We start from the raw sequence: 144,179 nt of genomic DNA, 5'->3' as shown, positions 1-144,179 counted from the left end.
CTTTGCTCAGGGTTTCGACCTATGCTCTGTGCAATACGAAGAGGCTGGGTTAAGTCAAGAGGGAGTCCCGGATATCCACCGAGCTATTGCATCCCTGCCCTCTTCTTCTGCGACCGGGGAAGAGACACCTCCTGAAGAGAAGTAGAGCTAATGCCCGAGGCGTGTCCACCCTTGTTGGGTTTTTTTTTTCTTGGTTTCTTTGTAAAAAACATTGGGTTAACGAATATTATGTTCATTTGATTTTCTTTGGCTTTCTGTCCACTTGCATATTTTGATTTCCCATTTCCCTGTGGAATAGCATATCGTGTGGATCATCTAGATTCCTACGGCTTTGTGAATTACCATGGTCCTTCAAGATGACCCCGGACCCATCATCTGAGCATACCAGGATAACACTACACCTCCGACAAATAGTCGGGCTAGAACTTGTTTCGCTGTCCCGCGAGGCGTAGCACTATAAGATAATCCTGAGCCACCGATGATGAGCTGCTGGTTCCATACATGGCCTATTTTGTTACTACAGGCTTTGAGTACCAGGGTAGTGGAACGCCTGGGTTTATGGTGCCAGGGTAGTGGATCACCTGGGCTTTAAGATGCCATGGGTTTGCCATGGGCTTTAAGTACCAGGGTAGTGGAACGCCTGGGTTTATGGTGCCAGGGTAGTGGATCACCTGAGCTTTAATATGCCATGGGTTTGCCATGGGCTTTAAGTACCAGGGTAGTGGAACGCATGGGTTTATGGTGCCAGGGTAGTGGATCACCTGGGCTTTAAGATGCCATGGGTTTGCCATGGGCTTTAAGTACCAGGGTAGTGGAACGCCTGGGTTTATGGTGCCAGGGTAGTGGATCACCTGGGCTTTAAGATGCCATGGGTTTGCCATGGGCTTTAAGTACCAGGGTAGTGGAACGCCTGGGTTTATGGTGCCAGGGTAGTGGATCACCTGGGCTTTAAGATGTCATGGGTTTGCCATGGGCTTTAAGTACATTTAAACAAAACACACGTTTATTCACATAACAGCACGAAATACATTTTACAAGAAGTTTGCTTATTCAAGAGTAATACAACTTGAGATGCAACGTGTTCCAGGGCCGCTTCAGGGTCTTACCTTGATTATCTTCCAAGTACCAAGCCCCCCTTCCCACCTTCCGAGTAATCTTGTAAGGACCTTCCCACTTTGCTTCCAACTTCTTTACATCCCATGCAGGGTTAACCTTCTTCAATACAAGGTCTCCTATCTGGAATTCCCGAGGCTTGACTCCCTTGTTGAAAGCTTTCATCACTCTTCCCCTGTAAGCCTCCATCCTTACGGCCGCCCTTCCTCGCTTCTCCTCTATCAAGTCCAACTCCTGCGCTCGGCTACCGATTCCTTCCCCTTGATAAGCTTGTATTCGGGGAGAAGATTGCCCAATCTCTACGGGTAACACTGCTTCGGACCCATACACCAGACCGAAAGGTGTTTCTCCAGTAGTTGTTTTTGGCGTGGTACGATAAGCCCACAACACCCCCGCAATTTCCTCCACCCAATTTTTACCCATGCCATAGAGCCTGGCTTGCAAAGACCGCACTATCGTTCGATTGGTTACCTCCGTCTGTCCATTACTCTGAGGATAAGCCACCGAGGTAAAGGCCTGCTGAATCTTCATCTCTGCACACCAATCCTTCATCTTCCGTCCCTGAAACTGCCTTCCATTATCAGAAACTAATTTCCGAGGAACACCAAACCGGCACACAATATTCTTCCAAATGAAGTTTAACACAATCTCTTCTGTAATTCTTGCAAGGGGCTCTGCCTCTACCCACTTAGAGAAATAATCTACCGCCACCAGAAGGAACTTCTTCTGCCTGGACCCTAGAGGAAAAGGTCCCACAATATCCAAGCCCCACTGGTCGAATGGGCAGGATGCCCATACGGCTTGCAACTCCGCTGTCGGTTTATGAGAAAAATTTCCAAATTTTTGGCATCCTTCGCAAGCATTGACTATTTGACGGGCATCCTGCTGTAGAGTAGGCCACCAATACCCGGCTAATAGAGTACGCCGGGCTAGGCTCCATATTCCTCCATGATCCTCACAGCATCCCTCATGTATTTCTTGGAGCACATATTTCACCTCCTTTTCCTCCAGGCATCTTAGTAGTGGGCCCTGAAAGGATCTTCGATACAGACTCCCATTCAAAAGGGTGAAACGGGGTATCTGTCTTCTGACCTTCTGGGCCACTGCCCCATCTGAGGGAAGAGTCCCTGTCTGTAAATAGTTAATGAGAGGGGTCATCCAAGATTCCTCCTTTCCTTCCTGCTTCTCGTCCTCTATTGCCAACACCGACCCGACTTGTTGTATCACCTCCCGGCTGTCGCCACTGCTCCAGGAAGTGGCCATTTTGGCCAGCGCATCTGCCTCAGTATTATGTTCCCGGGGAATCTGCTCTATGCTCCAACTGGAGAAAACACCTCCCTGCTTCTTGACCAGTTCCATGTACTCTCGCAACCTTTCTTCCTTAACACTGAACATTCCCTGTAACTGCTGCACTACCAGCTGGGAATCAGAGTAAATAATCATATGCTCCGCTCCTGCCTCTCGAGCCAACTTTAAACCTGTTGCGACTGCCTCGTACTCCGCCTCATTATTAGACTTGAAAGTGTGCAACCTCATGGCTATCCGGGTTTTTTCCTGCGTGGGAGAGATCAGGACCACACCCACCCCACTTCCTTCCGAGCTGCTAGCCCCGTCCACGAACACCCTCCACACCTCCTCCTGGCCGAACGTGAGAATCTCTGTCAAGAAGTCGGACAGAGCCTGTGATTTGATGGCAACCCGGGGCTGATATTCGATGTCATACTCCCCTAGCTCTACTGCCCACTTGAACAGTCTGCCCGAAGTATTTGGGTGAGTCATCACCCGACCCAGGAAACTGTTAGTTAAGACCGTGATTGGATGGGATAGGAAGTATGGTCTAAGCTTCCGGGCTGTAAGGATGAGCGCAAGAGCCATCTTTTCTATATCACCATACCTAATTTCTGGTCCTTTCAAGGCATGACTTACATAATAGACAGGTTTCTGGTCCCTGGCTTCCTCTCTGATCAGTACGGAACTTACAGCATGCTCGGTTGTAGAGAGATATACCCACAATCTTTCTCCAGGTTTTGGTTTGACCAGAATCGGCAGATTAGCCAGATGCTCCTTCAATTCCTGAAAAGCTTTCTCGCATTCCTGAGTCCATCCGAATTTTTGGGCCTTCCTCAACACCTGGAAGAAAGGATAACTCCTATGAGCCGAACGGGCGATGAATCGGGACAGGGCGGTGATTCTTCCTGTCAGCCGCTGTACCTCCCGGATAGAGGTTGGTGAGGGCATTTCCTTCAATATTTTCACCTTTTCAGGATTAACTTCTATCCCTCTCTCCATTACCACAAAACCCAAAAACTTCCCGCTCTTGACTCCGAAAACACACTTGGCCGGGTTAAGTTTTATCCCGTACTTTCGAAGAGTGTTAAAGGTTTCTTCTAAGTCGGGAATGAAATCCCGCCCAACTTGGGACTTTACCAGGATATCATCTACATATACCTCCACATTCCTGCCGAGCTGGCCTTGGAAGACCTTGTCCATCATCCTTTGATAGGTGGCCCCTGCATTTTTTAACCCAAACGGCATAACCACATAACAAAAAGTCCCTCCGGAAGTGATAAAACTAACCTTGTCTTGATCTTCCTGTGCCAGGGGGATTTGGTGGTATCCCTGGTACGCGTCCATAAAGCTAAGCAACTCAAAGCCTGATGTAGAGTCCACCAGCTGGTCAACCCGAGGGAGGGGGTAACAATCTTTAGGGCAAGCTTCGTTCAGGTTTCGGAAATCAATACACATCCTCCACTTCCCGGTAGTTTTGGGTACCAGTACCACGTTGGACAGCCAAGTAGGGAACTGTACCTCCCGGATATGCCCTGCCTCTATCAACTCCCGAACCTGGTCAGCGATGACTTTGTCCATATCCGCCCCAAAATGCCGCTTCTTCTGTTTGATAACCCGAGCTCCCGGGAGGATATTAAGTTTGTGTTCGGCCACCTGAGGTGGGATTCCAATTAACTCCTGGGAAGACCAGGCGAATACATCTGCATTCGTGGCCAGGCATGCTTTCAATTGATTCATAAGGCCGACCTCCAAATCCCTAGCCACCTTGACAATTTTTCCTGGTTGTTCTGGGAATAATTGCACTACCTCATGCTCCTCCTTAACCTCCCCTATTGTGCACACCTCCTTTTTGTCAGGACCGTCTCTTCCTTGTTCACCACGAGCTTTCTTATTGTCCACTCGTACTGTATCAGCATAACATCTTCGAGAGGAGGGTTGGTCTCCTTTTACTTCCCCTATCTGGTTTCCCACCGAGAATTTAATCTTTTGATGATATGCAGAAGCCACAACCATGAAGGCGTTCAAAGCTGGTCTCCCCAAGATGACATTATAGGAAGATGGAGCTTCTACTATTGAAAAGAGAGTCATGATAGTTCTTCTCAATTCACCGGCTCCCAGGGTAATGGGCAACCAAACCTCTCCCCGAGGCTGTACTGTGTGCCCCGCGAACCCGTAGAGAGAGGTTTTCACCAAATTGACCTCATATCCCAGCAGGTCCATTTGTTCAAAAGCTTCTTGGAAAATGACATTTACCGAGCTTCCAGAATCAACGAAAACCCGCCTTATGTCATAGTTGGCCACCCTGGCTTGGATGAGCAAGGCATCGTTATGAGGGGTGACCACGTCCTTCAAATCCTCTGGCCCGAAGGAAATGACCGGGCAAGAGGTTACTTTCCGGGTCTCTAAACCCAATACTTCTCTCTTACTCCAGGATTTCCGAGCCCTATTCGAATCCCCATCAGTGGACCCCCCTGATATCATGTTGATGACTCCTCGGGAGGGTCCGTCTCGTGTCCTATCTTCCAATCGCAGAGGTGGAACCCCCCGGGCTTTTTCTGAGATAGCCTCATCAGGCCTGTGCGCCACAAATCCTGGTGCCCTATAAGGTCCTCGCTGTCTTTTATCCATCCGCCTTTCCTCTCTTGACATCGGCCTTTTTACATCCGGGGCGCGTCTTCTGCACTCGCTGGTATCATGAGTGTTGACCTCGTGAATGGAGCAATATTTTCCCGCTCCTTTTTGGGAGGTCTGCCGAACTCCCTCCTCGCACACATGGACCCCTCGATCTCTAGTAACTTTCGGCGGGGCATGAGCCATCAACCTCCCCAGATAATCAGTTTTCCCTCCTCCCGGGTTATTCCTACTTCCTCTCTCTCTGTTCCCTTCTCGCTTGTCTTTATCCCTCTTTTGCTTCTGGGCCTCCTCCATGTGAATGTACTTTTCAGCCCGGGCTAAGAGGTCTTCAAAGTTTCGAGGGGTTTTCTTTACCAGCGACCGGAAGAATTCTCCCTCCCTGAGACCTTGAGTAAAGGCTGTGATCCGGGTTTCCGGTGCGCACGCTGGAATCTCTAAAGTTATTTTGTTGAACTTCTTGATATATGCTCTTAGAGATTCCTCTCCCACCTGCTTTACCTCAAAAATACTGAGAGTAGTCTTTCTGTACCGTTTACTGCTGCTGAAATGCTGCTGAAAGATTTTCCGAAACTTTTTAAAGACATCAATGCTTCCGTCCTCCAAATTTTCAAACCACCGTTGGGCAGAATCTTCCAATGTGGTTAAGAAAACTTTACACTTGATTTGATCATTATAACAATGTAACATGGCCACATTTTCGAACCGGGCCATGTGCTCCTCTGGATCACCACTACCATCGTACCCTTTGATCTTCGCTGATTTGAATTGTAATGGCAAGGGCTCTTTAATAATCTCCGGCGAGAAAGGGCATCCCGAGCTTTTGACTCGCGAAGATTCCCGCGAGTCAGTGTTTTCCAATTTTAGAATTTTTTGTTTCAGCAATTCCAACTCCCCCACCATGGTGACATGGGCAGACTCAGCGTGTGATTCTGCCTCCTGTTCCGCCTGTATGCCCTCTCGTCCTCCTCCTTTCTTCTCCTTCTCTTTTCCTTCTTCCCGCGCCTTGTCTACTATTTTTTCCTGCTCCTTCCCTAGTTCCCCCTGGTTCCTCTCCTGCTCCTGCTCCTGTCGCTTCTCCAGATCGCCTTCCCCCTTCTCCTGTCGTAGAGCTAGGATCCTTTGTAATGCAGCCTCTACCATGGCATTCACTTGCTCCTGCAGATTTGCCATCGCTCGCTGGGAGCTTTCGGGATCCTCAACAATCGTCATATCCACGTCTTAAATCTCAGTTTCCCACAGACGGCGCCAATGATGCGAACATCATAAAATGTATGCCCCGGGGGTGGGTGTAATCCCGGGAAGAAATGGTTTTTAGATATACGAAGTGGGCTTAGAAAATTTTAATCATTTGACAGCTTTCGATGCCAAAGCAGACGAAGGAACTTTTATTGGTTACTCAGCCGTTAGCAGAGCTTATCGAGTGTTCAATCAAAGATCACTAACGGTCGAGGAAACCATTCATGTTGTTTTTGATGAATCTACTCTTTGTACAGAACAAACTCAAGGGAGCATAAATGATCTGAGTCATAGACTGGAAAACACAAATCTACAGGAAGAGAGTGACGGTGATCCATATCCTCCAAAGAAGGATGATCCAGTTCCCTCTACCGTGTGTGATCAAACAAGGCCAGAAGAGGATCCACCGGTTGATAACGATCCTCCTGCCAATGATGATCCAGTAAACGAGGACGTTCGTCAACCAATTGATGACAACCCTTTAGGGAATTATTTTAGGTGGAACAAAGATCATCCACCTGGGTTGGTCATAGGTGACCCTTCTGCTCCTCGAAAAACACGTGGTCAAATGATTAATGAATTCTTTCATGCAGCTTTCATATCTCAGGTAGAGCCCAAGAAGATAGATGAAGCTCTATCAGATGCCAGCTGGATTGAAGCTATGCAAGAAGAGTTGAATCAATTCACCCGCAACAATGTTTGGCATCTAGTTCCTCGACCGGAAAATCAAAATGTGATTGGAACTAGATGGGTGTTTCGTAACAAGCTCGATGAACATGACACTGTTGTGCGTAACAAAGCTCGGCTTGTTGCACAAGGATTCAGACAAGAAGAAGGCATAGACTTTGAGGAATCCTTCGCGCCAGTTGCAAGACTAGAAGCAATCCGCATCTTTCTTGCCTATGCAGCTTTCAAGGACTTTAAAGTTTATCAAATGGATGTCAAGTCTGCATTTCTCAATGTTCTACTTCAAGAAGAGGTGTACGTTGAACAACCACCAGGTTTTGTCAATCCTACTCATCCTCAATATATCTATAAACTTGACAAAGCCCTCTATGGATTAAAACAAGCACCGCGTGCATGGTATGATACATTACTAAAATTTTTACTGAAACATGATTTCCAAATTGGAACGGTCGATAAGACCTTGTTTAAATTTGTAAAAGGTGATCATGTGTTACTAGTACAAATTTATGTTGATGACATTATATTTGGGTCAACTAACCCCAAGTTGTGCTCAAAGTTCTCTAAGATGATGCAGGAGAAATTTGAAATGAGCATGATGGGCGAGCTAAATTTCTTTCTTGGATTGCAAGTGAAGCAACTTGAAACTGGAATATTTATCAATCAATCCAAGTATGCCAAGGAATTGGTAAAGAAGTTTGGAATGGAACAGTGCTCAACTGTATCTACCCCCATGAGTGCATCAATCAAGCTTGATAAAGATGAAGGGGGAATCCCGGTCGAGGTAACAATGTATCGAGGCCTTATTGGCTCATTGCTTTATTTGACTGCCAGTCGACCGGATATCATGTATTCAGTTTGTTTATGTGCTAGATTTCAAGCAGCACCTAAGCAATCTCATTTCATTGCCGCCAAACGAATAATTAAATATATTAAAGGAACTACTAATGTGGGTCTTTGGTATCCCAAAGATTCAAATCTTAATCTTATTGGCTATTCAGATGCAGATTATGCAGGTTGTAGAATTGATCGCAAATGTACAAGTGGCACATGTCAATTCCTTGGAGATAGACTAATTTCGTGGTCAAGTAAGAAGCAGACATCAATTGCTACCTCAACCTCCGAAGCAGAATACCTTGCTGCTGGCAGCTGTTGTGCTCAAATACTCTGGATTCAACAGCAGCTTAATGATTATGGAATCCGGTCGAGTGAAACTCCAATCTACTGTGACAATACAAGTGTCATAGCCATCACTCACAATCCAGTGATGCACTCTAGGACAAAGCACATTGATGTCAGGCATCACTTTATCCGAGATCATGTCTTAAAGAAGGAAATCAGGCTGGAATACATCTCTACCGATCAGCAAGCAGCAGACATATTCACCAAGCCTTTACCGGACGCTAAGTTTTTATATTTTCGAAATATTCTTGGCTTAGTAGATCTAAGTTAGTATGCATGCTTTTAGGGGGAATGATTGCTGGTATGACTTTAATAGCTTAGCTGTTACATTGCCATAAATGTTGGCATATCATCCGCCTTTAGCTAGTCTCTGACAGGCTCCGTACTAGCAGCTTTGTGCTTTGAACCAAATGACATTGATTGGGCGCGGTGATTATACTCTTCAAAACTTTTTGAATTTCAAAAATACTTTTCATGACATCACCATATGGCCCATAGGTTCCTATATATACTTCTTTACACTCGTATATCAAACTTTCAGCGTTGCTAAAGCTTTCATATTGCATTAACAGTTCTATCGTATTACTATCAAGCTTTTGCTTACTCTCTGCTCGAGTTCTTATCTACAGCTATCATGTCGATCCAGAAGACTTGCCTTGCAATCAACTTTGATTTCGTTATTGAGGCAAACAATGCAGGAATCACTGAGGTCTTCACCATGCTTGAAGCCTCTGGACTGAAGAAGTTTTTGGGAAGCAGCGCCATCTGCGATCTGCCTGTCTTGAAGAAGTTCTTTGCAACCGCTCAAATCGAGCATGGGACTGTCAAATGCTTGATCCGGACAGAGTCCTACTCCTTCAATCAAAAGTTCTTCGCCAGCACATTTGATCTGCCCTCCAGGGGTTTGACAAAATGCGCGGATCTTCCCGATGGTAACTGCTCATACTGGTTGAAGGAATTCTCAACCACTGATGCTCCGATCAAACTGCCGGCTCAGAAGACATCTCTTAAAGCTCCATTCAGGCTATTGACCAACATCGTGGCCAAGAATATTCTTGCCAAGGCTGGATCGTACGACAAGGTGACGATGGAGAAATTCCAATACATGGCTTGTATCGCCTCCAAAATCAACATCAACTGGTCAGATATATTGTTCACTACTTTATGTGAAATGATCAGGGGAAAAGGGCAATCCGAGGGATTTTCTCTGCAAATTTGCCACACCTTGAGCGTCCTTGGAGTAGACTTCTCCAAGACTGAGCCTCTGCATCCCACCCAATGACTCAACAAGTCTACAATCTTCAAGTTTCTGAACAAGAAAGAGTTTGCGGTCGACACTCTGCCTTCAACCGCAAGTGTTGTTGCTGTCACTCAACCGCTTTCAACAGTCCCGGTAGCGGCCAAACCAGCCCATACCAAGAAATCTGCCAAGCGTCAACTTATCATAGAGTCTGACTCTGAAGAAGAATCATGTGAGAACGTTCCACTTATTCAAGCCTTCAGCAAGTCATCTCCTTCTGTCTCCAAAGCAGCTGTGCCATCCACGCCTGCCGGCGAGAAGAAGAGGCAGCACAAGAAGTTAAAGTCCCTTTCTGGACTTGCTCCTACCGTTCCAATACCAATTCTGCCAACGGTCGAGACTACTACCACTACTGCTACTACTGCTCCACGTCCTACCAAGGGTGTGATAATCATGGAAGGTGCCTCATCAACTCCAAAGGTCACTCTCGCTGATCCCAAGGACAAAGGGAAAGGTGTGATGATCTACTAACCTAAGACTCAACCAGCAGCTACTGTAGAGCTCAACTTGATCATCTCTCACGTTCTCCGCACTGTCAAGCGTCACCTACAGCGCTTTGACAGATGACATCATTCCCGTACTCACCTGACGCTTGCTCAAATATTTCCTAAGTGGAAAGCTCTGAACGTTATTGAGCAGAAGATGCTTCTTTTTGCTGACACTGAAGACATTGTGGAGGCTCTGGGAAGAAGACAGCTCATCGACTTGAAGCTTCGAGGAAGCCTGATATCTCTGTTGATTACTGAGCGTGTCAAGAACTTCAAATCCAAGGGTCCTACCGCCACCGATGACTTTGTGATTTTGACTGGACTACAGAATAGTCTACGTCAAATCACTCAACTACTTCAGCACTTCCAAGATCTTAACAACGTAAAGACGACAGCTTCAGCAGCTTGTATACAGGCTTATGGACTGAAAGCACAGGTGATGATGAAGACTTTTCTTACCCAAGATCAGGGTGAAGAAGACGTCTCTGCTATTACTCTTTCAGATGGGATTCTGACCGGTCTCATCACTGCTGACCTGTTTCAGTCATCCGCTCTAGGATCGATTGTGGCAGCATCTTCATCGGTCGACCCCGCCTCAACCGTAGTCCCAGCAGTAATTCAACCGGAAGCAGCTGTGACTGCTCACTCATCTCCAGTGGCGACCGCTCACACCTCTCCCAGTCGTCTACAAGATTTTTTAGTAGTGATTGAACAAGAAATTCCTGTCACCTCTGTGACAGAGGCTCCTTGCAGCAGTGAAGCAGTAGTGCCCCCAACAGAGATACCAAGCACTATTGTATCACTTGCACCTCCAGAACAGCCAGTGACTGATGCTGACCCAGCACTTCAACCGTCTCCATCTACTGAAAAGTTTGTGGAAGATCTCCTAATGGATGAACCGAGTGCTGATCCTGCTACTCCACCAACCATCTTGGCTGCAGTCGAGACCCCTACATCTCCAACTGTACCACTATTGGAAGGTACATCAGCCAGCTCACCAGCCAGATCACCAGCATCACATCATCTTGAGTCTGGCCCGGCTTCACCAAGGAATGACACACAGAGTCAAATGCTTCAGATTGATGACTCATATATTGAAGCCATGGCAGCAGCTCTGGATCACACATTGATGAATAGGCTTCATGAGCTCCTGCAAACAGTTCGATCCTTTTCACAAGACATCACAAACACATCCTCATGGGTTGACAATTCACGCAAGACGATGATTCGGCATTTTGAGACCGTGTCTAGAGACCTTGCTCATCTGTCCAAAGAGATCACTGCCCATCATCACACTCAAATCAAAACGCTCTCTACCGTCTCCGAAAAAGTTGTCAAATCCGAAAACCGCCTTCATAGGCAGTTGAATGATCGGATGGACACTATGCAAGCTACTCTAATTGCTCAACTAGATGCAAAAATTGATACTATGCAAGCCTACCTTGGCACTCAACTCACTGAGATCGTCCTTCGACTCAACCAAGGTGATGCCAAAAAGGGGGAAGAAGAGCAACGAAGAGCAGCAGAGGCAAGAAGACGTGAAGAAGAATCCAGAAGAAAGGAAGAAGCCGACAGAAGAAGAAAAGAAGGCGATAGGTCAGGAGGAGCCAGTTGGTTCAAAAGATGAACAACTTGTCTCTTCTTTACTTATCGCAGCTGTATCTCATTTTGTTTTTCTTCAGTAGGTGTAATAAAAATGCTTATTGTAATTAATGAAATTCATTCTCTCAATGAAGTTCATTTTAATGCTTTCATATTGCTTTCGGAGCACTTAAGTTTTGTGATCACCAAAAAGGGGGAAATTGTTGAATCCGACATTTTGGTGATAACAAACAACAACTCATTGTATAGGAATGTGCTGCCAATCTTTTGTATTTCAGGAATCTACTACAACTCCTACCGCAACCGTCTAAACCCTTCAAGTTATCTACCGGAAGCTTGTCAACCGCCTTTGTCTCTCGACCGGTTGCAGTCACAAGCCTATCGACTGGTTATTCAAACCAGCAGAGGATAAATCTATCTACCGGTAGAATGCCAACTGCTTATCAAGATATCTCAAGACAAATACTTGAGACAAGACGTTCATTGCAAGATCTTTTATCAAAAGCAGAACCGGCGTATCAGAAGATCTGTTGACTCTTGCATCGAGACAACAGGTTGCACTAAAATGGCAAAAACGCAGAATGACTACAGATAAAGCATTCGACCGTTTATACCAGTTTTGGACCCTGGAAGTTGTCTGCATTTAAAGAAGTGTACGATCTTCATGTAGAATCATCAATGCATTTATGAAGCATTAAATGTGCATTCAATGCAACATCAGAACGTTCAAAATAAAGACGTTGATGATTGACCTATATAAAGGGAAGATTGCTCAAGAAGTGACAAGAAGACAAGCAACACGAAAAATCTCAATCAACTCAATCACTTGAATACTATCAGAAGTCCTCATCTGATATACTGAAGCAATACTTGAGCACACTTACAAGATCATTCACTTGCTGCTCAAATAAACCCTCGCCTACAGTTTACATATCTGATCTTCAAGGATCATCCTAGGGTTTCCAAGCCTCTCGACCGCTCTGCAGTTTGAGAAGCTCAATCGGACTGTATTCATTATTGAAGAGACTTGAAGCTACTCTGAAAGCTTCCACCAGTCTGATAAGAACTGAGAATCTTATCTGTGTAAATCTAGGAGTTTCGGATTAGACATTGGATAAGTCCTAAGTCTGAAGTGGGTGTATTGCAAGACGTTGTAATAACCAAAGTCTTCTAGTGAATTCCTTCCTAAGTGGAAGAAGGGGAGACGTAGAAGGATTAAGCCTTCGAACTTCCATAAATCGTGCCTTAGTCTTTACTGCATATTTATCTTATATATTGCTCATACATCGTGTTATAACTTGCCTTTGCATCACTAAAACCTCTGAACTATTTCCGCACTATTTAAGTTGTTCAAACCGTTTTAGAAGTTGAGAAAACAGATTAAGTGAACTAAACTTCACTTGATCATTTTGAAAAGAAAGAAAATAAGTTTCAGAGTGTATTCACCCCCCCTCTACCCTCTGAACCGATCCCAACAAAAAATAAGACACAATAAAAACAAATTCAATTATTAACAATAAATACAAACTCTATTATTAACTCATTAATCCATAGAGGGAGAGAGAGAAATTATTGTGCTTCCTCAAATGTCCTTCTAATTTTCATGCAATTCTCAAAAATATCCCTTGCATTTAACACTCTAATGAACAAAATTTGGGCGATTATGACAATACACAATAAAAAAAATTTTGCCCTCCATTCACCCTTTTATAGTAAAAGATTTATAGTAGAAATAGATAATTAATAGTAAGCGTAATAGGAAGATAAATGAGATTCTACATGTATAGGTAATGCCTCAAAGAACATCTAAATAGGGAGGAGTCGAGCTCGTCTATCTGTATCCACGGTTTAAATTCATTCGATATTAATGTCTGATAATAATGTTCAAAAGATAATATCGAATTTTATGGTGAACATGTTGTTTCGTGGAAAAAAAAAAGAGAAAAAGAAAGAGAAAGAAAAGAAGGAAAAGAAGAGTGGAGAGGAGAGTTGTCAAACAAAACAACCTAGCTAAAAGGAAAACAAAATCTGTGGGTTTACTCTCTTACTCTAGCAAGAAATATTTACAAGCAATCCTACCGAGCCTGGCGGCATATATATATACATAACACAATGTACATGGCATGGCTGATCAATGCAAAGTAGCAGAAGCATTTATCAGCACAGTGGAATTGTTAAAATGTAACAGGCCTCAACCACTAAGGAGTCATCATCAATTGAATACAAGTGTGTATGTATGTATACAAGCTACTGTCCGTACATACATATACATAGAACTTGGACATATGTTAATGACAATGAAGAGGAAACTTCTAATCTATCAAAACTGTGGCGACCAGGAGAAAGATATTCAATCTGGTGATTCGGCGAGCAGTAGAGTGTGCCACCAGCCACATGCCACGTTTTTCGAGATGCATCCGTCTGTTGAAACTTGGCAAGGGATATTGCGATCGATCACATCGCCTAATCCAAGCTGCAGGTTCATGTAAAAAACTAGTTATATTGCAATGTAAATGTGTAACTATGTTATCTATATTTGTTGTTGAAATGATAAACTGTGTAGAACCCTTGCATATGGAATTAAATACACCATATGCTACATATGTGCAGGAAAATTGTTGTTATTATATAGTCTGATCCTTGTATACCAGGCCAAAAGTGGGAGAACGTACCTGACCATACTTGTTCCAACCCCAACAAAATGTTTTTCCATCCTCTATACAAAGTGAATAGAAACAGTTAGTGAATCAGAAAGGCACCACCAGTGAGAAATGAATCTACAGAATGTGATCGTGATCACACGCAAGCATATGCTGCTGATTAAATGAATCGATTGGACTAGACGTTAATCAGACAAGAAGCTTGAATGACTAGACATCAATCAGACAAGAAGCTTGAATATTGTTCTAGAGTATGAGTACATATTCAATTTAACAAGGATTTGGCCTGCTTTTGATCTTCTTTACTTCCTGAAGAGATCGAAATGCATCACTTGTCCGTTCCAAATTCTCATGACCTTAAACTTTAACAGTGGCATCACGACAGCTTGTTTTTAACAATGTGTAGGAGAATGTGTATGCCATGCAGTTAAATTCTCTCCAGTGACAACTATTTCATCATGTTACTAAAAAATTCCAACGATTTCAAATCCGTGATCAAAGAAAAATAGAACAAAAATTTCTTGATAGAATGAAAATTATTGGGCTGCGAATCCCAGGAAAGTTACTAAGTTTTCAACACAGAGTTGACTCGTATGGAATTAGAAGTTCAGTTTCTCATTAAATCAATCCTTCAAACTAACACAAATGTAGTTCTTTTACATGTGTTCCAGCAGTCAAGGAAGGAAGTATTTGAATGCATATTTCATTCGAGTTGGGAGTTAACGAGGACAATCAGAATTAATTTTAATGGTTATCAAGTTGAAACTTCTTTGGATGTACTTGACGTCGCTATTATTACCTTCGAGCAGGAAAAATTTACGTCAGTTTGAATCATGTAAAAAAATTTGAATCATGTAAAATCTATAATGCTTGCAGCAGTTGACATATGTGGCACCTGTTGGGGAAATTCCGCTGTAGTTTGATTTGAATAAAAATAAATTTTATTTTATATCCGAAATTGTTCCGGATGTCCTATAATTTCCGACAGCACCATCATGGAACATTTCCTGAACACTGTGGATTACATCTTTATAATTCACTTGAAAGAGAAAACAATGAAAAAAATCCTTCCATACAAGAATCTTCAAGATTTCTACAGGACCTTTACTTGCTTGCTGATTTACATACCTGAGACAATTGCAGAATGGCGAGCTCCGCAAGATACAGTTTTCGCATTTACATTTTCCAAAGATGGAGCATCCAGTAGTCGAGGCAAAGTCTGAAAGCATTTCAACAAAAAGTAATACTGAATTAGTTGTGAGTCAAGAAATAAAAAAATAATTCATGACCAGAATTAAGAGAGCGGCAAGAAATGTGAATCCGTAATTAGTTATTTTAGAAGTAATATTTCTAATTTCTAATTAGTAAAATTTCTAACGAGACAACAATATTGTTGGAAATCCATAGTAAAATTCATACATCCCTTTCATCAGTGGGTGATTATGCATCAAGTATCGGGAGTCACATTTATCGGAAGGCATGTTATGCATCTCTTTGAAGTTTGCAATTCAATCAAAATCAAGTTGCAACATTACCTCAGCTTGATCTGAGCCAGTTCCTAACTGACCAAATTGATTCCCCCCAAAAGCATAAACATCACCATCAGCAGATATGCAGACAGTGTGCCAAAGTCCCGCCGCTACCCCTTCTATCTTGATGCCAAGTAAGGAAGATACACAAGTTGGACTTAGTTCATCATCAGTACTTCCTTGACCACACTGCATCATGAAAACAAAAGTATATTATCAGAAGACAATTGTACTGAATCGGCCATGCCAAATAATGAGAATAGAGTTGATAAATAGACCAAAATAACAAACCAAACATATTGTTTGAACCACACTCACTTGTCATATCAACATCAGCTGAAGAGTTCGAGGGGCAGCCAATATATGTATTTAGTCAAATGATGAGGGGGAAACAGTGAATATATGATAGAAATGAATAGTATGTCTAAGCCTCACAAATTGATGATAGAAACGAAGTCAAAATAATCCGACTATCTTCTATATAACTCACAGAAACTGTAAATGACAACCGTCGCTGCTTGAAAACAAAAGTTATTATTTTAACTACATGTATATTATTCAAAAGATTCTGATGTATAATCTCCGAGTCTCAAAAGAGATCACAGTCAAGAGCTAATCCGTTATGAGCAAAACCTTATACACATATTGTCATTTTAGATTTCTATTTGTATATGTGGGAAGTAAACAAACTAACAAGACGAAATAAAACTCATTTGAAAATCACAAGTAAGCTGAGATCTCACCTGTCCGTACAATCCCCAACCAAAAGTTAATATTGCACCAGCATCTGTTAAAAAAAAATTACATCATGAAAAAATATCGCATAATTAATAGCAATGACTAGTGAGTAATAAGATTTTTTTTTAAAAAATTGTTTAGCTTAGTCATGATACAGTGAAGTTCAAAGCAGGCAGTGTACGACAGAAAATGTGATAAACCCTCACCTGTAATTACTGCACTATGTCGACCTCCACATGCAATGGCTATTACATAACTTCCAGGAACTCTAAAACCTTGACCCTCTGAACCCATGCTTCCACGAGAAAGGGCCATGGAACGATCTTTGGAGAAGGACGAATCAATGCACGGCACGGGATGAGGAGAGGACACCATTCTGATTCGAGAACCCAATCCCAGCTGTCCTTCACCACCATAGCCCCAACCCCACACCTGTCCTACATCTGAAACTTCGGAAAAAGATACAAGATAACAGCTCTCCTGTTGTTAAATTCCCAGAGCACCACGTTGCAATGAAATAATGTGACAACAATTTACCTGACAATGCTAAAGTATGTCGACCACCAGCAGCAACGGTAGCTATCCTTACACCTTGGTTAAGTGTCACCAAGCATGGAAATGCTGAGAGAGTTTCATCACCAGATGTTGAGCTTTCAGCAACCTGTTTAGCCGGGGATATTCTTCTTCGTTTCGTAGTTTCATCCCCACCTTTCATATCTCCACCAGACGCTGTCCCACCACCGGATTTTGACCCCTGAGACCGAGGGCTCGCTATAATGGAGCCACTCGTCAACATTTTAGTCCTCGTAACTTGAATGCAAGACTTTTTACAGCAATGCCACTGAGACAAGACAGGAATTACCTTGCTCAGGCAACAATAAGCTGTGTTTCTCAAAGCCGTCCTTCTCTGTGTTTAATCCTGTTGCAGGGTCGCCAAATACCTTTCCAGAAGGAACACATTCTTTCCACCCCCAAGTGTAAACTTCCGCACCCTCTGCTTTTGACCATTTGTGCTGAGTCGGTATATGATGCAACAGAAATATACGAACCAAGAAAAACTATTACATGCAAAGGTCATCCGGGATTCATTTTACTTTAATCCACTATAAAGTTATCAACAATCATGTTATTGCATTTCCGAAACCAACTAAAAATGGGTTCAGCAGGGGACATGTAGAGGCACTTAAAAATCTGCCTAATATCTGCGTTAGTGAATTTAGGATGAAACTCAATGTAATACATACATCTTTTCCAGTCAACCAATGAATATTTCTTCTTATCTTTGTTCATACTTGATGGTCTGTGATATAATTTCACCCATACATCTAAATTCTTAAGAATATACTTGTGTGCTTTGCTTTAAACTTTAATATACGTTCATTACCTGATAAAGAGAGAACTATAGGCAAATTAAGTCCCACTTTGTTCACTACTTCAATACTGAAAATCAGATTAAGACTACCTGTTACAGCTACACAATGCGCCCAACCAGCAGCAGCTTCAGCTATTGAGGCCTCTGCAGGAAGTGGAAAAGGCTCTGGAATTTCCTTAAAAATTATCAAAGGAATACACAGATTAATAAGAGAAGAAAGTGAAGAGGGCAAATCAACAAATTCAAAACAAGATGTCGCACTACCCCATGTTTTCCTGATGTTACGTAGCTTTGGCCTAAATCGTCTGTAGATCCCCATGTAATGAGCTTCCCAGAATCTACCACCATCAATTTCGCAAGATTACAAGTCCAAACATTTACAGTAGTAGATTTCAAGTCAGAAAATAAAGATTAAAAAAATATAATTAAACTGTATTCAGTAAAAGTTTGGGTAAACAACGGGTCGCTACATCCAAGATTTTCATCCATGTATCAACTAAATTTTTACAGGAGTCCCGTTGACTTCAATCGCAAATTTTTGAAATATAAACTTTGGAAATGAACCTCAATTGTAAAACCCAGACATATGATAGTACACGTATATCTTGAGGCCTGCATTTTGAAGAGTTCAATGAAGTTTGATGCTAAAAATGCAAACAAAATTCTATCTTGTTAAGCTTCCCACAAAAATATAGACAAAGATCTTGGAAAAACAGAAAAAGATCGTACAGAAACTGAAGAAAATAAACTAGGCATTCAGTAACCTGAGGCAAAATTTGAAAGAAAATCAGAAAAAATGAAAATCCCCCAAAAGAATTTTTTATATCCGTGAGGGGGAAAAAAGGCAAAAAAAAAAAAAAAAAAAAAAAAAAAGACCTGAAATGGCCATGGCAAAACCACAGCCGCCGCCACAAACATCCTTCCAAGAATTCCCAGCGTCGGGAGGCAACCGCACCGGCACCGGCGAAAGAAGCGGCGACCTTTGCGGCAACGCACCCGGTAAATACCCCCACATCAACGCCACTCTCTCATTCCCCATTCTCACACTTTCTCCCACTCCTTCCGCATGTAGATTCATTCCCCACCAAAATTCTTGGCAGCACTGGAGCAAAATATCAGTACTCTCCCCGTGGTTTCTGCTCTTCTATCGATTTCTAGAAACGACAACTGAAATTTGTGTGAAAACTGGAAAGTGGGAAAGGCCTAGCAAACAATGAAAAGGGCCGTATCAATTTCGGTGCAAATACGGGTGCTACGTCGGATGATCACGTGGCCTCCGCTACACGTGTCGGATTCTAAGCCGTAGATCTATGGACGATTCTTGGCCAGAAATTCCAAGAACTTTCTGGAAGGCGTGAAGGGAATTCTCCGCTAAACCATTGTTACCTGTCGTGACCCATTTACTGCTTGTCACGTGTTTCGATGTGGGACCAGAAATTTTTTTTAAGACGAAGTTGCCCTTGTGAAGCGACACGTGTCTAGCGGGTGGGGGGTTAGGGGTATGTGGTAGGTGAAGGGCCTTTTTTCGACAAATGATGTCTTTCTCGAAGTGTTTCGTCCTACTGATTAAACTACTAATAATAATAATAATAAACTAATAAATATGGAGAAAAATAATAAAGATTGTGTTAATGAAAATTTAAAAAATGAGTAATATTTTTTATAAATACATTATTTTTAATATTAATTTTTTTATTATAATCACTTTTGTACCAGTTGAATTCAGCATCCCACCTAGCCACCAGTTTTTTAGATTTAATGCAATCTAGTAAAAACACACAAAATATATTTTTAAAAAAATCCAAAATCTTTTTTTAAAAAAATCAACACTCTCTTCATTTTTGTATAAATAAAATGTTGGGTTTTAGGTTTTCCTTTTATCGAATTTAAAAAGAAAGATATTCCCTTTTATAAATCACAAAAATTTGTGTGAGACGCTCTGACGAGTCGATTTTGTGAGACGGATCTACTATTTGGATTATCAATTAAAAAATATTAATTTTTTATGTAAAAAATATTATTTTTTTATTGTAAATATGACTAGAGTTGATCCGACTTACGAATTATTATCCGTTAAACTATCTCACAAAAGACCCAATCTATATAAATATATTTCATATGTTTCGTGATTTTATATCTACGAAGTACGACATGATATTCTTTAATATATATTATTGCCTCAAAACTTAACTCACGTATTTTTTTTAGGCAAAAACTTGTATGAGACGGTCTCAAGGGTCATATTTATGAGACGGATCTTTTATATGGGTTATCCATAAAAAAATATTATAATTTATGTAAAAAGTATTACTTATTATTATAAATATGGGTATAATTGACCCGTTTCACGGATAAAACCGTTTCATAGAAGTGTTACTCTTTTTTTTATCTTAATCGACTATTCTATTTTTTCTCTAACCTTCCTATCCACTTTTCTCTTATATTTCTTCTTAAAATTTTAATAAGTTATCAAGATCTTATTTAATTATTCGTAAAAACATTTAGTCATAATTATCTCGTTGATTTACAATTAGAGAAAAATAAAAAATCGAGGGTTCAATAAAAAAATTATATTTGTTTTACTTATATAAATTATTATCATTATTTAATGTAATACATACTTATTTCACTAAATTAGTTTCCATCACCGCTTTAAAACTTGACCAATATAAAATATTATAATTCGATAAATAGTACTCTGTTGGACCGCTTGACTCAAAGATATGACGATGAAAGATGCATAAATATAACACAAATAAATCAATATATTTGATAATATAATGATATATGACACTGATTTTATTATAGAATTTGAGAAAATTATTAAACAAAACAAAAAATAATAAATCAATGTTTTATCTTTTACATAAATTAGTGCCTAAAACAAAAATTAGCGATAAAATATCAAATTGATATATGAACTATTGAAAATAATTTAATTAGCATATGATTAAAATCAAAAGTCAATTTTGTTCTTTACTTAAATTGTTTTTAAGTCCAATATTATTATTAAATTTAACTATATATATTTCGCTATTAAAATTATTTTATTGATTAACATTGTAAAAATAAATCAATATTTACAATACTATAAAAAAAATTATATCATCCATCCTAAAAAATATTCAATTTGGGATTTTCATATCATATATATATACATATATAATTGGAAAAAAAATTCGGTGGCATGTGGAGAACGGAGCAACAACAACACATAATGTGGATTTTGTTTATTGTCTCGATTTGAACGACTATGATTGTCGAAAAATTTTGTACTTGGTTTAGATATTTCTGATAAATTACGTGATTTTTTAAATTGTATTTTTAGTTAAATATTTAGATATAAAATATATATTTTGTAATATTTGTATAATTTAATAAATTATATTTTAGTTTTGTTATGATTTATTGATGAATTGTAATTTTATTAATATAAAAATAATATTATTACAATGGTAAAAAGAAAAAAAATTCATTTTATTATATATTTATAATTATTTTAAATATATGTTATTTTGGAATATATAATTTATCAATTGTTATATGTGTGTATGTGCATGCTTGTATTATATAATATTTATAAATTTTTTTTGTATGACGAGTACGATCTTTTTATTATAATATATAATTAATGTAAATAAATATAAATTTATGCCTACAATTATAATCAATAAAATAAATTTGAAAAATATAATGTGTATTTATTTGAATTTTTTAAAATATTGAACTTTAAAATAATTTAAGTAAATGGTAAAATTGATTTTATAATTTGATCATGCACCAATTAAATCTGTGAGGCCTGGGGCTGAAGAGGGCGGGGAGTGATCGTCGTTGCCAAGAGGTTGCACGGACAATGAGCGGGTCCTGGTAGGCTTCTAGGAGAAGGGAGACATGAATGAACTGATCATGTACCAGAATGAGAGGGATTCTGAGACTGTGTAGGTATGAGACTGCACAGTGAAGGAGGGCTTAAAAGATTTGATTGTTACTACTCATATTACGAAGGTACATCTTCCTTTCGAGAGCTCATCACATAAGAACTCTAAAGTTAAGCATGTTTGACTTGGGGCAATTATAGGATAGGTGACCCACCGGGAAGTTTCTCAGGGTGACGCTGGAAAGACCTGTCTTGATACAGTGAGAATAGTCGTCGAATTTGAGGCATTACAGTTGGTATCAAAGGCGACCTCTCTTAGTACGTTATGGTTCGGGGATGAACCAGACGGAAGCTGGTGGGCATGTGACGCCCGGGGCTGAAGAGGGCGGGAAGTGATCGCCGGTGCCAAGAGGTTGCACGGACAATGAGCGGCTCCTGGCAGGCTTCTAGGCGAAGGGATATATGAATGAACGGAATGAGAGGGATTTTGAGACTGTGTAGGTATGATACTACACAGTTAAGAAAGACTTAGAAGATTTGATAGTTATTACTCATATCACGAAGGTGCATCTTCTTTTCGGGAGCTCATCACATAAGAACTCCAAAGTTAAGCGTGTTTGACTTGAGACAATTATAGGATGGGTGACCCCTGTGAAGTTTCTCAGGGTGCGTGTGAGTGAGGACATAAGCACGCTGGAAAGATCCGTCTTGATACAGTGAAGATAGTCGTCGAATCTGGGGCGTTACAAAATCATTTTTAACAATTCGTGTATTAATTTAACATTTTATCAATAGTTCGTGTATCAAAACAAATTGAACTCGATAAGAAAATGAAATTGATAATTACTTGTACTTGTATTATCCAATTATTATTGATTATTAAACTTACACAAAAGATTAAGAGTGAATTGTGAATAAATCCCTAAACCCAAACCTAATTTTTTTATAAATCCCTACAATAAAAATTCTTTCTTAAAACTCCCTAGGACCACCAAACTTGGTCAAATCCAATGTTTAATTCTTGTACCCAGTTTATACATTTATGTACTTCATTTATGCAATGATTGTGCTCAATTATGGTACTTTGAATTATCCATAAAAATGGTATCAGAGCTTTAGGTTAATTATTCAGACTTTATATTATTCGTTAATTCATACTTTACTTTGTTGAGGAGAAGATTTTTTACAAAAACTGACTTCAAATGAAGGTTTGAATCAAGAGGATTTTATTTATATAAAATCCTATAAACAAGTCAATATGTTCACAATAGATTACTTACGACAGGTTGTGATTAATGCTCTCAATTTTGAAGGGATAAAGAAAGATGATTTCTAACTCTCAATTTTTAGAGATTACCCCAGATTCCTCTAAACTCTTCGGAGATCTTAGAGAAATTCAAAAGACGGTACAATATTACAGCAAACAGCTGTATGAAATACCTCAGCAGATTGAAGAAATCCTTAAGAAACAAGAAAAAATTCTTGGAACGCTAAAGGATCTTCAAACTAAAATCATAAATCTAGAACACACTTCTGGTTCTAAAAAAGGAAACACAGGAGGAAGGTTACCACTCTCGTTTGGTACCGAACCTTTGTTACATCAGAAAGGTAAAACCAAAATGGTTCAAAAACCTTTAACTGATGATGAAATGATGATTAATCTTATAAAATCAGTGTCAGAGAAAAACACTATCAGATGACTACTTTAGAAAGATTAAATCTCGAAGATCTACAAGATCTTGCGGATTTTTTTGCGAATCTCAAAGTAGTAGATCTAAAAATGAATTCCCCTGAGGGTGAACAACTCATAGGGAATCCCCAAGATATGTGGTTAAAACAGAAGAACCACATAGTGAGTTTCATGTTGGAGAAAATTCACATCCAGCAGGAACCAGATCAAGAAGGAGTAAGATACCACTACATCAAACTCCTTATGGAAAGACGGTGACCCGATACATCTTGATCTTTTGGACTTAAAAAACAGATAAGATCTTATAGATAATTGGACGTCAGCTATGAGAATAGCATCAGAGACATTAGATCTCAATAAAGGGGTAAACCAATTAAAGGAGATATGTAATAATCTCCCAAAAATGGTTATACCCGTAGATGAAGATGATCTGGTGTTATTTACAGATGCCAGTGACGAATGGTGGGCAGCAGTCCTTACCAAGATCACCCCCCGGATGGAGAAATACCATGCAGATACTGTAGCGGTATTTTTTTAGAATCTGAGGCCATCAGATGGCATATCAATGAGAAGGAATTTTATGCAGTTAAAAGGGTTTTTGAAAAATGGCCATTATTTTTACTTTCTAAAAAATTCACGCTGAAGGTTGATAACACTCAGGTAAAAGCTTTCCTAAGAAATAAGATTGAATCTAAACCGGAGAAAGCTAGGTTATTAAGTTGGCAAGCATTATGTCAAAATTATATTTTTGATATTGTTATTATTAAATCTCATGAAAATATTCTTGCATATTTCTTAAAAAGAGATGGAAGGCAGTGACGTGGATTCCATCATGAAAATGCAGAGGCATCTCAGGGAACACCTTGGGTTGCTTCAAAACGAGTTCAACTAGTTAGCCATTAATGCTAAAATGGCCGGCAGGTTACAACAAGCTGATCGAATCAAAGTATCTAATCGAATTACAGAATGTATGCAAGCTCAAACCCAACTATGAGCTGCTATTCAAGGGCCAATTGTGAAGGCTATAGAGAAACCATTGGTTTCTTATAAACAAGATATGCTAAAACCATTGGTTTTACAAGAACAAGAAATACAACCACCGGTTGTGAAACAAGATGTTGAGGAATCTAAAACTCAAGAAACAAGTGCTAATCTATCATCAGTTTTTGATGATCTGGATGAAGCAACAATTGATGTGGATAACTCATCAAGTCAACCCTCCGCCTCTTGGGTAAAAGAGGAAGAGATCAATCTTAGGCCCAACATAGACAAGGAAAAATCTAAGATTGATACTAACTCAGCTATCATTTCTCAATTCCAGGTTTATCAACAGAGATGGGAGAAATTAAGTACAAGAAGTGAAATTAACCCTAACACTTGCAGGATTGATGTTGCAGGGATATATCCAAGGCTTTGGCTAAAAAATAATGTCAACCCTAAGGATGTAAAGCTATGGTATGAATTTGGGGCTTTAGCCTCGGTTTATACAACTTCACCAAGCTTCCAGGAGATATCACAGCTACCAAAATGGATTCAGGAAGCATTCCAAGAAACATGGGCAAATAACGACCATTTGTCCAGAGGAGATATGCTCGAATTATACTTCTTTAGTGCAGCTCTAGAACCAACAGGGAAAGGATCACACGAGCCCTTTCATTTCATCGAGCTAAGGAGACCTGACATGAATAATCAAAGATTCATCAAGGATCCTATATCTGAAAAAATACCATTAGTGTCCACTTTTGGAGAAAATGAAATTTCAACCAGAAGGGCATGAGGTATTTGGGTTTGTCTCACCGAGATGTACAAGGTCAAGTTTTCGTTCAAATTTTATCAGAATTCTGTGAATGTATCATTCCTGTTAAACACAATGACAGGAAAAACTACGGCTTTTGCGGAAGAACTCTTCGAAAAGAAGAGGAATTTTTTGTGAAACAACAAGCTGCCGGAGAGTAAAGAGACTCGCCGAAAATTTTCTAACATGGCTCATATCGGAAGTGAAAGAGTGGGTGCCCGGTTAGCCAACTTGTGGCTAAGAGCTTTTGTGACTCTATGTATAAACAATATTTGTTTAATATAATTTACATTCATTAATGGCATTTTCTTTGTCTTTCTTCATATTGTTATATTGTGATATATTATTGATGTTTTGATAAAGACCTTGAATATACTATAGTGTAAGTAAGATGAGATAGTGAATAAAGAGAGATCACTATTATGAAACACATCTTATAGTCACTGTATATTCTAAACAGTTTCTAGTCAATTGAGCCGTCCGCTAATAAGGATAAGGATAGCTCGAGATTGAGACTAGCATTTGTGATGCCAAGTACCATGTTTTATTGGTAATGGACATGGAGATGTTCAAAGCATGCAAATGGATATTCATATGATGAATGATCGAACTACCCTATTCGGACTTTCCAAGTGGTTATCACTTATCGAGTGGATAAAGTCCGCGATTTTGATTGTACACCATTAGTCCTTACTACTTGAAACATCATTGAGACTCTATATGCTAGTACTGTACTTTGACTCGTTTACCGACTCTATTGGGGTCAACAGATGTCGGGATTGGGTACAGTTATGACACATATAGGAGTCGATGCTTTGTTGTCAAGGATTCACCACATACTTGCGAATGTGGATATCCTATGCGATCTGAGGAGATATTAGTGTGACGAATCTCTGGCCAGAGTACATGATGTGTTTTAGGTTACTCGGTTTTCCTAGTAACACATGCGATGTCACTATTTGATCTCCAAGATGTAATGCATAGTTGTCGAATCTCGAACGACTCTCGATGCACCAATGGTTGTTAATTCGATCGGGATATATGGATGAAGGGACCGTACTATACGCTAACCAAAATCTACTGGTTCTTGTAGGCACTATCAGTGATACCTAGGGAATCATGGGGCGATGTTGCTAGACGCTCTTACCATGATTCGTTGGGCAAGTCGGAAATTATTGTTCCGAGTCACAAGGAGTTGTGAGCCCACGGCTAGCTGTATCCCTGAACCATTGAGGGTCACACAAGTAATGGATTACTGAACCCCATTGAGATAGTTAAATTTAAAGAGTTAAATTTAATGAAAGAGAAGTTGGACTTCTTAACTAAAAGGGAGTGGAATTTCCTAAATTGACATAGGGATGAGCATTTTTAAAAATCACTGAGTTCGGATTCAGAAAAATTATCTTGACTTTAAAAGGTGCAGAAATGATTTCTGTGCACATTGGTGAAATTGGTTTATCAATCGGAGTCATGATGAATTTTATATTAATTTCTATAATAACGGGCTTGGCTTGTTGGGCTTAAGTTATGGATTGTGGGCCCTAAGGAGTTAGAGTCCTAATACAATCATAACTTAATCTAGTGTAGAAATTATCTATAAATAGATGAGTAGTGTTCGAAAATGATAAGAATTCATTCTAGCAATTTTCGAAAATCACTCATATTATTTCAAGGGGATTTTCGAAATTCTCTGTCCCTTTTTGAGAAAATTCAGTTTGTGATTTTTACGGAAAATTACATTCTGAATTGACAGATCAAATCTGTTTATTCTCATCATAAACATCTGATTGATTTCTAGTGCAATCAATCAGAGGGTTTCTATTTTCTGTTCGTGGACCTGATTCCGGAGATTGATCGTGAAGCCATCGGTTCCCGGGATATACAAGAAGTATAACACCCAGTATTTTAAATACGTGAATTCGCATGCATAATTAGGAAATTTATTTATTTAGAATTTTTGATTATGGGTTAAATAATTATGTGGAATTATTTGTGCATGTTTTAGGTTATTTTAAGCATTTAACCCATAATTAGTGATTTTCATGATTTATGGAAATTTAATGGTTTTGATCGCGTAGACGGGACCGTGGACGGACGAGATACCAAAATTCTTAGCCAAAAATATTTTGTGAGTTTATGAGCCTTAAAATGATATTTTAAGGTATTTTGTCAAGAAAATTTTAGTATTTAATTATATATTTATTTAGGAGTTTATTTTTAGCCAAAATAAGTCATTTTAATGACTTTTATTAAATTTTAAAAATTCCCTATTTTAATATTTCGGGATTTAGCTATTCCCATCAGATTATTATTATTATTAGGGGTTTTTAAACAATTGTTTTATGTTATATTATCTTCCTAAATAAGTTATTATCCTAATTTAATTCTAATTAACCAAAAATTCTATCCTATCTACCTTAAACTCACGTCTCCCTCTCCCTTAGCCGCCTCCAACATTCTTCATCAGCCTCCCTCACGCTTTGATAGAAAACCACAAGCCCTTAGCCGATCAAGTTCTAGATTTGAAGGTTTTTGGTCCGTTCGTCGTCCCGGAGCCCGTAAACGCGTCTATCTTCGTCGATTTAATTATCAAGGCATGATTCTTTCTCTTTTTTTTTGTACCATATCAGTTATTATGTGTGTGTGTGCGTGAGAATCAGAATTCCTTCGAAATTTTCAGAAACAAAACGGGATCGGTTCGGTTTTATGCATTTGTTCTTGTGTTTATTGATCATGTTCACGTTTGGTTTGCCATGGTTGTGTCTAGGCTGCTGGTAAAGGTCCCTAGGTTGCCTAAGGTGTGTCTAGGTTCGAATGGCTCGAGTGGCTCGAGCCAAACGAGCCCAGACTTGGAGCTAAGAGGCGATCGGCCAAGGGGGGACGCAGGTTAGGGTTCTCGGGAAGGGCTCGGTTCGGCTAGGGGCTGGGCTGCATGGTTTGGGTTCAGGGGCTAGGTTCGAACCGCCCAGACGTGGGCTACGTCTGGGCGGCGGCGCTCCGGCCAGGGGCGGCCGGAGCAGGCCGGCAGCAGCCAAGGAGTGGCTGCTGCTCACGGCCGCAGCCGAGACGGGAAAAGGGGGGCGACGGGTTTAGGGTTAGGGTTGGTTCCGGGTCGGGTCTATGGCCTGGGTCGGGTCAGTAGTGTGGTGGGTCGGGTTAAGTTGGTCCGGGTTCGGGTTAGGTGGGCCGGACTCGAGTCTTTTTAATTTTAAAGTATTTTATGATTTAATTGGTTTTTGGGCCAATTAATTTGAAATAAAATGATTTGGGTTCCATTTAATTATTTGGGTTAAATTTAATTATTATTGGGCTTAATTAAATTAATTAAGTGAGTCCACTAATTTTTATGGGCCCTGGGGGCCCATGGAAGTTATTGGGCCAGTCTTTGGGCTTTAGGGCCCATTGGGCCAGAATAAGTTGTTATTGGGTCAGAAGTGTTTTAATGGGCTTTAATTAATTCATTGGGCTTAGAAATGTAATGTTGGGCTTAAGTATGTTAATGGGCCAGTCTCGGTGTTAATGGGCCAGATTTAAGTAAATGGACTTGAGTGTTAGAGCCAGCAGTAAGTACAATCCATGAGAAATTTGCATGTGTCCTGAATATATATTTAATTATTTTTATGCATGAAAGTTATTTTAATAATTATATGTTAGTATGAACTTTAAATTAAATATATATAAAGGACACACATTTTATTTAAGTACATGCATTCATGAAATAATTTTTATGCATGATTTAATGTTTAAGGTTGAGCAAAAAAAAATATTTTATGTTGGAAGTTGAAGTAGTGTGACAATTTGAGGGGGATTCGTCCCCATATGTGAACTATTGAAGGGCAGTTTACTGCCAATTTAAGAGGTGATTCGTCACCGCCACGTACGTTGGTTTCCACGCTGATCAGTATTTGATGTATGATTTAAGATTACACTATGGATACAACCATGCGATGTTAGAAAAGAATTTGCTCAACAATGTTTATGTATTATGTATGATTATGATATTTAAGTTAATTTAAGTTATGTTATGTCATGATATTATTTTAAGCGTGCTCATTCATGTATACGTTATGTATTAGTATTAAAGTGATTTAAATTATTTTAAATCCTTGTTATGTTAGCATGTTGGGCCTCTAGGCTCACTACACTGGTATGGTGCAGGTGAGTACGTAGAGGACGTAGTACCCACCGGAAGCGAGGACGTATGAGCAGACTGGCAGTGATCCCCCGTGACCGTTGTCTGGGTCTTTATGCATGTTTCGAATTTTTAGCATGTTACATTTTAATTATTTTCAGTGGTTGTGATTTGGGATATTTTAATTAAGTAATTTTCAGTGCATGCAAAACTTTAATTTATTCCACTTTTGGTCAGTATTTTATTTAACGCATGACTCAGATATTTAAATTATGAAATGTTAAATTTTCAATTTGTTGCATTATTATTATTATTCAAATTATTTTTTTTTTTAAATCTATTTATTCTGTGCATATATGTATGGGCATGTATGTACATATTTTTACTTAGAAAAAAAAAATTCCGCATATTTATTTATTAATTATAGAGTTAGGGTCGTTTCAGTTGGTATCAGAGCACGGTCCTTGGAGGGGTCATTACTGCTATGCGAGCTCAGAAATCCACGCTACCGGTCTGTAAGTTTTAAGTGTTTATAGTATGATTTATTTTTTAAGGATTTAAGTTAGCATTAATTTTAAACCACTTAGTTATGCATGGCAATTTACGTAAAGAAATATGTGGTGGTGCAGAATGCCTCCCAGACCGATGAACAGACGTGGGGAATCTCCACCTACACCTCCACCTCCACCTTCGCAGAACCCACTTGCAGCATTGGAGCAGGCCAATGCTATTTTGATGGCAGGAGTTACTGCTCTGTTAGAGCAGCAGACTTCACATCCCAGAATGTCCCATGAGGAGGATGTAGCTGAGCGGTTCCAGAAGAAGGGGCCGAAGGAGTTCCTTGGTACCACCGATCCATTGGTGGCTGAGGGGTGGATTCGTTCTTTGGAGTCCATCTTTGTATATATGGGGATCACAGATGCGGACAGGGTGAACTGTGCGACGTATATGTTGAGGGGAGACGCAGCTCTTTGGTGGGAGGGTGCTGTCAGGGGAGTACACCTCCCTACACTGTCTTGGGCGGAGTTCAGGCGTGTCTTCTACGCCAAGTATTTCACGGAGGATGTGAGGAGTCGCATGATCCGGGAGTTTATGAGTCTCCGGCAGGGGGACAGGTCAGTGGTGGAGTACGTGAGCCAGTTCGAGAGGGGCTATCATTTTGTGCCTCTGATTGCAGACAGTCCACCGGAGAAGATGAGGCAGTTTGTGGAGGGACTGAGAGCGGATAAGCACGACGTACGTATGATGGACGTCGCTACCTATGAGGCGGCAGTTAGTAGAGCACTGAGGTCAGAGGAGGGTAGGAGAGAGATGCAGCGAGAGCAGCAGGGGAAGAGACAGATTCAGTCGGGGTATCAGCGACCATCTTCGCAGCCTCCTGCGAAGAAGCAGTTTACTGGGCTGGCTAAGGGCCCGAATCCGCAGCAGAGGCCGCAGCAGCAGAGGCCACAACAGCAGAGGGGCGGGGCCCCTAATGCTATAGGTTTTCCTACTTGCCCGAAGTGTCAGAAGATGCATTCGGGACCTTGTCTGTTGGGAGCAGGAGTTTGTTACCACTGCAGAGAGCCAGGGCATCAGATAGCTAACTGCCCGAGGAAGAAGAACACGGCTGGTAGAGTGTTCATCATGCAGGCGGAGGAGACAGACCCAGACACCTCCTTGATCACCGGTATATCTTATTCCTAGAATTTTATAATTTTCCCTTTAGTTAAGAATCTCGTTTTCTTGCGAAATTGTTGTTATTTGGGTTATCTATCTGCATGTTAGAATAAGAAGCATGTTTTACTCGTGATTAGAATTAAGGGTTATTAGTGTCTTGTTGGGGGAAAGTTTAGTAGTGGCATGAAATTGTTGGGATTCTTCTGCGTGCAGGGAGAATTCTAGTTGGAGGTAACTCCACGTTTGCGTTGCTAGATTCAGGGGCTACGCATTCATTTATCTCCCTAGAGTTCATCAGACGGATAGGCATCACACCGGAGATTGCCAACAGTGGTTATGATGTCACTATGCCGTTAGGACAGATTATTACTACCTCTAGTGTCATCCGAGAGCTGGAGTTAGAGCTACAGGGACACTCCATTCGCGCAGATGTAGTGGTTTTGCCGTTAAGCGGCTTTGATTTGATATTGGGTATGGACTGGTTGACAGTCAATGGAGCTTCAATTGATTTTCGTCGGAGGTCAGTGTCAGTGAAACCGTCAGGAGGCGACCCGTTTACTTTCCATGCATCTCAGTGTAGTGATTTTCCTCAGGTGATATCTCTTATTCAGGCGAGGAAGTTGTTGAGACGGGGTTGCCAGGGGTTTCTAGCGAGTATTGTCACGGCCTCAGAACCATCTAGCAGATCATTATCAGAGATAGAGGTGGTTCGTGACTTTCCGGATGTCTTTCCGGAGGATGTTGCAGGAATTCCACCAGTGAGAGATATGGAGTTCAGCATCGACTTGGTGCCAGACACCGTGCCTATCTCTAAGGCACCGTATAGACTTGCTCCGACCGAGATGAAAGAGTTGAAGGAGCAGATTCAGGAGTTATTAGAGAAAGGCTTTGTTCGTCCCAGCTTTTCTCCATGGGGGGCTCCAGTGTTATTTGTGAAGAAGAAGGATGGCAGTATGAGACTGTGCATCGATTATCGAGAGCTCAATAGGGTCACAGTGAAGAATAAGTATCCACTGCCGAGGATAGAGGACTTATTTGATCAGTTGCAGGGAGCTTCGGTGTTCTCCAAGATCGACCTGCGATCTAGTTACCATCAGCTGCGAGTTAGAGAGGCAGATGTGTCCAAGACTGCTTTCCGGACACGTTATGGGCATTACGAGTTCTTGGTGATGCCATTTGGGTTGACCAATGCTCCAGCGGTTTTCATGGATCTCATGAACCGAGTTTTTCACCCGTATCTTGATCAGTTCATCATAGTCTTCATTGATGATATCTTGATCTACTCTAGGAGCATTGAGGAGCATAAACAACATCTGCAGACAGCCTTGCAGACTTTGAGGGAGCATCGTTTGTATGCCAAATTCAGCAAGTGCGAGTTTTGGCTCGAGCAGGTGGCATTCCTTGGCCACGTTATTTCGAGAGATGGGATTGCAGTGGATCATTCGAAGGTTGAGGCAGTGCAGAAATGGGGTATTCCGAGGAATGCTTCGGAGATTCGCAGTTTCTTGGGTTTGGCAGGATATTATAGGAAGTTCATCAAGGGTTTTTCCTCTATTGCAGTACCCTTGACTTCCTTAACCAAGAAGAATGCGAAGTTTATTTGGAGTCCAGACTGTCAGAGGAGCTTCGATCAGCTGAAGGAAGCACTCACTACTGCAACGGTGTTAGCGGTGACAGTACCACACGAGGAGCTAGTGGTGTACACCGACGCGTCTAAGCTGGGTTTAGGCGCAGTACTTATGAAGTGTGGCAAGGTTATTGCGTATGCGTCGAGGCAGTTGAAGATTCACGAGCAGAACTACCCGACACATGATTTGGAGTTAGCAGCAGTGGTCTTCGCTTTGAAAATCTGGATGCACTATCTGTATGGCGAGAAGTGCAAGATTTTCACTGATCACAAGAGCCTCAAGTACTTCTTCACTCAGAAGGAGTTGAACATGAGGCAACGGAGATGGTTGGAGTTGGTGAAGGATTATGACTGTGACATTAGCTACCATCCGGGTAAAGCTAATGTAGTAGCAGATGCTTTGAGTCGGAAGTCGGAAGTGGTATCATGTTTGACCGTACAGTTACCACTACAGAGCGAGATTCAGAGATTTGACTTTGAGTGTTATTCGAGTGGTCATGCACCGAGCTTGTCAGTGTTGACGGTGCAGCCAGTTCTGCGAGATTGGATCAGGGATGGACAGTCTACTGATAAGGAGTTGCAGCGATGGAGACAGAGATATGAGGCCAACGGTAATCTCCTGTATACAGTTGTGGATGGCATCGTTCAGTACCGTGGTAGGATGTGGGTACCGAACGTCGATCAGCTGAGAGCTGAAATTTTAGCAGAGGCTCACACATCTCCGTACTCCATTCACCCCGAAAGTACGAAGATGTACAGAGATTTGCAGCTATTGTATTGGTGGCCCGGGATGAAGAGAGACATCGGAAGAGTGGTGTCAGAGTGCTTGACTTGTCAGAAAGTCAAGGCAGAGCATCAGCGTCCAGCAGGACTTCTTAGACCTCTTCCTATTCCGGAATGGAAATGGGAGAATATTACGATGGACTTTGTGGTTGGTTTACCGAGGAGTGCCAGAGGTTGCACAGTGATTTGGGTGATTGTGGATAGACTCACCAAGTCAGCTCATTTCTTGCCGGTGAGGACTACTTACTCATTGACACAGTATGCAGAGCTTTACATCAAGGAGATTGTTAGACTGCATGGCATACCAGTGTCGATTGTGTCAGACAGAGATCCGAGATTCACATCCGCGTTTTGGAAGAGTCTGCACACAGCTTTGGGGACTAGACTTTTGTTCAGTACAGCATTCCATCCCCAGACAGATGGTCAGTCTGAGAGAGTGATCCAGGTTCTCGAGGATCTACTGAGAGCTTGTGTCATCGACTTTCAGGGCTCGTGGGAGACGAAACTGCCATTAGTGGAGTTTACCTATAACAACAGTTTTCAGTCGTCTATAGGTATGGCTCCTTATGCAGCATTGTACGGGAGGAGGTGCAGATCTCCTGTGCATTGGGATGAGGTCGGTGAGAGGATTTTACTCGGACCTGAGATTGTGCAGCAGACAGCTGATATTGTGACACAGATTCGGGATCGCATGAGGACTGCTCAGAGTCGTGAGAAGAGTTATGCAGATACTCGACGACGAGATTTGGAGTTCGCTGTAGGTGATCACGTATTCCTGAAGGTGTCACCTATGAAGGGAGTAGTGCGGTTTGGTCGGAGAGGCAAGCTTAATCCGAGATATATAGGGCCATTCGAGATCTTGGAGAGAGTTGGCACGTTGGCCTACCGTTTAGCTCTACCACCAGGGCTTGCAGCAGTGCACAACGTTTTCCATGTATCCATGCTTTGGAGATATGTCTCCAACCCGTCGCATGTGTTGGATTTTGAGCCTCTTCAGTTGACACCGGAGTTAGCATTTGAGGAGAGGCCTATACGGATCTTGGCTAGGGAGGAGCGGAGGCTTAGGACGCGTGTCATACCGATGGTCAGAGTCCAGTGGCTGAATCACTCGGAGGAGGAAGCTACTTGGGAGACCGAGGCAGATATGAGGACTCGCTACCCAGAGTTGTTTGGGTAAGTACTTTAATTTCGAGGACGAAATCCAATTTAAGGGGGGGAGAATTGTAACACCCGGTATTTTAAATACGTGAATTCGCATGCATAATTAGGAAATTTATTTATTTAGAATTTTTGATTATGGGTTAAATAATTATGTGGAATTATTTGTGCATGTTTTAGGTTATTTTAAGCATTTAACCCATAATTAGTGATTTTCATGATTTATGGAAATTTAATGGTTTTGATCGCGTAGACGGGACCGTGGACGGACGAGATACCAAAATTCTTAGCCAAAAATCTTTTGTGAGTTTATCAGCCTTAAAATGATATTTTAAGGTATTTTGTCAAGAAAATTTTAGTATTTAATTATATATTTATTTAGGAGTTTATTTTTAGCCAAAATAAGTCATTTTAATGACTTTTATTAAATTTTAAAAATTCCCTATTTTAATATTTCGGGATTTAGCTATTCCCATCAGATTATTATTATTATTAGGGGTTTTTAAACATTTGTTTTATGTTATATTATCTTCCTAAATAAGTTATTATCCTAATTTAATTCTAATTAACCAAAAATTCTATCCTATCTACCCTAAACTCACGTCTCCCTCTCCCTTAGCCGCCTACAACATTTTTCATCAGCCTCCCTCACGCTTTGACAGAAAACCACAAGCCCTTAGCCGATCAAGTTCTAGATTTGAAGGTTTTTGGTCCGTTCGTCGTCCCGGAGCCCGTAAACGCGTCTATCTTCGTCGATTTAATTATCAAGGCATGATTCTTTCTCTTTTTTTTTTGTACCATATCAGTTATTATGTGTGTGTGTGCGTGAGAATCAGAATTCCTTCGAAATTTTCAGAAACAAAACGGGATCGGTTCGGTTTTATGCATTTGTTCTTGTGTTTATTGATCATGTTCACGTTTGGTTTGCCATGGTTGTGTCTAGGCTGCTGGTAAAGGTCCCTAGGTTGCCTAAGGTGTGTCTAGGTTCGAATGGCTCGAGTGGCTCGAGCCAAACGAGCCCAAACTTGGAGCTAAGAGGCGATCGGCCAAGGGGGGACGCAGGTTAGGGTTCTCGGGAAGGGCTCGGTTCGGCTAGGGGCTGGGCTGCATGGTTTGGGTTCAGGGGCTAGGTTCGAACCGCCCAGACGTGGGTTACGTCTGGGCGGCGGTGCTCCGGCCATGGGCGGCCGGAGCAGGCCGGCAGCAGCCAAGGAGTGGCTGCTGCTCACGGCCGCAGCCGAGACGGGAAAAGGGGGGCGACGGGTTTAGGGTTAGGGTTGGTTCCGGTTCGGGTCTATGGCCTGGGTCAGGTCAGTAGTGTGGTGGGTCGGGTTAAGTTGGTCCGGGTTTGGGTTAGGTGGGCCGGACTCGAGTCTTTTTAATTTTAAAGTATTTTATGATTTAATTGGTTTTTGGGCCAATTAATTTGAAATAAAATGATTTGGGTTCCATTTAATTATTTGGGTTAAATTTAATTATTATTGGGCTTAATTAAATTAATTAAGTGAGTCCACTAATTTTTATGGGCCCTGGGGGCCCATGGAAGTTATTGGGTCAGTCTTTGGGCTTTAGGGCCCATTGGGCCAGAATAAGTTGTTATTGGGCCAGGAGTGTTTTAATGGGCTTTAATTAATTCATTGGGCTTAGAAATGTAATGTTGGGCTTAAGTATATTAATGGGCCAGTCTCAGTGTTAATGGGCCAGATTTAAGTAAATGAAGTTGAGTGTTAGGGCCAGCAGTCAGTACAATCCATGAGAAATTTGCATGTGTCCTGAATATATATTTAATTATTTTTATGCATGGAAGTTATTTTAATAATTATATGTTAGTATGAAATTTAAATTAAATATATATGAAGAACACACATTTTATTTAAGTACATGCATTCATGAAATAATTTTTATGCATGATTTAATGTTTAAGGTTGAGCAAAAAAAAATATTTTATGTTGGAAGTTGAAGTAGTGTGACAATTTGAGGGGGATTCGTCCCCATATGTGAACTAGTGAAGGGCAGTTTACTGCCAATTTAAGAGGTGATTCGTCACTGCCACGTACGTTGGTTTCCACGCTGATCAGTATTTGATGTATGATTTAAGGTTACACTATGGATACAACCATGCGATGTTAGAAAAGAATTTGCTCAACAATGTTTATGTATTATGTATGATTATGATATTTAAGTTAATTTAAGTTATGTTATGTTATGTCATGATATTATTTTAAGCGTGCTCATTCATGTATACGTTATGTATTAGTATTAAAGTGATTTAAATTATTTTAAATCCTTGTTATGTTAGCATGTTGGGCCTCTAGGCTCACTACACTGGTATGGTGCAGGTGAGTACGTAGAGGACGTAATACCCACCGGAGGCGAGGACGTATGAGCAGACTGGCAGTGATCCCCCGTGACCTTTGTCTGGGTCTTTATGCATGTTTCGAATTTTTAGCATGTTACATTTTAATTATTTTCAGTGGTTGTGATTTGGGATATTTTATTTAAGTAATTTTCAGTGCATGCAAAACTTTAATTTATTCCACTTTTGGTCAGTATTTTATTTAACGCATGACTCAGATATTTAAATTATGAAATGTTAAATTTTCAATTTGTTGCATTATTCTTATTCAAATTATTTATTTTTTTTAAATCTATTTATTCTGTGCATATATGTATGAGCATGTATGTACATATTTTTACTTATAAAAAAAAAATTCGCATATTTATTTATTAATTATAGAGTTAGGGTAGTTTCAAGAAGAGCAGATTAAATTCTGTTGGTGTCCATAATCAAGCCGTTGCTTGAAGAGGTAAAAATTTAATTGTGATTTTATTTTTACTTTCATAATTTAATCGTAAAGTTTTGATACTCATGATATGAAATCGTTCCATATATAAGAATAAAATTTTTAAACTTCCGCTGCACCGGGTATCAATTCTTAATTGATCTGAACACGTTTTTTCTAACAGTGGTATCAGATCCAGGTTGCTCAGATCAAACGATTAAATTAATCGATTGTACAAAATATTTGGCCTCGGTTTTTTGAAAACAAAACGAATTTTAAAAATTAAAATTTTGACGGAACAGGGGCATCGGGGCAGCGATCAGGGCAGCGATCAGGCGCCTCCACGTGGGCAGCCCTGTCCCACGTGGAGGAGGGGGCTGCCCGGGAATGTCCCGGGCGGTCCGGGAAAATTAAAATTCATTTTTTAATTAATTAAAATTTTGAAATTTTGAAATTCTTGTTTTTGGTCCGATCGAAAATTGTTTTTGATTGGTTCACGAGGCATCAGATCGAATTGTTCGAGTCCGAAATTTTTAAATTGATTTTTGGATAAATTTGAATTTTTGGAAAATTTATAAATTTTATCCGTTAAATTAGATTTTATAAAATCAATTATTTTGGTACAATTGATGATAAGATATAATCTTATGAAAGGATAAGATAAAATTTGATTTTATCTTTTTAAATATGATGTCATTGCATGTTATCCAATTATTTAATTATTGAATTAATTATTGGATAAAAGGATGATCGATTGCCATGACCAAGTTTGTAGGTGTATGTTAGGTTATTTACATTTGGTTTTATTGTTGTTGGGTTTTATTAATGGGTTTGGTTTATAGCCCAATTTGAATTGTCATTTGTAATAAAAAGTGGGCTTGGTTTATGGCATGTTCCCACCCCTTAAATATGTATCTCCTACTTGTCATCGAAATTTATTGTAAATTTGTTAGACTTAGTGGGAGATAAAGATTTGAAGACAATGGTGGGCCCAGCAGACGATAAAGACCGGAGAAATGTAAATGGAAGTTCAATGTAATAGGATTGCATTGCATACTTGCATACCACCTAGGATTGGACTTAAACTCGTGATTGGCAACCACGGGTCTATTAGATAATGAGATCGATCATCCTTAAATAATATATGATATTATTGATGTATGCATGTTTAGACTAAATTGTATGAATCCCGCAAGCATACATAAATTGCATGATGAGACAAATTTTCAAAAATTAAAAATCCCTCATTTTAAATATGATTTAAAATTGATATCAAGATAAACAAAAGGGAATTTAAATATTGTTTAAATATTCCTACCTTCCATCAACGATCAATGTATGAGATGCTACCCGCGGGCACGGTCCGGCTCATATTATTGGGGGGGCCCGTTCGTCGGAAAGCTGTACATTGGATCGACACATGTTGTAAGTTGGGTGGAACTCCCATGGGATTGGCTCATATTATTAGGGATCCACATGGCGATCGTTCATCACAACTTAATATTGATGGGTCATCTTGACATGTCACATTAAACGGCGTCATATTATTGGGCCCTTATTGGACATGAGGTAAAAACATGGGGGTTGCTTTGGAAGCAATTGGGCTCTACCTTTTGAAAATTATAGTTGGCTGATATTATTCGGGACTATAGTTTGTCAATTGGACTCCATGTTCCCATTAAGGAAACAAGTTTCCCGTTTTCACTAGAGGGTAGTGAAATCGTTAAAATAATGGGAGTGAAATTCATAAAATTAAATTTTGCCATATTTTATGTCTTAGTAAATTAATTAAACAAACACTGATTATTGTCTGTTTCTTTTCAGTATTTCATTACAATGAATTCGCGCAATCCACTATACTCAATTCTCGAACAAAACAAATTGACTGGCGCAAACTATACGGAATGGTTCCGTAAATTAAAGATTGTTCTAAACTCGGAGAAAATTTTCTACGTGTTAGAAAAGAATCCTCCAAAGGAAGCACCGGCTAATATAAGTCCGAAAGAATTGGCAAAACTTGATCAATGGTGGGACCATGATGTCAAGGCTAAATGCTATATGCAAGCTTCAATGTCTGATGAACTCCAGAGGCGATTTGAGGATGCCGTGAATGCTGCTGACATACACATGCACCTCAAGGAACTTTTTGGAGCTCAGTCAAGGTCGGAGAGGTATGCCACCGTCAAAGAGCTCATGACATGCCGCATGCGAGATGGGACTTCGGTCCGTGAGCATGGGGTACACATGATTAGGCTCATTGAAAAATTGGTAACACTCGATTTGACTTTGGAGCATGAACTAAACGCGGACTTGTTGCTTCTTTCCCTTCCTTCGTCATTTGACGGATTTGTGGTGAACTTTAATATGAACAAGATAGAGGTCACCCTTGAAGAGATGGTAAATATGCTTGTGTCTTATGAGGCTACGTTAAAGAAGGATAAACTGGTACTCTTGGTTGGCTCCTCTTCTTACTCCAAGAAGGGGCCAAGTGGAAAGGGTAAGAAACGTTCTGCTCCACCCAAGAAAATTGTACCACAAAAGAAGGCCAAGACAAAAGCTTCAAACGTGAACATATCTGGAGATGTTTGCCATCACTGCAAGAAACCCGGTCATTGGAAATGTAACTGCAAGGAATACCTCGAGCAGTTGCGAACTGCAAAGGGTATGTTTTACATTGAAATAAATGTTTCACTTAATACTACTTCTTGGGTATTGGATACCGGATGTGGATCTCACATTTGCAATGATTTGCAGGTGATGACAAGAAGTCGTAAGCTTAGGATGGGTGAGACCCAGCTGAGGCTTGGAAATGGTTCCAGAGTTAAAGCCAAAGCAGTGGGAGACGTTTATTTAGTTTTGCAGAACAATTTTAAGTTATTTTTGAAAGATGTTTTATTTGTGCCAGATTTATTTGAAAACATTATTTCTGTTACTATGCTTGATAGAGATGGTTTTTCTTGTAATTTTGTGAATGAGATTTGCAATATTTACAAGAATGAATGTTTGATTGGAAATAGACAACTTGAAAACGATCTATATAACTTAAAATTAAAATACGTTCCAATTAATTATGTTGATAAACCGGTAACAACAAATAAAAGGAAAAACGATAGTCAAAACCCGGCAAACCTTTGGCATGCTAGGCTAGGTCATATTTCCTCAAGGAGGATGAACAAGCTAGTGGGAGAGGGCATGTTTGATATGTCTGATATTAACTCTCTACCTACTTGTGAGTCCTGCCTAAAAGGAAAAATGACTAAATCTCCTTTCAAAGGGAAACCTGAGCGTAGTCAAAACCTGTTGGATTTGATCCATACAGATGTCTGTGGACCATTTAGTATCGATACTAAATTTGGACACACCTACTTCATTACCTTTACTGATGATTATTCGAGGTATGGATATTTATATTTAATGAAATATAAGTCTGAATCATTTGAAAAGTTCAAAGAATTCAAGGCTGAAGTAGAAAACAAACAAGGTAGAAGTATTAAAGCACTTCGATCGGATCGAGGTGGAGAATACTTAAGTACCGAGTTTTTGAGCTATCTAAAAGAGAATGGGATTCTCTCTCAGTGGACTCCTCCTATGACACCTCAGCTGAATGGTGTCTCGGAGCGTCGCAATCGAACTTTGTTGGACATGGTTTGATCTATGATGAGCTTCACTGAGCTCCCACCTTCGTTTTGGGGCTATGCGTTTGAAACGGCGGTATTGTTGTTGAACAATGTTCACACTAAAGCAGTAGATAAAACTCCATACGAGTTATGGAATGGCAAAGCTCCTAAGTATTCGTACTTAAGGATTTGGGGATGTCCTGCTTACGTGAAGCAGACAGTGGAAGATAAGTTGGATAGTCGATTCACCTTATGTTATTTTGTAGGATATCCGAAGAATTCAATCGGATATTATTCTATCATCCTTATGAGACAAAAGTGTTTGTTTCGAGGAATGCCACCTTCATGGAGAAGGAGTTCTTATTAGATAAGAAAGGCAAGATGATGAAACTCGAAGAAATTCGAGAAGAACCCGAGATACAAAATAACGACCACACACCTCAAGAACCTTCAACGGACACGCCTATATCTAGGAGATCCGAGAGGACTTCTAGACCTCCTATTCGATATGGTCTTCTTCTTGAAGGGGATCAAAGTGAACCCGACATTGGATGTGATCCAAGAAACTTCAAGGAATCAATTTCTGATGCGGATTCTAATTTATGGCTTGAAGCTATGCAGTCGGAAATAGACTCGATGCATACAAACCAAGTTTGGTCTTTAGTAGATCCTTCCGATGGAATTGTTTCAATAGGATGTAAATGGATCTACAAGAGAAAACTTGGGCCTGATGGTAAGGTACTTACCTACAAGGCACGATTGGTAGCAAAAGGTTATACTCAAAGACAAGGAGTTGACTATGATGAAACCTTTTCACCAGTCGCAATGTTCAAGTCCATAAGAATCCTTATTGCCATAGCAGCATGATATGACTATGATATGGCAAATGGATGTGAAGACTGCATTTCTTAATGAAAACATTAAGGAAGAAATCTATATGATGCAGCCCGAGGGATTCACATCCATGGGAAGCGAGCATAAGGTATGCAAGCTTCAGAGATCAATTTATGGTCTCAAACAAGCATCAAGAAGTTGGAACCAAAAATTTGATGAAACAATAAAGGACTTTGGTTTCATCAAAAACCCGGAGGAACCGTGCGTGTACAAGAAAGTAGTTAAGGATGCGGTGACGTTCTTAGTGCTTTATGTTGATGACATCCTACTCATTGGGAATGATGTAGGGATGTTGCAGTCAACAAAGATATGGTTATCAGGTAGATTCTCGATGAAGGATTTGGGTGAGGCATCCTATATTCTAGGGATACAGATCTATAGAGATAGATCTAAGAGAATGATAGGACTCACTCAAGCAACCTACATCGACACCATATTGAAAAGGTTTTCTATGGATGAGTCCAAGAGAGGACATCTACCTATGTGTCATGGAGTTTTTCTATCCAAGTCTATGTGTCCCAAGACTGACGAAGAGACAGAGAAAATGACACACATACCATATGCGTCAGCCATAGGTAGTATTATGTATGTGATGATAACTACCAGACCGGATGTAGCCTTTGCTCTGAGTGTCACGAGCAGATATCAGGCCAACCCCAGTCAGATGCATTGGAAAGCCGTGAAGGATATTCTTAAGTACTTGAGAAGGACTAAGAATATATTCATGGTTTATGGAGGAAGAGAATTGAAATTGGAAGACTATACCGACTCTAGCTTCCAAAGCGACGTGGATGACTCGAAGTCAACCTCTGGATTTGTATTCATGCTCAATGACGGTGCTGTCTCTTGGAAGAGTTCCAAGCAAGACACCACAGCGGATTCCACCACTGAGGCAGAATACATTGCAGCATCAGCTGCTGCTAAAGAGGCCGTTTGGATGAGGAATTTCGTCCAAGAGTTGGGCGTAATTCCTGAAGCTGTTGGTCCAGTTCCGGTATACTATGACAACACTGGTGCCGTTGCTCAGGCAAAGGAACCAAGGTCTCATCAAAGATCCAAACACGTACTGAGGAAATACCACATCATCTGGGAGATTGTGGAAAGAGGAGACATCACTGTCGAGAGAGTGGCCTCTACAGACAATATCGTTGATCCACTTACTAAGCCCTTGCCAGGACCATTGTTTGACAAACATCGCGAAGCAATGGGATTGCGTAGTGTGACTAGTTGGCTTTAGGGCAAGTGGGAGATTGAAAGAGTGGGTGCCCGGTTAGCCAACTTGTGGCTAAGGGCTTTTGTGACTCTATGTATAAACAATCTTTGTTTAATATAATTTACATTCATTAATGGCATTTTCTTTGTCTTTTTTCATATTGTTATATTGTGATATACTATTGATGTTTTGATAAAGACCTTGAATATACTATAGTGTAAGTAAGATGAGATAGTGAATAAAGAGAGATCACTATTATGAAACACATCTTATAGTCACTGTATATTCTAAACAGTTCATAGTCAATTGAGCCGTCCGCTAATAAGGATAAGGATAGCTCGAGATTGAGACTAGCATTTGTGATGTCAAGTACTACGTTTCATTGGTAATGGACATTGAGATGTTCAAAGCATGCAAATGGATATTCATATGATGAATGATCGAAATATCCTATTCGGGCTTTCCAAGTGGTAATCACTTATCGAGTGGATAAAGTCCGCGGTTTTGGTTGTACACCATTAGTCCTTACTACTTGAAACATCATTGAGACTCTATATGCTAGTACTATACTTTGACTCGTTTACCGACTCTATTGGGGTCAACAGGTGTCGGGATTGGGTACAGTTACGACACATATAGGAGTCGATGCTTTGTTGTCAAGGATTCACCACATACTTGCGAGTGTGGATATCCTATGCGATCTGAGGAGATATTAGTGTGACGAATCTCTGGCCAGAGTACATGATGTGTTTTAGGTTACTCGGTTTTCCTAATAATACATGCGATGCCACTATTTGATCTCCAAGATGTAATGCATAGTTGTCGAATCTCGAACGACTCTCGATGCACCAATGGTTGTTGATTCGATCGGGATATATGGATGAAGGGACCGTACTGTACGCTAACCAAAATCTACTGGTTCTTGCAGGCACTATCAGTGATACCTAGGGAATCATGGGGCGATGTTGCTAGACGCTCTTACCATGATTCGTTGGGCAAGTCGGAAATTGTTGTTCCGAGTCACAAGGAGTTGTGAGCCCACGGCTAGCTGTATCCCTGAACCATTGAGGGTCATACAAGTAATGGATTACTAAACCCCGTTGAGATAGTTAAATTTAAAGAGTTAAATTTAATGAAAGAGAAGTTGGACTTCTTAACTAAAAGGGAGTGGAATTTCCTAAAATGACATAGGGATGGACATTTTTGAAAATCACTGAATTCGGATTCAGAAAAATTATCTTGACTTTAAAAGGTGCAGAAATGGTTTCTGTGCACATTGGTGAAATCGGTTTATCAATCGGAGTCATGATGAATTTTATATTAATTTTTATAATAACGGGCTTGGCTTGTTGGGCTTAAGTTATGGATTGTGGACCCTAAGGAGTTAGAGTCCTAATACAATCATAACTTAATCTAGTGTAGAAATTATCTATAAATAGATGAGTAGTGTTCGAAAATCATAAGAATTCATTCTAGCAATTTTCGAAAATCACTCATATTATTTCAAGGGGATTTTCGAAATCCTCTGTCTCTTTTTGAGAAAATTCAGTTTGTGATTTTTACGGAAAATTACATTCTAAATTGACAGATCAAATCTGTTTATTCTCATCGATAAACATCTGATTGATTTTTAGTGCAATCAATCAGAGGGTTTCTGTTTTCTGTTCGTGGACCTGATTCCGGAGATTGATCGTGAAACCATCGGTTCCCGGGATATATAAGAAGAGCAGATTAAATTCTGTTGGTGTCCATAATCAAGCCGTTGCTTGAAGAGGTAAAAATTTAATTGTAATTTTATTTTTACTTGCATAATTTAATCGTAAAGTTTTGATACCCATGATATGGAATCGTTCCATATGTAAAAATAAAATTTTTAAACTTCCGCTGCACCGGGTATCAATTCTTAATTGATCTGAACACGTTTTTTCCAACAGGAAGATGGTCAGAGAATATCTGCCCAGAGTGTTCAAACCAGAAGGAGCCAGAATTCGGAAAAACCTTCAGACCCCGAACGGATCGAAAAGAATTTTTCGAGACAAGCAAAGGTGGACAGGGACCACCAAAAATGCGTTTTTTCAGGGGACCACTGCAAAAGCATAAGATGCCCCGACAACAATAAAGAAGGCATGTGAGGAGGATAAAGCCAAAAGAAAAAGGACGACATGTGACTCCTCCACAAACAAACGATGCCATCAATAATGGCATAACAAGACAAGGTGAATAACGGGTGACTCATCCAGTAGCTAAAGATGCCATTAATAATGGCAGAGAAAGACAAGACAAAACAGCTGTAAGATTCCCTGAAGTTTCTCGGTGAAACGAGTGGAACCTCAGCTATAAATACAAGCGTTCAAGGAAGCTGAAGACATCGATCATTTCCTTCAGTTTTCTTACAAATAAATTGTAGTAATATTTCTCTTTCTAAGTTTGTAATAAGTTTTCTTTTTATGTATTTCAAGAACAAAGCTACTATGAGTAGCTAAACAAGTTGTCTTCTCTTCTTCAAAGGAATTGATTTATGTAATAATATTATGTCTGAATAATTTTTCTAAAGTCTCTTGTTCTTTCATGCTCATATTTTATAATTAAATTCATATACCATACGCCTTAAGGTAGAAAACGAATTAAGGCTGTGCTGGGTGTCGTTGAAGGAGCTTGTGCAGAAACCATCTGTTGCGACTGCGTGGTTGGAGTGTGAGGAGCACTTCGTAAAACTCGGCAGGTATGACCCGACGACACTATGTTCAAAGAGGTTTTTGAATTTAATTAATCTCACGGAAGCATGTTGGACCCTAATCCAGAGTATATCGGCTGGAAACCTTGCGTAACCGATAATTCTGCTTTTCCTGAACTGATTCGATAGGTAAAACAATGTCACGTACAAAGGATTAAATGCTAAACACTTTGTTAAGGCAAATTTGGGGACTACTAGGGAGTTGAAACAAAGAAATTTGAGTGTAGGGAGTTAAGAAAAAGAAATGTTTGGATTTGAAGATTTTAAAATAATTTGCCCAAAGATTAACCTCGTGCACAATTGTCAGATATTTGGTAATATAATTGTGTCGGCACATTTGCTTTCTACCTTTCACCCCCAATTTTTTTTATTTTTTTATTGAAGCTAAAAATTCACAAGTAACTAGTAAAAATCCGAATTTAAAATTTGTATTTAACAAATAATTATATGGAAATTTTTATTTCAGGAATAAAATATAAAGTGTTAGATAACTATTTCTTTTACACGAATATTGATAAAATGTCAAATTGATACATGAATTCTTGGAAATGGTTTAATTGATACATTATCAAGTTATAAAGTCAATTTTACCATTTGAATAAATTATTTTGAAGTCCAATATTTTTGTTAAATTAAAATAGATAAACATTTTATTTTTCAAAATTATTTTATTGATTACAATTACAATTATAAACATAAATTTATATTTATTTAAATTTGTATTTTCAAAAAGTGATCGTACTCACTGTATGAAAATGTACATTATAAAACTAATACAAACATAAACACACACACATATTTAGGTATATGACAATTGATAAATTATATCTTGAAAAATATTTATAAATATATAATAAAATGATGTTTTTCTCTTTATCTATATTATAATGTTATCATTTACATTAATAAAATTATAATTCATCAATAAATCAGAATGTACAGAACTAAAATATAATTTATTGTACTTATTAAAAAATATTTTAAAATAAATTTTTTTATATTTCAGTATTTCTTAAAAATACATATAAAAAATCTTGTACTTTGTTAGAAATGTTTAACCATGTACAAAATTTTTTGGCAATAATAATCGTGCAAATCGAAACTATAAGGAAAATTCACGTAATGTTGTATTATTTTTCCGACCAACATAAGCTACGATTTTTTTTTCCAAATATATGTGTGTGTGTATGTGCGTGTATTTTTGTGTGTGTATTTTCATTTAAGATATATAAATTTTATGTTGAATATTTTTTTTAGATGCATGTTATACAATTTTATTTTATAGTATAGTAAATATGAATTTATTTTTACAATTTTAATCAATAAAATAATTTAAACAACAGAATATGTATCTAGTTAAATTTAAATATAATATTAGACTTAAAAACCATTTAAGTTGAGGGTAAAATTGACTTTTGAGTTTAATCATATATCAATTAAAAATTTTCAATATTTCATGTACTAATTTGACATTTTATCAATAATTCTTGTACCAAAATAATTTTTATTAATTTTTTTTCAACCCCATCAGAATTTTCATCTGTCATCCATGCAAAGTTTTTAGGTTTAATTAATAATATAATATGTGTATATAAACTAAAATATTAACCCAAAATATATTTTCCATGAGTATTATTTATATTTTATTTGATAATGTATTCAAACAATTTGAATTAAAATATAAGGAGTAATACTAAAAGAGAAGATTCTCGTGAATATCTAAATGTCGTATTTTTCTTTTCGAACAGTAATTTTCCCCAATAATAAAACTATATATACTAGTGATTCGAAGCACGCGTTGCGTGCTTTTACAGTATTTTTTTAATAATTTTTTTTTTATTTTTGGTTTGGAAAAAAAAAACGTTCGTTTGAGAAACATGTGAGAGAGACGTAATATGAAATCAGAATTATGGAAGTTGTCAAAATGTTATTTTGTCCTTTGCCTTCAGGAAAAAAAAAAAAGGGAAGCTGTACAGAAAACTCTCAATGAACAGGGGTAAAATGAAGAAAAAATTTGGTGTCATCTTGACACACCAAAAATAGTTACGGAGCACACGCTTTGCGTGTGTAATATAATGTATTATATTAAAATTTTGTGCTCCGAAAATACATGTGTGTGAGAAGTTAGATTTTCAATTGAAGAGAAAATGGGAGAAACTGATGCAAAATGAAAATTTGACTGCAATAAAAGGGCAAAACTGGAAGAAAATTTTGGTATTATCACACATACAAAAAACAGTTTTTATAATGGTCTCAAGCATTATAATATAGTATAGATAATAATATAGATAACATAACAGCAGAATAAAGTGTCAAACAAATGGAGGGGGCAGGCTAATTTGTCCTCATTCGGTGGGCCAGTCCTGACTTAACGGGCCTAACCAGAAAAGTGCACATTGGCCCATTAAAATCTCAAAGGCTCAAATTCAATTATAATTAATGGTTTAAGTAAACCCACAATCATTGAAGCTGAACCCATTTCCAAACCACTCGTATTCAAGTGGCGCTCCGGGTACGGATCCGTATAACCACACATTTCATTGGCGCTGAAATCGTTTGTTTAATTCGTGCCTGTGTGTGTTTACATTTATTGTTTTAATATACCACTAGATTCGTAAGATCGAAAGTTTGTCGCTATGGTGTAACTTAAATATTTAAATTTTAATAGTATTTCAGCAAGTTTTTTTTTGGTCAAATCGTTTCAATCTATCACGAGCAATACTTCTCATATAGTGTTGATGCAAACCTTAAACCAATCTGTAACGATCGATTTTTTATAACAATTTCGTAGTTTTACAAAAATCTCTAATTTAAAGACGGTCAGATTTAGGGGGTGTATTCAATGAGGATAATTAATGACTTTTGTGGATTTTAGAAGTCTAGTTTATTCAATAATGACTTTTATATACTCTATAGAAATCTAGTGGTATTCAAAATATAATTTTTTAGAGTTTTAAAAGTCGAGTGGTATTCAACCCTGAATTTTAAAAACTCTACAAAAGTCTAGTTTTATTCAAAATGTTAATGAAATTTTAATAACTTCATGAAAATCATTGACATACAAACATTAATGCTTAAGGTACAACTATAATTTGTAAAAGAATGTCATTGGTATAACCCAAAGATTTGGATTGATTTCTAAAATTAAAACTCATAATTTATCTTTCTTTATCACATCTCCTCACTTCTCTCTATCTCACTCTCTCCCATATTCAAAATGCATATATATATATATATATATATATATATATATATAATTTTGATCATCTGCACCCTAGGGTGCAGGATTTTTCGTGTGCGATCACTAAAACCCGGTAAAATTGACAAATAAATTTTTATGATATAATTGATAAAATAATTTATAAGTTATCATATGTTTTTTTTAAAAAAATTAACTTTACACAACCACAAATTTTTTAATTTTTTATTTTGTTACATTAATATATATACGTTTAAAATAAATGAAATTCATTTTCATCAATAAATTAAAAAAATATTTCAAATAAAGTTATTATTTATGTCAAATAATTATTACTTTAAAGAAAAAAAACGAAAAGTAATAATATATATTAAAGATACAAATTCATGTAATTGTATGAAAAGTTTACAAATCTCTATAAAAGTTATGCGAAAAGTCTACAAAGAATCCATGAAATTATGTTTGTAAATCCGTGAGATTCTATAAAAGTAAATAAAAATCCATCAACTTCACAAAAATCTATAATTTTAAAAAATCACTAAAATTCATAAAAACTCTGAATTGAATACACCCATATACTGAAGAATTATATGGTATGCAGCTCATAATAAGATTTTAACTCTTTTTTTGAAAAAAAAAACCTCGGAGTTCACTAATAATTTTTTAAAAAAATCCAGAAAATATCATTTGTCGCCTTCAAACCAATATTTTATGGGTATATATATGGATCTTAGTTTTAGTGAGTGATGGATTGACTGAGTACTGACCTAAAGATCTAATGGTTCATGTTGCTTCGGATTTTCAATTTGGACCCCAAAGTACGGAAATTTGCAGATTGGGTCCATTGCTCATTAATTTGAGCTGATAATAACTTGTATTATTTATAACAACCGGGTCATGTCATTAGGGTTGGTTGATTAAGTAGTTGGTGTGATTGTTATCAATTTGGGCCCCTTTTCAAATATTGGGCCCAAGGAGGACCACACCGGGGTAGGCCCATCTATGTTGCAGAAAACTGACTCGTCGAGTGGCTCGATCACAAACTCAAACCCAAACCCAAATAAAACCGAGATTTTTAAATCGAATTTTTTATTGAATTGTTCACATCCCACACATATTTGTCAATTGATAGACGTAACTTAACTATATGAAAATTCAAACATGGTTTGAACATACTATAATTTGCATATCCCTTATACCATAAAACCTCTAGATACTGAAATCATAAACAAGAAACAAATAAAAAAAAGAGTTGACGATTTCAACTTTCTCGATTCGTGGAACTTAATCGTACTTCTTCTTGAGAAGATTGACCGTCTCTAGATTACTTTTGGAGTAAAGTCGGGAAGATTCGTAGTTAGTAGGCCACAGAAATGCACCCATTGCGAAGGTGCGCTTGTGCGCTAAGTCGCCGATCGCAGGCAGCCCGTACTCGGCCAAAAGCCTATCCAACATCCATTCTGGCATCTCTTGGTACTGGTTTTTAGTGTATTTTGGGTAGTGCAGAGGCATTTGAAACCCACTTACATTCTCTTTAATGCTGCCCATTTCCATTCTCTAAAATAGGGATTCTTGGTTGCCAAATCATGTGGCCTTTTTATGGGGAGGCTGTATGAGCAAAGTTACTTTGTCACAAATAGGTGATGGGCTACCTTCCCTACAAAGTAGCTCATCTCATGTGTTTTGTGTTAGGTGCAATCGAAATTTTGAACGGATGGATGCATGGATTTTGGAGTTTGGACACGTGCCGTGATTTATTTGATCCAACGGTGGTACTGTACGGAGAATCCGAATTTTGTAAACATAATAATCAAGCTGAAAGCAAAAAAAAAATCATGCTCACTGTGATTATTATTAAAAGAAATATCAAAGGAAATTGGAGGAGGCTATAGCTTTTAAAGAAATTAGACTTGAACTTATAATTTAGATAAATAATTTTGAAGTTCTTTCCCTCGGAATCGTTTGGACTTTGGTGACCAAGAGCAGCCCATTATTTTAATTTCTTCATTGGACCAAACAATGCATATGTAAGTACTCCATATACATACTTTTTAATTTCTTCATTGGACCAAACAATGCATATGTAAGTACTCCATATACAACACGCCATGTTTTAACTCTATTATTTCATGTTCACATGTCACTAACATTGTTGTTTTAAATATGCTGAATTTGATATATATTAAGGGTTTTATTATTTATTTATTTCTTTTTATTTTATTTTTTACATCGTTTTTTATGTTATAATAAATTAAAATTAAGTTCTTATTTATTCCGATTCCGCTTCTTGGATGAGAGTAGATTTATCTAAAATTCGTCTTGAACACAGAATAAGTGGGTTGAGTTGACAATTTCTCCCTCCAACAAAATGACGGGCCAACCCATTTCCACACGCTAAATCTAACACAAAGTTAATTAAGTTCATCTCATGTCTCAATCAAATTTATAACGGGATCTTGAGAATCGTAACAATATTTTCTCTCAACTGAAAAAAAAAATTGAAATGATATTGGACCTGATTTTTTATTTATAGTTAAACGCGCATTGTGAGATGATCATTCGAGAAAATGTTGGTTTTTTTTAATGTATATTTTCTATTGTAATTATTTTTTTTTTAAAAAAATTATTTGAAATAATTGTAGAGTAATTCAAGGAAGCAAGTGGATGATCATAGAACGTGGGCTTCGATAACAGAACCCCCGAGAACCAACGTTGAGCTTACTTGTACTTCAATCAATCCACACTACACTTTCTTCTTCTTCTTCTTCTTCTTCTTCTTCTTCTATTGAATCGCTACAGTTTTGAAGATGAATAACGGCGGAGGATCATCGGCGATGATCAAGATTTCTGCTTTCCTTCTTGTCTCCGTTTTCTTCTTCTACTTGGGCAAGCGCTTCTCCGATGTATCCTTTTCGCAGCATCTTTCGTTCTTCACCTTACAGGGGAACCGTGAAATGCCTCCCACTTCATCTTCGATCGCCGTTTCTCCCAATTCCGACAAGACATTTGATCCGTCATTGAATTTAAATGAGACTGTGTCGCCCAATGCGTCAGGAATGAAGGAAAGTGCTGTTTCGCCGCCGCCTCTTCCTCCGCGTCTGCCGCAGCTGAAGGCGCCGACACCCCCGTCGTTGCTGAGGATGGGGGTGGTGGATGAGAACGGTAGGATGACGGATGATTTTGAGGTGGGGGAGTATGATCCCGAGGTGTTGGAGAATTGGACGAGGGTTAATGAGACTCCTGGTTTGGAACGAGGGGGTAAGATTAGGGTTCGGATTAAGAAGTTTCCGGTGTGTGCGGGGAGTATGAGCGATTACATACCCTGTTTGGACAATGAGAAAGCAATTGGGAAGTTGAGCTCGACGGGAAGAGAGGAGAAATTTGAGCGGCATTGCCCGGAAAAGGGGGAGGGTTCGAATTGTTTGATTCCCGCTCCCAAAGGGTACCAAACTCCGATTCCCTGGCCCAGAAGTAGAGATGAGGTGATGTTTTGTCTTTGCTTGTAGAAGAAACAAATATTTTGTCTTAATTGTTATTTTCTTCTTTTTTTTCCTCTTTGTTTTAACTTCTGCGTTCTTTAAGATTGGATTTTTGTTAAATTTGTTTTCTTTCTCAGAAAATGAAACAGTCACTCTACTTGAATGTTTGGTTAAATTAGCACTTTTTTCTCTTTTATGAGATGATACTTAGATTGATACGTATCAAGCCTAAAACAAAATTCGATATAGATGCAGTGTACAACTTTACGTGTGATTGAAATTCATGTGACGAGTTTGAGAGCTGTTAGGATTTTTCAGTGTGTGAATGAGAATCATAATTATTTAAAGTTTATGGAAGTCTTCAACTGATTATTCTATACAGGTTTGGTTTAGCAATGTTCCTCATGCACTCTTAGCTCAGGACAAAGGAGGCCAGAATTCGATTGTGGTTGACAAGAAGAAGTTCAAGTTTCCTGGAGGTGGCACTCTGTTCATTCATGGAGTTGATCCGTATTTGGATCAGATTCAAAAGGTGTTTAGTTGTTATAAATTTTCTGGCCTTCAACGTCGAAATTTAAGAACTAGGCTATGGCCTAGACAGAATCAAAAAATGTTTGAAACTCTCTTTTGTGCTCATATTATATAGGTGCTCCCTGAAATCGCATTTGGTCGACACACTCGAGTTGTTTTGGATGTCGGTTGTGATGTTGCAAGTTATGGCGCTTATCTAATGTCACGGAACGTCATCACGCTATCTATAGCTCCAAAAGATGAGAACCAGATTCAATTTGCACTTGAACGAGGCGTGCCTGCAATGGTGGCTGCATTTGCAACTAGACGATTACTTTATCCAAGTCAGGCATTTGACTTGATTCATTGTTCCAGGTGTAGAATCAACTGGACCCGAGATGGTATGATTATCATTCTTAAATACTCCTTCCGCCATTGTGATTTTTAGCGAGTTGACAAAACGCGAAAATGAAATAGTGAATATGTTCACTGTAAAGATAAAATATATGAATCAGTTTTTAGCTTTAGAAAATCGAATCATAGAAATGCTTTGTCTACTAGTTTATGGTTAACCGTGGTCGTATAAGGTGGGGAATTCTGTGATTAGAGGTTCTGTTCCAAATTCAAAATATGTTCTTTTTTTAGGGTCATTCCTGAAAGATCTTAAATAGATGATTATACTGAGTGTTGGTGCTTATGGTTTGTGTGTTGTTTCATAGATGGGATATTGCTGCTTGAGGTAAACAGGATGCTTCGAGCAGGAGGATATTTTGTTTGGGCAGCAGAGCCTGTTTATAAGAATGAAGCAGTCCTTGAAGAACAATGGAAAGGTAAATTGCTTAAAAATTTGGCATTAACCACAGGCCTGTATTACTTGTACGCTATTTTTCTAGTAAAATCCCAATTGTTCTGGACTTCTGTGGTAAGAAAAGAAAATGTTTCTAAATCATCCCATGAAAGGCCTTGTTTTTGTCCCAGATTTTAACTTGACGTGATATCTGCATTTATGTACCCAAAAAAAAATTTGAATTTGTTGACAACGTTACTGTTTAACAGTGACACTTAAAATTTGAATTGCATTTGAACTAAGGTAGTGCTTGAGATTGATTCTAGGAGCTTTTCCTTCACAAAATTTCATTGTGAAGAAAAAGCTCAAAAGTGATTCTAGAAGCAATTCCAAACTCTATCAAAGAGGTATAACTACCTGCCTCCAAAATAATTAGCGACTGGCAGTCTTTTGTTAACCCAGTTTTATTTATTGTTTCCAGATATGATTAACCTTACCAGCCGTCTTTGTTGGAACCTTGTAAAGAGGGAAGGTGATATAGCATTATGGCAGAAGCCGTTCAATAATAGCTGCTATTTGAGCCGGGAGGAAGGAATGCGACCACCACTCTGTGAACCTAATGATGACCCAGACAATGTTTGGTATATTTCTTTGCATTTGATTTCGTGTTCTGTGTCATGATAATCATGGTTCTTCTTCTAGATTTTAAATTTTCGATAAGATAACCTATGTTTTATGATATGTACCTCACTTGAGATCCGTGAAAGTTGCAGGAAGTAGTTTTAGTTTAATGTTTTTTGTCATTGGGTTAAGCTGGAGCTTCACCCTCTGCCTTTTTAAGCAAATAGGTGATAATGACCTATCTGAGCATGCTTCATTGCTTGATTTGCTTCTGATAATCCCATGATCATAATCGTGTAAAGATCTATTTTCTTATAGCAAGTTCCACATGCATCTGCATGACTTATGAGTGACAAAGAAAATTCTAGAAAATTTTTCCTTGTGCAGTTAAAGTTCAATGAAAAGAATCATGGCTATAGTTTTTTTGTTTTATGATGATGTAATTTGCAGTGTTCATTGAGTATAATTAAGTTAAACAGAACTCTCTTGATTTCAAAATATTTTAGGTATGTTAATTTAAAGGCATGCATAGCTCGCCTACCCAAGGAAGGATATGGTTCTAACATTACTACTTGGCCGGAACGCCTGCAGACTCCTCCAGATAGGCTTCAGAGCATACAATTTGATGCTAATTTATCCAGGAAAGAGCTTTACAGGGCAGAATCAAGATATTGGAAAGAGATAATTGAAGGATATGTACGTGTTTTACATTGGAAAAAGTTCAAACTTAGAAACGTGTTGGACATGAGAGCGGGCTTTGGAGGGTAACTCTTTCCCATCATTTTATTCATTCACGTTCAGCACACTCCCTCAAATTTATTATGTGAAGGACCATGTATCTTGTCATCACTTTGTCCTTTTCGGGTTTTGAATTGATGCTTGGGTTCTTGGCTGGCAGTTTTGCAGCAGCTCTGATTGAAAACAATTTGGATTGTTGGGTGCTCAATGTTGTTCCTACAAGTGAACCCAATACGTTGCCTGTCATATATGACCGTGGTCTCATCGGCGTCATGCACGACTGGTAAATGTTTGTTTATAGTCTTCCTCCTTTCTTTGTCCCCTATGTACGTTAGTCACAAAGACCACCAGTCATTGCATAATGAAAATGCCTGCAACATTTCAGGTGTGAGCCATTTGACACATACCCAAGAACCTATGACTTAATTCATGCAGCGGGACTTTTCTCTGTAGAAAGGAAAAGGCAAGTTTTATTTCGATAAATCGTAAACTGCATTTATTTCCATGTTGATTTTACTGAAACTGGGACATTTGTTGATTTCTCTATCTCAGATGCAACATCTCTACCATCATGCTTGAAATGGATCGAATGTTGAGGCCTGGTGGACATGTGTACATTCGTGATTCGCTTTCCATAATGGATGAACTTCAAGAGATCGGTACCGCCCTTGGCTGGCATGTATCGTTGAGGGATACATCCGAGGGACCTCATGCTAGCTATAGGATCTTGACTTGTGACAAACGCCTCCGATAGTCTTGAGATATACCCGATTCATAATATATTGCATTCATATACGTATGTGTGGATAGAGATTGCATCCCTTCACCTAAAGATTAAGGTAAAGAAAATCATCTTATGTGTATAACTTATAAAGTTAGCCCACTCCCTGAAAAATACTTAGTTTCATCTGAGACACAGAAACAGATAAACTTCCCAATTCAATCCTATATATTAAACAATTTCAATTAACACGCACTTTTACTTGACAATCCTCTCACAAATTTTATCACTCGAACAATCAATCACCAGATTCTTAACCCATCGGTCCAACCAAACACACTCGTAACTCACAAGGGGATAAAAATAACTATAACCACATGTCAAAAGGGATAAGAAAACTACATAAACCAGTGTTCATTAAAACGATGAATTAAGATCGCAACATCCATCAAATAGTCTTGTTTATCAAATACGATCACCATTCACTCACGAAGGTACACTCATTGATAGAATATTTACATTGAGAGCACACACATTGGAGCTACTTTTGGATGTAAACTAACACACGATGGGGTTAATTTGCCACTAGATTGTTTACATAAGGTAATATTTTTCTGCAAGCCACCTGCAAAATATTCAAGTTCCTAACCATCAAAATGAAGTTGACCAGTTATACTCCTGGGATCTTGGCCTCCAATTTTGCTGCCTTCCACTTGAAGATGCCTGGGTAGGCCCATTACTTGACCCATTTTGTTGCCCATCAATCGTCAGATTCTGAAACTGCTTTCCTACCTGTGACGGCATTTGTTTCCTCTGAGCTTGTAAATGAGTACCACGGCCATTTCTGCTGTGATATGTAGCAGGTTTTCTTGCCACAGATTGCATGGTTACTGAATTTGCAATGGGTTTTCTAGCTACTAAATGTGATATATGCGACCTAACCAGAACTGAAACAACAGACGGCTGATTTTTTTGACGAGGCGACGTGATAACGCTCTGAGTTGCCTGGATTGCTTCGACAATCATTTCCATCTGGTCACAACCAACTGTCCTAGCAGTATTTGATGGCTGCTCAAAGGGGTCCTCAACCTATCCATCATTACCAAGAAGAATTGCTGACTGCTCAAAGGGTCAAAAAGTGAAAAATTCTACAAGTGTCACTCACAAAACATTTAACAGAGCGATGGGGAGAGAGATTACAAATAGTTTACAGGTATTTGGAAACCATCTCATGTTGCTGTAAATATCCTCCCGTCGTCCAGAAAATGGGCTAATACCTTGCTCAGAAGCCCTTGAGCAAATGTCAGCAAACTGAAAGAGCAATGAGGTAAAATCTATGTCAATGTCATTGGAAAAGCTGTGGTCTATTATGTTCTTTATCCTATTTTAAGCATCTTTATTTCTATTCGTGACAATTTTTTGAAAAATGAATCTTAATGTCAATCTCATTGAAAGAGCTGTGCTCTATTATGTTCTCTATCCCGTTTTAAGCATCTTTCTTTCTATTCGTGACAATTTTTTGAAACATGAATCTGAAGTTTCGAATAGGAGCGATGATGTTGCTTTGCTAGTTTTGGGTAGCAAAAGCACCTTTGCAAGGAAAGAAATGAAGAGTTCAGCCAAAGAACTCTGATTGTTCAATCTCGACCCATCGGACTTGATCCTGTTTATGTTTACAGCACAAATATCTTCAATATGTTTTACAGCAGCAGCCCTCTCACCTTCAGAAGAAACATGAAAACATGAATCGAGATCATATCAGATCAACCTGTTATTTTACTACAATAATTAACTCAAACGCTACCCAACTGCATGCATGGGTGATATCAATTGGGAAGTATGGATATACGCATGATTCTGAGAAAATGATAACAGAAACTCAATGGATACCTGTAAGGTCGTTGATCATATTTCCTGGATATATTTCTCGAAGAGGAGGTAATATTGCAGGTTCCAAAGTCTGCAAGATAATATGAGTATGATCCAAATAAGAAAACAATGATTATAGACAGTAAAACAAGTAATTGAACATCTTCCAAATACATATAAGTTTTTTTACCTTAATAGTTGGGTGAGGCCCTAACATAATGTAACCATTAAAAGGAGAATCCCATTAGCATTTAGCACGCCTTTGTGTGCTTGCGTACTTTTGAAGGCATATGACTTTGCATTTAACATTTGAGTGAGTATGCAATACCCAATAAGTTTCTTTAAAAATTCCAGCCTTTCAAGTTATTCAAGTTTTTATGTTTCACTTTATCGCATCTTTTTGTAGGTTAATCATTTTATAATTTGAATCAGTAGTTTCACGTTTTCCCATTTGTTTTTTCTTTCTTCCCTGTTTCCCGCCTTTTTCTTTTCTTTCTTTCTTTCTTTTTTTTTTTTCACTCACATGGTAAGGTGATGTTATCAGCCTCTCAGATTGCGATAAATTGCATTAGGATCGCCCCAAAACCCCTCGAAGAAATTCCTTTTCATGATCCCTGATGAAAAAAGAAAATTGGGAAAACCTGCAGATGATAAACCACAAGCAGACTGAGAGAGTATGAGTTCAAAGTTCCAGATTTTGGGTCATTGATATTGTGAGCTTTGGCCCATTCCTTAACCTGCAAAAAAAAAAAAAAACGTTTAAATTCTAAACACGAATATGGTCACATTCATCACAACGGTAGAAAACTTGCCAGTAAAACCAAATCACGAAAGCGTCCATCAATCTCATTGATCCAAAACAATAATTTGGACTTCATTTGACCACATAAATTGCTAATTGAGATGTCGCATGAGATGCCATGGCCACTCACGAGCTTTAGAATGGGTACCCTTGCGTTGGAGATGAACTGAATCCTACCCCATCCATCTGAAATGACATTAAATTGATGGATTAGACTTTAGAGATAAGGATGCAGTTACCACTATCTTGACATCATTCTGCGTAATAAAACTGATAGCACCTCAGAGCTCTAGGAAGTTCTACTTAATTTCCAAGTCATGAAAGAAACTAATACCAAAACAAAGAAGAAAAGTAAGCCTAACCAGCTGCCTCATTTTTGTAAGGAGCAAAGATGAAAGAAACAAATAAGTAGAGCAAGCAGCTGGAAGATAATTACAGAACTAAGAAACACAACAAAATTGCTACTTAAGTGATCCATACACAGATAATACATCCCAAAAGAAATAAATAATAATAATAATTATTATTATAATAATTATTATAAAATAAATAAATAAAAACAGTAAACTTTGAGAATACTGAATGCTAGCGTTTACCAGCAGTGGCTTACATTTCTGTCTCAATGCTCTCATTACCTCTCTCAGTAAATTTAGCTTGTGCTTTTTCTTGAGAGACACGATATGTGAACAATTGTCCAACTCTATGGATATATCCAAATCTCCCCACCTAGTAAACAAATTAGATGTAAAAGATCCAAATGGTTCCACAGTAGCACCTGTTTATTCAATATCAAAACATGTTGTCAGCAGAAAGAAAAATAACCCTTATAGAAATTATTCTTCATGAAGTGCATTCAATAAAAAAAAGTAAGAAAGAATAAGCTACTATAACAAATAATTGAGACTATAATGCCCTGAACGAAAAACTTTAAGGCAGAAAGCTATAATGCTAAACACAGGAATTAAGCTCTTGCCCACAATGTTCCTAGTGGCATTCTTAGATTGAACAACCAATGGAACCAATTTAAACCGACATTTCTTTGATTAGAAATTTGAAGACAACCAAAAGGTTAGTGAGATATCTTGTCATAATCTCCTAGATTAAGCAAAAAAACGCAAGTAAAATGAATCAAACTTCCACCATCACGTGATACTTTCTAGAACACGATATTAGAGAGTTTCAAATGAACTTCGAAAATTTTGGAAAACTGATTGGATGGGCTTTTCAGAATGTTCCACAGACTTCATTGTATGGTAATCACCTAAAGTCATTTTTGCAATCTACACGTGTTCTTTAAGATTAAATATGCAAGTGCAAAAAATCTTGGAATAGACTCGACTCACATATGCATCATGGCATCACCTATTCAAAATACTATTTTTTGGTATACTGGAGTATCAAAGTGGTCAAATGCATGTTGAGTCGAAGCTATCTCAGAAGAGTTTCATTTAGGTCAAGAATGAGTTGGCATCATACAGACATTTTCAGGAGTGAAGGATGTTTCTCCACGGAAAATTTATTTCACTTGCCAATCTACTATAGCAATAAGATCTGAGACATAATAGTCACACCAACAGTTCAAAGAGGCTCCTGACACATTGTTATGGCCCATGGAGCTGAATTTAGAATAATAACTGAGGGCACAACTTAAGCATTGGTTGTCATAGATGGAGATAACACAAAGATGATAGTGGGAGGCCATGGGCCATAATGCAGTTCCCCCCTCTTAAATTATGTCACAATGTCCCTTTCTTGGAAGACCTTTCGGTCTCGTGCATTACCTTTTCCTCATTAATTTTTCACAAAATATGTAACATAAAAAAATGTCCATGACATAACATGAATGAGTTAGAAGTAACATAAAACAGAGCACCAAATACCTCTTAGATTTTCAATGGATTCAACAATGGCTTGAAGCTCTTTGATTGTATGAAGTCTCACTGACCAATCCTCTCTTGAGGGATTAATAGCAAGAAGAATATCCTTGAGGATAAGTTCCAACGTGCTATAATCATTCATTTGGTGTGCCTCTCTAAGCTGAAAATGGTGTCAGGCTTTGGAAAAAAAGGATCAATCTCCTACATCAAAGCCATGTACCACACGTATCTTTCAGGCGATGTCGATTACGATTTCAATGCCATAAGAGGTGAAGTCAAAACAAAAGGCTGATATTTTTCCTTGGTGATGGGTACTCAACCAAGTAACTTTAAAATAAGTATGCATAAACAAATAAAATCACCTTATTACTGTAGAACATGCTATAAGTTGCTCAACAGTTCAAAAATTGTGGGTAAAAAACAAGTGAACCAAATTTAACTACATCAAAAACGGAAAAAATTCGACGATTTTAGTTCTTAGCTCAATAACATGGGTATTGATCACCAAGAAATTATCACATTGCATTATACTGGGTAAGAGATTCAAACAGGATCTACAGCTAACTAAAACAAATGTCCTGGCATAAAGATAGGCGCGAGAAAACGTACGAAAAGAAAACCACAAAAAACCACAAAGACTCGGAACCCTGTAATCAGCCTAAAAAAACAATTCACGTAACGAGCCAAATATGGAGAAAAGAAAAGGTTTTTTCTAACGTATTACTAGTTGCATACATCCATTAACTTTTAAAGGAGTTGATGATAATAAACTACCATGGCATCATAATAACAAAGAAGAAGAGTTGAAAACAAAAACAAATTGCTGACCAAATTCTGAAAGCGCATTGTAAAAGTTTTCTGATCAAATTGAGTCTGTAACGAATGACTGTTAATTGTATTTCTCATCGTTCCCATTCTTCAAAGTTACGATTAAATCATGGCCCAAATGAATCGCTGGGCAGAATAAAGAGACTCAACAAACTCCCATCACAAGTACACATACATGAAAACTTTTTTTTTTTTTTGAATCGTAATCCCAATCTCGTAGCGAATAGAGAAGGAACCAGGCAATGGCGGGTAAAAGATCCGAATTTTTCGAGTCCCTCGTAAAAAAAGACTCGTTAATCGGATAGAAACGCAAACAATCGATTAAAAACAGAAAGTGGAATCAAAATCTACAGCGCCTCAACTTCATACAGAAACAATTCAAAATTGAACTACAGGATCCATCGCTAATACCAGTAAAGAAAGAGGGTTTGGCTTCGAGTTTGTGCGCGTACTCTTTGGGGTGCCAACGTGCAGGAAAAGCGGTGACACGAGACAACCTGATGATTTGGCTGATGTAATTTCAAAGTCGTTGTTCTATATCGTCCGCGCAACCGGGCCCGGGCCGAGCTCTGCTAAAATATGAATAAATATTTAATTATTATTAATTTTTTAAAATTTACAAATAGTGTAAATGATCCGTGATCCAATCGATTTACCTTTAAAAAAAAAAAAAAGATCTCACATGTCAGATCGTATTAATCGGACGATCGGACCGGAAAATCATTTATGTAATATAAATTATAATATAATTAATAATATTTTTAAAATTTTTAAAAACCTAAAAGATGTATATAAATAGAAAAAATATATATCTATCATAGTTTAAAAACTAAATAATCATATAAATATATTTAAAATATTAATTATAGTTATATAATTTTTAAAAATAAATAAATTAATTAATTTAAAAAATCTAATATTACTAAAATAATATTTTTAATGAAATACAAATTCCAAATAATCATATATATATATATAATAAAATATTAAATTAAGATTTTAAAATTAAAAAACTAATTTTTCAAAAAAAATTAAAAAACGTAAAACCGGTTGAACCGGTTTTTGGCCAATTCTTGACCGGTTTTTGATCGATTTTGATCATTTCAATCGTTAAAACGATTTTTGAGTGTATTTTAGATCGAACCAGTGATCAGTTTTCATTCGAAACCGTCGAACCGTCCAATCCGGTCTAATTTTGAAAACATGGTTGACATATTGGGCATGTTGAAAATAATATTTTTATATACCAGCAAGCTAATTATAATAATAATAATTTAAATTTAAATTTTGATGTGATTTTTAAAAAATATATTTTATCTATTCTATTCTATTTATTAAAAAAAAAAATTGCAGGTTACTTGGTAAATGATCTAACTTGTCTCAGAAGAGTAAACACGACAATTATGTGAAGTTCACTGATTTTTCAGTAAGTTTCACATCTATCTATTATTAAATATCCATATATTTTTAAATTATTATCCGAGAGATGACATAAAATGAAACATCCTAAAACTTCTAAAAAATTTTTTTTTTTTTTTAAAACTCTCTGATAATAAAATAATGAATATAAATATATATATATATATATGCTCATACATATATATATAATACTTAAAAATAACTTTACTTAATTTAATATAAATTTACACATTAAACATAAATAATAACGAAAGTACATGCATGCAAATAAATACCTAACATTAATTACTAAATAATAATCCATAAGATTGTCATAATAAAATTACTAAATAATATTTCCTTGACAAAAATCCATGCAAACTTATAAAATAAATACTAAAAATCTAATAGTAAAACATATGCGGAAATAAATGTTCTAGTTTCAACATAAAATTCATAATTGAGCGATGGTCACGGGTACTAGCCGCCTGGATACTCATACGCCCTCGCCGCCAGTCGGGAACACATTAACTTCATTAATAATCTGCTCACCTGCACCATTTAAATCTAGTGAGCCTAGAGGCTCAGCACGTTCTATCCTTATATAACAAAATAAAACCACACACAAGCACACATCATATAAAATACGTGAATAATAATTATACGTGCATGCTCTTAAAATATTATGAATATAAACATGAAATAAAATCATACTATTTAATCATCATGTTATAACATGTATCATCATAAATATCATGAATTAACTTATCATATTTTCTTAGTTCTCAACAGGTCGTATCCATGTCGGTGGCATCATATTAATCGATTGATCAATCTATAAACCAACGTACGCGGCGGTGGGGTTTCCACCTCTGTGCTGCCACTTCACCAGCCCTCTCAGCTGGATCCATAGGCTCATCATACTTATACATCATTAGGAAGGTCACCGGGCCCAGGTATCCCGGCCTCCAACCACATCACTTTCCACCTTCACTTCAACTTCCATAAAAATATATTTTTCTTAACATGCAATTAAACTTATCATAAAAATTCTTAATGATGCATGAACATAAAAAAATTCTCATATATTTCTTTATTTTCATGAAATTCGCCCGTAAATATATATTTAATTTATTTTCTTAAAAATAATACTTATATATCTAATAAAAATGCATGCATGAATTAAATATATATTTACGGACATTTATTTTTTTTTTCCAAGGACTTGTTCGAGCTGCTGACCGCTAGACTTAAACTCAAAAATCCAAAAGCCCAACCTGACTTGGCCCATTAAGCTTCTTGGGCCCTCAAGCCCAAGAGAAACTTGTGGGCTCACTTAAAATATAATTTAAGCCCATTAACTAATTAACTTAAATTTAATTAAAAAAAACATTGTTTACCCATTAATTATAAATTAGACCGATAAAATTATTTAACCCGACTCCACTTGACCCAATAATTCTCATGGATCACACGGTCCATGACAAATTAGTGGGCTCGCTTTCATAATTATTTAATCCCATTAAACTAGTCCAATTAATTAATTAATCAAGTCCAAACCCATTAATTGTTAATTAATCTCTCATTTAATTAAAATAAAAACACCCGAGCCCAAATAATAAAAATCTAGACCCGGACTAAAATTATTTGACCCATCATTTTAGACCCGACCCGGACCCAAAACCCGGGCCCGACCCGCCTAAACCCAAAACCCACACTGTACGACATCTCCCCATTCTCCCTCACCCAACCCTCACGACAACAGCCCTTTACCTCCTTGTTATTTCCCTGCTCCGGCCACCCCTGGCCGGAGCGCCGCCGGCAGGACCACCCCAGGGTCCTGCCGGTTCCAACAGACCAGCCCTGGACCATCCCCATGCCTTGCATGGAGCAGCCGACCCCCTCTCATCCATACTTGCGGCGCAGCCTGCGCAGCCCCCAAGCCAAGGGTTTTCTGACCGGCTCCGGCCACCACCGGCCGGAGCTCCAACACCGGGACCACCTCATGGTCCAGGCGCAACTTTAGGACCAGGCTTGGCTCACGCCAAGACCCTGCCTGAATCAACCGAAGCTCCAACCCACAACGAAGCCGCTGCGGGAAATCTGCCGATCCGAAGAAAGGACGCGCCTAGCTTGGGTTCGAGCCTTATCCATGAGCGAACCACCCCGCAAAACAGACCCTACGGACTCTAGTTAGGACCCCGAACCCAGACACAACCTTAGTACTAGGCCTGGCTCGAGCCAAAACTCAGCATGAAGAGCCCGACCCCTTCTCCTCCAACCGATCGGCGCAGGTTGCTCCTGAGACACAACCCACGTCCAGCCTTGTTCCAGCTTGGTTCAAGACCCGACCACCCTCCTAAACTGACCCTAAGGAACCCTCCTAGACTCAAGAACCAATTGGCAGCAGACTCGATCAAGCCAAGAACAGAAATATCATCAAACTTGAGTCATCTTGCTAAGGAACGTGAAACATGCATGAACAATAAAAATATCCTTCGAAACTGAAAAACGCATGCATTAATGGATCACTCATGTAAAAATCAGTGTACTATGATTTAAACGGTGGGCAATAAGGGATTCGAAACGTGCCTTGTTGAAGATTTGAACAAAACGTTGATATCGACACGTATCGGGCTCGCCGGGACGAACGGATCTTCAAACTAATTTAAAAACCTTGAAGAATTGGATATGGAGGCTAGTGATTCTGCTGTAAAAACGTGGGAGATGAGAAGGAAGAATGTGGAGGCGGCTAGGTGAGTTTTGGCGTGGGTTTTTATTTTTAAAGGGGTAGGATTAGGTTAAATCTTTTAATAACACATGGTTAAGATATTAAGTAATTATTGAATAAAATAAAATTAGACTCTTAAATACAAAATAGTTAAATCGGATATTTAACTTAAATCCCGAAATATAAAAATAGGGGATTTTTAAAAGTTATTAAAAGTCATTAAAATGACTTATTTTGGGTAAAAACTAGCACATAATTAAATATATATCTAAATACCTTAATTTTCTTCAAATTATACCATAAAATAATATTTTAAGGCTACTAAAAATATCATAAAATATTTTGGGTGTAAAAGTAATATTTCGTCCGTCCACGGTCCCGCCTACGCGATCGTAAAATAAACTTTCTAAGATAAATTCATAAATCAAATCATACCTATTTAAATGCCGAACAAATATTTAAAACATGCTAATAAATCATATAATTCACATAATAACATATAAAATTAATTTAACACATTTTCACCTTATTTTAAAATTATTAAATCCCCTAGTTATGCATGCGGATTTACGTGCCGAATTTCTGGGCGTTACAATTCTCTCCCCCTTAAATGGAATTTCGTCCTCGAAATTGAAACGAACTCTAAGCAAGAACAAGTTTCCTCGTGTAGTTCCAAATCGAGCAATCCAAATACGACAAATTTAATGCATTTAAATAACATTACCCGTGATGCGCAAAGTATCTGGTGCTGCTTCCTCTGCCTGCATCACAAAGACTCGTCCAGCAGCATTCTTCTTGGGACAATGCAGCATAATGTGTCCCGGTTCCTTGCAATGGTAGCACATGCCTGATCCCTTCATACACGGTCCTGGATGGGGCTTCTGGCATTTCTGGCAGAGAGGTAGTGCTTCTGCACGAGGGACGATAGCTCCTTGCTGTCTCAGTGGATTTGGGCCTTTCGACGGCCCAGTAGACTGCTTCTTTGCATCCTGCTGTGGATACGACTCATGGTACGATGTTTGTAGCTGCCTCTTCCTCTGTTGCTCCCTCAAGATATCCTTCCTACCCTCCTCGGATCGTAGTGCCCTACTCACCACTGCCTCATAAGTGGTGACGTCCAACATGCGTACATCATGCTTGATGTCCGCCCTAAGCCCATCAACAAACTGTCTCAATTTCACCGGTGCACTGTCAGCAATAAGGGGTACGAAGCGACACCCCCTCTCGAACTGTGTAATGTACTCCACCACAGACTTGTCCCCCTGACGGAGACTCATAAACTCCCGGATCATGCGGCTGCGCACATCCTCAGTGAAATACTTGGCAAAGAATATACGTCTGAACTCTATCCAAGTCAAAGTAGGTAGGTTCACGCCCCTAACAGCGCCTTCCCACCACGAGGCTGCATCCCCTCTCATCATATAAATTGCACACTTGACTCTGTCCACATCTGTAATCCCCATGTAGTCAAAGATAGACTCTAGTGATCGGATCCATCCCTCGGCAATGAGCGGATCAGTGGTGCCTGTAAACTCCTTGGGTCCCTTCTTCTGGAACCGCTCAGCCACATCCTCATCGTGTGAAAGCCTCGGACGTGCCGTCTGCTGCTCCAACAGAGCAGTAATCCCAGCCATCATATTCGCATTGGCCTGCTCCAATGCTGAGGAGGATTCTGTGGAGGTGGAGGTCCCCCACGTCTGTTCACTGGTCTCGGAGGCATTCTGTACCACCACATATTTCTTTACGTAAATCGCCATGCATAACTAATATTTTTGACTTTAAGACTGTCGTAACTTTAAATTCTCATTTTCATAAATAAATAAAAACATAACTCCTGTGTCCCATGCATAAATCATAATTTAAAACACTTAAAACTTACAGACTGGCAGTGCGGCTTCTGAGCTCCGTGTAGCAGGCTAGTAACCCTCCAAGGACCAAGGCTTTGATACCAAATGAAACATCCTAGAACTTCTAAAATTTTTTTTTTTTTTTTTAAAACTCTCTGATAATAAAATAATGAATATAAATATATATATATATATATATGCCCATACATATATATATAATACTTAAAAATAACTTTACTTAATTTAATATAAATTTACACATTAAACATAAATAATAACGAAAGTACATGCATGCAAATAAATATCTAACATTAATTACTAAATAATAATCCATAAGATTGTCATAATAAAATTACTAAATAATATTTCCTTGACAAAAATCCATGCAAACTTATAAAATAAATACTAAAAATCTAATAGTAAAACATATACGGAAATAAATGTTCTAGTTTCAACATAAAATTCATAATTGAGCGATGGTCACGGGTACTAGCCGCCTGGATACTCATACGCCCTCGCCGCCAGTCGGGAACACATTAACTTCATTAATAATCTGCTCACCTGCACCATTTAAATCTAGTGAGCCTAGAGGCTCAGCACGTTCTATCCTTATATAACAAAATAAAACCACACACAAGCACACATCATATAAAATACGTGAATAATAATTATACGTGCATGCTCTTAAAATATTATGAATATAAACATGAAATAAAATCATACTATTTAATCATCATGTTATAACATGTATCATCATAAATATCATGAATTAACTTATCATATTTTCTTAGTTCTCAACAGGTCGTATCCATGTCGGTGGCATCATATTAATCGATTGATCAATCTATAAACCAACGTACGCGGCGGTGGGGTTTCCACCTCTGTGCTGCCACTTCACCAGCCCTCTCAGCTGGATCCATAGGCTCATCATACTTATACATCATTAGGAAGGTCACCGGGCCCAGGTATCCCAGCCTCCAACCACATCACTTTCCACCTTCACTTCAACTTCCATAAAAATATATTTTTCTTAACATGCAATTAAACTTATCATAAAAATTCTTAATGATGCATGAACATAAAAAAATTCTCATATATTTCTTTATTTTCATGAAATTCGCCCGTAAATATATATTTAATTTATTTTCTTAAAAATAATACTTATATATCTAATAAAAATGCATGCATGAATTAAATATATATTTACGGACATTTATTTTTTTTTTCCAAGGACTTGTTCGAGCTGCTGACCGCTAGACTTAAACTCAAAAATCCAAAAGCCCAACCTGACTTGGCCCATTAAGCTTCTTGGGCCCTCAAGCCCAAGAGAAACTTGTGGGCTCACTTAAAATATAATTTAAGCCCATTAACTAATTAACTTAAATTTAATTAAAAAAAACATTGTTTACCCATTAATTATAAATTAGACCGATAAAATTATTTAACCCGACTCCACTTGACCCAATAATTCTCATGGATCACACGGTCCATGACAAATTAGTGGGCTCGCTTTCATAATTATTTAATCCCATTAAACTAGTCCAATTAATTAATTAATCAAGTCCAAACCCATTAATTGTTAATTAATCTCTCATTTAATTAAAATAAAAACACCCGAGCCCAAATAATAAAAATCTAGACCCGGACTAAAATTATTTGACCCATCATTTTAGACCCGACCCGGACCCAAAACCCGGGCCCGACCCGCCTAAACCCAAAACCCACACTGTACGACATCTCCCCATTCTCCCTCACCCAACCCTCACGACAACAGCCCTTTACCTCCTTGTTATTTCCCTGCTCCGGCCACCCCTGGCCGGAGCGCCGCCGGCAGGACCACCCCAGGGTCCTGCCGGTTCCAACAGACCAGCCCTGGACCATCCCCATGCCTTGCATGGAGCAGCCGACCCCCTCTCATCCATACTTGCGGCGCAGCCTGCGCAGCCCCCAAGCCAAGGGTTTTCTGACCGGCTCCGGCCACCACCGGCCGGAGCTCCAACACCGGGACCACCTCATGGTCCAGGCGCAACTTTAGGACCAGGCTTGGCTCACGCCAAGACCCTGCCTGAATCAACCGAAGCTCCAACCCACAACGAAGCCGCTGCGGGAAATCTGCCGATCCGAAGAAAGGACGCGCCTAGCTTGGGTTCGAGCCTTATCCATGAGCGAACCACCCCGCAAAACAGACCCTACGGACTCTAGTTAGGACCCCGAACCCAGACACAACCTTAGTACTAGGCCTGGCTCGAGCCAAAACTCAGCATGAAGAGCCCGACCCCTTCTCCTCCAACCGATCGGCGCAGGTTGCTCCTGAGACATAACCCACGTCCAGCCTTGTTCCAGCTTGGTTCAAGACCCGACCACCCTCCTAAACTGACCCTAAGGAACCCTCCTAGACTCAAGAACCAATTGGCAGCAGACTCGATCAAGCCAAGAACAGAAATATCATCAAACTTGAGTCATCTTGCTAAGGAACGTGAAACATGCATGAACAATAAAAATATCCTTCGAAACTGAAAAACGCATGCATTAATGGATCACTCATGTAAAAATCAGTGTACTATGATTTAAACGGTGGGCAATAAGGGATTCGAAACGTGCCTTGTTGAAGATTTGAACAAAACGTTGATATCGACACGTATCGGGCTCGCCGGGACGAACGGATCTTCAAACTAATTTAAAAACCTTGAAGAATTGGATATGGAGGCTAGTGATTCTGCTGTAAAAACGTGGGAGATGAGAAGGAAGAATGTGGAGGCGGCTAGGTGAGTTTTGGCGTGGGTTTTTATTTTTAAAGGGGTAGGATTAGGTTAAATCTTTTAATAACACATGGTTAAGATATTAAATAATTATTGAATAAAATAAAATTAGACTCTTAAATACAAAATAGTTAAATCGGATATTTAACTTAAATCCCGAAATATAAAAATAGGGGATTTTTAAAAGTTATTAAAAGTCATTAAAATGACTTATTTTGGGTAAAAACTAGCACATAATTAAATATATATCTAAATACCTTAATTTTCTTCAAATTATACCATAAAATAATATTTTAAGGCTACTAAAAATATCATAAAATATTTTGGGTGTAAAAGTAATATTTCGTCCGTCCACGGTCCCGCCTACGCGATCGTAAAATAAACTTTCTAAGATAAATTCATAAATCAAATCATACCTATTTAAATGCCGAACAAATATTTAAAACATGCTAATAAATCATATAATTCACATAATAACATATAAAATTAATTTAACACATTTTCACCTTATTTTAAAATTATTAAATCCCCTAGTTATGCATGCGGATTTACGTGCCGAATTTCTGGGCGTTACAAAAAATTTTTCTAATATCTGAGATAAAAATACGTTTCGTAAGCCAAAAGTATCACTAATTTAAACTATGACCCGATTAACATTGGGACATGTGAAATCTCATGTGAGTCGCAAGTACTATCATACAAGGTTAAATACTAAAGACGACCAATAAGCATTAAATCAAAATATTTAATTACTATTTAAGGAAAAAAAAATCACACGCAATAGATACCCATTCGAGTAGCATCCACAATAAAATAGTCTCCATTAAACGTAGGGATGACAATAGCACAGATTTGGCTAAATTTGAAACCTGTCCCGCGAGTCTGATGAGTCCAATGGGATTAGACCCGTTGAACTCGCAAGAATGTATATAATTTAAAATTTATTAAATAAAAATTTTAAAAAGTTCAAAAATTAACAAAATAGCATTAAATTTATTTTTAAAATTTATATTAATAATATATAGAGCAACAAAATATTCTTACAAGTTAAAATTTATTCACTTTTATTTAATTAAAAATAAAAAAATATTATAATTATATATTTTCATATTAAACATATCATAATAAATTAAAATCATTTCAATCCAAAAATATTATAAACTCAAATTACAAATAAGGTATTAATTATGTAATACGAAAAATATATATATAATTGTATATTATTAATATATATACATATATATTTTATATTTAATATATATATATATATATTGACGGCACATAAGCGGCTAGCTACTCTCCATGTATTAGATTCAAGAATTCATATTTTTTTTTATTTAAAATAATTTTATTTAAAATAATATCATATGAAATGCTAAAAATAATGAACGTTTGGCCATTTGGTCAACTACCAAAAAGGGTAGCATAGACGAGACCTGCTGAAGCATTTCCAAAAATACTTGCAATGGTAACTCCAAATTTGATGGCGGCTTGAAAAAAGATGGCATATGCTGCCCTTGTTTTACTGATTCAGAATCTTGAAGAAATTTTACAGGAGAATCCGAGTCTGGTGCATCTTAGAAGAGAGCATATCAAATCTCTTCACGAAGATGCCAGTTCTTTGCTGTCGTTCCTCCGTGATTCGGAGGAGAAAGGGTATGATCATGAATTGTTGAATGAAATGGAGACGCTGATGAGATGTGGGGTTCATAAAGCGGCAGATTTCATAGATTCATGTGTTTACATCAGCAGTTCAGCGCGTTGTGGATCACGATTCACAGTGGGTTGGAAACAGATTTCTCTGCTTGCCCATCAAAGCTTTACACAGATAATCGAAGATATTAAGTCTATTAAGTTGAAAGTTCTGAATATCTATGACAGCAAGGTACCCAGCAGAGAAGTTCCGGCAGCAAGAAATCCTCCGGTGCAGGATTTGTCACCAGATTCGGAGGGAAAATTGGTGGGAATAGATACTGACATCGAAATGCTACTTCTTCGACTGACGGAACCGAGATTACATCTTCGCGTCATTCCCATTGTCGGTATGGGCGGCATTGGTAAGACAACTCTTGCTAAAAGAATTTACCATGATCCATATATTGTCTATCACTTTTATGTTCGTGCTTGGGTCTCTATAACACAAGGGATTACAGTATCTGTCGAATATCAAGTGAGAACAATGTTGTTGGGCATTTTAGGATGCCTTACCGCTATAAATGATGAGATACGTTCAAAGACAAATGAAGAATTAGCCGAACAACTATACAAGAATTTGAAAGGTATGAGGTATCTTGTTGTTTTGGATGATATGTGGGACACCAAAGTCTGGAATGAGCTAAAAATGTGTTTTCCAGATGATGGGAATGGTAGTCGAATCATGTTAACTAGTCGTCTGTACGATGTGGCAGATAATGTTTGTCGTGATAGTGCTCATCGCATGCACTTCCTCAGAGCTTCTGAAAGTTGGGACCTTTTGAAGAGTAAGTTGTCTGCCACAGAAAGCTTCCATCCAGAATTAGTTGAAACAGGGAAACATATTGCAAAACGATGTCAAGGGCTGCCACTAGCTGTTGTTGTAGTTGCAGGGATTTTAAATAAGATGGGAATGAATTTGGAGTTTTGGAAGAAGATAGCTGAGAGTGTTGATGCGCTTGTTTCTGAAGACCAAGAGCGACACCTAGACATACTTGCTTTAAGTTACACTTACTTGCCCGGGTTCCTGAAAGCTTGCTTTCTTTATATGGGATCTTTCCCAAGAGACCATGACGTACCCGCGTCAAGGTTGTTATGGTTGTGGGTGGCTGAAGGGTTTATCCATCCGGTAGCTGGCAAAAGTTTGGAAGATGTCGCTAAGAAATATTTGGAGGATCTGGTCAGTAGAAATCTAATTCTTGTAGGAAAAAGGAGGTCAAATGGTACAATCAAAAGTTGTTACATTCATGATCTGTTGCGTGACTTGTGTGATAGAGAGTCCAAGAAAGAAAATTTCCTAAATGTGATAAAGCGGTATGCATCAATTTATCCAATGCAACCGGTTTATCAGAGACGTGTTAGCCTCCATGGCAGTATCCTCCATTTTTCCTATCAAATGGATTCTATGCCACTCACTCGTTCTTTTTTGTGCTTTGACAAGAACAAAATTCTGCCGGACTTCTTTCTATTAGAATTCATGGATCAAATGGATTTCAGATTGCTTAGGGTGTTGGATATTATGCTTCTGCGGTCTAACCATTTTCCCATTGAGATAGTAGACTTGGTTAATTTGAGATACTTGGCACTTGCAGTGAATTGTGAGCTCCCTGGATCGATATCTAAACTTAAGAACCTACAAACGTTGATTATTGATCACATATGGGTAGGCCAATATCTGCCCTGGGAGATATGGAAGATGCCGGAGCTGAGGCATGTACATTTCAGAAGAGGTTGCTATTTCCCACTCCCCTGTAGCAGAAACACCGAAGATAACAGTCTATTGGATCTGAAAAACCTACAAACTCTCTCTACAATAATAGGAACTCTCAGTTGCTCTAAAGAAGTTTTGGCCCGCCTTACGCATCTAAGAAAATTGGAAATATTTGGAACTGAAAGTGACTTTGAAGCAGAGTGGCACTCAGAATGCTTCAGCAATCTTGTCTGCCTAAACAACCTTGAGACGTTGAAGTGTTCTTTTCTCTACGGACCAAAAAACCATAGGCTTCCTCAATGGGAAGCATTCCCTGAAAACCTGAAAAAGTTGACCCTAAGTGGCAGCTATTTTCCATGGGTTGATATGGCTACACTCGGTATGTTACCAAAGCTTGAAATTCTCAAACTCAGGCATTTTGCATTTGATGGATTTGCATGGAAGCCTGTTGAAGATGGATTTCCTCAACTAAAGGTTTTGTTAATGGAGAATTCAGATCCTGTGAACTGGGATGCTGAAAGCTCCCATTTTCCAAATCTTCATCGCCTTGTCCTTCGGGAATGCCGACGCCTGATAGAAATTCCTGAAGGACTTGGAGATATATCGACTCTGGAAATCATTGAACTGCATGACTGCGGCATAAATCTTGTCAATTCTGCAAGGGCAATACATGAAGAGCAACAGGCGTTGGGAAATGATGAGATTGAGATCAAAATAACTTGGGGAGATAATCCTCCAACCAATGATTTTCCCCCCGGAAGAAAGCTGTTCTCCTGATATTTGTTGTAGTATGTCAACTGTGATCGATTACCAGGTAAATGTCAAAGATTATGGTACTGGCTTGGCGAATGTTGCATTATTATTCTTTCGTTCTCTTGGACATTACTTATAGGAAATGGTCAATCTTTTCATAGTTTTGGTGGAATCAAATTGCAGATAGTTTGTGAACTTGCTTCCTTTGCAGCAACCAGTACATACAATTGCTGAGGTCAAAGCGCAATTCTTTGGAGATGCTTGCTTGTAAGATAAAGAATCACTTACCGTTAGCATCAACTGGTTAAGATTCTTGCCCAAGTAAAAAGGAATGATTGCCTGATCACGGTCGGAGAGCTTCTTCCCTTTCTAATTCTGCCTCTATTTGTTAGTATTTCTTTCATTATCGAGCTTGCTGAATCTATGTGAATTATGTGAGGAAACATGCACATTGCAAACAATGCTGAAGATAGCTTTTGCGCAAGTTCTTGTGAATAGAAAGTGTTGCATGCATGTTATGCTCATGAGTATCACAGAGGCAGTACTGTTTATAATTTGTTCAACTTTCCTGGAAACAGTCGTTTCGAAATTACATGCCGAAAACATAATCCAATACATATCTAAGATGTTCTTCAATCCACTTTGGCCTTGGCAAACATACATTCTGATTCTAGTAAAACATGAATCGAAGGACACTGGTAATAATCGTCCTTCATGAGCTAGAGTCCGTTGGTAATTTAATTTCTCGGTTCTGTCTCGAAAAATATATGTTATGAAAGTAAGTAGTGATTTTGAATTATATATATATGTAATTAGAAACTCATATATATGTCGTAAAGATCAAATACAAGACACTGCTGCAAACGTACGTTCATGGTTGCTTGCTATATAGACATTATTAGATCTAGCTTAATTTCATTAATTAATGCATACGTACTAATGGCCCTCAAATGAGATCATTTCAACCTATCTTTACAGGCACTACCCCAGGGGCGTAGCCAGGATTTTTAAACAGGGTGGGCTGGACATTAATATTTTAATTTTTCTTTAATGTATTTTCTAATTTTTATGTTATATATTTTATATTATATGAACAAGATAAATTTTGAAAATCAACACCACTTTTATTTGAAAAAATTATTCTCGAGAATTTAATATCAAGATACATAATAAATATATTATATAATAATGAAATTTTCGATAAATGCCTATAAAATAAATAAATAATAGAAAATATATTTTATATTATTCAATAAAATAAGTTAGCTTTATAATTTTTTAATTTCACAAAATTTGTTTATTATTTAATATTATTATATTTTTAGTATATTCAGAATATTAATGTAAATATATATAATATACTTATAATTAGATAAACAAAAATAGTAAAGTGTAGGACTAGATTTCGTAAATATATAAATTAAGATAGACACATATATTGTATATTGAGAGAATAAACCAAATATGATAAATCTAACAAAATATTATTTAGAATTCATAGACATATATTGTATATTGAGAGAATAAACCAAATATGATAAATCTAACAAAATATTATTTAGAATTCATAGACATTTATGTATATAAATTAAGCTCAACAAATATAATTCCTATAATCCATGATCATATATACCAATTAGGCCCAAAACTAGGTTGGGCTAAAGCCCATCCTAGCCCCTAGTGTTGGTACGCACATGACTACCCCATGATAGATCCAAGGATAATCATTTATCAATACATGCGGAGTCCACTAAAAAATAATGGACCCCACATTTATTGATAAATATCAACCGTTAGATGTATGTGAAGGCAGTGCTTATATAGATAGGATCTAACTTACTCAAATGAAACTTGATCATATACGTTTTATTTTAATTATTTTTTCCATAGTTTGCAATCCATGTTTCGAGTTTCGACAATGAATGTAACCCAGATCCTTCCATTTGGAAAACGATTGCAAGATCATATATATTGAGATTTATGTGTTCATGTACGATGGATCAAAATCACCATATTGAATTTGAGTTTTGAGCCCTAGATTATCCCGCGGTTCAACAAAAGAACTTGTAAAATATAAAAGTTGAGTAAAAATTTGGTAATATTGCACACGAAACTATAGCTCGTATTTAAATTATGTTTGACATATGTTCTAAAAAACACTTTTAAGTTTTTTTTTTATAAAATTTCTCAAAATTTAATAATTTTATTAAAAAAATTCGAAAAATATTTTCTATAAATATTTTCTAAAAACTCTCAAACACCATCCCAATGTAAACGATCGTCGGCTTAGCCACACTTGTACAGCCCGGGTAGCCCGAAATTTTTTCAAATTTTTGTATATATAAATTTTGAAAAATTTTGGATTAATTTGGTATTAGCAATTGAAAATATTAAAGGATTCAGGAGCTCAAAGTTTTATCTCGGACAGATCAGAAATCATGGCTCCGCCACTGACGATCGATCATTCACGCTTCATGCAACTAACTACCAAGGTCCAAGGATTCAAGAAAACATTGTATTTACAAACTGATGAGATTCAAATTTATTTGAATACAAACTGTTGGCTAACTCGAATCACAATCGGGAACTTATCGTGATTGTGAATGTGAAAGCAATCGGAATTAATATACACACATACATACGACCTACAGCCTACTATGCGGTGGCCGCGCATACCGGCCGGCGATTTGATCAGTACGTAGGATCGATTTTATGCAATGTAGATGATTAAAATTGATTGCTTTTCATTGATTAGTCGTCTTTCAAAATAGTCTTACGGTATTTCGAACAGAATTTAGGGTGGAGGAAATTAAAAGTACTCGGCTTATAATTCAAACTTTGGAAGAAGCACGAGTTTATCACATACATACCAAGTCGTGTGGATATTGAATGGTCTGATCATTTACGGTTTTTTCTATATATGTTACATTGAGTGAATTTCATTTAATAATATATATAATTGTTATTTTGTAGATCTCAGATATATCCCAAAACTGATCTCTACGAGTACTAATAACATAAACATCTGTAGATGCATCTCTACATATATATTTCTAAATCTTTTTTAAAAAAACTACATCGTGAAGAAATTAAACAAAAATGGAGTTTTTAATTAAATAACAGCTCCTTGCATGTAAAAGTGGACGTGGAAGCTCGAAAACGCCCCTCTTCGCTTGATCCTATTAAAACGTGCAGAAAATTATATTAAATTTCATCTGATTTCTGTCATCGACTCTCAACACGTAAAAGGCATGCAAACTGGACGCGAAAGCTCGAAAACGCCACCCATCCACGTTTTGCCTCATCAATCAACACGTAGAAACTCATGCAAACCCACAAAAAAAAATTAAACCACTATAAAAAGCCCTTCACCGCACCTCCAAAAACTCCACTCCACTCCACTCCCACAAAAATCAAAACAAACACACAGTTTCCAGAGAAGCAAATTAAATCCCCAAGCCATATAATGGCGAAGAACCTCGCACTCGCGGCGGCTCTCCTGGTGGCCGCCATGCTAACCCTGCAGGCGGCCACCGCCAACACCTACACCACCACCATCACCACCACGGTGGTGGACGAAACCAATCCGGGGCAGCACGAACAGTGCCGCCAGCAGCTTCAGGGCCGTAAGTTCCAGTCCTGCCAAAGGTACCTGCAACAAGGAAGACAAAGTGAGTTCGAGTACGAGGAACTCATCAACCCCCGCGGCGGCGGCGGCGAGCAGAGCGGGGACCTGAGGCAGTGCTGCAACGAGATACGCAACGTGAATGAGCAGTGCCGCTGCGAAGCCATCAGGCAGGCGGTGAGGGAGCAGCAGCAGGAGGGAGGCGGATACCAAGGCGAGGGCTTCCAGAAGGTTTACGAGAGGGCTAGAAATCTTCCCCGCAGGTGCCAATTCACTCGCCCCCAGCAGTGCCAGCTCAGCGGCATCTTCGTCTAAACTCGACGAGTTTGTGGAAACCACTTACCACTCTGTTTGTGGTTGAGTCAGCTGTTCTTTTTCCCGATGAGACGCAGATTTTGTATGTGCGATAATAATAATTTCATCGGAATAATGAAATAAATAATAATGGCTAGCTGTGTCTTTCCTTCTTTTCAGAAAAATAAATCTATGTTTGTTTTCCCTTTGAACTATAAAAATGTCGAAAATAGAATTTAATTAACAAGTTAATTTGATCATCTTTAAAAAAAAATAAATTTCTGACGTTAAATTTTATATATTTGACATCGAGGGAGATGGAATTGTTAATGGTGAAACAACGAATTAAATATGGGTAAATTCGTAATTCAGTACCTAAATCCAAACACATATGTATGTTCAGTTCCTTGTTAGAAAAATATTTGTTTGAACTCCTTGGGTCCACATTTTTTTCTCGGATAAAAATGAGTACAAAACATTGAAAATAAGGTACGAATATATGATATTTTAGTACAAAATATTGAAAATCTAGTATAAAAACTAAGATTTTGAGTATAAAATTAACATGAATATTTTTATTAATAAGAAAAATATGTTATTAATATTAATATTTTTAGTATTCAAAAATCATATATTTGTATCAGATCTAACACATTTCGTACTCAAAAAACATATATTAGTGCTTTATTTCCGATATTTTGTACCCATTTTCATCAAAACATATAATTTGCCATTAATGTCAATATTTATCTATATATTTGAGTACTCAAAAATCATACATTTATACCAGATTTTCAATGTTTTGTACTGGAATATCATGTATTCGTACCTTATTTTTAATGTTTTGTACTGATTTTCATCCGAGAAAAAAATGTGGGCTCGGAAAGTTTAAACAAACATTTTTCTAACGGGAGACTGAACATGTATATTTGTTTGAATTTAGGTACTGAATGATACTTTACCGATTAAATATTTTGATACGATTTATTTTATATATTTATTACGATTTATTTTATATATTTATTACTCCAGAAAATCTGGAGAGGATCATATGGGGAGAATCACACATGTTATTAATTGTTGGCTCATATCTTGTCGTTATTAGAGAACTCGATTCCATGCATGCCTCATTTCTGTAACTTTATTCCAATCTTAATCATCCATAAAATTTCGGACTAATCACTTAAAGAAAAAAAAATCAGATTCTTCAAATTAACTACTGTTTTACCTAATTGATATATATGTATATATATTTAAATTTTAGTTTGTTACGTACTTAAATTACTAATATTATTAATTATTATCATTATAAATATATTCGTAAATATGATATTGATTTGATCACGACTGAAAAAATTGATTTGTCATGACGTAATTGATTAATTTAATGAAAGATAACGACTGAACATATATAAGAATTGGCATTTTGCATATATTCGAGATGTGGCGGATTAGTTATTCAAGCAAACACGTGATTCTAAATTAATGGACAAAGTGAATTGCTCCACTTTCTAATATAATATTTAAAAAAAATTTGTTCTAGTGTTTATTATTATTTTATAATCAGTAGGGATATGTTTGTTGAGAAGTTTCAAGTTTCAACTTTCAATTCCGGCAACAATTTTTTATTATGTACGATTGAAGAACAAAATACAATCTTTTAATTATTTGAGTTGAGAAAATTGCAAGTTCACTTTATATACTTGTATTATAATAGTTAAAAAAAAGTAAAGTTTTTTTGTGAAATGAGTCGTTCGTATTTACAATAAAAGAGTTTTTGTGATCTATTAAAAATATATATTCACGTGGATTAATTGGACCCGACTCTGAGAACCTTGGAGACGTGGCACATTTTAAATGTTCTAGAGAACCTAAAAATAATAGGAAAATGAATTAATAATAATAAATGGAAAAATATTTTATAGGACTTTGTACTATTTTGAAAATAAATTGCACCTTGCCAACCTGTGTGATATGGAACAATAGTAATCACAAGATCTATTTATTGTAAATAACTAATGTTTAGCACGTCTTCTTCTTTAACACATGACGAATTATAGTACAAATTTTTAAATAAGCACCAGCTCATTGTTTTCATAAATTCTAGACGTGGCATGATAATTGAGTAAATTGCCAAAATACCATTTTGTTAGATGCTTTAATATAATAAGTTAATAATAATGCAAACCAACTTAATTATAATGATTAAAGCAATCTCTGTGTTATTATAATGATGGGAATATCTGTGTTATTTATTTATTTATTTATTTATTATTATTATTATTATTATTATTATTATTATTTTGCAGTATATATAAGATAGAATTTTTATTTAAAGCAACAAAAGATGCAGATGGAAATATAAATAAATAATCATATATAGAAAATACTAACGATCATGTAGGCCAACTGTGCCCATTTTAGTTTATATATGACTGATACATATACATATATATATATATATGATTATGATCTAAGTGAAGGTTACGAATTGGTTTGCAAATTTGTATTTCGAATTACAAAATTGTTTCTATATTTGATTTGAAAAAAATCTTTCAAAAATGTATTTAGGATAGTTTTGTAATTTTAAATACATTTTATAACCCAATATGTGAGTTTCATAGTATACATAGTACGATTTAAATAAATATCACCAATCTGTATATCGATATTCACATTAATTATATCGATAAATTTTATTATTATATTGCATGATTTTATATTTAATAAATCATAACGTTTTGGGAATTGAAATTTTGATGATGTAATGATTGATATATAATTTATATCAATATTCAATATTTCATCACACGTACAGTTAAATTTTTCGTTTCCAAAAAAACAAATTTATAAATTAAATGTGTTCTAAAATAAATAGAATAATTTTTTATTAAACTAATATGTTTTATGTGTTCTGGAAAATAGAATAACTTTTTTTATTTTTCTATACAAACGAAGAAATAAATATTCGAATTCAAACACAAGCCAATATTAACAAATGGCATTCATGGTGTCACTTGGGCTGGCAAAAATAGAATAAAAATTGATGCATCAATTTTCACATGAATTCAAAATTTCGAGCGAATGACACATCATCATCTTTTTAAGCCATTTTTATTATCAAATACATTTCGTTATTCGGTAAACTACCCCAAATAATTCTTCGTCTTTTCAAAAGTTTTAGTTGGCCCATACCATAATAATTAGAACGTCTATATTTCAATGATTAAATTTTTATAATTAATTAATATAATATGAAAAAAGAAAGTATAATCTTTGAGAACATTTGATTAGATGAATTTTCGGTCAAAAGTTAGATTAAAAAATTAAATGTATAGACTTTTATTACTTTTTTTTTTCCTTTCGAGAAAAGACTTTTATTACTTTTGTTTTCGAGAAAGATGTGTAAATAAATAATAATAATAATAAAAAATCATAAAAATAATCGTAATCAGCAAAAATATCGCAGATATCAACATTAATTAATTATAAATAATTGCAATGGCTCTTCTTCAAGGCACGTAGAAAACACACGTATATCTTTTAAAATTAAAATAATAAATTTCACACTAGAATGACCAATTTGCCCTTTCATTGGCTTCTCCGCAAATCGACCACGACGACACTAACGTTGTCGGCACTATGGCGAGCCAAGGCTAGTTTGGTCAAAAGAATTGACGCATCCGAGCAAGCCTTGTCGGAACTCTCCCCCGCCGCCGTGTAGGTGATGTCATTTCCCGGGGATCTCGGCGGCGATCTCGGTTTACACGACTGCAAACATTTGAGCGCCACCGCGCAGGCTGTCTCGTTCGAAACCACATCCCAAAGCCCGTCGCTTGCTAATATCAAGCACTCGTCCTCCGCCGCCCGCTCCGTCACGGTAACCTCCGGCTCCGATATGACGTACGGCTTCAAATAATTATCACCTGAAGAAAACCCAGATTAGAAATGAATAGAATCTGAAATTGAATCAAGCTTTCATTGATTCGGGAAATTGAAGTTATACCGATTGCACGAGACATTGCTAAGACTCCAAGAACTCGAGGGCCGTCCCAGTATATAACTCGGCCGCCGGAATCGTTAATTCGTTTCAGTTCATCTGGTCGGTCCGGCTGTATCCAAAGCAAAATTCACGTCAATCCAATATGAACGAAACAGAATTTTCTGACAGAAAGTTGAATTACGGCAAATCAATCAACCTTGTGGTCCACGGAAAGGGGAATCGCCACGCCGTTCCGACAAAGGACGGCTCGAGAATCACCGCAATTCGAGACGATGATCTTGTCCGGCGTCACGATCGTCACGACAGCGGTGGAACCTACAGCCTCACTCTGTGGAGTCTTTAGCTCGCACCGGCAGACGGAGCCGGAGGACTCGTCCCCAGTTCTGTCGCTGGTAGACCATTCGGTAACATCTTTGTCCATTTTCGAGAAACTTTCTGACATCATTTGCTCCCACGAAGCTCCGTCGCCGCTTTCGATTTCGGTTTTCACAATTTCGTGCATTCGATCCTTGCACCTTGTCGCAACCTGAACAAAACCAATTGAAAATGAAAAATTAAAAAAAAAATCCTAATCGAGGTGCTTCGAGGCCAAGTTTCGAAGCTTACGTGCGAGCAGCCATGGCCGTCATAGACTCCGAAGAGATGAATCCCGGCCGTAAAATCAGAGGTTCGATCAGAAAAACTGGGGCATATCGCCACCGCATCTTCCATATCTCTTCTCCTTCCGCAAACAGAAGTCATCCCGTACTTTGGGCACTCAGGAACCGCCACAACAAGCTGCGGTTCCGAGGTCGATGCCGTCAAATCAAAAGATTTTGTTTCAGGCCCTTTCTCCCCAGGTACGCCATCACCGATCAATCCCTTTTCGATCTCCTTCACCTCGCAGTTCTGGACAGCGTTCGCGCACTCCCTCGGCGGAGACGCCGGAACCACCTCCTCCATCTTCTGCCGCTTCCTTCTTTCCCCGCTCTCCAGCGGATTCGCAACCGCCATATCGGTGGCCACATACTTGAACTGGTGGATCTCCAGCAACCTCCTCCTCCGAGCAGATTTCGAGCTCGGTTCCACCGGCGCCGCCGTCTCCGCCTCACCAACGTTAACTCCGAAGCACATACTCGCCATGATTACAAATCTCTTCACAATCGAAAATTCACGAAACAGACAAATCAACGAAAATTCAGAGAAACAAGCGAGATTTTATGCACATCCATGGCCACATTATAGTAATTGTTGATTGAGCGGGCAGCTGCCCGCGTGCCCACCACCGTCCCGGGCAGGAAAGTGAAACGTATCCGACATACATAGTTGGTTTGACGTAGAAACACTGAATGAGAAAACGAAGATCTCTGCCGTCCATTCAAAACTCTCTCCCCATCTTAGATCACCACGTGTTTTTGGAATATTTCGGTTGAAAACGTGGACCAATGAGAATCCAACACGAATCGAACTTAATGTGATCTACGTTTGTGGGTCCCATTAACTTTTTGTTAAAAAAATGATTTAACTTTTGGGTGAGTTGACTCCTTAAAAACTCACCGTTATCCCAATTCTTAAGTAACTTCGCCTCATCTTTATCGACACGTGTTTTACAGTGACGTGGATCCGATGCCTTTGGTCCTTTAATTTTTTTTAAAAAAAAACAATTAGCGATAAATATTTATTGGCTAAAATTGTTTTACACGTTTGCCCTAAATTTTCCTTGAGAATGATATTAATTAATATATATACCCTACATAGTCAATTTTTTCAATAAAAATATCTTAAACTTCGTATATCCAAATTACTCGAATTTAATTTAGTAAAAAAATGAAAATTATTGTAGATATTATTTAGCTTGTGATTAAACCATACATGATACATAATATTGTAAATTAACATATTTGGATAACATTTTGTACATGACACTGATCTTTTTACATCAACTGAGTTATGACAAATCAAATATGATTAAATAATATATGTCATATCATCCGCTTTGAGTGGTTCCGAATAAGCTGAATCAAACAAACAAATAAATATATAATTATTTACGCTTATGTGTAAAAATACGAACCGTTGGATGTATGATTTGAGTATTACCTATATGCTAGGATCTCATCTATCGTTAGCTATGACGGTAAGTTCTATGACTGATATTGAATGGGAGGGTCCCTTTTTTGTGTTGAACCTTATCAGATTTGTTGAAACAAATTTGCTTTCTTTTTTAAATAAAATAAAAATAAAAATCAAGAACATGATTTTCGTTGCACATGTAACATAAAAATTATACTATTCCATTATAGACTGATCAGACATAAAATTTACTCATAAATAAAATCTGAAAATTATCACAAGTTTAGATAGTGTTTGCAACCTCTAAAAATAAGTGATTATGGATATTCTCTTAACAAATCACTTTTGTTAAGAGAATATCAATAATCACTTATTTTTAAAGATTATAAACACTAAACTTTTTTCAAAAACTTTCGTATCTAAGAATAGATACCAATCAATAATTTCATTTCAAAGTACACCCTGCAATCAAGTAACCACCAAAATGTCAAGATGTACTACCCAACTTAATTATATGTTAAAATAAACTAAGGAACTTATAATTTAAATTTACTTTCGACACATTAATATCCACCGATTAATTGACTAATAAATAAATAAAATATGATTTTATTTTAAATATTATTCCGTTATATATATTTTACGCAATGTTTATATATACATGATATATTTTTCTTCGAAATAAAATAACAAAACAAATGCTCGCAGTTTAAGTTATTATATGACAATAACTTTTCACATGATCAGGTTGTTACGGCCTACGAACTTTTTAATGACAGTGAAAACAGTCATAATCACACAGGAAGTTTTGGGCTATATTGGAATATGTGCCACCGAGATCCGGCAAAAAATTTTAGGACCGGTCATCTCAGACCTTATTCATGTTCATCGGTCGTTTAATTCTGTAGCGCATAATTTAGCTAATTTTTTTGCTTCCCCCATTATTTATTTGTTCGGATAAATGATGAGTTTTTATCTTGATTGGTTAGAATTGATTATAATTGTAATGAATGATTTTAATTAATAAGATTACAAGTTTGCCTGAATTAGATTTGGATTTTCTTTTTCAGATATCGTATCTTATCTAATCGAATTATTGCCATTATGCTTATTCCCATTTCGTTATCGTTGATTCCATCATCATTTTGGTCATGACATTTGTACGATCCCAATTTTATATGCTGTTTAAATACGTTTTCACATGTTTTATATGCTTATCTCCACTCTATATAATGATATCAAGCATGAAGTTTCGAAGCACAAACCGGCCGAACTTGATTATATATTATGTCAAATTAAGAGTGACAAAGACTTCAGAGGCATGAACAAAGTAAACAAGGGCAGGTGACATCTTTGAATTTAAGGCATACATACGTATAATTAGGGGTGTTTTTTCGATATACCTTACTACAAATATTGGTATAAAAAAAATTCATACCGATACCGATAGTAAAATTTCGAAACTTTGGTACGAAAAAAATTCATATTAATACTGTATAGATACCGAAAAAAAATTCGATATACCGAAAAAATGTTTGTATATCAAAAAAATTTCGATACGTTATGCCGAAATTCCGGTATTTTAGTACGGTATGCCAACCCTACGTATAATCACTCCACAAACGAAATAAAACTAAAAATATCATACATCAATACGTACAAAATTAAAATTGATATTTACGATTTTATTTAATTCACAAACATAACCATTGTTTTTTTTATAAATTTTGTGATACTTATCTCTAGTACTCGTCGCACCTCTTGATCATCGTCTTACGAGTGATATCCGAAACATTTATCAAATAATTATAGATAAGTCACATATATATGTTTTCCCGTCGCTCAATATATCAAATCACATTAAAATAAAATGATGTTAGTTTTCTTATGATCAATGTATCAATCATCAAGACACTACACATGCACGTGCTATGATGGAACTAAGCGTATACAATAATATATATATATATATATATATATATATATATATATTATATAATTTTTAAACGATTGAATTGGAAGCTAAGAGAAGGAAACTGACATTTGGATGGTTGCAGATTAAGCCAAGTGCTAAGCTTGGAAAAGGACAGCAACACACATACATCTCTCCACGCGTAAAACTACCCACCGAATACATTTAAATCTCCATCTTCGTTCCCATTCCGAATAATAAAAAAAGACAAAAAGAAAAAGCTAGTGTTGGACTATTAAAAAAGGTGGAGTGGAGTTGACAAATATACGTTACTATGTTTGTAAGACGATTTCCTAATTCTTTTTCGATAAATCAATTTTTTTGCTTATATTTATTATAATAACAAGTAACTTTTGGTATGAAAGTAATAATTGTACGTGACTGACTCAAAAAAAATATCGATAAATCAATTTTACTTATATATTATAATAACTTTTGGTATGAAAATAATAATTGTACATGACAGACTCAAATAAAAGCGATCAGCGAAACCGTCATAACTAATTATGATTTGTGAAATATATATTATCACGAATTCATCTTTCAATCATAAAATTTTTTAATGTCATCGATTCTTTAATGAGCATTATTAAACATATGCATACGATTTGCTTACATATAAATTAAATTTTTATCTAAAATATAGTTCTATGTTTGTGCATAACAAATATATAAATTATAATAAGATTTAAGTAATTTATATTTAATGTTATGTTTTTTTTATTATTAATTTATTATTATTTATTTTATTTAAAAATAATTATAGTAATTTTGAAATAAACGTATTTTGAAGATAAAAATAAAATTTGGTATGACACAATCTATCAAAAATAGTTATTATCTATGTCTTAAATTTAATAATATTTGGAAACAAAATTAAGTATGACATAGCTTATAAAAAAATAGTTACTACTTACTATTCATACCTGAAACTTTATAATATAAAAGAGATATTATTTATTTATAAAATCAATTTTATGGTCATTTTATATTTTTTGGGGTAGAATTTAAATGAAATTTTTAACAAATTGGTTACTTAAGTGTTAAGAAAATAATTATTCAGGCATCGTTGTCACTATAAAAACCAAGATTTTGTCAGGAACTGTATACGAACGCAAATCTCCAGTGCTAAATGAGAGCGATTAATTTGTTGAATTTCCATTTCTATTTGATTCTGCTGCTTTGGTTTTCTTCATCGGCGATTGCCGTTGTTATCGATCAACCAGAGGAAAAAAATCTAGGGTTTTGCGGAAACGAAGATAATCAGCCGATTCAAATGGCTTCGACCCTCGGAGGTGTTCGCGAATCTTCCAGCTCTGAAAACAGCGCCGAGATCGAAAACATCGCCCGTTATGCTGTCCAAGAGCATAATAAGAAAGAGGTGTGCCATGCGTTTAAATGTAGTTCACCTTTTTTTTTTTCTCTTTCTCTGTCTTTTTTCCCGCTCCGATCAATCTGCTGTACTGAGGAATTTTTTTATTATTCTTGGTCCAATGGCGTTTTATGGGGTATAGGAGGAATTGGGATGTTGGTTTTGTGTTTATGAGCAAAGTTTGTATTTTGAACGAAATGGCACATCGAATTTGGATTTTTTTTTCCCCTTGAAAACGATTGAATCCACTTTCTTGTGTTATTTTTGTGTTTTTTTTTTCTCGGTTCTTCTTTTGTCGGGTAGAGGGGGGTTTTGTCCCAAATTTTCTTTCTTCTGAGTTATTTGCAGTTTTGTTATTGCTAAGAAATTTTAGGTTTTTTTTTGTTTTTTTTTTTTGCGATGTTTACTAGTGTAATAACGGAGATATTGTCGTGAAGTAGAGATATACATATTTATTAGGCGTTTTCCTCCATGCAACTACGCAAGCTGATACCTTCTTTGATCCCCGGTTTATTTCTTATCTTAATCATACGTACAAGCTATATTTCAATTTTCTTTCCAGAATTCGCTGTTTGAGTTGGCGAGGGTAGTGAAGGCGAAAGAACAAGTGGTTGCGGGTACTGTGCATCATCTTACACTCGAGATAATTGATGCTGGGAAGAAGAAGCTGTACGAGGCTAAAGTTTGGGTAAAACCGTGGTTGAACTTCAAGGAGCTGCAAGAATTCAGGCATGTTGAAGATGTTCCGTCGTTTACTTCCTCTGATCTTGGCGTCAAGAAAGGTATGGCTGCCAATTGTTCAGTTGTTTCACGATATAAGTTCATTGCTGCCTCTAGTTTATCGACCTTGTTGAACTATACACATGCTGATCTTGTTCATAGACACCTTTTCTCTATGAATGAGATAGAGTGAATGCTGTTAATTCTTTGTTTACATGCATGCTTGTGAAACGTTTTGTGGAATTTTGGTTGGCACAATAGAAAAGAAGTTCATTGCTGCCTCTAGTTAAGGAAAGACTTTTCCCCCCCTTCCCGTGGGGATTGAAAATGGTTACTAAGATTTTGTTGCAAATCAGATGAGCAGGCCTGTGGATGGCGATCAGTGCCTGTTCATGATCCAGTTGTTCAAGATGCTGCACAACATGCTGTGAAATCTATTCAGGAGAGATCTAACTCGTTGTTCCCGTATGAACTTAGGGAAATTGTCCACGCAAACGCTGAGGTAGATTTCTAATTTGATTTTTTGGCATGGATATTTATGTTTGGTATATCGCTTATTGTTTGGCTCCTGTTAATCAATGCAAGGAATCTCAAAACGAATAGACTTTTTTATGGTAGTCGTTCTTCTCAAGACATCCCTGTTTTTTGCATTTTTTTGAATTCATCGGTTCGATCAATGATTCTTTTGGCTGCCTTGTTGGTTTGTGCTATCTGCATAAATCGCTACACGTAACTTTCCTTGCTTTGTGATATAAAAGTCATGGATTGGCAAAGATCATCAAGGAGAGTAGAAGTTTTATTGTATTGATAGATGCTTTGCCACCTCTGTAACAAAAAAGTTGGGCAATTCTGTGGTTTTCAAATCGAGTGATTTATGAATTTATATTTTGGCCATTTTACCGGAGTCCAGTGAAATGATGCTATATGATATAGTCCAGCATTTCATTAACTGATCTTGGTAGAAACTTACCCTATCTCATGGCAACAAAAAAAAGGCTTCTTGATGTAGTCATTTTTTTTTCCGAACATTTAGTTAATGTACATCGAAAACGTACTGCCATATATGATAGAAAATGCACTTCCATACACGAGTGTGTGCAAGTTTATAAAATCGCTTGCAAATAAGATGATAATTATCATCACTTCTGTCCAACTCTCCTGTACTAGGTGGACGATGCATCTGCAAAGTTCGACATGCTCCTCAAGGTGAACAGAGGAGGTAAAGAGGAGAAGTTCAAAGTTCAGGTGCATAGAAATAGTGAAGGCAATTTCCTGTTGAATCAGATGGAGACTCACCACTCTTAACTGCTGAACTGGTGTCGACACTGGCTGCTAAACTTTCTAACAATAAAGGGCCGTGTCCGAATAAACGCGCGTATTAAGTAATTCCTCGTACTGGGCTACTGGCTGATTACTTTCATCAAAGGTCATGTTATCTAAGGATCTTAGATTGTGTTGTATGGTCTGTGTAAACTTTTGGCTTAGTTGTTGTTTTGTAACTTTGTTGATGAAAGTTGCCCTTGGTTCTGTTTTAAATTTATAATATTAATATTTACCATTAAAATGAATGTCGTGTCTTATTTATTTTGAAATTACAATTTCGTAAATTTTTCTTGTGTGTGTTTTTTGGGGTTCTCGGAAATTCAAATACGGCTTCGTGAGCTGAAGCAGACTGGACCCGAGTTTTATATTATCAGTTGATGGGGTCGCCTCTGTTGTAGTGCTGTTAACCACAACTGGCCCTTAGGAAAATGAAATTTCGTGAAAAAAAAACAAGAGCAAGAAAATGACTTAACTTTATACTAAGCAAATAGTAGTCGAGAAAATCACATCTTTGCTTTGATGTACAAATGTTTCATTTATAATTTTAATGGAATGAATAATTCATTTGGGAGCACGTGTGGAGTTGTATTTTAATCCATTTGTTTGTTTGGATTGACCCATTTAACAATAAAAAATTTGAAATTTTAACTGATTTTTTTTTTACGCACCGCATCAAATAAATCAAAAATCAAGCTAGAGATTCTAGTCTTGGTAAAAAAAAATTAATTATTATTATTTTAAATGCTTCGCTTGCATTTGTGTGTGTAGTCTGTAGACCACATAACCTCCCAATCGATTCCTCATAAGTATTTGATAGTAACATGGGAACAGTCGTATGCAAATTTCAACATCATCCCTATTGAAACGTCGGGATCCATGCATCTTGTTTTGTTATTTTCATGATAACATTATGCTTTTCAATTAATTTTTAGTAGTTTTTTTAATTGTTACGTCGTACCATTTGATGTTATGGGTAAGTAATAAGTGCGATTTAAATATGGATGAATGATTTAAAAACTACCGTTTAGTGTTATGGATAAGTAATAAGTACGATTTAAATATGGATGAATGATTTATAAAGATGAATAATTAATATACTATCTGATATATTTTTAAGTTGTCTGATTATTATATATCTTAAATATCATTGAAAATTTTAAATCAATCATTGTTGTCAAATAATATAATTGTTGACGTACTTTTATCATATGTATTTGATCTCACCATTCACCATAGCATTAAAAAAACATGGCAAAAATAATATAATTTTAAAATTAATATCACGATTTATATGTTAGATAATGATTTTGATGACAAATACATACACGCATTGCACATACCTACCCTATCAACGTCTACTTTTCAGAATTATTAATTTTTTGGATTATGATTAAGTCAATGCTCCATGAATTAATTAGCAAGTGAAATTATATGTCTATAACTGTATAACATATGGTTGAATTAAATATAGAGTTGCTTGTTTATATATATTCAAATGAAATTGAAGAAAATTTCTTATCTTCACTGAATATTTAAGTACATTCTTGTAGTACTTCAAGTTGAGACATGATCAATTGTCACTATTCCATGCAATCTCGATCCTATGAAAACACGAGCGTACAATATCTCAATAAGAACAAGTGAAAATCCAATTCAAATAACTGATATCAAAGGTAAAATATATACGAGGCCAAACCAACTCTTTGTAACTCACTGATTCTTGAAAGGATGAAGGATTTCTCGTCGAGTATTTCGGGAAAGCGGGACTGGACTGATGCTCCATTTGCAGTGTTCGAAGAGGAGAAGTGTGTGCATGAAGTGAAAAAGGGGGGGGGGGATTTTTATCATTTATGAAGGGTGAATTGAATTGCACGAATGCTACAGAATAATTGATCAAAAGGTGTGTTTTGGTTGGTAGTTTTGTGCTGTGGTTTCTCTCATTTGGCCATTCTCAGGGTTCTTTGGCTTCTTAAAACAACAATTTGTATTACATATATAATGATATCTTAACCTAATCAAATGTTTGAAGAAATATATTCATCTAGAAGACTAATAAACTGTTTAGGATCTTATCTTGTTTAGTATAAGCAATCATTAAAGTCTATCATCCACCCAAAATAAAATAATAAATTTCAACTTTTTTGTTAGATAGATATGCCACGACTCAAAGTGAAGTACTACTCCTAGACAGAAAACCAACGGTTAACTCAAAGAAGATCATGGTAATATTTCTGTCAATAATTGAAACACATTAACTTTTGCGACATCGTCTCACTGTTTAATTTTGTAAAAGAATTCATGCTTGATCCGACTCATGTATAGTCTGTATAGTGAATGGAATGCCAGTAACAATCTTTATTTTTCCCCAGGTTGTATGTTGAATCAAACTAATATATTGAAACATTATGACAAAAAATCAAAACTAAAGTTTATCAAGAATCACCTAAAAGGGGGAAGAACATTCCATTTTCCTTTGGTTTTCTATGTCTTGTGTCAAACACGCATGTACTTTGAAAGATTTGAAATTTTGAAACCCACTTGGAGTTGTTTATGTAAGCAGGCAGGCCAAGTTTGAAAAAGTATTAGACCAAATTATAGGAGACAAACATTAAATTATACAGTAAATTACAACAGTCTGAAACCTAACAATTCCTTAATTTACAAATATAACAACGATATTAAAATTGAACGATTTGATAAAAGGTACGCACATAGAACATGAGGTAGTTCATAGCAGGCTCAGAGTGTCGTCTCCCACAAAGGAAAATGGAAATTATGTACCTCCGAAAGGGCATGTTACCTACAAAGCAACGTCTCTCGTGTCTCATTACCTGTTACTGGATTCACCCTATCAAGAAAACATGAAAACCACACAGTCAAACACGAGCCTTGCTGTGCGAAAGAGGTAATGGCAAGATCCACTTGTGAAGCATTACCCGTCGGCAACTTTACATAGGTACACTCGTTGGTCGTCTCTTAATGGAACATCGGTAAAGTCTGATAGGTACCAAACACAACACAACAAATATCAGAGAAATCCAGGAAAAAGATGTGATGATCAAGGGTTTGTTCTACAGTGTTCTCACGCTGAGTATATTGAATACCACGATAACATTCCGGGAATTGATTAGAAAAGATGATATTGGAGATTAGAACTGAAAATAATGGAAATCGGAACTAGAGTTCCCGACCATGAAATGACATTCCAAAAAGAGCAAACTTGGAATCAAACAGAGTTCCATAGTTTCACATGGGAGAATGGATATGGTTATAGGAATAAGGGTTAAATAAAGTTGTGGAACAAGAATATACAAGGAAAACATAAGTTATGGTTTATATTTCTCCTATACCTGCACCTGTGATGTTTGAACCTTTGAAAGATGTATTTCCCGTTGCAAGAGCTCCTTCCAAGTTAGCATTGCTCAAATTTGCCTATGTATACATGATTTCATATCATATGAAGTCACTCGAACATGCGACATTATATTTTGCAAGCAAGAAATTGCATTCTCCTCAAAAAGTAGATTCTTTAATATAATTTCTCTGATGCAATCAATCACTAATAAACTAAATCCCAAGAAAAAAGGTTCAGTTGGATGATTGTTCGCTCTTGAATGCATGATGGGCAAACAAGGCTTCCATCACTCCAAACCTCCTAATCTATCCTCCAAGTGTACACAGAATTTATGCCTCAGATATGAAGTAAAATGCCCATGTTTGCTCTAACAACCATGGTGCATATTTTGGTGCAGAGGCGGTTCAAAGTTGTAGATGCATCTCTCTGCAGCTTTTGAAAACAAGTTGAAGAATATCCAAATAGATTTTGTTGATGAATTTAAAGTTAAACTGCATCTTCCAAAACTTTCGCCCTATCATCTTCATGTTTGTCGCTACAAAGGGCCTACAGTTATTTCACCCACCTTTTAATACATAAGTATAGGTTGGTAGAATAATTCTTTGCATGTTGAAACAACAGACTAAGGAGAAAACCATAAAACAGAATTCTTCTGCAAAGAGTATCTAGCACCTTGGTTACATTGGCTAAAGAGAAATCTGCACCTCTAAGGTCAGAATCAGAAAGATCAGCGCCTGAGACATCATAAAAATAATGAAAGTTAATGATAAAAATCAAAAATAAAAATCAAAACTAGGTTAATAAGAAATGAAGCCAGAACTAATATGCTTGGTGCAAATCAAACACCTTTGCAAATTTGACCGGTGAAATCTATTTGGAAACAGCTGGTAGCCGTTGTTTGTGTCATTTTGTGTACCTTGTGTTTCATTCCTATTATAGTTTGCACCTATAGTACAGCTGAGGCATTGACAGAGGAGAGTATGAAACAAACTCTACCAAGACGAAAATGTATAGAAACCTTGGTTTTTAACTTCGCTCCAATATAAGGTCTCGTCAACTTTAAAGAAGTGCCGATTCAGCAGTCCTATTTTATGTGTGATATCAGTGATAGTACCTGCTAAGCAGATAACCAAGCATAGAGACTCAAGGAGTTTATTTAAGAAGTCATCAGTTTCATATAAATCTCAGATATTGATAAATCTCCGCCCACTCCATGTCAACACTTAATCCAAAACCCCACCAAAAAAAATTAACAGAAATTTCTTCCAACTCCCCTGGTCCCTTTTCCTCAGCGTTATTCCTCAAGGATCTTCCCAGTCAGACACAAAAGTACTGACACAATATAAAAAAGAATTAAAAAGTTCAACTACTGCACAATACCATAATCTAACTAAGGGGTGAAGCATGAATATACGGGGTTTGATTTGATAAACTATCATCTATAACCAAGCATCAGAAGATGCACTGTACCAAGAGTTACATTTCATAAGAGTTTTTGGTGTGTATATGACCAGTGCATGAGTGGAGGATTGATTTACACTCAAATTTTAATTGATTAATTCAAATCCATCAGTTGTTTGACAATAAAACTTTGCTCGACCAACATAAGCTAATGAGTGTATCACGCCCATCACTTGACACATTTACAATTGAAAAAACAAACTACCTGTCAAATCCGCATCAAAGAAGCTTGCTCCTAATAATTTGGCACCTTTGAAATTGGCCTGTCGCAGTATTGACTGGAACAAAACCACCAAATTAACTCAACCCGGCATTGATCTCTTGTACAAGCATAAACAAGAAGATCGAAACGCATGACAATGCAAGCCATGATCGTTCCTAAAATTCAAGATCACAGATGGAAATGATTTGAAGTGATGCATACCGTCTTGAAATCTTGTTTGATCAATTCTTTCCCGCTAAAATCTTTCCCAGTAAGATCTTGTCCCCTAGTTACTCCAGCCCCATAAGGGCCTCCACCCTTTTTCCCACATCAGTCATAGACCGAGTCAGACCAGCAAACCATCAACTTACACAGCACACAACATTCAGTGGTGAAATTCAAATCCAACTTTCCCCGTAGAGAAAAGCTTTACCTTAAATGCAAGGGCCGGATTGGAAGCCAAAACAACAGAAGTTGTTAACACCGCAATTAAACTCACTTTAGAAATAGACTCCCATAAACTCCGCGTTTCGACTCCCTGCAAGCAAGAAATAGATGTAACATGAGAGAAAATTGTTCCATATTTCTCATGGGATCCTAGCGTGGACCAAGATTTATCCAATATACACCCTACTACACCAAAATTTGTAAAATTCGCAACCAAGTTCGAATCTTTTTTCATATGGGTCGCCACTGATTGGAATGTACCTGCGGCGCATGATGGCCGGGCAAAGAGATAGAAGGGATGAGGGATTGGGTCGAGTTCTGTTGCAGAAAACTAGCTCTTACAGGGTTCCAAATTGCGGGTACTTTGGCGCACAAACAGAGGTTCAGAACCGCCATCGATCGATCAGTGCTGATGAGGCAGCAGCTACTGCTTCTGTTTCGGATAATCCATACAATCAGCTTGGAGCATGATTTATGGTTAATTTCATTCCCACCCATAAAGTTTGTATAATTTCATATGCACCGCAAATTTCTCTGAATAAAATAGCACATTTACCCCTTCTACAGAGTTTTATGCTTCTTGAAATAAAGTTTTCAGTCAGTTTTTAATCACCTGAAATTTTTAAAAAATATTTCGATTATGAGATTTTTGTACCATTTTAGATCATTCTTTTCAGAACGATAGTTGTAAATGGTATTAATAAAGAGTTATTTGCATCAAATATCCCAGTGAAATATTGAAAATGCACACTTCTCTCCTGTGAAATTTTAATAAGCATCTTCAACCCTGAATTTTTATGAAATTAGCACACTCGTCCCTTCAGATGAGTGATTGTTGCTAAATATTTATAATTGGATAGCAGGATAAAGTAATAATATTTTTTTAGAAAATAAAGTAATTAATGATAATACATTTAAAATAAAAAATAAAAATTAATAAAACAAAAAATGTTTGCTAAATATTTATAATTGGATATTTTATGGGTTGAATAGATTTAAAAATTATATTCTCAGGAGGTCAAATATGCATTTTTAATATTTCACATGGGTATTTGGTGCAAAAAAAAAAATCAAAATGTTTGCCCAGTCGCATGAGGGGCGCGTGCGCAACAATCACCCATCTGAAGGGGCAAGTAACGACCCACTATATCAAGAGAGGTCTTTTCAGCGTGCTTATGTCCTCACTCACACGCACCACGCTTAACTTTGAAGTTCTTATATGATGAGCTTCCGAAAAAAAGATGCAACTTCTTGATATGAGCAGTACATATGAAATCTTTTAAGCCCTCCTCAACTATGTAATCTCATACCTACACAGTCTCAGAATCGCCTCTCATTCCGGCACGGGATCGGTTTATTCATGTCTCCCTCCGCCTAGAAGCCTACCAGGAGCCGCTCATTGTCCGTGCAACCTCTTGGCACCGGCGATCACTCCCTGCCTCCTCAGCCCCGGGCGTCATATGCCCACCAGCTTCCGTTTGGTTCGTCCCCGAACCATACCGTACTAAAAGAGGTCGGCTCTGATATCATTTGTAACGACCCACTATATCAAGACGAGTCTTTTCAGCGTGCTTATGTCCTCACTCACACGCACCCTGAGAAACTTCTCATGAGGTCACCCATCCTAAAATTGCCCCAAGTCAAGCACGCTTAACTTTGGAGTTCTTATATGATGAGCTTCCGAAAAAAAGATGCATCTTTTTTATATGAGCAGTACATATGAAATTTTTTAAGCCCTCATCAACTATGTAGTCCCATACCTACACAGTCTCAGAATCCCCTCTCATTCCGGCAAGGGATCGGTTCATTCATATCTTCCTCCGCCTAGAAGCCTACCAGGAGCCGCTCATTGTCCGTGCAACCTCTTGGCACCGGCGATCACTCCCTGCCTCCTCAGCCTCGGGCGTCACAGGGCGAGTGTACTAATTTTATAAAAGGTTAGGGATGAAGACGCCTATTAAAATTTCACAGGAGAGAAGTGTGCATTTTTAATATTTCACAGGGTGTTTGGTGCAAATAACTCAATTAATAAACAATACTAATATATTTTTTTAAAAAAAATCAAATAACAATATTTAATAGGATGTTAATTGACTAAAATGATGGTAGTTCTGGTAATATATATTAAATTAAAATTTTGTATCAAACATATATATATATTTTGAGATGGTATCAAACATATTTTGAGTGAACTACAACCAACAAATTTTACAAAAGCATTATATGAGACTATTTTATGAGTCAATTTTGTTATACAAATTTTTGACTTCATTTGATTTATGAAAAATATAATTTTAATTGTAAACATGAACTCGATCGACCTATCTCACAAAATAGATCGGTGAAACCGCTATAAAGTTTGGTAAAATCAATCAAAAGCTTTGAAAATATCAAAATTTGGGAATATAAGGAAAGAAAAGTCATGTCATTATTGAAGTTTAAATAGCACACAATAAGAGAGCGAAGAATAAAATGTTACAAAAAACTTTGACCGCACATGAGTTTTTGATGTTCTTTTTGGTTAGGATAAATACAATTAATACAATTCCAACACGATACTGTCGTATATAAAAAGAGTTTGTGATATTGTACTTTATGAAAATGCATATTTATTAATTAATGATTAAAATAAGTAAATGAGTGTGGTGACACGTGGCACATTCTATCTAAGAGATAGGCATAGTGGTGGTTGTAAAGAGTTTGATAAGAAATAGGAAGTGGTCCAGACGTCCGCTTTTGTCTATGCGAGCATATGAGTATTAAACTTTGGATTTGTTTATGCTAGCACATGGACAATATCAATATACTACAACCAACGACTCGTGTTTTTTTTGCATTTAAGATAATCTCATTTGAAATGAAATCATATAAAATGCTTAAAAAATAAACCGTTTGAATCTCCATTCGAACACTATTCAAATAAAATAGCATAGACAAAACCCCCAAACTTTATTCCCAACCTGGAATTAGAAGAAGAGATTTAAGGCCAACCCCCCACCTATTTAACCGGACTATTTTACCCCTCCTACCGGCTCATCCGGTCTTGTGGTCAATAAAATATTCATTATCTGATCCACACATATGCCCACCGCATCCTGAGAAATATAAAATTTTAAAATTCATTCATCCTTGTTTTATTTTATTTATATTTATATACACCTACACATAGAACTGGGAATTCATTTTTTTTAATTTAACATTAAACAAATTATGAATAAAATTTCAACAACTTTTTATTTGATGGAAATTGAAAAGAATGGATCTGAATGCTGGTTAAGATTCGTGTGATATCGTATCACGAATTTATATCCGTGAAAATAGTCGATTACAAAAAAAAAAGTAATATTAAAATAATATCATAGGAATATTTGGGTTGAATGTTTTTTAATAAAGATATATCATTAGTTTTCTATTTATTGTGATGATTTTTATGTAAACGATCAAAGTTACATGATAAAATTATGGACTTTACAATATGGTATTAAATTAAATTAATTAAATTATGAAAATGTAAATGATGAGATTTGGATGGGAAATAATTAGATTTAAATTAAATAGCGGGGGTTTAATAAACAGTTTTTTTTTTTTTTTTTTTTGAAAGAGGGGGTTTAATAAACAGTTGGTTGGGTTGGTTGCTTGTATTTTCCCAAATCCCAGAGGTTTAATAAAAAATATTATTATTAATAATAATATATTATTATATAAACAAACTTCTTACAACAACAAAGCAAACAGTTCATTTGCGTGACGTAAATTCGAATTTTGTGTATAGAAACGTCAAAGGTTCAAGAAGGATTTCTCTCCGCGAATCAGATCAATCATCGGGTAAAATTCGATTTCTGTTTGTGATCATTTTTGCTTCCGATTTCTTCTTATTCTTCTTCTTCTTCTGTTTTTTTTCCCCTGATTTGGTTCGGATTTCTGGTGTGGGTTTGTGAGATTCTGGGTTTTTGTTTTTGTCCCGAATTCTGGGTGATCTCCCCGAGATCTGATCGAATTCTGCTAAATTTTGTGATTTACGTTCGAGTGATTTCGGTTAGAGTGCAAAAATGAGAATTGTTGTTTAAAATTAGCGGCAGATCTGGAATTTAGTGCAAGTTTGGCGTGGTATTTTCTGCCGAAACTTTAAAAAAAAAATTTAAAAAAAAAAGACCAACTTTTTTTTTGAAACCAAAAAAAAAAGAAAAAAGAAGACCAACTTAAAATGCCTGGTGTTGTATCTTTTCTTGAATTTGAAGTTTGCAACCGTCTACTTGTGGTTTTATTTGATTCGTTTTAATTGTTCAGATTTTGTCGAGTTTTTGGATGCCATTGTGCGAAGTTTCTATGATGTAAAAAGAAGTTCAGAGAGTGGTGTCCTACAGATTATTTAATTTACTTCTCAAGAAATTTACCTTTTTGTTTAGATTTTCCCCCCTTCCATCTGTTTTAGCTTCCAGGCGGTCTCTCTTGATTTATCAATGTGAAAGTTTTATGTTTTAGATGGAAATGTGTTGGTGAAAAAGTCGTTTTTTTGTTGGATCTAGTAAACACTTTGTTTTGTAAATGATCAAATCTCCATTCTCGGTTGTGAAACATGGATGAGTTAAAGTAAGCTTGTTTAATCTGTAATGTGAATTTGGACTGGTCATAGATTGAAATGCTTTTTTGGAGACTACTTGGTCACTCTTCTCCTTCGTGGACAATTGGAACGTACTACTTAGCCACACTTTTGAAGTGGTCATGATTCATTAGCATGGTTTTATCTGGTTTTTGGTTGACTACGTTCATGACTTGTGTTTTGATTGATTATATACCATCTGCGAGGAAACTGTGATTTCTTACCTGTTGACTGATGCATGCCCAACTTTTGTAGATTGAGGGTGACTTCACATCACATCATTGCATTTGATGATTTCATATTGGCATGCTGTCTAGGATATGGTGTCAAAGAAGAGGTTGGATGATAAGTTTAATGGCTTCCAAGTTCCAGTTATTCCTAGGGCTCCTAGATCGATTCGGGTAACATTAGTTCTAAATCATGTGCTTTACGCCATTTTTATTGTATATACAGACTAGTGTCTCATCTTTGTTTTTATCTCTAGAGGAAAGGCCGCACATGCAAGAAATTGGTGGAAGACAATGAACTTTGCCCCTTTGAACTACTTGCAGCTGTAGCTGGAAAGTTATTGCAGGAGAGTGAAAGCTCTGCTTGCAGTAATGCAGGCGAAGGGAAAGGGCAGCTTGGAATTGGTCGAGATGGTTTTGTTGGGGGACAACATGGTAACCCTTCGAAATTAGAGGGCTTTGACCATGGAAGTTGTGCTGAGAGTGTGTTTGTTCAGGAAGTTTCTGTTCAGGAGTGTAATCTCTTGTCCGATTTAGAGGGATTTCCATCTGAGGGAAATGCTCCCATTTTGGAATGCTCTTTTGTACATGCAAGCTCGGGCTTACTCAAGAATGTTGATTCAGATATTAAGCTAGGATTGTGTGATGGCAAGACTGATGATAGGTTTAATAACAAAATGGAGAATGGACCAGAATCGCAGTCAGATGATAACAAAAATCATATTAGCGACGTATCTGTGGCTACCCCATCGATTGTAAAGGATCCAGCTGCAGAATCTGTGAATACTAATGTACTGATTAATTCAGATAGCAATGTACAGTTGCCCTTGTACCGGGACCCCGTCACTGGGGCTTTCTTAAGTAACCACTGGAATAATGTAAAGTTAGGAAGTAGTGATGATGACGAATATTCTTTTGGGTGCAATAAACCTAGCACCAAGATTAGGTCCTTTAGGCCACAACCATGGAATGGAAACCGTAGGATAAGGAAGATGTTGACATCCAAATACTGGAAAGTAGCTCCAAAACTGAAGGATTGTGATCTTTACAACTCTGGTAAGTGGGATTGAAATATTTATATTATTTTGAGTTCTAAATTTCTGCTTTTTTATGATCTCTGTGTGAAATTTATATCCAACTCCCACCAACATAATATTTGTTACCAGGTGAGAGAATGAGGTCCTTCTACAGATACAGGAAGAACATTTATGCACGAGAAAGGTATCAAAGAGCACCTATTAAGAAAAGGAAACTATTTGATCATCGCTTTACCATTGCCTATGATCAGAAGGCCAGCAGTGAAAGTATCTCCAGTTCCCCTGAAAAGCGAGGTCCTTGATCATTTCGTTTTACTGTATTACTTGTTCTATTTTTAGCTATGTTTCTGAGGCATCATTGCAATATCTTGCAGCAAGTGGACTGCCAGCTTCAGTGAAAGGTTACCAGAAAGTAAAGGATTCTCGTGGTACAAGAGATTTGACTACAAAGTTCATGGATTCCTTTTCTAGCTTGATCTTTGTTTGATACAAAAGAAGTTCTTATGGATTTTTTTTTCTCTTCATTCAGTGAAATTTAGCATCAAGTCTTTCAGGGTCCCAGAACTTTATATTGAAGTCCCTGAAACTACAACTGTTGGTTCGCTGAAGGTTTGCCCTTTTTTCATTTTTCACTGTTACATACGACATATAGTATCTTTATTCTTGTGTATAGGCGAGACATGAGGCATTTTTTCTTGTGATGTAACGAGACATGCCATTTTGGTGTGAGTTGCAAGGGTTTACCACATCACCATCATTTAAAACATAAGGGTGGTGGAGATTTATTCCTGCATGGCAAGATGCTTCGGAAATTTAATTCATGAAAGCTAAACTATTGGGGTTCTCCGCATTTTTTGTTCAGAGAACTGTATTGGAGGCTTTTACTGCTATACTTAGTGGTGGAATACGAGTAGGGGTGGTTCTTCAAGGAAAGAAGGTCCGAGATGAGAATAGAACTCTGCAGCAGGCTGGTATTTCCGAGAGTTGCAATCTTGATACTCTCGATTTTACATTAGAGCCAAGGTTGTCAAATCTTTCATCATCCATGACACAGAAGAAGCTTCCCCTCGTATTGCCATGTGAAGGTGATGCTGATCAACAGTTACCTAGGTATGATGATATCTTCATTCTTCAGTTTACTTTTGTTGAATGTCCAGCTATTTTTCAGATTGAGAAATGATGCTGTTTAGCTAGGTTTAACTCTACTATAATGATATTTCTTTAATTGATTGCCATTTCTTGGTGGACCTGTTAGTTATGTATTATATCTTCAGGTCTCCCACCACTACAGACTTTGGTTCGGGGATTTCGAGTTCCTCCGATGTTCCAGTTGATACTAAGTTGGATACTAATGTTGATAACAGAAAGCCTATCTCCTCTCCAGAGACCCCTACTAACGCACTGACAGATGGTTCAATTCCCGATTTGATGGCATTGGTTCCAGTCGATCCAATGAATGTGGATTCACTAGCATTAGTTCCAGTGAACCCGAAACTTAAACGCGGTGAAGCTTCGCAGCGTCGAACAAGGAGACCGTTTTCCGTATCAGAGGTGGAAGCCCTGGTTGAGGCGGTTGAAAATCTTGGGACAGGAAGGTAAGAACTTCTAGACGATCTTGGAGGATGTGAAGTGTAGATTGTTGAGAATATTGACGGATATCCTCTCTTCTTCCTATGTTTCAATAACATATGTTGAGATCTTTAATTAAACTTCATTGTACAGGTGGCGCGACGTTAAAAAGCGTGCTTTTGAGGATGCGGATCATAGAACCTATGTTGATTTGAAGGTAGGAATTGTGTGTCATGTCATCTGAATTCTGTTAGTTTTTAGAAATTTGTTTCCTCTTCCACACGTATACTTTCTTGATTTAGGATCTAAGTTCTTGTTATTTAGTTTTATAAGAATGCTTTCGTCAGTTTTAAATATAAGATCCATCATTTTAGGAGAGGATCTGCCAAATATTATCTGTATTTCACATGCTTATAGATGTACGATACCCGATTAATCTTTTGTTGAGTACTATGATTTCATTAAAAGCTAAAGAATCTGTCACATGGATTGTTTTGGATATGCTTAGATTCTAATCAATAAGTTAATCGAGCAAATAATTAAATAAATCAAACTTTTCACCATGTGATGAAAGTTTTTTTGTTTATGCAGGATAAATGGAAAACCTTGGTTCACACGGCTAGCATATCCCCTCAGCAAAGACGTGGTGAACCAGTGCCACAGGAGCTCTTAAACCGAGTCTTATCCGCCCACAGTTACTGGTCTCAGCATCAGTGTAAGCAGCAGCATGGAAAGAGTTCGATGGAGCGCCTTAAAATCGTCGATGATATCCGTGGTGAAATGGTCGGGGCATGAAGAGTTTAGAACCTCCTGTGAAAATGTATAAAGTCTCACTTCTTTTTATAGGAAAACTTGACTCATTGAACTGTAAAAATGTGTGATTTATTTTAAGTTCGATTGATGTAGTATTCTTGTCGTAGCCACTGATTGGTATGTGCTAAACTGGCTCTTTGTAAATAGTCGGTGGAATAAAGGTGTTCTAGTTGAAATTACAGTGTTTTGTATTTATTTTTTCAGACTTTGAAACAATAATAAGCAAATGATTTATTGCAGATTTTTAACTTGTGCTTGTGAATTATGCTTTCTTTAAGCACCCTTTAAATTACCAAGTACTATTGCATTGCATATTTGACATATTCAGAAGAGGTGCGATTCAATAGATTTTGGGTTGTAAGAGGAATTATATAGATGAGAATTTATAAATCTTGTAATCATTTATGCTGGGAGATGATTTGAAGTGTCACATTGATGCATGTGAAATTAATTAGCTTGCATGTTTTGTCTAAAGTTGGAATTTTGTTCACATGTATAGCACTTTCATTAACATAAAATAGTAATTCACGCACGCAAAAATTCACGCGCAAAAATAGTTTATATTATATAAATGGTTTATATTACATCTAAAAATAATGAACATTTTTTATATTTTTAAATTAAAAAATATAATTGAAAGATGAAAGTTATAATTAGCAAGAACATTTTTTTTCATTCATTAATTTGACCAATGTGATTATTCTAAGGGGTTTATGCATTATTATATTGTATAGATAATTTTGTCTCTTAACATTTAATATTAATTCGTAGGAAAAACTGTAATTTTGTTACTTTTTGGTTTTTGTTTATCAAATTTTAACATTTTTTTTTATTTAGGTAGATTTAAAAGTTTTTTTTATAATTTTTTTGCTCGAAATAAGCATGTCTTGAACCCATACTCAAATCTCGTCTGTAATGCGGACAAATACATAAAGATTATAATTTAAATAAAGATTGTATTTGTACTTTCAAAACGAAAATCAATTCCGTGATGTTATGTTGCACACTCCACAATCAACGGTAGCATGAATAAAATGAACAAGATGCACATGCACTTACAGCTGTCAATTCATGCTGCATGTGTCCACATTCAAAAAGTTCGGAGAATTGGCTCGTGGCTTTGTATTTTCCTTCCAGTTTTTTTTTTTTTTTTTTTTTTTGTATTTATTTCCAAAATTTAATGTGCTGTCAGAAAAGTTTATGGATAAGAGTTTAAATTGTCTTTATAGTAAAATTATTGGCGTGACATTAATTGCTTTTGGTCTTTAGATAAAGGTCAAACATTTTTTAAGGGCTACTCGTATTCAATCCTAGAGGCCAAGTCTAGCTCTATGTATATGCACATTAAGCATATTTATTACATCTGTATATCTGCATATATTTTAAATTAAATATACAAATACACATACACGCGTGCACACACACACAAATATATATATAGAGAAGTTTTAAGTTGCCCAACAAACTTTTATCCACTTCGTCTCCGCCGGATTTTAGTTGTTTTTGTTTTTTATTTTTCGCACCACTAAAACACGGCACCGAGTTTTAGTGGTCGGACACGAAGTGAACATCACTTGTTGGACAGCTCACACCCTAGGTTGCGGGGGATCCGTGTGCTCCCACGTTCCAAAACAACTCCGATTGCTTTGAAATTTTCACGATAGGATCGTCTCGAAAATGTGAATCAAATGATGTATCATATGATACCTCGTGAAGATGACCGAAAATTGGGTGAAATCTGCAATTTTCGGCCATCTTCACGATTCCGACCACCGAAATTGAAATTGGTATCATATGATATATCAATGGATTCACATTTTCGAGACGATTATATCGTAAAAATTTCAAGGCAATCGGAGTTGTTTTGGAAAAGGTACGGAGGATCAAGACTCAATATATATATATTTATATTTAATATATATCTAGTATGATTAGAAACATAATCATGCACTTAAAGATACCGTTTGGTATCATTGATGAGATGTACGATAGATGAATAAAAACATGATGAGATGTAGATAAGCAAGACATAGATATGAATAATATATTGTTTTGTATGTTTTTGATTTTGTAGGATTATTGTGTTTAATCTATTAATTACCATTTTCAATTTCACACAATGTCACTTATATGACGCACATCCTCCACTAATATCATGGGTTGAGAGGTATTTAACATCAAGCCTACATCTAACGTCATATCGGGCCATGAGATATCATTGAGTTAACAAAAAAGAAAGAAACACGAGATTAATAAAAATTTGTGTCTCATCCCATTTTCATCTCATGTACCAAATGACTTATGATTTATCAAGAGTCAAGGACAGAATTAAATAATGTCAATGAAGCTTAATTATAGGTTTTGATTTATTATGTTAAAAACATTTTATTGAATAAACTTTTATCAAATAATATCTTGCATATATATACTTCTATGCTCGAAAATAAAATAATGTATTAATCTATGAAGTAACTGTTTTGCCATTTTAATGGACGAATAAAAATAATTTATTATTATAAAACATGTTCTAGTAAATTATATAAAAATAAATAAATAATTTGTTAATCATAAATTAATAACTTAAAACTTTAAATATAATTAGCTTAAAAATTTTGGGATACAATCTATATAAACCAAAACTCATATAAAACAGTCTCATGGATCAATTTTGCGAAACGAGTTTTCTATATTTGAATTGATCCATTAAAAAATATTATTTTTTATGGTTAAAATATTAATTTTTTATTGTAAATATTGATTTATTACAATTTACATGTCTTATAGATAGATCGTCTCAAAAAAGACACGCTCACTATATGGTTAAAATATTATTTTTGAGAACCACATATTTGAATTTAGCATCATATTAATTGTAGTCGAGTACATTTTTAAGGACACCTCCAATGGCAGGTTTATGGATTGAAGTTCAAAATATGAAACTTCAAAAATGAACCTACTACTATTGGAGGCAATGGGTTAATGGTTATGAACCATGTTTATTTCTGTAAAAAGTGCATATTCTGTCGCGTGGATCCCGCAGATAACCCCAAATGTTTCTCTTTTTATAAGAAAAAATATTGATTTTTTTTAATATGTGCACCCTACTAAGCGTAATTTCAATATTTTTTTAAACAAAGTTTTGATTTTTTAAAGATACAACATAATATCCTATATAAAAAAATGTATTATTTTTATAATATGACATTTTATTTATTTTATAATTTATTAAATTATTTAAAAAATAATATATATGAATAATAATTAATTAATTATACAAATTAAATTGATTATTATAAATATATATTTAGTTAAATATATAAATAAAAATTAAAAATAATAGAAATAAATTAAAATGATAGAATCAACGTGTGATTGGATGGTGAGATCCCCAAAAATATTGTTTTTAGGTTAAAGATTGGAGAAGAAATGTTTAAAAAATAGAAAAGATTTTAAACCTTTGATGTCACTATAAGAGCATCCCCAAGGGACGATCAAGTTGGGCGGTCAAGTCCAACTTGATCGCCCCTTTTTTTCCTCGCCCCCTCCAAGGGGCGAGGAAACCGCACGTGGAAGTTTTCGCGTGCGGTCATGTAAGGGGGCTCCGCGCGGTCAAGCCCTCCCATTTTATTACTATTATTTTTTATGCGGGGCCCACCACTATTGTTTGTTTTTTTTTTAATTTTTTTTCACGCGGGGCCCACCATTATTTTTTAAAAATAAATGAAATTAATTGTAAAAAAAATCAAAAATTTAAGAATAATTAATAAAAATATTTAAAAAGGTCAACGACTATATTTTTTTAAATTTATTTTTGTCAAGTTTAATTCATGTGTATTTTTTTCATGTTTGTTTTTTTATTTTGGAATATTATGTATGCTTTTAAAATTATTTTTTATGTTTTAAAAAATATTTTTTTATTTTTTATATTTATGTGCATTTTTAATGTAATTTTAAATTTAATTAAGTTTATTTTTGATTTGTTATAAATTTGTGTATTTTATTATGTTTTAAAAACATTATTTAATATATTAAAAACATTAATATTTCAACATCACCATTATAACATCACCACACCATTGTAGAAACACACAATGAAGTTATCAACGCTGACATCATCATGCGATCAAGTTGTCAACTTGACCACACCAACTTCGTCACATCCTTGTACATGCTCTAAGGTACCGTTTGATATATGAGATGAAAGTGAGATGAGACACAAATTTTTACTCATTTCATGTTTCTCTCATTTTTTGTTAACCCAATGATATCTCATGGCCCGATATGAGATTAGATGTAGGTTTGATGACAAATATCTCTCCACCCATGGTATTAGTGGAGGATGAGTGTCATATAAGTGACATTGTGTGAAATTGACAATGACAATTAAGAAAATAAACACAATAATCTTACAAAATAAAAAACATACAAAACAACATATTATTCATAATTATGTCTTGCTTATCCATATCTCATCATGTTTTTATTTATCTATCGTACATCTCATCCATGATACCAAACGGTATCTAAATGTAGCAAAAATGAACCCAAAAATTGGGTTCAAGACTGGAGATGCCCTGAGTAAACAATCATTAGAATATCGACACAAATATAGTGTACAAGTTCTCGCCGACTTTAATGGACACTCGTGCATACATTGAACACAATTCTAAAGTGAGGGAGACATCACTCAAACACCAAACTTCTAAATTTCCCTTTCAAGTTTTAAGATGAGGAGCCGTAACATAGAATGTAGTGGTTAAACTTTCAATTTTGTATGGAACTTAATGTTTTAATTGTGAGTTCATATTTCTAAGTCACTATGATATTCTATTGGGGGAATAAGGCTCATTTCCAGACATGCTCTAAACCAAATAGGAGGACATTAGATTCCAACTAATTTTCATATGAGAAGGCATTGGCGCCACGATACGCAGGATATCTGGTTTTGAATCTTGCTCAGAGTTTGCAACAGATTTTCTGAATTTTTGCTTGTTAAGATTGATTAACTTTGCAATGTTAGGTAGCACCATTTCCCTGCAATGCAAATGCAGAAGGGGAACTTTTGATAAGACACTGCCTCTTTGAACATCCAGACCTTCAGGCCGCTTCAATCTGTAAGGTTCTCCAGTGTTCGGTTCGAAATCAACTCTGGGCATTTGCTTCCATCTTCTGTGAACGAACCAACCATACCTGTAGTCACCAACTATGGGAGTACCAAGAGCCTCAGCACAGTGCACTCGAAGCTGCAAAAAGAACTGAGTAACAATTACTCAAAGGTGCATATTTTGTCCTCTGTACCAGAATCAAAAACATCGCCGAGTAAAGTAGTCAACTGCGCCAAGGGTAAAACATGTAAAATGTGAAGTAATTGCAGAATGTTTATCAACTCAAGTAATTCTCAAATACTCAGAATAGGAAAAGGACATCAACTTTCTTTGCGGAACCTGATGTCTGCAGCTTGTACGTGGGCACAACTCAATCCAAGAGCATCCATTGATCATGGGACCAAGCACACGATATTCAGTTATCGCCTCTTGGGAAGCTTCTAAACCAGAGTTATGAGCCAGAATAACCCTGTCAGTTTCTCCATCATCTACAAGTACCTGCAACAACAAGAAATGTGATTCTCCTTGTCGTATAAATCCAGCATTCAAGAGGACGCTGTCATGTCAAAGAGACAACCTTTGTCAGCGGGGCACAAATTAAGCCTTCTGGTTGCTTCGGGGAACCTATGACCAATGCCCAATATCTCTGATAGACTGTCTTATTAGAACAGTTCAAAACCTTGAATCAAGCAGATCAGAGAGGATATTGATAAGATTTGTATTCTATAATTTATTATTTTATTCATCTCATAAGCAAATATATATAGGAAATACAATCATAATCAACTCCACTAAACAAGCCCCTAAACATTCTAAATTAAAACAAAGATTATTCCCCTAATTCTGCAGTAATGATACTGCAATTTATTTAATAAAGGAAAGTGAATAAAATATTGCTTGATTTTGTTGAAGAATATCATAAATTAACACTCCTCCTTGATACTCTTCTTTAAGACTCCAAGCATTGAACGTAGCAGCTGAAACTTAGCTCTTGGAAGTGCTTTAGTAAGGATATCTGCAAGTTGATTCTCTGAGCTGATGTGTTCAAGCTTTATTTCTCCAATCTTCTCAGCTTCTCGTATGGCATGATATTTAACATTAATATGCTTGGTTCTTCCATGTTGCACAGGATTTTTTGCAATGGATATTGCTGATTTGTTATCAACCCAGATTGTTGTTGCTTGCTCTTGAGGGTGACCAAGATCTGTCAAGACTTTTCTAAGCCAAACAGTTTGATTTGCAGCATTTGCAGCTGAGATATACTCTGCTTCTGCTGAAGATTGAGCCACCACTTCTTGTTTCTTTGAGTTCCAAGAAAAAACTCCACTTCCAAAAGAAAAACAGTAACCTGATGTGCTCTTTGAGTCATCGAGACTCCCAGCCCAATCGCTATCTGAAAAACCTTGAAGGTTTCCACTTTCAAATTTGCTGAACCAAAGTCCAAAATCAGTAGACCCTTTGATGTATCTCAAAACTCTTTTAGCCACTCCAAGATGAATTTTAGTAAGAGTTTACATAAATCTTGAGAGCAAGCTTGCTGAAAACATTATATCTGGCCTTGTCGAGGATAAGTATAGCAAGCTGCCAACAATGCTTCTATAAACCGAAGCATTTGTTTTTTCACTTCCATCTTCCTTTTCTAGCTTCTCATTTACATCCAAAGGAGTTGCTGTTGGTTTAGCTTTATCCATATGAAACTTTTTCAGAATTTTCCATGCATACTTTGTTTGAGAAATGAAAATACCTTTACTTGATTGGATAATTTCCATTCCAAGAAAATATCCCATCTCTCCCAAGTCAGACATCTCAAATTCCTGCTCCATCTTCATTTTAAAGCTTTCTACAGCCATTGTATCTCCTCCTGTCACCAAAAGATCATCAACATATAAAGAAATCATTAGCTTTACCTCATTTCCAGATTTTTGTGTGTACAATGTGGCTTCACTTTCACTTTTAACCAAGCCATTTTGTAACAAATATGCATCAATCCTGCTGTACCAGGCTCGTGGAGCCTGTTTCAAACCGTAGAGTGCCTTGATGAGTTTATAGACTTTATCTTCTTCTCCGGAGACTGTAAAACCTTCAGGCTGCTCTACATATATATTTTCCTCAAGTACACCATTGAGGAAGGCTGACTTGACGTCCAAATGATGTATCTTCCATCCATGCTTTGCTGCAAGAGCTACTAGAAGTCTAATTGTGTCATGTCTTGCCACCGGAGCAAAAGTATCGGTGTTAATCTTGCCTTAAGTTTGTTAATAGAACCATTTGAGTTCAGTTTGGTTCTATAAACCCACTTAACACCAATTACCTTTTGATCATTCGGTTTCTTCACCAGCTGCAACGTATGATTCTTTTCTATCATATTGATTTCCTCTTCCATGGCTTTTCTCCAGCCTTCATGACTTGATGCTTCATTGTAGTTCGCTGGTTCAAGTGTCACTACATTGCATCTTTCATAAATCTCTTGTAAGGATCTAGTTCCTCGTATACCTTGGTCCTCATCATCCGAGTCTTCTTCCTCAATGATTGCAGTTCCTTTATCATGTAAAGTTTCTGCTTGAACTTTATTCAGTGTTTTCAGCTTCTTTTCTTTCCAGTCCCAACTAGCAGCTTCATCGAATTTGACATTTCGACTTACAACAATTTTTTCAGTTTTGAGATTGAAAATTCTGTAACCTTTTGTGACATCGCTATACCCCAAGAAGATCCCAACATCTGATTTCTTGTCAAGCTTGTCTCTTTTCTCCTCCGGAATATGCATGTAACACACGCATCCAAATATCCTCAAGTGCTCAACAGTAGGCTTGCTATTGTACCATTTTTCGAATGGGACATGAAAGTTTAAGGCTTTTGTTGGAAGCAAATTCAGTAAGTACACTGCCATATTTACTGCTTCAGCCCAAAACTTTTTGGGCAATTCTTTTTCATGCAGAAGACATCTTGCCATTTCCATTACTGTTCTATTTTTCCTTTCACTTACTCCATTTTGTTGTGGAGTATATGGAACAGTAAGTTGATGCTTTATTCCTTCTTTATCACAGAACAGTTTGAATTCCTTGGAGACATACTCTGCTCCATTGTCGGATCTAAGCATCTTAATTTGACAGCCAACTTCCTTCTCCACATGTGCTTTAAACTTCTTGAATTCCCACAATACTTCTGATTTTTGCTTCAAAAACCTCACCCAACAGAACCTTGAGTAATCATCAATAAATAACAGAAAATACATGCTATTATTCAACGTTTTTGTACTCATTGGCCCACAAACATCAGAGTGTATAAGCTGTAATTTTTCTACAGCTCTCCAACTACTTTCAGAGAAGGGCAGTTTGTGTTGCTTACCAAATTGACATGCTTCACATAATTCATTCTTTTCTGCAATTTCAGGCAAGCCATTTACCAGGTTCCTTCGATGCAATAGACATAAATTTGGATAGCTGAAGTGTCCAAGTCTCTTATGCCAAAGCACTGAATTAACTTCCATAGAGGAATAGGCATGCATACTAGTTTGATTAGAGTTCAAGGGAAAAAGTTTGTCCCTCATATGTGTAGTCAATAATTCATTCCCCCATTGATCAACTATTATGCATTTCCTATTTTTGAAGTGTAATTCGTATCTCTTTTCCATCAATTGCCCAACACTCAGCAAATTTTGGCTTAGGTTTGGCACAAATAAAACTTCAGAGATAGTTTTGGTACCTTCGGGAGTGTTGATGCTGATAGTGCCTTTGCCTTTGACATCTACCCATGCTCCATTTCCCACTCTAACTCTTGAAGCATAACTTTTGTCCAACTCTCTGAAGATTTTCTCCTCATATGTCATGTGGTTTGAGCAGCCACTGTCGACAAGCCATGTATTTACTTCTTTTTCGGCAGCGTGATGTGTAACAACAAATAAATTCTCAAGTGGTTTCTCAAGATCTTCAGCCACTTGCGCCTGCTGGATAGTTTCTCCTTTCTTTTTACAAAACCTTGCAATATGTCCAAATTGATTGCAAGCTTTGCATTGAACATCTGGTCTGAACCAACATGTTTTTTCAGCATGCGATTTCTTTTTGCAGTGAGTACACGGTGGATATTTGCCTTTTCTTCCACCTCTTTGTTCACTATATTTCTTCTCTTTCCCTTTATTTTCTCCAGCATGCTTCTTTCCACCACTTGAATGACCTTCACTTAATCTTGCCATGAATGCTCCCTCAGATGCTTCTTCCTGCCTTATGCTCATTCTTTGCTCTATGGCTTGAAATGCATTCATTACTTCTGTCAGAGTGATAGTTGAGAGGTCCCTCGAATCTTCCAGCGACGAGATTTTTGCATCGAATCTCGCTGGGACACTTACGAGGACTTTACTCACTATTCTTCTATCCTGCAGATCTTCTCCATGAAGCCTGAGTTGATTCACGATCCTCATTAGCCTGTCGGTGTAATCCTTCAAAGTTTCAGAATCATCCATTCTAAGAATCTCAAACTCCCTCCACAAATTCAGAACTTGAATTTGCCTTGTTCTATCACTCACTTGGAACTCTTGCTTCAATTGGTCCCAAGCTTGTTTCGCTGTTTCACAGTTCATGATTCTTGTGAAAATAGGTTCTGAAATCGACGAGTGAATTGCAGCCAAAGCTTTGTATTTCTTTGCGCTCTCTTCACTGTGTTGATGGATTTGTGCTATTGTAGGATTTTCTCTCAATGGTGGAGGATCTCTACCTGTTTCCACAGCATCCCAGAGGTCAAATGCCTTCAAATATGCCTTCATTTTCACAGCCCAAACGGGAAAATTTTCCCCATCGAAAATTGGCGGTGAAGACATAGAGAAGCCTTTGAATGCCATTGAGTTTTTCTTCTAGTGTTGTCTTTTGCGGTGACTGGAAAAGCTTGCTGGTTTTTTTTCGCTCTTTTTTTTTTTTTCGCCCTTATAGATCAAAATGCTTTGATACCATGATAAGATTTGTATTCTATAATTTATTATTTTATTCATCTCATAAGCAAATATATATAGGAAATACAATCATAATCAACTCCACTAAACAAGCCCCTAAACATTCTAAATTAAAACAAAGATTATTCCCCTAATTCTGCAGTAATGATACTGCAATTTATTTAATAAAGGAAAGTGAATAAAATATTGCTTGATTTTGTTGAAGAATATCATAAATTAACAGATATAAATAGGAAGTCCTTGGAATTCATTACAGATTGAATGAGAAAGAATAATCAGTAAAACTCCCTATATTGCTACTATGCGGTGTGGTGCATGAAACCGTGGAAAAATCCACAACCAGGAACTCTATATTAAATGGCCGGCAGATTCGATTCAACAGTAGTACCTTAAACATGGAGTCTGCATTTCGAACACCATTGAACAACTGTTGAAGATAGAAAATGCTCTCCTTTGTTCTTCCAAAAAGCAGGAGGCCGCTACTTTCCCTGTCAAGACGATGCACCTAAAAAGAGCAAGTAGTTAAGAATCAACAAATTTAAAATTATGAAACATGGAATTAGCAGATATATATAACAGAAACCACCAAATACTATTTTCAGGATGACATTGTGAGATTTGATCGACACCCTTTCATCATGCAGCAAAGAAAGACATTGTAACTCACCAACTTCGGGCCCTCATCATAATCATATGACAATGCTGCAGCTGCCAAAGCATCCATGCTGTTATGAACAGGCAGGTTTCCCTAATTACATGTCATGCAATATGCATTAACAACTCATAAGCAAAAGAGCATCAAGGAAACCAAATTGAAAGAAAATGTGGTTCATAAAGTCAAGAATGCCAACCTTTACTGGCAGTTTAGGAGGTTTGTTTAACACTAACACAGCAGAGTCCTGAAATTTTGAAGCTACACAATCAACAATATAGATAACAAACATCATGGCACTGCAGCAGAGTGGCCATTCAAGCATCATCACAAGTATAGCCATAGTAACAGAAAAACCGTATCTGGCTAACAGAACTGGATAGAGTAGACTGAAAAGGTGTTTAGTCTCTTTTCTCTCAATGTATTTGTGTGTCATAAAAGAGAATGGATAAAAAAATTAATAGCCATCAAAGAGCATTTCATACAAAGTACATCCACTATATTGCAACTGTTTGTGCTTCTCACATTTAACTAGACTAGAAGAAATAAAAGAAATATTGTTTAATCAACAACATGCCTTGTACTTCACAATTCTTTGCAAGTAGTCAATCTCATCAGCATTTGGATACAATGTCCCGCTCGGAATAACATCAAATCTCTTGGAAATTTGACTTTCAGCGATTGAAACAGGCACCGAAATTCTAGCACCGACCTCCATGACCTCATTATGTCTAACCTACACATCACTCATACGACTGAAAAATGATTGCAACGGCATAATAAATGTTGAACTCCAACAATGAAAAACTATAGTACGAAAGTATAAGATTTCCATCACCCAATAAGTGTCTTAAAGTTACAGTTGCTTCATAAAGCAATAGTACCTTCTTTGCGAGCATTGCTTGCCTTACGCAGCATCCTGATGAGTGGCTTGAATCAAGACATTCCATATGAACCTGTTCACAACAAGTAAGGGTATTTAACTACATTCTTCAAAGTTCAAACAGATTTTTAGCATCTCTTGCATGTTGGTAAAAAGCAGATTCTCTTCAACTTTCATGTGTAACTAGAGAAGTAAAGCAAATCAAGCTGCAAAGCACTGCATAACCTACAAGATCTACTGAATGCCCATTGTCTTTTCGCATATCTTTGTTAAAACCATTTCAAAAATTCGCAAAAGATCTTTGTTCTAAACATAAGCAAAATAGCTTATTGTGGTAATTGTGTATTTTGAAAAGGTCTTGTATTCCCTAGTTCCAGAGAAAAAATTATAAACAGCAAAAATACACGATGTTTCAGTAATTCATGGTGTAGAAAGATATTCTATGAGCTCTGCAATCAAATCATACAGAAAATGAAAACTGGGAAAAATACCCTTATGCAGGCACAACTTAAGGGGGTGCACTGAAAGAAAAACAAAAGAAAAAGAACCTCAGTAAAGAAATAAAAGTAACAACACTCACAAGGCCCCGATTGAAAAAGGTTTGGATGACATGTGGATGAATATCATCAAAGTAATATTTTAGCCAGCTGATGGCTGTGACATACGTAGCCGAGTTTGATTTTCTTCCCGGCAGAGGGTGCCCTGGGAATGGAGGCAAATATATCAGTTGCGGAGGCTTTGAATCTTCTTTTTGGCGGCACAAATGTGATACATTATCCGACCTTCTGATTAAGGCCTGGGCAGAAGTCGGTGGTGAGGAATGGATCTTTGACCCATGAATGTACCGAACCGGCAAGAGGCTATGGTGATTCAGGAGTTTCTTGAGCATATATGCAGCTTATTGATTTAACTGAATGCTGTCGAAACACCTTATGGACTTCGCTGAGCCATCGCATTCAGAAGCTTTCCAGCTCTACCCTTCTGGTATCTTATGCTCTGCGGAATTGAGTACAATTAATGCAAAAGCCTGGGAAAAGAGGTTGCGAAAAAATTATTTGCCGTTGAAAAAATCGGCATCTCATTCACACCATACAGAATCCAAACCACAACTTGGACATTACAACAAACACCTTCTTGATATGTATCTTCAAAATGGATATCCCGTGGTTTTCTGTTTTCGAGTCCACCAGTGCAAAATCAAAGGAAAAAAATTCTTAGTTCAATTTTGGATTTTGATTCAATGTTTTTCGAACTTTGATTTTTATATATTAACTATAAATTTTCGACCATTCCGTGTTATTGTTACGATGATATGGGAAAATGATAACATGATTTTGATAAATACTTACTTATCAAAATATCACGTTAACAATTGAATCAAAATAATATAAATTAAAAAAAATTAGTATATCAAAACCAAACTTTAAAAACTTAATGTATTAAAAGCAAATAAATTAATAGACAAAAATCACTAAAATCCACTAAAATTTCCTTAAATAGACTATAAAACAATATTATTCTTTTAAACTAATTCTCCAACCCCAATTTTTTTCCACAAAATCATCCAAGGAAATTAGAGCATTTATTTTTGTCTTAGGACCCAAAAATTATAATAAAATGAAATCCTCAAGTCCAAAAATATTGAATCAAAGCTTTTACATTTTTTAATTTCTAAAAATTTTACAAACAAATTCATATCTAAAATGCCCATAATGTTTAAATCTTAGAATTAACTCCCAATACTCTCTCCTCGAGGTTACTTGTCATGAAAGTCAATCAAATTTCATACATTACTGTCTACTCAATATTACTAAATAATTTAAAATTATCAGCTTCTAAAAAACAATCCACTAACATTTTTATATACATCATACACTTTACCAAATCAAGAAAATGATAAAAGTTTCATAAATTCTAATTAAGATATACACAAATATTGTTATTAAAATTACCAACCTATAATCTTGAAGGCTCACAAAAACAACCGAGCTGTGGATATGAAAATTTCTCTAGCAGTTTGTTGAAGTCAACAAAATTGGCTATGTTAATGCCCCACTCGAAGGCTGGCACCAAAAAATGAACTACAACACAACAACAACTAGAAGATTACATATATGGATCACAGTATTGGTCAAGGCAGGTTCTAGATCATAATGCGAACATCACAGTTAAAGAAACATAGAGAGAAATTCTCGTAAAAAGTAAACACAAAATAACCTTTGTGATATTAATCTACGATTTAACCCAACTCATAAAAATTTGAACGTTAGTTTACAATGGTTGTTAACAACAACAACAACAATAATAATAACTATAACTACTGAATCAAACATTAATCTGAAATAACTAGTGACTTTTGGAATAACTCTGCCGAAAAAAGATTAGCATAGTAAAAGACATCTTTCCCTTGAATCTTCTCCATTTCCATAAAATGAATAAGAATCAGAAAAATTAACGTAACCTCATTGTTCAAAAATATAAATTTCGTTAATTAGACAGATTAATTAATTTCATTGTCCAGCATGGAACAATGCAGTTATATTGATATGCTAAAATTAACTGTGGTTAATTAATTATAATTAATCCGTATCCAAGACACTAATATAGGTCCATTAGCTTAAACTTATGATCTGCTAAAACTTTGGTTTATTAAAAAAAAAAAAAAAAAAAAAACCTCTCCAAATTCTGTCACAAAACTACACTAATATAGGACCATTAGCCCCAATCCTCACCATATCTAAATTCTGACACAAAACTACATTTAGTTAATTATTAATTAAAGAATAAATGTGCCACCCAAATTAGATTCCCAGAATTCACAAGTTTTAAAGCGACAAGCAACCCAAAAAAAACCTTTGTAACAAAGAAGACAAGCGAAATTTGGTATTATGACACGACAGAAAGCGAAAAACAGAGCACATAAAATCGCAGGAAAAAAAAAAAGAAAAAGAATCGAGAGCTATGAAATCGCAGAAACTCCACTTTTGCAGCTTGGGCGAGAGGTTAACTCCACTTCTCCAGCTTAGAGCCCCAATTGAGTTTGCCTCGCTAAATTATTATTATCATTATTTCGAAACTTTTTATATAAAAAGAATCATTTAGACGGAATAACGGGTGCAATCACAAATTTTACATTTGACTAATATTTTATATATATTTTACATCAAATTTTTTAAAATTATTGTATCAAATTATTTTGATTCGGAATATTTACTGCAAAAAAATATTAACATAATTACAACATATAATTTTAAAAATAACTATAATTATAAAATACAAAAACTGGTAAAGTATTAAATCATAAAATTTACGTTAATAAAAATAATTTTAATTTTAATGCAATAATGAAATAAAAGTTTTGATAAAACACAATTTTTTTTAAAGTAATACGAGAAATTGCAAAATTATAAGTTAGAGAACGTGGAATGTATCGTAGAATGACATACCTTTATCTTTCTGCGACGCATTAAGTACTCTTTTTTGCGTCAGTAAATGAACATTTAGTGACGCTCACCGCACAACACGTCGCGAAAAGTCTTGATTCTTGTAGTGAATTATAAAACGCAAAGAACAAGGATTAAAGTAGTTGGCTAGGGAGAATAAGTTTCAAGAGATCAATAGTAGAAATCTAGTGATAGATTTCGTCGCTAATTATTTCGATGATCACTAATGTCAAAGTAATATATCGTTATCAACTACGGTTATAGAACTGACGAAGTAAAATAAACTTTTAAACTTCATCAATTAAAAATACAAGACTTCACTTATGGACGTGCTATAGCAAAATGGTCGAAAGGACCAACCCTCGCCCCCACGAACATGCACGGTACACCTACGTAAACGGCTATATACACCCTTAATTAGATATGACGATCGAGAAAGTGCTCTAATTAATTCCAATCTTTTCCTCACTAAAATATTAAGAATTAAGATGATGATGATAATTTTGATCACAAATCCACATATATACTATATATACGATCCCTTACACATTAAATTTTTATTTCAATTAAGCTACAAATTAAAGGGTACTGTTGTGCTTGCACCCCGCCTTGCATTGAGTGAGTCATGAGCGTAAAATTCACGACGCGACGATGCACACAGGATTTGTGAAGAGGATCAACCAGGAACGAGTTATACGCACATTATATATATTGCGGCAAAATCGAGTTAGCATGAAAGTTTCTCCAAAACTCAATTTTCCGAGTCTAATCTAGAAATGAGGATATATAGGAAATTATCGATCTCTTGGTGAATTTTTATTTTTATTTTGTTAATCTAGTGCTTTAAAAGATATCGTTTGCTTGATATGTTCTTAATTAGAATATACATCGAATCAATTAGTTTCAAATGTGTGAGTACTATATATATATATATACATAATTGATATTATAAGCACTCATGATGTGCACAACTAACGTGACATTCTCTACATTCAATAGGTGAATGTCACATCAGCAGGTGCACATATAAGTGCACATGATAGGTGCTCATCATATCAAAACTATATATATTTGCTATGGTGAACAACCATCGTGAAAACTTCTGTGAGCACCCTACTCACATGGCGTTCACCTATTGAATGCATAAGATGACACATCAAGGGTGCTCACATAATTGCTCACGGTGGTTGCTCACCAACTATATCGAATGAAGCTAATTTATAAAGTAAAATACACATAAATGTGAGTATTAATTTCGACATGAATTCCAACACAATTAGAAATGACAATCCACAAGGATACATTCAGTCGGTCCACCACGAATAGTAGGGTTTTCACTAGAAAGGCAACAAGGTTAGAAAAGGAGCTCAAGATCAATAGGGAAATTGGGAAGTAAACAATTAATTAAAGCAATAAAGAGAATAATATAATTTTAAAAAATAAATATATATATATATATTATTTTCTTAAATCAAATAGTACAAAATATATGTCTCACAAAACTAACGAGTAACATAGTCTCGACGGAGAGTATATAAATTAATTTAAAGTAGCAGTAGCTAGGAAATGGATGTAAGATAGAGAGACGGAGGAGGGGGTCTGTGAGTAGTCTGTCAAATATCAAATCACCCAAGTTTGAATAAAACTTGTGCAGGACGCAACAAATACTCCAACCCTAATTTCCAAGTCTTGTTTTCCATTCTCGGACAACCTACGATTTCTAGTATTTGACATGTATAGCAACTGGACACCCTCAGAAAGCAATAAAGTTTTTGGTCAAATCTGGTACCAAGAATTGCGATGCTTAACTGTGCAGCTCCTAATTCAATTGACCATCCTCCATACTCTTTTTTTAAAAAAAAAAAAAATTATTTTCCGATATATCGATCTCATAATAAAATTGAAAACAAGCTTATATAATATATTCTGTATTAATTTTTTAATTAAGAAGCAGTACCATGCACGATACCAACTATATACATTATATGTGCATACACAATTACACATGCGGATACAAGCTATCTTTGAATTTATAAAACTATCTCGAAAAGTAAGTTATTAATGAATTGATTTGGCAGTGATCTCTCCAATAAATATATATTAATTTGGGCACCAACCGGTCCTTGCCTAATCTTTAATCGATTCTATAAATAATCATGCACCCTCTCATATGCTTTTGCATATTAATTCTCGCTTCCTCTTTGCTTCTTTCTCTCGTTCTCCTCTCAAGCTCGATCCCTTTCAATTCTTGAATCCTTTACTTCGTTATTTTTCTTGGCTTTTTTTTTTTCTTTTTGCTACTGATTAATTAATTAATATACCCTTGATTTCCTCCCTTTTTCTCAACATGATGTTTCACACTCTTGTTCTTGTTTTTAGCTTTCCTTTGTTGCTGCCAAATAGGGTTTCGAAATTCATTTTCCTAGTGTATTAAATCTTGCCCATGCTGGATCGAAGATTTGAAGACCCTTCAGTCAGTATTTGCTGATGGAGCATCATCAAGATTCACGCGTACATTAATCTTCCGAGATATTTCATGTGAGAATCTTGATGATGCTGCAGCGGCAACTAATGGCTACGTACGTTCTTTTAATGGTCAAAATATATATTATTTAAACAGGTAATTAAGAAGCCACGAGTTGCTGTTAATTTTTGCCTCTGAATATATAAATACGTATAGTTTCTTAATTTTTTTGCCCCAAGAAAGAAAAGTCACACATCTAGCTAGTTTTTAGGGTTTATATTAAGAACTCACTTCAAATTAAGTACAGTACGTACGGCACTTGATTCAATTTTATATTTAATATATATTTGGCCGAATATTCTGATTACGCAGAATGAACACAAACAATTTTAGAGAGGGTACGTAAATGTTACATGTGCCATATATACCTGAGATTTGAAACCCTGAATTATTCATTTACTCATTCTATGTACGTACTCTTATTACGTAATTAATTAGCTAAAACATGTATTAGGCGTATTTTAATTTGATTAAATTTGAGAAAATTATAATGCATTATACAGTACATCTACGTCGACATATATATTACGGAAATGTAACCTACACACACGTGTGTGTATATATATATATATATATATATATATATATATATATGTGTGTGTGTGTGTGTGTGTGTGTGTTTGTGTGTGTGCCGAAAGAGAATTTAATCATAGAGAATAATAAAGTTATAAGTTCCGTTTGCACGTGTACTTATAAAATGTTTTAAAAATTGTTTTAAAGATAAATATGTGTTTGAACAACTATTTTTATAAAAATATTTGATATTTTAAAAGTAATGTTGTTAATCTTTTTTTTTCATAGTCTCATTTTAAAAACATCTAAAAAAATCTTTGAAGTATTTTTTAAAAAATTATACTTGGAGAACATTTTTTTTAAAAAAAATATTTTTCAAAACTATTTTACAAAAATTTTATCCAAACACATGATTTATGTTTTTTTCACTTATAAAATACTAAAAACGTTTTTAAAGTGCATGTCGAAACGAAATTAACCATAACGTTTGGGCATTTTTTCAGGTAAAAAGGGCCATGAAATTATGAAACTTTTGGCTTCAGTATCGTTCCTTCTGCAGTGCGTGTATGTATATATCATTTTAATTCCCTTTTTTCTAGTTTGATCCAAATTTTTTTTTTTATGTCAGTATAACCACGATTTCACTAATTAGAGCAGGTGTCGTGTGACACAATAGTACTCATATATACGGATATATATACATGTAAGACGACGAGTTAACTTGTCTCATATTACAACTGATGGAGTTAAAATAAATTATGTATCTCACAAATATCGGAGTTTCTATACATTAATTATCCATATGCAATCAATTTATTTTGTTTAATTTAATTTCTTATAAATGCAAAACCTCCGTCTCTCTCTATTGATCATGCATGAACAAACAAAAGCTAGCAAATTTATATATCCTCTGCATTTAATTTGTTTCGTTGTTGTGTCCGTACATGGGATGAAGTGCAATAACCTATGTACAAAATCAATTTTAAGAATTTTTGTCTTTTTTTCCCTGTCTTGAATTGCTCCAGCATCTATGTCTGTACTTTTATGTCTCGAAAATTGTGTACGAAACAGATGTATTGTTTTACACAAAGGTTTTAACAAATTCTTTGGTCCCTTTTCATAGCTTTATCCTCTTTGGTTTTCAACATCGCTCGTTTAAGCCTACATTTTTTCATGTTAAGGATGTCGTTTCAGGTCCGTTTCAGGTCCTCTCTCTTAAAATTGTTAATATTCTTTTTTTTTTTTTTGGTCTCCTAAAATCATAACAAAACAATATCAATTTGTGGGATTTCCAATGTTCCAAAGGCTAGTAGTCTATGTGCAACCTTGGACTGGTTGCTTCGATCTTGGCATAAGAGTATTACTTTTACGTAGATATCTCGAACGATATCGATTCATTTGGATCGTGAGATCTATATATTTAGATATGGATCCTAACGTAACAAAGACGATATACATATTATTATTTTCGACATTTGATTTTTTTTCACCTATTTTCAAAAGTAAAATAATATATGTACACGAAAGATTACACGTTAGGTTACATTACACTTGAAATTACAAAATTATCCCTTCACTTTATTTGAAAAATCTCTTTCCAAAATACATTAAAGATAGTTATGTAATTTTAAGTAAAATATATAACTCAATTTCAATATATAACTCAATGTGTTACACTCGATCTTAACACCAATGTTTGTTCGGCCGCATACAAGTATCAAGTGTTTTCTTGATTGGTAAAAGCCAATCACAGGCCCATTGGACAGTATTAACGATTTAATGGACCAGAAATTGTCGTGGCTGCAGCTAGCAACCCGAAAATTCTTATACCCGATCAATTGGGCCAACCCGGATTTGCTGCCTGCAGTATTCTTTGGTTTTTTTTTTTTAAAAAAAAAGTATATTTTACGTAACTTTCAATATTTTTTTGTGGAAAAATAAATTATAAGCGTGCGGTATCCTTTAATTCCTCTCCTAGTGGGGATGGCATAATTTAATTAATATTAATCTTTTTTTTCTCAAGGGGGATAAATATATTGGGGTCCGGAGGGCTAAGCTCACATGGGGACATGTGTTGAAAATACTTTTGGAATATTACCAAATCCCTACAAACATAAAAACCATATTTTATACTTTTTTTCCCTTTCAAAAAAAAAAAAAAGAGTTTACTATGCCACTTCTTATTTAGACTGATAAAAGTTTATTTGAATTAGTGCAACTATTGTATTTATATGTTTATGTATATGTACATACATACAATATTTGAAATTCATGTGTGTAGTTTTATAATTCCAAATTATATGTTAGATACCATTCTATTTCATATTTGATTCACACGCTGACACGCATGAATCATGACGTGTTAAAATAAATTTAATTATAACAATTTTGATAGAATTTATGAGAAAAACCATATCATTTAGTCATATATATCTACAAAGAAATTCATTAGGCCATCATATAATTAGATTATATATATATGTGTGTGTATAATATTAAAAAGAATTCACCAGATAACAATAATAATTTCAAAAGGGGGTCATGGGCTAGTGGGTTGATTAACATTATTTTAATTAATTTTGTCGGCTTTTATAAAGGACAAAAGTTTTAATTCGACATATATAATTCATGCATCCATCCATTGTATGTATATCCACTGAGGGAAAACATCCAACCCATGCATAATTGTCAAAATAATGCCTACAAATATTAATAATTATAATAATTATAATGTAGCTAGCTAGGAGTATCCCTCGTTTTACGTACACGAATATAAAAATCGTTAAAGTTTATATAGAAATATTTTAGACCATATTCTATGTCGTGCCCATAAATTAAATTAAATTTGAGAGAAAATCATGTATCGAACAAACAAGTGTTCGTAGACCAAATATGCTCAGTATTTGATCTCCCATATTATTTTGTCAGCCCTGATTTTAATGTTTGCATTCAATCTTAAATAAAAAATACTATGAATAATTTCAGTCTTTTTCAATTTATTTTCAAATAGTATTAGGTTTTTAAAAAAATCTCTTGTTTTTGCATATGTTTAGAACAAATTACATATTGGTCATATATGTTTATATTTTTTGTGATTTTGAATTTTTATATTTTTATATTTTGTTAATTAAAACTAAAATTTGATAAGAAAACTCAAATTACAAATAAAACAGCTACGTACGTACGTGCCTGAAATTACAGTTTTTCGTACGTATATAAAGATTAAACCAGCATGTTAAAAAAAAAAAAATTTCTCCCACAAATTTTTAGCGATAGTGATGTCATATATACATCAAATTTTATATAACGCAAGAATTCAATGCAAAAAATCCGTTTGTCAAAATCTCACAAACACGATAATGGAGCAATATACATTTACCATTATTTTGTAGGAATCAATTGGAAACATGGGCATTCGAATTCTCGGATTAATTTATTTGGTCAAAAACTTTTATTGCATCAAAGAAATTATTTGTTAGCTAGGGACACAACTAAGACATGCATTTAATGACAGAATTTCCCATGAATGTATGTACATGTCAAAAGCCCAAAAATATAATTCAAACATGTATATGAACATAATTATTTATTTATTTATCTTTTAAATTTTTTATTATTATTTTTATATATATAAAAAAGAAGTAGATCTTAATTCTTCAACTTACAACTACTGCCTGCCCGTGAATTACTGTGTGTACTTATTCAACTCGAGTCCAATAATTTTTCAAGGATATTAATTAAATCTAGCAATATATTTTCTTACATCTAACCAAATGGAACAAAATTGTGTTTTTTTTTGTCATATATGTTTTTCTAATTGAGACTTTGGTCCTCAAAGTGTTAGTCCGCTATTTTTTTTTTTCAATTTTATTCATTAATTTGTCCGACTTGGCACCGAAATTAGATCAATGTACCACTAATATTGTGTATAGTGTCATATCAACAATTCTAATAAAAAAAAATACTAAACTTATCCAAAAAAAAACTTGAGAAACTAAAAATAAAATAACAAAACAAAAAACGCTGGTTTCCCCAACTAAACGACATTTAACAGTCTCGTGGTGCTAGGCATGGTGTGGTTGTTAATGATCTGACACAGCTTTATTTAAGTAAGTAATGAGTGAGGGATTAAATATTAATTGCAATCTAATGACGATTGAGCATTGCTAAAATCAAGGAAGAATCATATAGTAGATGGATGGTTGACTAATAAAGAAAAACGAATCCATTACTTTTTGTCTGAATGACCGGAGACAAATACGACGCCGCGCCGACAGACACGACGCGGGGGCAAACCTTAATTAATTAATTATTAATAATAAAATCCCAAACACAACTTTGTAATTTTTTTAATACGAAAATTCTACATTAACTTTTAAGTAATTAATTGCATCTTCGAGTTTTTGCATGCGTCAAGGTTTGGCCATAGAGTCTCATTACGAGTGACTCCTACATTTATCTTTCCTCCAACGGCCTCTCCCTGCCTTTTGATCGCTCTCAGGAATAGATTGGCTTTTGGTCACCATTAAGTCTGTCGGAGAAACGAAATAAATTAAATAGCTCGTTGTTATTGCACATGGAAATTCTCGTGAGATCGCTGACATGATTTTTTTATGAGTTAAGTCGATCTGTTTTGTGGATATAGATCTGTGAAACCGTGAAAGTCTACTGATCTTATTATTGAATCATAGTTCATTTGACACAAAAATCTAAAGTTTTCTTACGAATGCTCAATTCTAAGCGTCAAGTTATAATCCCTACCCAAGAAAGTTGGACAATATCATAAGTGCTCTTATAGTCTTATTTATATGAAATATTATATTTTATGTATAATTTATTTACTTTTATATAGAAATAAAAAAACGTATATGTTTGCTCAAGTATCGAGAATCTTTCGTTGTGTTATCAGCAGAGAGTCGATTAAAATGTGTGACTCGGGGAAATGTTGATTATTAATTAATATTTTTTAAAAATGAAATCAGCTTAATCAATCATTAATGGTTTAACTTCATTTTGATGAGAAACTTGGAGGGCATCTCGTTTCCGCTGAGTTACAAATTGGTACTACCAATGAACGGAGATTTGTTGAGGGTAACATATAAGGCTGACATATCGTACCGAAATACCGAAATTTTGGCATACTGTATCGAATTTTTTTTTATATACAGACATTTTTTCGGTATACCGATTTTTTTTCGGTATCTATACGGTATCAATATGGATTTTTTTCGTACCAAAGTTTCGAAATTTTACTATTGATATCAGTATGAATTTTTTTATACCAATATTTATAGTAATATATACCGAAAAACCACCCCTAGACTAACATATATTAATCGCATTTGTTAATAAATATATCAAAATAAATGCTAGAATTGTTGCATAAATTTTAGGGAAAATTTTTTATTGTAATAATCAATTTTCGTCTATTTACGATTTTGGTCATTTACGCTGCTAATTTTAGTTTTAACTCAATATCTTTGTTTTTTTTGCTATTTCAGACATTTTTTTCAATGTGACTATGATGTGTCACAAATTTGGTGCTGCTCATGTGTAGGAACTAGGAATATATGTTAATTGGTTGGTTCGGTTCGATTTTCTGTTTTTTTTTTTGTTTTTGATTTTAGAAATATATAATCTAATAGTCATACCATTTTCCTTTGATCGATTCAGTTTTTTACCAAAATGATTCGATTATTCGCTTTTGATACAATTATTTAAATTAATAATATAAACATATTGTAAAATATAATATTATGTTATTTTTTTACATGATTTTTATTAAAACTTTTAAATATAATAAATTTTAAATGGATTGCATAAACAACAATAAACTAAAAAACTATCAATTACACAAACAACAACAATGAATTGCATAAACAAAAATCAACTAAAAAATTCAAAATAATTCTTCATTCACTGAATATCTTCTGATCATAACATATATAATATAAATAAAAAGTATAAATAAAATTATTAAGTTAATGAAATTTTGATTTTTTCGGTCGGTTTGTTTTGACATTTTATAATTTGAAATCGAATCAAATAAATTAACATTAATATTCGAATTACAAAATAAGATTTTCAGTTTGGTTTGGTCCGATGTTTGGTTTTTTTTGTTTGGATTTACGATTTTATCCAAATTGTGAACATCCTTACTGATGTATATAGTGTCATCTCAATACTTCTAATATAAAATGATTACAACTAAGATGAAAAGAGAAAAAAAATCAATATACACAATAAAAAGATTAAAATTTGATGATACATAAAAATCACAAAAATCGTAAATAAACAAACATATAATATCCAAACTACGATTTAACTTAGATTATAATCATACTTTTTCCATGGATATATTGAGATGTGAGACAATTTGGGCATAGGAGCATGAATGTATAGTGTCGGCATTGGCATAGCATCCATCTTATCACATTTTACCCTTGCTCGTGTCCTATCCGTGTGTCTCATTTTCACTTACCACTCGGATTGACTAGACAACTCTCTTATCCATTTATCACATGCACCCACTTTGTACTAGGTATACGAAATTCGTAACCTTGAATTAATTCATAAATATTCAAATCCATCTTTTTTATAAAAAAAAAAAAATTCAAATTCTTCGCTTTTGGATTTGAATCGTGGGTGTATAATTTTATCCGGGTTGAAGTACATCGGGTTCACGTTTGTCTTGTTACGTTCACTCTAAAATTTTAAAATATCAAAATTTTAAAAATTGACCAAAGACGCGTGAATAAAACTCAATTTTGACAACACAAACACTCGAAAATGTGTAAGAGACAAATATAAATCTCATCAAATCATTCCACTAATAAAGTTAATACATAAATTTTTGTGAGACTATCTCATAGGTTGATTTTGCGATACATACTGTTATGATATCCCACATTGAAATATTAAACTAATAAAGAGTTAGTTATAAACTCATGAGGCAATCTCACCCAAAATGTTAGGTTATAAACCCATGAGGTGTCCATCTCAAAAAGCTTGCCTATTGGGTGGGGTTGCCTCAAGGGTTTATAACCAACTCTTTATTAATTTAGTATTTCAATGTGGGATATTGTAACATTGCCGACCCCTTGAAAAGCCGACGTCCGTGGTGGCCCACTCTAGATAGGCTTTCACTCACCTTTCTTTTTGGTGGTAGCCCTTTCCTAGGTCGCCCCTTCCGCTACGCCGACTCTCAACGAGAGCACCAAATGTTAGGTTATAAACTCATGAGGTGTCCATCTCAAAAGGCTTGCCTATTGGGTGGGGTTGCCTCAAGGGTTTATAACCAACTCTTTATTAATTTAATATTTCAATGTGAGATATTGTAACACATACCTCATACTCGAACGGACTCCTAAAATATTATTAATTTTTGTGTCAAAATCATTCCTTCTCACTCTACATTTGGATTGGATTGACAAGAGAACTGCCCAAAAAGGCGAAAGGTGTATTACATAAATATCTATGTAAATGTAGGAACTCAAATTTATTCTTTTTAAAAGTTAAGTACATACAAAATTTAATTCTTTGGTATTTGTCTATTTGATAGGAATAAGTCTTTGTATATATGTTCCCTTAAATTAATTAATTGCGTGTGGATAGATGAGTTTGAAAGGAATGGATTTCAAATTCTCGAACTAAATAATTTAGTTAGGTATTTTAAATGTGACCTTTTTATTGAAATGTTGTACATATTTTCCAATTGTACAACATCTCCTTGCTTATTTTACTAGGACTAGGAAATCTACAATTGTGTGGCAAAATAAATAAATAAATAAATCACGTCACATATATATGGTTAGCTTAGATAACTATAGTTGTTATTTAATTAGGCAATGGTTTCCTAAATAAAAGGTCGTGCTAATATTTTTTGAAAATAGACTTTAATTTAATTTCTTTTAAAAGAATATCGTGCTAGCTTTTGACAAAAAGCAATATCGATCGATTTATTACACTTTTTTATTTTTTAATTATAATTATTATCTTATATTGAAAATGACGAAATTGTTATCGTCTAAGCTACGAGACAATACTCAAGTTGAAACCGTAGCCCGTAGGCCATTGTCCCGCTGGCTACCTCGTTTTAAATTAAAGTAACAAATTTATTACTATTTATTATTTAAAAATAATAATAATAACGAGTATATCACAATAGAGCTTCATCTGATGACGAGACACTGGGTATAAAAGTAATATACACATATTATATATAACGATCTAATTTTAATTCGATTATATAAGATGTGCATATTTTTATGGAACTCACATTTTCAATTTCATTTTTGATCGTTGAATTTAACATTAGAACATTTACTATCTTTATGGTAACATGAACAGCACCAAGTTCCAACATTATATTATTTAAAATTATTGGACTCTTCTGGGTTAACTTTTTTAATCCTAACAAAATTGATACGTCGTTTTTTCAGTACTGTCTATTATATGTATGGATGAAAGATAAAGATTTCGATTAAAATTTAATAAATAATTTTTTTTAGAGAAGCAACATTTATATGCTTGTGGGCTTTTGAGTTTGTTTAAATTATTTGGCGTTTTTGCTTACTTGTACAATTGTTTTTTTATGAGTTATTATTTTTGGAGTTAAGTTAATATATATTTACATTACAAACAATCTGAATTGAAATTTTTTTAATATACTTTTATAATTCGTGAAATTGTTGTTCTGGTGATGTGTTATTCTTTGAAAAAAAGTAATCCGTATATATAAATTATCGATTATATTAAATATATGTGTGATTTGTTTATGCGATGAAGGTAGTCTTGCGATTTGAAATTTAATCCTTGTCATTTAGAAAATAATCACACCAGGAGATCAAGTTAGAGGCTAATTTCTTAATATAATATAAATAGGTGTCGAGTGAGACGATGAAAGAAGTCGAATTGGTCCATATTTTTAGTTTAAATTAACAATTTTGACATAAAAATATTATATTTATATGGATTGGATTGAATTAGAGATTTGACTCACAAAATTGATCAATTAAAAAATATCAATACGGTTTTTGTAATAGTACAAATAGTATTACTAAAGTAATTAATTTTATATATATAAAAAAAAACATAGAACTAAAAGCTACTTTTTGTGTGCTCAGAAAAAGAAAAAAGAGAGAAATAAAGTCCCGAAAAATATGGCCTTCCAAAACGAGCCCTTGCCTTGCTATTAAATTTTCACCAAAAAAAAACTTGATAATAATTGAGGTGAATCACAAATCAGTCACATCTGAATGCAATAATTGTAAGTTATTTTCATTTCCTCTAAACAAATCTTTATGCAATGTTTTTTTCCTAGAAATAGGAAAATTCAGTGACGTTGTCCCACAATCCTGGTGAGATTTACAAATAAATTGCACTAATATTTCCCCTTCCCTAAAAACAAATTATTTTCCACATAATTCTCAAACCCTCGCGTATTCAAATTAATCAATCCAAACATAACCTCAAATTATTCATTAATATAAATTGTTATTACTTTTCAGAAATACAATTTATTGTATACTTGACTCAATAGTCAATAGATTCTCATAAGCCCAGTTAATAACATATGCGGTGAATTTTTGGGATAACAACATTTTAGTTATGTTATTTGCTTTTTTTTTTCATTTTTAGTTATGTTGACAGTGAATTTATATTTTCGGTTCTATGACTTGTATTTTTTTATTTTTGGTCATGTTACGATGAATTTTCATTTTTAGTCCTCTAATTTGTCTATTGTTTGCAATTTTGTTCCTTTAACTTGTAGTTATCGTTCATTTTTATATCCAAAAATACAAACAATAGACAAATTACAGGAATGAAAATGAAAAATTAATCGTAATATGACCAAAAATAATATTAAAAAACATGCAAGTTACTGGAAAAAAAAAATACAAATTCACCGTCAGTAAAAAAAAAAAGTGAAAAAATGCAAATAACAAGATAACAAATTTAATTCTCCCTAGAATTTTTTGTGCTCTATATGTTACTTAAAGTAAATTTTTTGTGAGACGGTAGACTAATCGACCCGAACAATATCTACATACAAATAATATTTTTGATTTAAATAATATTTGTTTTAAATAGATCGAATAATAGTCCCTGATCAAATACAAGTCGATCCTCGAATCTATAATCTCTGATTATCTAAAATAAATTCAATTAAGATAATTTCGGGACGTTACAATTCTCCCCCTCTAAGAATCGATTTCGTCCTCGAAATCAATTACAGTTCTATCACAAGGTCGAGGATAGAATCACAGGACTGCAATAAGAATTTACATCTCGGAACTAAGTCCAAAATCTGCTTCCAATCTAACTCTGAATCATTCGTCTCAATCAGTTCGACATCTCAACAACAGGAGAAAGTCAGAAACTCTAGTCGATTAATTCATCAACATTCCGTCCGTCTATCAAAAGTCGTCTCATCCTCATCAGAACATACTTACAATTCAGTCACATTTCGAATTATCTACCGTTCTAACTCATGAGACACATAAAGTTCACCTCGAAAATGAAGGAGATCTTCATCTCTCCTCGTACAACTTCTAGAGAGGTGTTTTTCATATATCATTAGATCGTTGTCGTTGTACGAAGTCTCCACAAAAATCAAGAATTCTGCCAACTAGTGCTAAGTCGAGCACTATAACTCATGGAAATTCCTCTAAAGTTCGACTCATCTGATCTGGTTGTACGTCATTCTGAGGGTAACGAATCTAAAATTAACTCATGATATCGTTTAAAATTAGTTTTTTGTGTATTACGAGTCGCAACATGAATGATTAAATTGAATGTGCCAAAATAAAGTAAAGTAAAGTAAAATAAAATATATATCTTTTTACAAAAAGTGCTAATAAGTTTAATTTAAAAAATAAAAAGAGTGGGTCTCCCTCTACAGCCACGCAAAATCTATAGTGCCATTGTTTCATTATAGCCTCTCGCTTCCTCTTCTATATATACAAATACAATACCCCTCCATACTTATCCTCTCCAATCTCAATCATTTTGTCCCAAACAATTCCAAAAAAAAAAAAAAAAAAAAAACCAAGAGAAAAATCCAATAGAAATCAAGAAATCCCACTACATAGAAGTGCGCAAAGATCTCCAAGAAACCACTTTTTCTCGCCCCCCCACTTGGAAATCAAGCTCAATTATTGATGGGTACCTTCACTGGTGCGCCGCAGTTGTGTTTAGACGACAAGTGGAAGCTACCGAAGAAGGAAAGTGTTCTTTCGAGAAGCCAATCTTCTTCTACTGTCGTTAGGGTTTCTTCTTCGAAGAGAAGGTCAAGGTGCTGCTTCACCAGGAAGTGTGCGGCTCTTGTTAAGGAACAGAGGGCCAGATTCTACATCATGCGCAGATGCGTCACTATGCTCATTTGCTGGCGTGAGTACAGCGACGATCAGTGAGTTTTTTTGTAAAAAAAAAAAAAAAAAATTGGGATTTTTTTGGAGAGAAACCAAATGGGTTTTGTTTTGTTTTGTTTTGTTTCTTTTTTTTTTTTTTTGAATTTTGTGGTGTAAAATTGGGTCTCTTCCTGTCTACGAGATTGTGTTAGAGATTTTTTGCAGCGTCCGAGGAGGAAGAGGTAACGTGTACTGTGATGTGTTCTGGTAATGTAATTTACGATGTGTATAAAATTATAATAGGGATCGATCCATTCGAGATTTCCCATTTGTTCTCTCTGTTTTTTTTTCTTCTTCTTGTTTATGGTGTTTGTTTGGATCTTAGCTTCGGAAAACAAGGATGATTTCGTTGGGATTTGGATTGATGGTGATTTGATTCTAATTTTGATCACTTTCGGAAGAGAAATTTTGGGGGATTTGGGAGTTTTGAATGAACAAGAAATTGCTGACAATTTGTGTGGATGATCCAGTTGAAATTGGTTTCTGTCTTCCAAAAATAAATAAATAAATAATAAATCCAACTTCAAAATACTCGAAAACAGTCGTTTTGAAATATACCGTCTGGTAACTAGTTGGTACTAAATTATTTAACTTCATCTTTCTTGTACTTTATGTATTCAATAGGGGTTAATAGCATCCTGACTCTTTAACTCATGGTGTTTTTAAATTTTGAGAATCGAACACTTTTGAAAAAGATTGTTCTTTTTCAAATAGAAGCTCTAGATCGAATTTAATAGAATCCCTATAAGGATTCCAAGGATTTGCAAACACGAACCGATAAAAGATGAATGTTCAAAATTTGAAAAAAAAAATAAAAATAGGATGTTTGTTTTCAAGATTTAAAAACACAAACAGATAATATATAATTTTTTTCATAGTTTTCGGTAATATCGGGATTTCAGATCGTTGGTGTATGCAATTATCCTTATTTAATATTACGTTTTATGTGAATATTATTGACCTCCTTTAAGTGATGTGATTTAATCATTTCGACACTTTTTAATGTTGATTTATTTTGTTATTATCATAAAAAATTTTAAAAAAAATAGTTAAATATTTGAGCAGCAGTATGTGGATCCAACCTACTAGTGTGCTAATTAGCTGACCAAAAGTGGAGAATGTATTTAATTAATTTTTTAAAATTCAAAGTGGCAATTTTTTAATTAATTAAATAAATTATAAAACGTTAGAATAAATAAATATAACGTGGCGTATAGTCGATGGATGGAGGATGGATCTCAACGTGGGAGAAAGTCTCTTTGGATGCCTCAAGGGCCATCCATGTGAGAATTCAGAACTTACCATTTTAATTTATTATTATTATTATTATTATTCTTGAATTTTAAAAATATGAATATGTACATTTTGTCAAAATGAGTAATTTTTTTTGTTTTAATACATCTACCCACCCTCTAACATGAAAACAAAATATTTAAATTAATTTAAATGTCTATTCTTAATATTAAACTCGACGTTGTTTCGATTTCGACTATCTATTCATTCTTAATTGTTAAAATGCTGTTATTATTATGAATAAAATATATGAAAACAAATTCATGCTCAAAATAATGAAACAATTAGTTGAGCTTGATCCTAACATAGTGAATCTACGTCTCGGATCTGGAGATGCTCGAATTATAGATCAGAACTCAATTATAATTCACCGTTGACGTGGGAAGTGACACTAATAGCAATCATCTGGCGTCTCATTTTAGGAGAAGCAAAAAAGGTTCTAACTTTATTGAAAATAAAAACTTGATGACCCTAATCGTGCTTGAGTCGATGGATTCGAGGGAGCAGTCTATGTTACCCCATTCAAGCAGTGTTCGGGTGGGAATCCAAAAGCCCAAATCACCCGAAAGATCGACAGTTGGTGCTGGCACATCGAACAGCGTCCGTCTGCCAACATAGACTGAGCCGGATTCGAGATGGTAAATTTCGAGATTTTTTAACTTGCTTGATGAATATAGGGTACTAGCACGGGTTTTATTATTGTACTTTGAAGATGGGGCTGGTGAATAAATGAGATTGCTTCAGTTTTGACCAGTCACAGGACCACTTTGACTCCCACGGATTAGATCAGGTCAGCATAATTTTTTTGGCTGAACTAATTTTGAGGAATTATTTTAATTTTAATTTTATTTATTTTAAATAAGTAGATCCAATAATTTTTTTGCTGACATGTTAATGAAATTTGGTTATATATTTATGTTTTTTTTAGTTACATGCATTCAATATTTTGATTTTTCTATTTGAATCATGTTTCAATATAAACTATTTTTTTGTATCTATTTTATTATTATTTTATTGTTATCTAATTTATAATACTAATACATTTCCATATCTCTGATTAAATAGAATATGCATTTCACAATGTTAATCATTAAATGGTTCCTGATATATATATTTTTAATTTAAACAATAATGTACGTAAAAAATAAATTTCTAAACATATAGTCTTTGCTATAAATTTATATCCATCTGTTTTTGTAGATAAGATTATCTTTGACTTCCAAAGAGACATATTTATTTGTTTATAATATAATATAATTACATTATAACTATAAAATGTGCGTTAAGGCAATTAAGAAGGTGATTATGATCCATTAATGAAAATAATAATCAAATGAGATATGTTCGAGAGTTTTGTGACTTCTGTCCATGTGAATTGATGAAGTAAGTGGATATTTGATTTCAATTTTTTCTATCGATATTTTATTGGGCCAATTGCTGCATACGATGATTTACTTAGCTAACCTGATTCATAAAATATTGCGTTAGACCAAAAATTTTACCCAATAAATATTTTTTTTTAAAAAAAGTAACGGGCGAATTCCATCAAAATGAAAATTAGGAAGTATAATAATAACAATCATCGTCACAAATTAGATGTGACATGGAAAAATATGTTTTCGGAGCAAGAAATTAATGAGAAAAAAAAGATTATAATATCATTTTTCCTAAGTGGAATTATTTGAGTGGATGGCTAACTCAAGCAATCAACTCCCAAGATTCCAAATATGTTATTATTTAACCCGTCAAAATCGATATTAATAATCTGACTTATCTAATTCGTACTTTATGAATCAAACCATAATGAGCGAGATCCAATCATTCTCTAATCCTTTTTCTCTTCGTTCAAAATTTATTGTGGATTTATGGTGGTAGTTCCTTGTCAACGTCATTTAATAATTTTTTTTAAAAAAAAAAAAAAATAATAATAATAATAATAATAATACACGTACCCGATTTCATTATTGTTACGTTAATTAAATTTCGAGTAACATTTGACAATTTGCATAATGCGTCTTAATAAATATTTTGGCAAGGATTGGTGGTACACTTTCACTTGTAAATTTCAAGCTGTAATTTTTGACAAATTGCATCTGACAGATATAAATGTTCAAAAATATCTGACACATTTATTAATTAACGTTTTGCTCCATCTTATAAAGTCATTTTCGATAGTAAATGCAGAAAATTTTCACGCAGTTTCAAAGCCTTGTTTCTGCATCATCTTATATTGAATCTCGGTCGATGAATTTAATTTGAAGCTAATAATTTCAAATATATATAAAACAACAAATAAATTTGGTTGTTTATGTCAAATCTCAAATAGAGTAATTATCGGTGGATTAAAATTATCGCAGATATGAAATAATTTCAAATTCGTTCAAAGTAATGCCCTTCAATTCCAAGTCAATCAACCCCAGTACGAGTAAATGACCTTAATTCCAAATTTTGCGCTCTCTCGTCAATTTTTTGATTGGCCAAATATATATATATTTCCATGTATTATTTGCCTAGGGAAATTACACAAGGATATATAAGTTTATAACAAGGTCGATGTTTGTTCAATAGTCACATCAATGGCCAAAGATGTGCGAACCATAATATATGATGAATGAATAAACAAATAAATAATGGGATTTTTTTTTAAAATTAAATAAATAATGGGTGATGAAATAAATTCAAATATGGTGCAAATTAAATGAAGGGTGTGACGTTATTTACAATTTGTTCACATGGGCTATATTTAAGGACCCAATTTCACATGCTGGAGCAATGTCCCCGGGGGTCCTTTAGTCACTTGTAGCCATTATTACTTTCATTAGGTTAATAAACACAAGGATTTAAAAAATATATTAAAAACATCATATTTCCTAATTAAATTTATTGAGTAAATTAATTATCATGTTTTTCAACACAAATTAAATGTTTTATTTGAAACAATTTTCGTACAATTTTTTTATTTCGTTCTTACCATAATATATAATGTAAATTAACTTGCTAATCTCGTTGTTAAATTTTCATAATTATGTGACTAAAAAAATCTATAGTGACTGATGTAGCAAAAAATTACTTGTATGTGACACGTTGCTTCCGCAAAGTTCGGATTATCAACGAATCCTTGTATGCTCCCTGTCGAGATTTTCAGTGGGTTGTTCATACGTCACAAAACAAAGTCAGAAGAGCCGGGAGGGTTTCCGGCAAAGGCACTCCGACGCTCAATTCAGTTATTACTCAAGAAATAATAATCGAGAGTAGAGCGATCTAATGCTTAAGAAAGTGTGTATCTTAATAATGACGTGACTTGAGCTATTTATAGATATTCGGAAAGTTTCACGGGCTTGAGCCTCTTATGGGCCTTTGTAAAATTCAGGACCTGCTTGAATTAAATATATATAATATTTAAATAAACTTAGACCTCAAAAATATTTGAAGTGGACCTTCATAATTGGTCTTATGCCAAGTTGAACTTTTAAGGACCCAATTTCACATGCTGGAGCAATGTCCCCGGGGTCCTTTAGTCACTTGTAGCCATATTACTTTCATTAGGTTAATAAACACAAGGATTTAAAAAATATATTAAAAACATCATATTTCGTAATTAAATTTATTGAGTAAATTAATTATCATGTTTTTCAACACAAATTAAATGTTTTATTTGAAACATTTATCGTACAATTTTTTTATTTCGTTCTTATCATAATATATATTGTAAATTAACTTGCTAATGTCGTTGTTAAATTTCCATAATTATGTGACTAAAAAAAATCTATAGTGACAATCACGTCTGTTTAACCACGTGAATATAGAAATTTAACAATCACGTCTGTTAACCACGTGAATATAGAAATTTAACAATGGCATTGATAATTTAGCCACGTTAAATAAAAATTTAAACAAAAAATCTGTCTTAGAAATTAAACAATTCCTACGTTCGTTCATTTTCTTATGTCTTGTCCATCTAAGAAAGAAATAGCATTTATCAATATAAATATTCGTACTTGAAACGATGTTTCAAGCCTGTTTAAAGTTATGATTGAACAAGTATTTATAAAACATTGGTTGTTGTGTAATAATTGTCACTAATGTGTAAAGTGATTGAAATATGATGCTTGGACTGATGTGCGATTTAAAAGATCTGAGTTGCATCATTACCACCAATTATAGTTTTTGGTAAAACAGCAAACGATCGATCCTACAATTGATATAAGACTCAATGTCATTGATTTCAAGGAATGCAATTATTGAGAGGGAGATTGTTAGAGTGCAATAATTATCGCTGCTGGTTAGAACGATCGAACCATGTAGTTTAGACCGCTATGTGGTTTAAAAGATTTGAGTTGCCATGACGCTTGTGCCGCTATGCGGTTTAAAATATTTGAATTGCATCATTACCACTGGCTATAACTTTCGGTAAAGTAACAAACGCTCAATCCTACAACATTTTTATAATTTTATTAAAACAACTTTTTAAATATTTTAAAAGTTTTTTAAGAATAAATATATGTTTAGACGATTATTATATAAAAATGTTTTTGTAATTGAAAAGTAATAGAAAAATATTTTTCACCAAGCATATACTTTAATTTTTTTTAGCTTATAAAATAATTAAAAAAAAATTAAAATACTTGTCCAAATGTATCTTTAGGTTCCGCTTGGACATGTATTTATAAAATTGTTTTTTTAAAAAACTTTTTATAAAATGTTTTAAAAGTTGTTTTAAAAATAAATATGTGTTTGGACAACTACTATTCTATAAAAACATTTTAACATTTCAAAAGTAAGGTAATTCATCTTTGCATTCCATAGGTTCATTTTAAAAATATCTAAAAACACATCTCAAGTGTTCTTTAAAAATATACTTGAAGAACACGTTTTTTTAAAAAAAAAATCAAAAAAATTGTACAAAAATTTTATCCAAACACATACTTTAAGTTTTTATTCAACTTATAAAACACTAAAAACGTTTTTAATGTACATGTCCAAACGGAACCAAAATTTCTTATAAAACAGCTTAGCAATGTGCAAACACGAAATTTACTCAAAAAAAAAAAAAAAAAAGTGCAACACGAAATTGTGATTTTGAAAGAATTTTTGACACAGTAGAAGTAGAAGATATGTTAGAATAATAGCACGATACACATGATAATTGATAAGATAGCATTATAGATTTAGTGGATTTTGACAAGTAAAAAATATAACACACTTTATAGATATTTGAATCTTACCCGGCCCATATCTGATTCCGCTAACGGAGGAAAAACAGAGAAAAATATAATCAATGTATAACCTTTTTCCGATGAGGCTTTAGTTTAAGAGCTAAAGTCGTTATCCTGAAACCAACTGGTATAAATATAATGTTAAGAGTCTCGCTCACTGTGTGTAGTTTTACTAATTTAATCAATTATAGTCATATATATAATATATTTCAATTTCAATGATTAGTCATTTATTCATTTTCATTTAAATCGTGTAACTAATAACTAATATCATGTTAATTTTGTATAACTGTAAAAAAAATTTCTCGCCACGAGTGAGCATTTAATAACGTAATTATAAACCAAATAATAAAAAATAACTTAATTGTTAAAAAAATCAATGAAATTATTCATTTAATCACATGATTTTGATAAGAAAGACTAAGGGAGTGTTTGGTAGAGTTTCTACAAGGTGATTCCTAGTTTCTAGCTGCATAGAAGTGCTTTTGAGTGCTTGTGAAAGTTAAATTATGTTTTAGCTTCTACAACTTTTACCCAAAAGCAAAAAGCTAAAATTTGATGTTTTTTTTTTTTGCTTTTGTTTTTATGTTTAAGGTATAAAATTACAAATTGACATATATACCATTAATAAACTTATCATATTACATGCTTTTATTATTATTTTTAAATATTTTTTTTTTAATTTTACATTATAATTACAACTATTTTTTAAAAAAATATTTTTAAAATTTTAATTTTATTATTACAAGCATTTTTTTTAAAAAATATTTTTTAAAATTTTACATTATTATTATAAGCATTTATTTAAATATATATATTGCATTTTCATACATTTTTTTTTATATATCTTGTATGTTTATACAAATTTTTTCATTTTTTATATTTTTATTAATCTTATATATTTTTTCTAGTATTAATCTTATAAAAAATAAAATATTTTTGATACAAAATTCATAATGTAAAATAATATATAAACTCATAGTGTGAGTATCAAAAATTAAATAATCAAATAAGGGCATGGTTGTCATTTAGTTAAAAAATAAAGCTTGAAAGCAATTATTTTCCAAACACTAAACTTTAGCTTGTATTAGTTTTCAACTTCTATTTCCAAACATTCCCTACTTTAGTTTCTCATCAACTTTAGTGTTTGGGAGAGCTTCTAGGAAGCAATTCTTAGCTTTTCGTTAACAAAATTTCAAACAATTTGAAATTTTTGTTAACGAAAAAGCTGAAAAGTGTTTCTAAGAAGCTCTTCCAAACACTACATTTGAATCACTTTTAAATAAGTAAAAGTTCTCCAAAACACTCCCTAAAAATGATCTTCAAAATTTAGTTACGGAATTACAATTGATTGAATAAAAATACATGATGAAAAATATCTTATCTCAATATGTACGATACTAGAATTGAAATTTTGTGAAAAAAATACATTACAAAATGGCAGCACTGATTACTTTAGTTAATAATCACGGTCTAAACAAAAAAACGAAGACAGGTTTATTCACCTAAAATCAATATCTTTGTTATTATAAGGATTATAGAAGATACAATATTATTAACATGACTAGGTTGTATGGGTTCATTTCTATCGTTTGTGAGGTCTGAAAAACGGTTCTATGAATGTTAGTATATGGGCACTATCCCAATGCTAGATTTGCTCTTTTTTTTATTTACGCAAAATATCGCGTGCAGAAAATCTGAGTCATTGAATGCACTTTGGGGTACTATTTCATTTGGGTAGCATCGACAAATCCTGAAAAACTTGCAACATGATTACAATGAAAGCATTTGAATAGATTGGTCCTATCATAATTTAATCACGGGCAAAAAACAATAATTTTAATCACGGGCATTTGGAATTTTTTTGCTTAAGATAAGCAAGTCTCGAGTTTATACTCAAGTCTCGTCGGTTATGCAGACATTTCATTATATCGTTATACTCTGGCTATAGATTATAATTGTACTCTAAAAAAAGAATCATCGTTAATCAACATATATATAGTTATTTTTATTCTAATTTGAGTTTAATTTGAGTCAATCGTGAAATGATATAATTGAGTAAGATACCAAGAAATATCGGTTAATGAGATCCTACTCTCAGAGTAGTATCAAAATCATACATTTGATGATTTACGTTTAAACACATATACATAATTAATATTACAATATTGCTGATATAAAAAATCACAAGTCGTTAGATTTACTGTTAGATTAATATCCTTAAAGCAGATTAAATTAAACCAAAAATATTAACTATATATACCATTTATGGTTCAACATTGTTTAGATAAAAAATTATTTTGAACAAAATTGTTTTATTTAAATTATCCCTAATTACAAAAAAATTTAATATTTATATATGTTAACTGTGATTTACAATAAATAAAAATAACTCTTGTAAAACCAAAGATAAATAAATCAGTCTGAATTAAAAAAAAAATAAAAAAAATAAGTCTGATAAATAAATTAGAATTAGCGTTGATGTCGAACCACGCGCTAGTGTCTCGCGTGTGAGATGTTCCTTGCAGTCCCGTGAAGATTACAAAAACCCAGCAAAATGCGTCTCAGTAGAAATAACGCCACACGAAGATACAGCAGACGCTTTATGGCCGGCGATCTCTATCTCAACTACACCTCTGTGCGCCGATTTACCCAGTTTAAGCTTCATCCTTCCTCGAATTCCCTCTACCCTCCGTCACTTTCCTCTCAGGTGTGCACGCCTCTCCGCCGCTTCACTGATAGAAAGTTCTATGCTCTGTTTTCACTGTATTATTTGATGATTTTATTGAATTTGGAGTGTTTTCGCGCTGTGGTTACGGATTTGTGTCGAAATTTTGGACATGGGAGAGGAAGGGTAAGAATTGATGGGTTGGGATTGGGCGTTATTTGGGTGAAGCGGTGTAATATTATATCTTACGAGCCTGTAGTTATTTTGCAGTTCTAATGTTTCATCGGATATTATTGGAGAAAAGTTTGTTTTTCTTTTTTCCTTCTTGGCAATGATATGGTGATCTTTTGCTTCATTTTGGTTTTTGCTTTGGTCCGAAAAGAATGGGGATCTGCAAAACAAGTTTTTCTCTTTAGGCCTTCAATTTAAGAAATTCTTTGAGCAAAAAAGGTTCTTTTTCTAGCGGGTGGTTAAAGAAAGTGGATGGAATTGCATGTGCTTCTCATTAAGTCGAGCTGTTGAGATTTTGGACCTTGAATTGACGAGCCCACAATTTTTGTTAATTCAATCACCAATGAGAGCCCTGTGGTGGCTGGAATGTTTTGAATGAGGTATAGAGATTGAGTAATCTAAATTTTGAATAATTTTTGGAGACAAATGCTGCTAGTGTTTCTTTTGGGTATAGCTTTTCAACTGGATTGCAGATCATGATGCTTAGGATTCCCTTCACTTAGACCACGTGATCTGCACATGACAGTTAATCCATTTTTTTTATGGCTCTAACAGAAAGGGACCAAATTTACTTTAATAAATCTCTTATTAGACTGACATTTCAGACGTACCAAAGTGCATCATATTACCGACCACATATCCTTTTAACCTAAAAGAGAGGTCTTTGTTGTTATACTTTGAGTTGAACGATGCCATTGGAGTGTTTGAATAGCTATGATATAGCTTTAAACTGTTTTCTTATGTCTTGATGTGGAAAATTGCTACTTATGGTTGAACAGAACCTTGTAAACAAGCTCCAATCTTTGAAGTGGTAAGTGGTGCTAACATTGTAATTAGTTGATCAAGATAGCAAAGAGTTTTCTTTGTTTATAAGCAGCCATGAGAAGATTTGTAGGTTATTTTAGCAACGGTTTTTGAATTGTCTTTCAATGTGCTGAGTTGACATTGTCATTAGCCGGATGATGTTCTGGTAAAATAAATAGATTCTATTAGTTCCATTCAATTTTCCATGTGTTTTATCTCGCTATTTCATAATTCAAGTCAATGGATCTTAATGAATAGAATTCCAGTGATTTCCAAATCTGGAAAGATCTAACCAGCCAGAAAGTTGATTCTAAAGATAGTGGTGGGCATAGTTACTAGAGATGCATGGATGCAATGATTCACTGATACAGCGCAAGATGCACATTTTATTGAAGTGAGGTAGAAGAATGCACTATAATCTATTGTCCATCGGTATGAATAAAATTGTTGAATAATTTAAAACTAAACTTCCTAAATACTGGAAACTGTTGAACAATATACGATAAACATCAGTTTAACTATAGTCTATATAAAACAAGTATCAATATTTAATCATCTAATGAGAGCTATTGAGCAATATAAAACAAACATCATTAAATATGAATTCCCATCTTATTGGTTTCACATTGAATTCACAAACACTGCATCTAAGTTGTTTTTGAAATGTGACTTGAGCCTTTAAGACACTTGAGACACTTTCATCACTAGCAAACTTTGCTGAGGTGCATGGGTTATGCTTCACCCTGCCTTGTGCCTACGGACACTCTTTTAATAACGATAGAAGATGGAACATGTAATCTGCAATTATTTATTGTTGATTGGGCTAAAAATGTAATCTGCCTCGTATTTTTCATGTTAAAGCATTATCTTAATCCATTTTCTTCTTGGGCTAAAAATATTTACATGGTTTGAATTACATTTCTTTTGAAAAACAATTGTATGTTTTATTGTGCATTTTGCATGTGTAATGCTATGTAGCTCACTATCTTTCCACCCTCAGGCAATTAACAAAGAACAATCATGAGTGCTTCTGTTGATTTGACTGGGGATGGTGGTGTCCTGAAGACAACAGTACGTCGAGCAAAACCTGATGCCATTGCTCCTTCGGAGACCCTTCCTCTTCTCGATGGTATGTTACCACATATCCATGCACTTAGAGTTCTTTGTACCGTGGATTTTTCTTTACATCTTCACTATTTTTACTTGGGTTCTGCGTAATCTTCTTGTTAGTATGAAGATGGTGTGCTTAGAATTTTTCCGTAAGTGGAAACACATTTTTGTTAGTCATGGTGTTCTTTTCCTGAAAATGGAGC

At 35.5% G+C, this 144,179-nt stretch overlaps 11 protein-coding genes across 22 annotated transcripts in view; 6 read left to right on the top strand and 5 right to left on the bottom strand.

Moving 5' to 3' along the window:
- Nucleotides 1–13,619: 13,619 nt before the first annotated feature.
- LOC140881765 (ultraviolet-B receptor UVR8) lies at nucleotides 13,620–19,015 on the bottom strand. Of its 4 annotated transcripts, none has more exons than XM_073287325.1 (11): nucleotides 18,705–19,015; nucleotides 18,093–18,166; nucleotides 17,919–18,003; nucleotides 17,319–17,453; nucleotides 16,994–17,227; nucleotides 16,663–16,905; nucleotides 16,462–16,505; nucleotides 15,725–15,907; nucleotides 15,318–15,408; nucleotides 14,202–14,245; nucleotides 13,620–14,002 (listed from the first exon to the last, which is right to left on the bottom strand). In XM_073287325.1, the coding sequence occupies exons 1-11, from the start codon at nucleotides 18,904–18,906 to the stop codon at nucleotides 13,880–13,882; spliced, it is 1,458 nt and encodes a 485-aa protein (XP_073143426.1). In that variant the 5' UTR covers nucleotides 18,907–19,015; the 3' UTR covers nucleotides 13,620–13,879. The 4 variants fall into 4 exon arrangements, with proteins under 4 accessions (XP_073143426.1, XP_073143428.1, XP_073143427.1 ...); XM_073287327.1 differs by having other exon boundaries at nucleotides 16,663–16,899; XM_073287326.1 differs by having other exon boundaries at nucleotides 17,319–17,450.
- Nucleotides 19,016–51,671: 32,656 nt separating this feature from the next.
- On the top strand, nucleotides 51,672–55,990 carry LOC140879728 (probable methyltransferase PMT11). Its single transcript, XM_073283587.1, has 9 exons — nucleotides 51,672–52,471; nucleotides 52,851–53,000; nucleotides 53,115–53,379; nucleotides 53,698–53,808; nucleotides 54,247–54,406; nucleotides 54,893–55,150; nucleotides 55,285–55,407; nucleotides 55,510–55,587; nucleotides 55,677–55,990. Exons 1-9 carry the CDS (start codon nucleotides 51,797–51,799, stop codon nucleotides 55,876–55,878), a joined length of 2,022 nt encoding a protein of 673 aa, XP_073139688.1. The 5' UTR covers nucleotides 51,672–51,796; the 3' UTR covers nucleotides 55,879–55,990.
- A 272-nt stretch (nucleotides 55,991–56,262) lies between these two features.
- Nucleotides 56,263–61,760, bottom strand: LOC140879729 (protein HESO1-like). Of its 2 annotated transcripts, none has more exons than XM_073283588.1 (9): nucleotides 61,633–61,760; nucleotides 60,397–60,594; nucleotides 59,127–59,291; nucleotides 58,527–58,702; nucleotides 58,356–58,451; nucleotides 57,736–57,805; nucleotides 57,436–57,566; nucleotides 57,046–57,156; nucleotides 56,263–56,934 (listed from the first exon to the last, which is right to left on the bottom strand). In XM_073283588.1, exons 2-9 carry the CDS (start codon nucleotides 60,533–60,535, stop codon nucleotides 56,497–56,499), a joined length of 1,326 nt encoding a protein of 441 aa, XP_073139689.1. In that variant the 5' UTR covers nucleotides 60,536–60,594; nucleotides 61,633–61,760; the 3' UTR covers nucleotides 56,263–56,496. The 2 variants fall into 2 exon arrangements, with proteins under 2 accessions (XP_073139689.1, XP_073139690.1); XM_073283589.1 differs by lacking the exon at nucleotides 61,633–61,760 and adding an exon at nucleotides 61,222–61,617.
- Nucleotides 61,761–71,375: 9,615 nt separating this feature from the next.
- Nucleotides 71,376–74,714, top strand: LOC140880515 (putative late blight resistance protein homolog R1A-3). Of its 2 annotated transcripts, none has more exons than XM_073285033.1 (2): nucleotides 71,376–74,173; nucleotides 74,324–74,714. In XM_073285033.1, the coding sequence occupies exon 1, from the start codon at nucleotides 71,458–71,460 to the stop codon at nucleotides 74,134–74,136; it is 2,679 nt and encodes an 892-aa protein (XP_073141134.1). In that variant the 5' UTR covers nucleotides 71,376–71,457; the 3' UTR covers nucleotides 74,137–74,173; nucleotides 74,324–74,714. The 2 variants fall into 2 exon arrangements, with proteins under 2 accessions (XP_073141134.1, XP_073141133.1); XM_073285032.1 differs by having other exon boundaries at nucleotides 74,296–74,714.
- Nucleotides 74,715–77,525: 2,811 nt separating this feature from the next.
- LOC140885281 (2S seed storage albumin protein-like) lies at nucleotides 77,526–78,188 on the top strand. Its single transcript, XM_073292241.1, has one exon. The coding sequence runs from the start codon at nucleotides 77,579–77,581 to the stop codon at nucleotides 78,050–78,052; it is 474 nt and encodes a 157-aa protein (XP_073148342.1). The 5' UTR covers nucleotides 77,526–77,578; the 3' UTR covers nucleotides 78,053–78,188.
- A 3,293-nt stretch (nucleotides 78,189–81,481) lies between these two features.
- LOC140880516 (protein phosphatase 2C 37-like) lies at nucleotides 81,482–83,231 on the bottom strand. Its single transcript, XM_073285035.1, has 4 exons — nucleotides 82,641–83,231; nucleotides 82,231–82,560; nucleotides 82,038–82,143; nucleotides 81,482–81,957 (listed from the first exon to the last, which is right to left on the bottom strand). Exons 1-4 carry the CDS (start codon nucleotides 83,154–83,156, stop codon nucleotides 81,623–81,625), a joined length of 1,287 nt encoding a protein of 428 aa, XP_073141136.1. The 5' UTR covers nucleotides 83,157–83,231; the 3' UTR covers nucleotides 81,482–81,622.
- A 3,911-nt stretch (nucleotides 83,232–87,142) lies between these two features.
- Nucleotides 87,143–89,718, top strand: LOC140881827 (cysteine proteinase inhibitor 6-like). The gene is made up of 4 exons (XM_073287430.1): nucleotides 87,143–87,439; nucleotides 87,993–88,212; nucleotides 88,507–88,652; nucleotides 89,318–89,718. Exons 1-4 carry the CDS (start codon nucleotides 87,191–87,193, stop codon nucleotides 89,453–89,455), a joined length of 753 nt encoding a protein of 250 aa, XP_073143531.1. The 5' UTR covers nucleotides 87,143–87,190; the 3' UTR covers nucleotides 89,456–89,718.
- Nucleotides 89,719–92,038: 2,320 nt separating this feature from the next.
- Nucleotides 92,039–95,398, bottom strand: LOC140882557 (thylakoid lumenal 15 kDa protein 1, chloroplastic). The gene is made up of 8 exons (XM_073288627.1): nucleotides 95,200–95,398; nucleotides 94,925–95,029; nucleotides 94,714–94,809; nucleotides 94,495–94,567; nucleotides 93,501–93,562; nucleotides 92,824–92,905; nucleotides 92,410–92,470; nucleotides 92,039–92,321 (listed from the first exon to the last, which is right to left on the bottom strand). The coding sequence occupies exons 1-8, from the start codon at nucleotides 95,332–95,334 to the stop codon at nucleotides 92,270–92,272; spliced, it is 666 nt and encodes a 221-aa protein (XP_073144728.1). The 5' UTR covers nucleotides 95,335–95,398; the 3' UTR covers nucleotides 92,039–92,269.
- A 3,230-nt stretch (nucleotides 95,399–98,628) lies between these two features.
- Nucleotides 98,629–103,420, top strand: LOC140880142 (telomere repeat-binding protein 4-like). Of its 2 annotated transcripts, none has more exons than XM_073284301.1 (10): nucleotides 98,629–98,763; nucleotides 99,794–99,939; nucleotides 100,023–100,821; nucleotides 100,932–101,096; nucleotides 101,177–101,230; nucleotides 101,332–101,411; nucleotides 101,665–101,912; nucleotides 102,077–102,397; nucleotides 102,525–102,588; nucleotides 102,963–103,420. In XM_073284301.1, the coding sequence occupies exons 2-10, from the start codon at nucleotides 99,859–99,861 to the stop codon at nucleotides 103,164–103,166; spliced, it is 2,016 nt and encodes a 671-aa protein (XP_073140402.1). In that variant the 5' UTR covers nucleotides 98,629–98,763; nucleotides 99,794–99,858; the 3' UTR covers nucleotides 103,167–103,420. The 2 variants fall into 2 exon arrangements, with proteins under 2 accessions (XP_073140402.1, XP_073140403.1); XM_073284302.1 differs by having other exon boundaries at nucleotides 98,646–98,763; nucleotides 99,856–99,939.
- A 4,226-nt stretch (nucleotides 103,421–107,646) lies between these two features.
- LOC140882607 (RNA pseudouridine synthase 3, mitochondrial) lies at nucleotides 107,647–117,789 on the bottom strand. 6 transcript variants are annotated; one of them, XM_073288701.1, is made up of 11 exons: nucleotides 117,746–117,789; nucleotides 116,720–116,844; nucleotides 115,344–115,790; nucleotides 114,765–114,836; nucleotides 114,458–114,616; nucleotides 114,080–114,127; nucleotides 113,896–113,976; nucleotides 113,617–113,733; nucleotides 108,867–108,968; nucleotides 108,629–108,787; nucleotides 107,647–108,439 (listed from the first exon to the last, which is right to left on the bottom strand). In XM_073288701.1, exons 3-11 carry the CDS (start codon nucleotides 115,650–115,652, stop codon nucleotides 108,047–108,049), a joined length of 1,440 nt encoding a protein of 479 aa, XP_073144802.1. In that variant the 5' UTR covers nucleotides 115,653–115,790; nucleotides 116,720–116,844; nucleotides 117,746–117,789; the 3' UTR covers nucleotides 107,647–108,046. The 6 variants fall into 6 exon arrangements, with proteins under 6 accessions (XP_073144802.1, XP_073144803.1, XP_073144804.1 ...); XM_073288702.1 differs by lacking the exon at nucleotides 117,746–117,789 and having other exon boundaries at nucleotides 115,344–115,759; nucleotides 116,720–117,325; XM_073288703.1 differs by lacking the exons at nucleotides 116,720–116,844; nucleotides 117,746–117,789 and adding an exon at nucleotides 115,852–116,053 and having other exon boundaries at nucleotides 115,344–115,759.
- Nucleotides 117,790–141,737: 23,948 nt separating this feature from the next.
- The window catches only part of LOC140881188 (peptidyl-prolyl cis-trans isomerase FKBP20-1), a 4,980-nt gene continuing 2,538 nt past the window's right edge, over nucleotides 141,738–144,179 (top strand). The window contains exons 1-2 of the mRNA XM_073286301.1: nucleotides 141,738–141,873; nucleotides 143,867–143,995. Coding sequence (XP_073142402.1) covers nucleotides 143,887–143,995 — 109 coding nt within the window. The 5' untranslated portion in view covers nucleotides 141,738–141,873; nucleotides 143,867–143,886. The remainder of the gene's footprint in view (nucleotides 141,874–143,866; nucleotides 143,996–144,179) is intronic.

Source organism: Henckelia pumila, chromosome 2 (assembly GCF_033568475.1).
Source record: "Henckelia pumila isolate YLH828 chromosome 2, ASM3356847v2, whole genome shotgun sequence".
In the NCBI taxonomy this organism is placed as follows: domain Eukaryota; kingdom Viridiplantae; phylum Streptophyta; class Magnoliopsida; order Lamiales; family Gesneriaceae; genus Henckelia; species Henckelia pumila.
The sequence above is the reverse complement of the archived record's forward strand: the minus strand, read 5'-3'. Positions and strand labels throughout refer to the sequence as shown.

Bases quoted from the DNA above. Each gene is read 5' to 3' on its own strand.
- LOC140880515 (XM_073285033.1), top strand. From the start codon at position 71,458: ATGGCATATGCTGCCCTTGTTTTACTGATTCAGAATCTTGAAGAAATT.
- LOC140879729 (XM_073283588.1), bottom strand. From the start codon at position 60,535: ATGAATGATTATAGCACGTTGGAACTTATCCTCAAGGATATTCTTCTT. The intron at 57,806-58,355 runs GTTTTCCCAATT...ATTATCTTGCAG, and splicing joins TTGTGGTTTATCATCTGCAG to ACTTTGGAACCTGCAATATT. The intron at 57,567-57,735 runs GTATCCATTGAG...TTTCTTCTGAAG, and splicing joins TATGATCAACGACCTTACAG to GTGAGAGGGCTGCTGCTGTA.
- LOC140881765 (XM_073287325.1), bottom strand. From the start codon at position 18,906: ATGAATCTACATGCGGAAGGAGTGGGAGAAAGTGTGAGAATGGGGAAT. The intron at 17,454-17,918 runs GTAGTCTTAATC...AATGGTCAAAAG, and splicing joins GCATTGTGTAGCTGTAACAG to CAGAGGGTGCGGAAGTTTAC. The intron at 16,506-16,662 runs GTGAGGGTTTAT...TTTTTTTAACAG, and splicing joins ACATAGTGCAGTAATTACAG to ATGCTGGTGCAATATTAACT.
- LOC140885281 (XM_073292241.1), top strand. From the start codon at position 77,579: ATGGCGAAGAACCTCGCACTCGCGGCGGCTCTCCTGGTGGCCGCCATG.
- LOC140882557 (XM_073288627.1), bottom strand. From the start codon at position 95,334: ATGGCGGTTCTGAACCTCTGTTTGTGCGCCAAAGTACCCGCAATTTGG. The intron at 94,810-94,924 runs GTAAAGCTTTTC...TGTGGGAAAAAG, and splicing joins ATCCGGCCCTTGCATTTAAG to GGTGGAGGCCCTTATGGGGC. The intron at 94,568-94,713 runs GTATGCATCACT...GTTTTGTTCCAG, and splicing joins TCAAACAAGATTTCAAGACG to TCAATACTGCGACAGGCCAA.
- LOC140879728 (XM_073283587.1), top strand. From the start codon at position 51,797: ATGAATAACGGCGGAGGATCATCGGCGATGATCAAGATTTCTGCTTTC. The intron at 54,407-54,892 runs GTATATTTCTTT...AAAATATTTTAG, and splicing joins GATGACCCAGACAATGTTTG to GTATGTTAATTTAAAGGCAT. The intron at 55,151-55,284 runs GTAACTCTTTCC...CTTGGCTGGCAG, and splicing joins ATGAGAGCGGGCTTTGGAGG to TTTTGCAGCAGCTCTGATTG.
- LOC140880142 (XM_073284301.1), top strand. From the start codon at position 99,859: ATGGTGTCAAAGAAGAGGTTGGATGATAAGTTTAATGGCTTCCAAGTT. The intron at 101,231-101,331 runs GTACAAGAGATT...CTCTTCATTCAG, and splicing joins GAAAGTAAAGGATTCTCGTG to TGAAATTTAGCATCAAGTCT. The intron at 101,412-101,664 runs GTTTGCCCTTTT...TTTTTTGTTCAG, and splicing joins CAACTGTTGGTTCGCTGAAG to AGAACTGTATTGGAGGCTTT.
- LOC140881827 (XM_073287430.1), top strand. From the start codon at position 87,191: ATGAGAGCGATTAATTTGTTGAATTTCCATTTCTATTTGATTCTGCTG. The intron at 87,440-87,992 runs GTGTGCCATGCG...TTTTCTTTCCAG, and splicing joins AAGAGCATAATAAGAAAGAG to AATTCGCTGTTTGAGTTGGC. The intron at 88,213-88,506 runs GTATGGCTGCCA...GTTGCAAATCAG, and splicing joins TGATCTTGGCGTCAAGAAAG to ATGAGCAGGCCTGTGGATGG.
- LOC140882607 (XM_073288701.1), bottom strand. From the start codon at position 115,652: ATGCTCAAGAAACTCCTGAATCACCATAGCCTCTTGCCGGTTCGGTAC. The intron at 114,837-115,343 runs GTGAGTGTTGTT...TGTTGTGAACAG, and splicing joins CCTTTTTCAATCGGGGCCTT to GTTCATATGGAATGTCTTGA. The intron at 108,788-108,866 runs GTTGTCTCTTTG...TTGTTGTTGCAG, and splicing joins TTTGTGCCCCGCTGACAAAG to GTACTTGTAGATGATGGAGA.
- LOC140880516 (XM_073285035.1), bottom strand. From the start codon at position 83,156: ATGGCGAGTATGTGCTTCGGAGTTAACGTTGGTGAGGCGGAGACGGCG. The intron at 82,561-82,640 runs GTAAGCTTCGAA...GGTTTTGTTCAG, and splicing joins ACGGCCATGGCTGCTCGCAC to GTTGCGACAAGGTGCAAGGA. The intron at 81,958-82,037 runs GTATAACTTCAA...GGTTTTCTTCAG, and splicing joins AGCAATGTCTCGTGCAATCG to GTGATAATTATTTGAAGCCG.